This window comes from Acomys minous (genome assembly GCF_964271855.1).
Source record: "Acomys minous genome assembly, chromosome: 12".
Taxonomy (NCBI): Eukaryota; Metazoa; Chordata; class Mammalia; order Rodentia; family Muridae; genus Acomys; species Acomys minous.
The window spans coordinates 87719804-87863982 of record NC_140493.1 but is presented as its reverse complement, the minus strand read 5'-3'; the positions used below and the strand labels follow the sequence as shown (position 1 = coordinate 87863982).

Sequence of the window (144179 nt, the reverse complement as noted above, 5' to 3'; positions counted from 1 at the left end):
GCTGCTGCTGCCGGAGCTAGGGCTGGGCATGAGGTCTTCCCTAGGCCCTGTTTCTCACCAGCTCCCAAAGGGGCCCTGTGGTCCCCAAACACTCACTAGCCTCCCACGTATCCTCCGGAGCCTGACACTCTGGCCAGGGACTTCATCTCTGAAGTCTTTCTGAAAGTGGCTACCCAACTGAGGGTCTCTGAGGCTTCTCACCTGTCCTCAATCCCAGCTCCTAAGCTCACCCAGCTGCAAGCGCCATAGTGAGTGCAGAGTGGGGTCAGCAAGGGCACTGAGCTGAGACCGGAAGTCCACCCTCATCTTGCGGAGGGGACCGGTGAACAGAAACAGCCTAGAGACCAAAAGACATCTAGGAGCAAATCTAAGTATACAACCCTGCTTTCAGGGGCCTCAAGTGAAAAAAAAAAAAAAAGAGTGGCAGCGTCTGCCGTGGGGAAGAGAAATGCCACATGAAGAAATGGATCCCCCCAACTTTGGAGGCAGCTGGACCCCCAGCCGCGTGTGAATTGGAAACTGGATCGTCAGTGTGGGGAGCAGAGCGTGTGGGGCCTGGAAACCACGCCCCCCCGCCTGGGCCCTCCTGTAGACACCAGCGTGGGAACGTGGGAGGACCCTGCTGGGACTGGAGCGCATTTGTGGGCAGCTGCTGCACCGGGACCTGGAGGCTGGGCACCAAGGCCGGCATCCAGAGCTGGTGAACCCTCTCCACAGATGGTGTAGACAGCGGGTAAAGGCTGGCGCGTGCACTGCCCGTGCAGCGCGTGTGCTGGAGTCAGGCAGCGTCCTTTTTGGCACACGGACAGACACGCTATGGCACAGTCTTGGCCCAGTGTCTCTGTGCTGAACCGTCCCATGTCCTCTGGAGACAGGGAGGCGGGGAAGAGAGGCCGGGCTTCTCCACCTCCAGTGCTCTGGGCCCTGAAAACCAAGGAGAGCTCAGAAGAGGCCTGCAAGTTCATCTTGGGGTGGGGTGGGGTAGGGTGGTGGCTCTGTCTACCCTTGATCCCTCACCCTGGCGCCCCAACAACTGGGCCTGGCTATTGAATGCATGCTAGGCCAGCTGTCACTGTGACATTCATTCTCCCCGGTAGAGTCTGGGAGCTCCTTTCCCTCCTCCCTCACCGCCACCTCACAGCTGGGAACCAGGCTTAGCGGCAGCTGGAAACATCCCACAGGGATCTCCTGGAAGACTCCTGAGGTTTTGAACCTGAGCCCACACTTTCCACTGCTCTTGGCCCTCCAGGCTCCAGGAAGATTCCTATGGCCCCGGCCCAGGCTGGGAAAGAGAAGCGTGCTTATTTACATATCACTTACATCTGATTTGCATGCAGTCTCTTAGTTGGCCGTTTCTAAGCAGCCCTAGAATTGTCATTTCACAGGATGCTGAGCCTTTTCTCTGGGCTTGCTTCTCTGCCTGCATCCCACCTTGACCAGGAATGCCTCCTGAGATACTGGACCCCTCACACACACAGAGCCTACTTGTCTCCATTTACATAGATATAGAATCTGCGTGCACACGAGTGCAGACTGCAGAGTGTGGCCGGGTTTGTGCACATGTGAAAACTGAGTCCTGGGCACCCACCTCCATGGGTAGCTCATTTGTGCCAATTCCTGTGGTCATAATGTATTCACACACACTGCTGTCTACACCCAAAGTGAAGCCACAGTCTCTAGTGCATTTTACACACACACACACACACACACACACACACACACACCAGAGCAGTGCACATCCACACACATCTCTCAGAGCCCCACATGCTCGTAGGGGTCCTTTAAGCTGCAGGCCCTTATGACCCAACGGAACAGTCCAGGCAGTGGCCACACTGTGTGACAACTGATCCATGGCTGCTTAGGTGGCTTAACCACCAGAGGGTCCCTGGCTGTCTTTGGGTAAGAGGCTTGCCTCCAGCCTGCACTTTGTGTTGTAACTCCTTTGTCACCCCTCTCTTTTGAGTTCCTTTCAAGTCCCATAAAACAACTTCCCCAGGTGATATGTTAGCTTATTCTTGTTAAAACAGAATGCCAGAGACAGGCTAACTTCTAAAGAAAAGAAGTCTGTTTTGCTAAGGGTCCCCTTGGCTAGGTCACATCACAGAAAATGTCAATCACAGAAGAGATCATATTGCCAAACAGGAAGTAACAAGGCTGAGAGCAAGGTCAAGGCTTGGGATTTTTTTTGGGGGGGGGGTGGACAGGGTCTCACTATTTAGCCCTAGCTAGCCTGGAACTTGCTATGTAGATCAGGCTGGCCTTGAACTCATAGGGATTTGCCTCTCTTGTGTTGGAATTAAATATGAATTTTTTGTTAATTAAAAAAAAAGTGTGTGTGTGTGTGTGTGTGTGTGTGCATGTACACACACATGTGCTCCTGTGATAGGGAAGGCACATGCCTCATCATGCAAATGGGGGTCAGGGACAGCTTTATGAAGTCAGTCCTCTCTTTCCACTTTTATGTGGGTTCTGGGACTTGAACTCAGATCATTAGGCTTGTGTGACAAGCACCTTTGCCCACTGAGCCATCTTGCTGGCCCCTAGGCTTAGGATTTTTATTTTATTTATGTGCATTTTATTATTTTATTTATATTTAACTATTTTATTTTATGTCTATGAACGCATGTGGGGGCTTACGTACAGACTTCCCAGCAGGTTCTACTTCTCAAGGATTCCCCAGCCTCTCTCTTCACCACATGGGAAACAGAACCAACACACCACCCTGGGGAGCAAGCCACATCACAGCAGGTGGCCCTGCCTTCAGCCTCGGCAAACACTGCAACATCCATACCTCACCTTCCTCCCGCTTCCTGATGGGTTTCTTTTTGTGTCTACGTGGAAAACTCCTACACATCCTTCAAAGCCCATTTCTGTGGGTCAACCCTCTTCCAGCCTTACCAACAGAACGCACCAGGTGCCTCAGAGGCAGAAGAGTGCAGTGGGAAGGCAAGCTTGATCCCTACTCTCTCTTCCCCGGGGCTTACGGGCTTTAGTGCTCCCTTTGTAAGCATTGGCACACTCTCCTGGAATCTGCTAAGATAGCAAGCACTTGGGTTTATTATGTTGTGTTCATTTCCAGAGAAGCGCGAGCAGGGGCATCAGAGCCAGACGAGGCTGCTTCCACCCTGCCCTGCTGTGTGCCTTTGGGTAAGTGTCACAGCCTCTCTAGGCCATGGTTCCCCGGCCCTGCGCTCACTGGGAGGATTACAAGGATTCAGTGAGAGCCTGAACATTTGTGACCTGAATTCTAGCGACAGTGAGCACTAAAGATTCGTCTGGTTCTGAGGATGCTCAGTCTGTGTGCAGCCTCTCCAGCCCAGAGGAGACCTCTGTCTACAGAACAGGACGGGACTGAAGACCATAGGAGACAGATGGAGCAGGTTTGTTGTGAGGATGTGATCGGTCCATGTAACGTGATCGGTCCATGTAACGTAATCAGAGGAGCTGGCCCGACATTGTGTAGACTTAGCTTTCACAGCTGCTGTTAAACTCCATCACTCAAGCTAGCGGCAGTTGGAGATGCTATTGGCCCATTCTGTAGGTAGGGAAAGTGGGGCTCGGACGCTATAGGGGCTTCCTTGCCACAGTCGCACAGTAAGCAAGCTTTTGTCAGGGTTGTAGCCACCATGCCCTCCTGTCCTCTGGACGCCATCAGGATTGGACAGCCCTGGGCATGCTCAGATGCCTAACCCAGGACTTCCTGGTAGCGTCTGTCTGCACAAGTGCACGCCACTCCCTGCATCTCATGCCTCAGCAGCTCCTGATAGCACGGGACATCCTGAGGAGCTGCCCATTGACCTGATCCCCACAGCTGACAGAACGGGACAGAGAGCAGAGGGGAGGGGAGGTCCTGTGGGGGTGGGGTCTTTGCACTGGTCCAGGGCACTGGTTGCTCAGCCCTCGCCAACATGTTCAACATGTATGTGAGTGTTTTGCTTTCACATGTGTGTGTGTGTGTGCATGCGCCTACATGTCTGCTGCCACAGAGAGCAGAGGAAGACACCAGATCCCCTGAAACAGGAGTTACAGACAGTTGTGAGTTCTGGGAATCAAACCCAGGTCGTCTGGAAGAGCAGTATCTGCTCATACGCCTAACCCAGGTCACTCATAACCCCTGAGCCATCCCTCCAGCCCGACCCCTACTTTCCCCTTGGCTAAGGACACTTTCTACTCCACATGGCACACAGCTGAGGATGCTGGGTACTCTTCCTGGGAAGCTGGACCTGGAACAGCCTTCCCAGCATCCCCAGCAATCTGGCCTCTGTACTGTGGGTCCCCCACACTCCGGCTCTGGGAAACAGTCTTATGGGACCCTCAGTCTTAGGCAGAAAGAGGTGTGAGGCAGCATAGAACCAGGTAGTTATGGTCATGTGGGTTCCCTTGGTATCTGAGCATCTGCCAGGGGTCTCTACTCCAGGTCTCACAGGAAGGCTGAGAGCTTGGCCCCGGGGGAGTGGAGTCCCAGGATGCTCTGTTATTACCCAGGTGCCCAGTGAACTCCAGGGGAGGTAGCGCAGATATTCAGAATTCCAGAAGGTACACACTGGGCAAACGAGAGGTGGCAGAACTTCCTTCGACACCCAATGAGCATGTATGTAGCACAGTTGGTAGCGTGCCTGTGTAGCGCGCAGGGATCCCAGGCACGGCGTAAAACAGAGACTGTGATGTAGCTCTGTAGTTCCAGCCCTTGGGCAGAATTACGGAGGCAGGGGTATCAGATGTTGACAGTCATCCTCAGTCACATAATTCCCACATAAGTCCCAGGTTCAAGGCCTGGGGTACCTGAGACCTGTCGGAGAGGCAGACAGAGTGAGAGAAAGACAGAGACAGGGAAAGCCAAGATTCTGCCTGACGTGCTGTAATGCATGCTTTTAACCCCAGCACTCGGGAGGCAGAGGCAGGTGGATCGTTGTGAGTTCGAGGCCAGCGTGGTCTACAAAGGGAGTCCAGAAAAGCCAAGGCTACACAGAGAAACCCTGTCTCAAAAAACCAAAAATAAATAAATAAAATTTAAAAAAGAAAGAAAGAAAGAAAAACCCAAGATTCTGCCAGGCCTGGAATAGCCTGGAATAGTGGGGAAGGGGTTTAGCCAAGACACTTAAGTGAGAGGCCTGCAGTTCCTGACCTCCCAGGCCCCCCACCCCCACCGAGGGCATCAGAAGTTGTCGGGGTCAGGGGAGCGGAGAGCCTGGGAAATATCTGAAGTGACTGCAGTCACACAGGGAGGGCTGTTCAGAGATAGGCTAGCCTTGGGCTCCCCTGCCTAGGGCAGTACAGACAGTGTGGAGCATCACCAGGCCGGGCCACTCCAGCCCTCTCCCTTTGCCTGCTGTGGGGGAGGGGCCTGCGGCGGCGTCCGTGCAGGCTGCCCTGCCACAGGAGAGGAGAGGCTCACAAGCTGAGCTGGGGACTAGAAGGTCTCAGGGGTGGGTAGTGGAATCTCTAAGACAGAAGGGACTGTGGCTGACCCATCTCTGGGAGGCTTTTACGTTTCAGAAAACAGCCCACGAGGTTTTTCAGCTGCTGAAAGAAGGAGTTGGATGAACACCTTGAAACTGCATCATGAACAAAGACTGCAGAGCAGGGAGAGCCCAGAGAGACCGGGCTGTGAAAACTCCGAGAGGAAGCTGGTGTATGACTTTTGTACAAGCTCCTGAACCAGCCTCACCTCTTCCACCCCCTAAAAAGCGGACACTGGAGTGCTGCCCAAGCACCCTCTACCTGAGCGGCAGAGGCAAAGAAGCCGCTGGGCAGGAGGTTGTGGACCGGTGGGGACCAAGTCCCGCGCCCAGACCCAGCAGAGAACGATGCCGCGGTATGCAGCGCCCTCTGCTGGTCAGAGGTGGATCCTCCTACTGGAGAGCCAGCCTCTGTAACAGAGTTTGGGGCGGGGGGGAGGGGGGGGGAATAACCGGTAGCCCAACCTCACTTCCCACGGGTCTCAGTAGTCAGAGTCCTTTGAAGCAGCTATCCACTCTGGAAGACCCTTGGACTATTGTGCCAACCTCTATCTTATTGCTGGGAAGATGGGATATGACTAATGCCAGAAGGCTCTGGGGACCCGGACATGTACGTATATGGACCACGGGGCTGTCCACGTTTCACTGGTGGTGTCCCGGGATGGCCAGCCCTTGCCACTTTCACAAGCCACACACCCCACAAAGAACCCACATCTCACCTTTACGGCTCCCAGCCTCAACCTCGCCTCCTAGCCCTCCTGGCACACAGTCTCAATTCCAACACCTCGCTGTCTCTCTCTCTCTCACCGCTCCCCTCCCCCACCCCCTCCAGCTCTCTCCAACCCACCCCCACCCCCCTTACTCCCCACCCTTAGGAGACACCTGTGCTCCCTTCTGCTGCCTTCTCGCTTAGTCCTCAGGAAATGAAAACTTTAATTTCTTTTTTTATTAACTTTATTGGATTTTCTTTTTAATTATAAGTCAACGTACTACATGTTCTTTGTAATCACTTAAACAAACCAGAAGAGTCTAAAGACGGAGTTGCTAGCTCTACTCTCCTCTTTTCCAGCTCCCAGCTGGGGACAGGGTGCCTGGGCGGGGGGGGGGGGGGGGGGGGGGGGGGGGGCTGTTCCACCTGACCGCCTGAGGATTTGATCAAAGCATCCCCTACACAGCCAGCCACCGGTAGAGGTGCCCACTGCTTCCAGGTTCAAAGGTTAGTGGGGGAGAGGAAGGTTGCCAGCACCTCAAATTCTTTGAGGAATCTGTGGGCAGATGGGTGTGGGAGTAAAAGGGCTCAGGACAGGGACTGTTGCCTTAAGTGGGGAATCTCTGAGGAAGTATTTTTGACTAGAGCCCCCAAGAGAAGGCACAGGGGGTCACCACACTGTGTCTGAATGCTGTTCTGCATACACAGGAAAGCCACTGGTGGCAGGGTGGGGGATGTCCCCACAGCTCTTGCCCAAGGACACTAGGGCATTGGTTTTCAACCCCCACAGGAGTCAAATATCAAATATTCTGTGTATCAATCAGGTACTTACATTAAGATTTGTAACAGGAGCTGGGCGTGGTGGCACACACCTTTATAATCCCAGCACTCGGGAGGCAGAGGCAGGCAGATCTCTGCGAGTTCGAGGCCAGCCTGGTCTACAGAGTGAGTCCAGGACAGCCAGGGCTACACGGAGAAACCCTGTCTCAACAAGCAAACAAACAAACAAAACAAAACATAACAAAAAGATTATGAAGTAGCAACAAAATCATTTTGGGGGTCACCACAACATCGAGAGCTGTTTTTAAAAGATGGTAGTGGGGCTAGAGAGATGGCTCAGTGGTTAAGAGCGCCGCCTGCTCTTCCTGAGTTCAATTCCCAGCAACCACATGGTGGCTCACAACCATCTATAATGTGATCTGATGGGGGGAGGGTGTCGTCTATGGGCACGCCTGGGGAGGGAGGCAATTCATCTTGATTTAGTTAAATGAGGTGAGAAGGCTTGCCCACTGTGGGCGTGACCTCTTCCTGGGACATTCTGGGTTGGATAAAGGAGAAAGGAGCCCAGGAGCAGCATGCATTCCTGCCTCTTCCTGCCTGTGGATGCTGTGTGACTGCATACTTCAAGCCTCTGCTGCCTTGACTCCCACCAGCTGCCCTGTAACTTGAACTGTAAGCCACAACAATCCCTTTCTCTAGTAAGCTGCTTTTGTTTGAGTGGTTTTCTTGGTTTTTAAGATTTATTTATTATTATGCATACAGTACTCTGCCTGCATGTACACCTGCAGACCAGAAGGGGGCATCAGATCACGTTGTAGATGGTTGTGAGCCACTGTGTGGTTGCTGGGAATTGAACCAGCCCCTGAGTGGTATTTTTAATTATTATTATTAAAATGTATTTACTTTATGTACATGTGTGTTTATGATTGCACACATGTGTGTGCATAGAGTGCCTGATGCCCAAGGAGCTCAGAAGAGGGAAATAGAGCAATAAGAGCTCAGAGTGGCTGAGCCACCTCTCCAGCCCCTCCCTAGACAGATGTTTTGGTGTGGGGGTGGGGGTGGGGGCACGCCCTCTCCTTAGCTGTGAACTACTACACTTCGATCTTTCTTTTCAAGTTTGCAGCAAAAAGTGACTTCACAGTGGGCGAAGTAGGCAAACTCCCTCAGCCAGGTGACCGTGTCACGCCAGCTGTCCTAGCTGTGAGGAGACTGTGGCCTCAGGAAGAGGTGTGCTGGTAATGCCCATCTCAGGCCTAGTGGTGCAGGCCGTGGTCCCAGCTTCTCAGGAGGCTGAGGCAGAAGACTACAAGTTCAAGGTAGGCCTGAGGCTACAGTCAGTTCAAGGCCAGTCTGAGCAACTTCATAAGACCCTATACCAAAGTAGAAAGCAAAAAGACCAGCGGTTCGGTGGCGTGGATACTTGCTATTTCAGGAGGGAGGGAGGGAGGGAGGGAAGGAGGGGAGGGAGGGAGGGAGGGAGGGAGGGAGGGAAGGAGGGGAGGGAGGGAGGGAGGGATGATATTAACTACCCTCCAGCCTAAACTACACTCCTCAAACCATTAGCTCATCAGAACCTCCAAGAGGCATGCCAGGAAATGAGTATCACATGTCATGATGGGTCCTGGAACAGAAAAAGGGCACTATGTATAAACTAAGAAAATTTGGATAAACTGTGGTCTTTAATCGTAATATAACAACACTGGCTCATTACTCGTAGCAAGTGAACCACGCTGATGCAAACGGTCCCTGGGGTGACAGGGCACACCTGGGAACCAGCTGGGATGCTTGATCGGAGTGTTGCTATTATTTTGTTTTGTTTTGTTCTTGTTTTTCCTCTTCTAAGTGCAGAGCTGTTAGAAATAACTAAAGTCTACTAATTTTTTTTTCAATTAATTAATTGTTGGTCTTCCAAGAAACAGACTTACTACTATGTAGTCCAGACTGCCCCGGAACTTGCAAGGACTCTCCTGTGCCTGCCTCCTGAGTGCTGGGATTACTGGCATGTGTTGTCACACCTGGCTGCCCACTCCTTTTGAGATGCCCACCTCCCTTTTTTGAAAAAAGATTTATTTATATATTATGTATACAATGTTCCGTACGCATGTGCGCCTGCCCGCCAGAAGATGACACCAGATCTCATTATAGATGGTTGTGAGCCACCATGTAGCTGCTGGGAATTGAACTCAGGACCTCTAGAAGAGCAGACAGTGCTCTTAACCTCTGAGCCATCTCTCCAGCCCCCCACACACACCAACACACACACACTCTTTCCTGAACCCACACCCCAAAACCCACACATACACACACACACTCTCCTGAACTCACACCCCACTCCTGAACCCACCTACACACACACACTCTCTCTCTCTCTCTCTCTCTCTCTCTCTCTCTCTCTCTCTCTCTCTCTCTCTCTCAAAAGAGTTATCTCATTGCTCAAGTTAAAGAATTAGTGTTTTGGGGCCTGGAGAGATGGCTCAGTGGCTAAGAGCTCTGGCTACTCTTCCAGAAGACCCAGGTTTGGGTCCCAGCAACCACATGGCAGCTTATAACTCCAGATAGAGGGGACCTGGCTCCCACTTCAGACCTCTCTTACATACACACAGGGAAAAACACACACACACACACACAAAATAAAAATAAATTGTTAAAAAACATTACTCCTAGATTTTCTTCTAATGTTTTTACTTTCTTCTGAAACAGTTTGTTTTTTGTTTTTTATTTTTATTTTTATTTTTTTAAACTTAGATCTCTAGTCCCCCAGGGGTGTGTTTTGTAGGTGGCGTCAGCTGGTAGGAGGAGGCATTTGGCTTCATTTCCTGACAGATGGATCACAATATGGCAGCCTTACTTACTAGACAAATTGATTTCCCCTAAACCAACAGGCATTTCTCATTGACAGCTGATTTCCCGGAGAAATGCCTTCCTCAGTTTCCCAGGCTGCCATGAACATACACCCAGCTCAAAGGCTCACAGCCACCTTCTCTGAAAGGACTGTGTCTACCTCCCCGCCACCAAACAAATCTGGAACCCACCTTTCTTGCTGTGGCCTCCCACAGAACTCACTACTCATGACGTGTGTAATGCCTTCGGGAGGAGGGGGGGACTCAGGAGCTGGACCAGAGAGCCCATCCCTCTTGTAGGAGAGCCGGAAGTAGTCGTGCTTGAGAGCAGTGGACTCAGGTCCAGGGGTGAGAAGCTGCCCTTCCCATGTCAGAAAAACTCTGGTTTGGCAGCCGGTGAGATGGCTTTGTGGGTAAAGGTACTTGCTGCTAAATCTGCTGGCTTTAGCTCCATCACCAAGACAAGTTAAGTTGTCCTCTGACCTTGGCACTGCTGTCCCCACACAAACAAATAAATAAATGACTAAAGGAATGTAATTTCTAAATATACTGGTGAAAAGTCAGACCAAAATAAATAAATAAATAAGCCAGAATTTTGTTGTTGTTGTTGTTTATTTTTAAACATTTAAAAATCGTATTTTTTTGGCTGGGCGGTGGTGGCGCACACCTTTAATCCTAGCACTCAGGAGGCAGAGGCAGATAGATTGCTGTGAGTTCAAGGCCAGCCTGGTCTACAAAGTGAGTCCAGGCCAGCCAAGGCTACACAGGGAAACCCTGTCTTGAAAAACAAAAACAAAAACAAAAAACACTCACAAAATTATTTTTTGAGTGTGCATATATGTGCCATGACACGTCTCGACAACCTGACAACCTGAGGGTGTAACTTCTCTCCTTCCATCGTGAGGGCTCTGGGAACAGAGCTCAGGTTTGTCAGCCTTGGTGGCAAAGGCCTTGACACACCAAGCCATCTTACTGGCCCAAGCATTTGTCTTCTTGATGACTGCCATGGGTTTGTTTGTTTGTTTGTTTGTTTTAAAATGGGGATGAGATGGATCTCGGTGTGTCTCTCTGCCAGCCTGTGATGCTGAGCTGTGTTCATGTGTATGGCCCATTTATTTGTATGCTGCTACCTGAGAACTGTCTGCTCCTTTGATGAGTTCACTGGCTGAGCTGGGATGCTCCCTTTCTTTGAGGGTTAGGTACATTCTAGGCTCTAATCCACTGTCTAGGTAGCAAAGACCTTCTCCCAGGCTGTAGGCTGTCTCTTCTGACTGTTCTGCTGTGTGGACGTCTTTCATTCCAGGACTCCCACTTGTCAGTCATAAATGCTGCTCCCTTCGTGCCTGGAAAGACCTCGCCCCTGCTGATAGACTGAAGTGTGTTCCCTATTGTTTCTGCCAACGGTTAGAGAGCTTCTGGTCTTTGTTTTGTATTGTTCCTTTGTTTGTTTTTGTTTTTTGTTTTGAGACAGGGTTTCCCTGTGTATCCTTGGCTGTCCCAGACTCACTTTGTAGACCAGGCTGGCCTCGAACTCACAGAGATCCACCTGCCTCTGTGTCCACCCCCCCAGTGCTGGGATTAAAGGCGTGCGCCACCACACCTGGCTTCCCAGTTTCTGCTCTTACATTCAGGTCTTTCATTCATTTGGAGTTGATTTTCATACAGGCTGAGGCGCTGGCAGCTAGCCTCAGCCGACATTTGGAAATCCAGGTCTGCTACCATTGTTGAAGAGGCTGTCACTTCCCCACTGTACGTTTCCAGTGTCTCTGTTAAGATCGGGGTGTCTCTGGCTGTGTGGGGTTTGTGTCTGCGCCCTTTGTTCTAATCCATTGATCTGCGCGTCTGTTTTTAGGCCAGCGTGGCTCTGTTCTTCTTACTATGGCTCTGCAGTACAACCTGGAGTTGGGTTAGTAGGCCTGGCACTGTGGAAATCAGTAGGGAGGCTCCTCTAGAAGAAAATTAAAAAATAGATCCACCAGCTATGCCACACCTTTGCCTTTACCCCAAAGACTCCAAGTCAGCAGGGCACAGAGATGTTTGCCCACCAATGGCGGCACGACACAATAGCTAAGTTATAGAACCAACCTGAGTGCCCATCGATAGAGGAGTGGGCAAAGAAAGTGTGGTTTGTATGCACATTAGAATTTTTCTCAACCATGAAAAGGAATGGGGTTCTGTTGTTTTCATGGGGAATACATGGATACGACCGGAGAGAGTCATATTAAATGAATTGTCAGTCTCAGACAAATACTATGTTTCCTATCATTTGCAGCCTAGACTTTGTAGGTACATAAAACCATACGTGCATAGCTGACATGCAAGTAGGAGTGAGCAGGGCTGGAGAGATGGTTCAGAGGCTAAGAGCACTGCTTGTTCTTCCAAAGGTTCTGAGTTCAATTCCCAGCAACCACATGGGAGCTCACAACCATCTATAATGTGATCTGATGCCTTCTTCTGGCACGCAGGCCAGAATACTGTATGTATAATAAATAAATAAATCTTTAAAAAGAAAAGAAAAATAGTATTGAGTGAGCTGGGTGGTGGTGGCGCATGCCTTTAGTCTCAGTGCTTGGGAGGCAGAGGTAGGCAGATCTCTGTGAGTCTGAGGCCAGCCTTGTCTATAGAGTGATTCCAGGACAGCCAGGGCTACACAGAGAAACCCTGTCTCAAAAGAACTTAAAAAAAAAAAAAAAAGAAGAAGAAAAAGAAAAAAAAAGAAAGAAAAGAAAAGAAAGTAGGAGTGAAACTGTCCAAGTGAACAAAGTTGGGGGATAATGAGACTGAAGAGCTGGAGGCAGGTGAGGAAATACTCAGAGTACGTTATATAATTACCTAATTACATGCCTGCGTGAAAATAGATTTATGTAACCCTAGACTGATCAGAAGAGCCTTGGCAAGAGGCAAGTTCTCAGCTAGGTCTTGCCTCCGAGGGGGAGCAGGTGTGTGCCCACCAGCCAAGCAGGGAAAGAGGTCAGGGAGAGGGCACAGCATGGCAAAGTCAGGGAGGGCTTGGTAGGAGCTTCAAATGGCTCCGAGGCCAGGCAGAGGCAGGCAGGGAGGCAGGGAGGGAGGGAGGGAGGCCTGGGATACTTGTCTAGGTGAGCAGGGTGAGCAAATCTGGAGACCCACCAGGCGCTGGGGTCCCAGGCTGAAGGGATACTGAGCTCAGGGCCCCCCCCCCCCCCCCCCCCGCTTCCTGACTGTGACAGCAACGTGTCCAGAGGCCTCCCACGCCTGCTGGCACAGCTCAGCTCTTCTTGTTTTCCACAGCTTCCCTACAGTGATGACCCTGGCTTTCAAATCTGAGCCAAAATAAGCCCTGAAGTTGCTTTTTGTTAGGGAATTTGACAGAAACAACACGAAAAGTAATTTATACAGCAGCTAAGGACTTCCTGTCTCCTGAGAAGGCTGGGGTACTCAGGCATGTCGTGTGTGTGTGTGTGTGTGTGTGTGTGTGTGTGTGTGTGTGTGTGTGTGTGTGTTCCCACACCGCCAGGAACTAGCACGTCTCTTTTAGTTAGGCCACTGGTTCTCAACCTGTGGGTCCCGACCCCCTTGTGGGTTACATATCAGATGTTTACACTGTAATTCATAACAGTAGTAAAAATTAGCAATTAAATAATTTTATAGTTGGGGGGGGGTCTCCACAACACGAGGAACTGTATGAAAGGGTGAGAGCATTAGAAAGGTTGAGAACCACGGGGTTAAGCACTATTGCTCCCAAACAACTTTATTTTATTTTGTGGATTTTGTTTGATTGTTTGTTATTTGTCGAGACAGAACCTCCCTAAGCCTAGGCTAGCCTCAAACTCTCAGGTCTCTTGCCTCAGACTTCCACATGCTGGGAGTATATATCCTTTAAAAAAAAAAAAAGATTTATTTATATTTTATATATACAGTGCTCTGCCTGCATGTACACCTGCATACCAGAAGAGGGCGTCAGATCTCATAGATGGTTGTGAGCCACCATGCGGTTGCTGGGAGTTGAACCCTGGTCCCCTGGAAGAGCAGCCAGTGCTCTTAACCTCTGAGCCATCTCTCCAGCCCCCCGGGGAGTATATATCTTTCAGCATTATGCCCAGACCCCAAAACAAATTTCATTTAATATACACAAAACTACCCATGCGCATTAAATAGTTAATAAAACTTAATGGCCAAATAAAGGGATACTTCACGTCATGCGTGAAAAAATCAATACCCCTTACCGTACATGAAATAAGTGTAAAACCTTAAGATATCTATTTTGTGGTGGAGACACCTCAGAGGCTAGGGCAGGCACAGCTCTTGCAGAGGAGCAGAGTTCAGTTCCCGGGACCCACGTGGCCGATCACATCTGTAATTCCCAGCTACAGGGGCTCTGATGCCTCTGCTTCTGGCCTCCTCAGATACCTGTACTCAAATGCACGCACAACACACACACACACACACACACACACACACACACACACACACACACACCCCTACACCTATTTTAAAAACAATACAAACAAAGTCTCTGGTCTGAAGAGTACTAGTGTGGTCCTTGGGGACCTTGCCTCATTCTTCCATGCCTCGTTGGTCCCATTATGTAAAATGCAGCAGGTAGTGTGTCAGGTAGAGAGATGAGGAAAATGAACACAGTGTTTACTAACCTGACCTGGCAAGCTCCAGACAGTGGAAAGATACCCCCACAGGCACACTCCACTGATTGCATCCCCAAACTGACACCCTCTTGCTTCGCATGGAAAAGGCTGGAAGGACAGACCAGTTGGGGTGCCCCCCCAACTCCCACCCTGTGAACATCAGTGGAGCCCCCACAGCCTGCCCTGCAGTATATTGGAGTGAGGAGGGAGTGGGGTGGGGGAGGGGCAGAGACAAGTTCTCATGACGGGGGGTGGAGGGGGGGGCCTTGCATGAAGTGCACGTTGGCAACCACACTCCTGAGGTGACCCAGGGTGAACAGAGGCAGAAAAGCCAAGTCCAGGTGGCAGTGTCCTTGCTGCCTTGCCCTTGGTCTTCTGCTTCTCCCTTTGGCCTCACGTCTGCAGCTGACACTCCAGGAAGCAGCCTGGACTGGGGTCTTTTTTCAGGCTGTGGTCATTCCTAAGCTTATCCACCTTCGTTCCACGTACTGTCACTGAATTCTTTTTTTTTTTTTATTTTAAGATTTACTTATTTATTATGTACACAGTGTTTTGACTGCATGTACACCTGCAGGCCAGAAGAGGGCACCAGATATCATTATAGATGGCCGTGAGCCACCATGTGGTTACTGGGTACTGAACCCAGGACCCCCAGAAGATCAGACAGCGCTCTTAACTTCCCAGCCATCTCTCTGGCCCTGTCATTGAATTCTTTAAGGGCCTTGTGCTGGTTAGTTTTGCTTGGTTGTGTGTGTGTGTGTGTGTGTGTGTGTGTGTGTGTGTGTTGATTTTTGTTTTTGTCAACTTGACACAGACTTGGGGTCATCTGAGAATTGGGAAGACATTGAAAAAAAAAAACACTTCCATCAAACCAGCCTGCAAGCAAGTCTGAAGGGCATTTTCTTGATAATAATTGATTTAATAGGCCCCCATTCACTATGGGAGAGCCACACCTGGGCAGATGGTTCTGGGAGGTCCAAGGAAAGTAGCTGAATGTGAGAATCTGGGGAGCAAGCCCGTCTAAGCAGCATTCCTTCATGGCCTCTGCCTGAGTTCCTGCCCTGACTTCTCTCAGTGATGGACTGGGATCGGGGAAGGGTTAAATAAAACAGACCCTTTCCTCCCCAGGTCTGTTGCGGCAATAGAAAGCAAACTAGGGCAGGCTGAAACTGCCAGAAAGATAACGACAATGAAGCCAAATAATTTATACGGGCCCAAACTGGAAACCCTCCCTTTTGAGGCCCCGCCCCTTCCTGGGGCCCCTAAATTCCATCTGGTTGGTTTTTGAAGGGATTTGGAATCCAAGGGTCCTAGATGTCATCTGCGCAGTTGACGCCCCAGTCAAGGCTACTCTGGGGAGCCCTTGTGACCCCAAGATCCCACGGGAAGTGTCTACTGTCTGCCTTGGCCACCACCATTCAAGAGTGCTCAGCAGGACCCCACCCAGAAGGGCCTCGCCGCCTGCCGACAGAAGCGCGCCAATATACAGGCACAGTTATTCTTCCTTCGGTCGCCAGGCGTCGCTACAAGCCTGGAAATGGAAGGTGCAGCCAGGCGTGTCTGCACTCCTGGGGAGTGGTTCCCCACCCCGACCCCCCTCCCCCGGAATTGTTGAAGCCTAGCAGGTGACAAGAATCGATAAATGGAAGGAGCTGACACTTGGAGTTCTGGCTATAATGTTCAACGGGGCACTTAAAGAGTCTCGAGCCCCAGAATTTGGACCACTGTGGATGCCACGCGCGAGGCAAATCCGACGGCTCCTGGGACTGGTGAGCTTAAGGATTCTGGGCGCCCCGCCATCCCTCCATGCAAAAGAAGTAGAACTCGCTGCGGGTGACCCATAATACAGTGATGAACCTGAGGTAGTTGTGCGCCCTAAAATATACGACCTGCCTCCGTCCACCCACCGTCTTCCCTGTAGCCAAAAATCGACAGCACGGCCTCCCTATGAGCTCTTAGCATGGCAGTGACATTTGGAAATCTGTGCTTGGAAAACAAATCAGAATATTACAGTGGCTAGCACGCATTGAGCACTTACTGTCTGCCAGACAATAGTTATTACCATCACGAAGAGCACAGAGGTGAAATAACCTGCCCAAGATGGTGAACTGCCTGGGGACCAGGCGATCTGTCTAAGGAGCTCAAGTGCACCGCACCCCCATTCATACCATTTTGGAGGAGCTGTAGGGCACAGGAGTTCATATAACCTAAGCTGACGTCGAATTCGATATACATTTGAGTATGATCTTGAACTTTTGATCCTCCTGCTTTCACCTCCTAAGTGACGGCTTCATTTTCCAATCTGCGGAGAGGCACTAGGCAGGCGCCGCGCCGCAGCGGGAGGCAAAGGGGCCTTGCCTTTCCCAGACTGCCCACCAGGTGGCGCGCCGATGCCACTCGCTTCCTCGCACCACACCCGCGCTGGGTCTCACCATCCGCCCCCCTGTAATGCTCTCATTAACCACTGTGACTTGGGTCCAGCTGACAGGTGGCTGAGGGGTTTGCCGCTGACCTGGTGCCGGGCATTGGCTCTTTGCCAGATGCCTATTCTCTCCCTTTCACTCTTCACCTCCCAAGATGCCGAAATGTAACAGAAAGGAGCCCCGACACTCCTTTTGTTCAGTTTACAATGCTCCTTAACCAGCCACACCCAGACAAAGACCTGGGGAGAGGCCGAAGCTCTCCACAACCTCAAGACGCTGAGATCCAGGAAGCGGAGAGACCAACCAAGATGGCGAGGGCGGGGCCTCAGAGCCACACACCTAACTAGAGCAAATAAACTATGCTTTTTTTCCCCAAGAAAAGGTCATCTTTGGGTGATGAAGGCTTGTGAAGGCCTTGAAGTAACACACACACACACACGCACACGCACACACGCACACGCACACACACACACACACACACGCACACGCACACGCACACACCACACACACACACCCCGGGGACTAGTTTGGGACTTTAGCACTCTTCCTCAGAGCATTCCAAGTCAGAGAGTCCCGTCACTGGGGTCCACTTTTTCCCTCTTTCATTACTTTCCACAAAACAGGCTCCGTGGCCCCCGTGGTTCTGTCCTTTGTCAGCAATTCCTGCTCTCCCTCAGACGAGCTTCCGGGCTCACACACCTACAGGTCTGCTCTCTGCAGTCTGACCGCTGCTGCCATCTGTTTTTCACGATGCCTGATGCCCAAGTCCCAAGTCCCCGCAGGCACTTCCCACACCTGTGTTCCCTAGGCCAGAAAGCTGGGGATCAATTTGAACCCCTCCTCCGTCTTTCCTCTCACTCCTCCACTCCACCTTTCAGAACCACTGCCCCTTCTTGTCAGAGCCCTATGTCTCTGACTCAATTCAGGCCACTGTCACTCCCTGGGTCTTTGACTCATTCTAGCTCTCAGCTCTACCCCTCGCTAGGACTGGGGTGCTCTTCTGAGTGCTGCCTCCATGAGTCACACCCTCACACCCCTGCCACCTCCCTGTCTCCCCCCCCCACCTGCCCCCTGTGGCTCCTCCCTTACTATAGCTCCCTAGGCTCAGGCCACTACTACACCGCCCTTTTGCCTAGAAGACCCCACCCCAACCCACTGGCAGCCCCCAGGCCCCTCTTATCCTTTAAGTTCCAGGTAAATTAGGACCCTTCTCTTTTCCTGTCTCTTGGAGCATCTCAGAGGCCGGGCCTTCCTCTCTTATGTCTTCCAGGGCTCCCTCCCAGTTCACATTCTCCATGCAAATGAGGATTGCAGTCGCCTGTCCAGAGCGGTACTGCACACCAGCCGGGACCGGACATAAAAGTAGACGCTTGATAACTATTCATGGAACAAATGACTCTTTCATCCGGGGCCCCCTCAGAACCCCACTCCTGGGCTCGCTTTCATCTGTGGCTTCGTCTGCCTAGAAGGTTCTTTCCTTCCCCCTGTCGCTCCACACATCGTTTCACACTCATCTTTCTAGGATCCATGCGTGCACACGCAGCACCTCTATTTAAGTTTGGGTCCCCCCCCCCATCCCTGGGCCTCCCTAATGCCCAATACGTAACTCTCTATCTCAACTCTTTACAATTGCAAATTGCCAGCTAGCCCCGGGGAGATTATTAAAGATGATGATCAGCCTCTCCTCTCCCTCAGACCACTCCAGACAGTGAGTTTAAGGGCAGCCACTGTCTGCCTGCTTTTCAAACAGCCAGGAACTCTTACCTCCCACTCACAGGCTGAGAGCAAATCAGGGGCCCACTGTGCTGTTTTGCTGGGGCTGCACTGGGGAGGCAGGAAGAGAGCAACAGACACAGGATTCTTCCAGAAGCAAGCAAGAGCACGAGGAGGTGACCAGCAAATGCTGGGCCAGGAGCATCTGGGTGCAAAAGGATGACAGGGGTTGGGGGTGGGGTGGGGTGGGGTGGCTTGGCAGTTCCAGGTCTTGGCCACTAAAGCCTCTCTCTCTCTTCATTGAGTACCTACTGTGTGCAAGGGGGTGGTATGGAAAGGACATGAGGCATACAGAGATGTGGCCCCTAAGTGACAAGCTATGCCTTGGGGCTCACCATCTATACGCTGCCATGAGGCTTGTACACAGAGTGTACTCTGTCTATATGGCCTGTCTCTTGACTCTTTGCTGGAGGTCTTTCAGTGCACCCAGGGGTCACTTTTCTCTCTCCCGTCATATTCTTTTGTGCTGTGGCTCAGCCCTCCCCCCTTAATATTCCTCACCACAGAGCTTTCCCTTTCTTTCTTTCTTTCTTTCTTTCTTTCTTTTTTCTTTCCTTTCAGACAGGGTTTTACCGTGTAGATCAGGCTGGCCTCAAACTCATACAGCTTTGCCAGCCTCACCCTCCCAAGTGTTGGGGTCAAAGGCAAACGCCAACCACACCCAGTCTTCCTTCTCACCTGAGATATGGTCTCAGGTGTCCCAGGCCTGCTTCATAGTCACTATGTATGGGCTGGAGAGACAGCTCAGTGGTTAAGACAAGGGGCTGAGTCAGGCGGGGTGGCATCTGCCTTTGATCCCAGCACTGAAGAGGCTGAGGCAGCAGGATCTCTGAGAGTTTGAGGCTGGCCTCATCTGCATAGGGAGTTCCAAGTCAGCCATGGCTATATTGTGAAACACTGTTTGCCACCCCCACCCCCTCAAAAAAAAATCACACACACAAAACAAAACTAGCAAAAAGAAGGGCACTGACTGCCCTTCCAGAGGACCCAAGTTTGATTCCCAGCATCCACACAGCAGCTTACAGCTGTCTGTAATTCCAGGCCATCCAATGCCCTCTTCTGGCCTCTACAGGCACTAGGCAAGCAGGTGGTGCACAGACATATATGTAGGTAAATATGCACATAAAATAAAAACAATCTCCAAAACCACTATGTAGCTGAGGGCAGCCTTGAACATCTGGTCCTCCTGGCTCCACCTCCCCAGCGCTGGAATTACAGATGTATCCACCACGCCTTGTTTCTGGGGTGCTTGAGGTAGAACCCAGGGCTTTGTGAACATTGGGCAAGCACGCTGTCAACAGAGTTCCATCCGGACTTTTAGAGAGGGAGAGGTGGGCGCGAGGACTTGTAGAACTGTACAGTACTGGGTGTCCCATTCCCCTGGGGCCTGCACAGTTGGCGGCTGTCACATCGTCCTGCTTGGCACACTCAACTGAGAGAGTTCCTGCCCCTTCAGCTTCCAGAATGGGCCCCATGGCCCACTTCGATCCTAATGGCCCGCTCTGCTCATGAGCACCTGGGATTTTTTTTCTTCCTTTGCCTACTTTTGAAATGTCAGCCTGCCTAGGGCTCTTCCTCCTGTGCCTACAACTTCTGCAGCACCCTCCACACCCCATGACAGACTTTCTGGTGCCTTTGGAAGGCCAAAGGCAACATAGAGAGACACATCACAATCAAAGCTGAACCCCCCCTCCCCGGAACCCCAAGTCCACCGTGCAGCCGGTCACACAAAGCAGGGCCACTTGCCTGGTACCCTCACATCCCTCCCTGCATCCTGGGCATTAGCCAAAGCCTGGCCAGGTTTTAGTTTTCCAGTTTTGCCAGCGAGTGATGTCTTCAGGCCCCCAACCCTGCTCTGCTGATTTCTTTCCCTTCTCCACCCCAAGCCCTGCTCCCCCCCCCCCCCCCGCCCCTTTTTCTAGTGAATTCTCTAAAAGCTGTCCAAAATGCAAGCTGGTCTGTAGCCAGTCCCTTAAAGGCCTTTCAGGGTTCCCCATAAACATAAATGTTCCAGACCCCCTCAGCTGACATGTAAGCTCACCGCCCCCCCCCCATTATGATGGCTGATCCCTGTCTCACCTCTTCCTCTGGAGGAGGCATCCCCAGAACAGCAAGTTGCCTCCACACCTAGCCTCCCTGCATCCTTAGCCAGAAGTAGCCCTTGTTGAACTCCTGGATGCCCTGACCTTCCTGCCCCTCCCCCACCCTTCCTGGTGCATCCTCAAGGCCTTATGGGGACTGTGTCATTGCACTCACCACCCCGTGAGTTATAATGCTCTATGATTTACACACACACACACACACACACACACACACACACACACACACACACAGGGCAAGGAGATCCTTGAGGGCAGGAATGGTGTCCCATTCATCTCCGTAGCTCAGGCTCTGGCCTGGAGCCTGCCTGGCACGGAGGACAGGCTCCACCAGTGGCTGATGGATGAAAGAAAGCAGAGAAGAAACTTGAAGGAAGTGGGGGCCAGGAGTGTCCACGAAGGGAGCGAGGGCAAGCGTGGCAGGAGGAATAGCCAGAGCAGAGCAGATGTGTGGGAAGTGCAAAAGCGAGCCCTCCCGTTTTCTGCACTCCCACGGGGTGCCAGTGTCCAACCATGGTGCCCACACAGGTTTGCACCGTGAGCCTTCTCCTCTTCTCCAAACGACAGGTCAGAAAACTGGCCTCAGAGCATGGAAGCATAACCCACCCAAGGTCACACGGCGAGTGGGGGTCCTGGAGTGGAATCCAACAGTGTCTGGCCCGAAAAACCTTACTTCTCCAGGGCCACACGGCTCTCCTGGGGGCAGGACTTGGAATGGGCAAGGAGTAGGCTTGCTACGCCTCTGCCTAGCTGAGAGCTGGAACTAGCTGCCCACGCTCAGACCAACAGCATCTTCCTCCCAGCTGGACCAAAGGCTCCAAGGCCACACAAAAACTCACCTGTTTCTTCTCCCCTCCCCCCTTCCCCCTCCCCTTTAGGAATCTTTGAACACACACACACACACACACACACACACACACACACACACACACACACACACACACACACACGGAAAGTACAGGGCATCCAGGAGACAGGGAACCCATCCAGGCTACCTCCTTCTGCAGTCTCTCCCTCTTTGCACTTGGCCCAGGCTGATATTAAGATTCATCTGTATTCTTTGCACAGCTTCTGGCAGATGGTGGGGGAGGAGGCTGGGTGTGAGCTGGGGGCTGCAGCCAGGGACCACACTGGATCTCAGAGGGCCACAGGCTGAGAGTGCGGAGAACTTCCCCCAGGCCCAGCCTAGGCTGCTGGCCAATGCAGATGCCTCCAAGGGGGTCCTAGGATTTGACCTTTTCGGTTTTTTCCTAAAGACTAAAGGAGTTCTGGAGAGCTAGGAAGGAGGTCTAGCCACCGAGCGTGGTGGGAGCTATGAAGAGTGGTCCTGCACCTTTGGGCTCTCTTTCTTGCCCTGTTGATTTGAAGAGACCAGAGCAACCTGGGACCTCCACTGGGGTGGGGCCCTTCTCAACCCGGTGAGCACCTGTGTCATATGGGATACGAAGGGAAGAACGGAAGGGCATGCTCTGAGCGGCTTTGTGCATCCCATTCACTTCTGTGTGTCTCAGGAGGCAAACCCTTACCCCGAACCCCAGAATGCAGCCTGGTCCTAGTCTTTTCAGGCCAGCGCCTCCACCAAATGCTTCATAATGCTTGCTCTGAGGTCCTGGGGTCATCGAAGAAGAAAAGGAACGGGCGTGCTAAGAAAAGGGATGCAAGCTAGACACTTAGAAGAACTTCCATCTGCACCTTCGTCAAGTCTTGCAGGAATCGGCACCTATGGTCCTTGGGTCCTTAAAAATGGGTTTGGGCAGAATTGTCTTTCTAAATTCCAGGACTCCTAGGGGTGGGGGGGGGGGTAGGTAGGGCGACAGTCTCCTTGTGCCGCTACAGAAAAGAAGGCGAGCAGCCAGAAGGGCGGAAAAGCTAGTGCCCTCACCCGCAGTCTCTCCCCTCCTCTCCCAGAGTTCCTCCGCCCTTCTCCTGTCCCCTACGCTGGAAAATCTGTGTCCCAGGTCCCCAAGCTGCGGGCCGGCAGGGGAGGAGTTAACTCCGGAGGTACCGACTGGGCTCACCGTACCTGCCGCCGCCGCCGCCGCCGCCAGTGGGAGGGACGAGGAAGCGGGAGCCGCCTGGGCGCCAGGAGCGCTCCAGTCTGGCGGGGCGCAGCGCGGGGAGCGGGTGGCCGCGGCTCGGCGTGGCCCGGGGCGTCCGCCAGGGGGCGCGCCGCGACGGGGCGGGAGGGGCCGTCTGGTCTGGGGAATTAGCACCGGGGACGGGCGCGCGCGCAGGTCCCAGCACATCTGGGCAAGAGCAGAGCCTCTGGAAGCGAGCGGGGCGCCGAGCGCCTGTCTAGAGCAGCAGAGCCACCGCGCAACCCGAGCCCCTTCAAGACGCTCCGGGCGCACATCTGGGACCTGGAGAAGGGACCGCGCGGCACGCAGCTGGACGCGGGGAGGGGGCGGCGGCTGCACAGCTGGACCGAAGGGGGCGGGGTCGGTCCCAAGGTAGGGCTGAGGGGAGGGCCGCTAGCCACCAGAGACCGGAGCATGGGACAGCGCGCCTGAAGGAGCAGTCCCGGGAGGAGGGGGCCTGGGACCCCAAAAGGAAAAGAGAGACGGGCGAGAGCAGAGGAGGAAGATGCAACTGACCCGCTGCTGCTTCGTGTTCCTAGTGCAAGGCAGCCTCTATCTGGTGAGTGGTCCGCGGGGAGAGGCGCAGGGCGGGGGCCAGAGAATGGGGAGAGCGCGGGAAGCTGCAGAGCCCTGAAACTTTCTCCCTTCCCCCCTGGCATCCCGGGGATGCGGGCGAACGCTAGAGGCTAGGGGAGAGGGCGGGTCCGAGGCCAGAGGCCGGACGAGAAGGGTTAATAGGGGCGGGGAGGAGGGTGCTAGGCTGGCCCACCCACTCCGCGGCTGATGGCGGGAGGTGCGAGTGACACTAGGGAAAAGGCCCCCCCTTGCTGAGTCGCCAAGGATTACCCGACCTCTCGTAGCATCCCAGGACGCGCGGAACGGGGGTGGGGCAGGTGACCTGCCCGGTCCGGGGACGCGGGCTTATCTTCTGACCTCTGGGGCCCAGAGAACCCCGAACTGTGGGCCCTGGCGCGCCAAGCCCGAGAGGACTGGGGGCGGCCCCCGCGTCCCTGCCTCCCGCCGTCCCTCCCGCTCCCTCCCTCCTCGCCTGTTGTTTTCCTCGCCTCTCCCGGCTGCGCGCAGCCCGAGCCCCATAGGACCTGGGCAGGCGGCTCCCGCCCCAGGCGCTCACAGCAGCTAAGCTGAGCGCCCAGAACCGGCTCCCCCGCGGCCCAGGATGCCCTGGAACCCCACCCGAGACCCTAGCCCAGAGCTTAACTCCCCGGCGAACCGTGCCCGCTACCCCACATCTGCCCCAACCCCAATCCTGTCCTGGAGAAAAGCCTCAGCACCATTGGAACTGCCCCCTTACTCAAAATAATTTCCATTGACAGCAACCCTCCTACCCCCCAGTCCACTGTTGGGGGAGGAAGCCTTCCTTGCTTGGCCCTTACCTGTGGCCCTGTTTGCTCTTTAGCTATTGACTATCTCAACCTCAACGTTCAATTAAATCCTAGAGCCAAGTATGCACAGGTGGGCAGCCTTGAACCCAGCTCCCTTCCTGCCTATCCTGTCTCTGGGGGCACTGGGGGACCTGGAAGGCAGGACCAGCGTTGACCAGCTTGGCCACTCCACATAGTGATAGGCACAGCCAAGGACAGAGCAAGAGGCATTAAAAACTAAACCCGTTTTCGAGCCTCCCATCCCATCTCCTTGGGAATCCCTCAGCCCCACCCATGTCATCATCAGTCCAGATGTTGTAGCTGTCCCCTCACTGGTAACATAGACACACTGGGAAGAAGTGAGTTTCAGAAACAGAGCAAAACACACATCCAAGCCATTGAAACCAGGGAGCCAGGTAACCTCCCTGTCGTCCTGCTGAGCCCTGCTGGTTCTTTCCACTCTCCTGCAGGAAGTCTCCCTAAGGTGTGGCCTGTCACCATAGCTGAGTCTTCAGAGGCCAGACAAGCCCTAGCAGAGTTTGACAGGATACCCCAGGTGGAAACAGGGCTTTGGTAAAAAGTCTTTTGTAAAGGTACATCTGGTCACGAGGCGGGACTGTGCCTCCTGATGGGAGGGCTGACACTTGTGGCCTGTGTGTCTTGTGGTGATGTAACCTGCAAGTCCTGATGTCCTCACCTGTGAAATGGGACTCACAAGAACTGGTCCCTCATCGTGCAAGTGCCGTCTTGACATGTCATCACGTGTTCCCCAGAGAAGGCTTTTGATTCCACAAGGCTGGCCGTCCTGGGTGTGGCATTCACGCCTGGTCTCTTAGCTTTAGCAAACCCGAAACCAACCTGGTACCTGACCAGGACTCTCACTGCATTCTGGGTTCTTATTTTATGGTTTGTAGGTTGTCTTTGCCTCCAAGGGCAGCAGGTATCCTAGGCTAGGAATGAGATCTCAGCCAGCAGACTATAATGTCTTCAAAAGGCATGAGATGTGCGTGCATGTGCATATGTGTGTGTGTGTGTGTGTGTGTGTGTGTGTGTGTGTGTGTGTGTCTGCCAACAGAAGGACACTCCTAAGATAAGGATGGGGCTCCCCAAATAACTTGCAACTCCCCAACTCCAGGTGAAGGACTCTTGGAGGACAGAAATGCTGCCACCCTGGCATCTGGGGCATTTCAAGGGTCAAAACTCTACCACCCCCTTAGACTGGGCTTCCTGCAAGATTAGAAGCTGAGGGCCTATCGGGAGAGTAGAGCTGTGTGACTCAGGTACCCTGGTCCACGAACAGCAGCCAGAGGCAGGGTGGTAAAGAAAGGACATGGAGGTAACTGAAGTATCAGAACACCAGAGTGGGTCATGAGAGAGCCAGGGTGTACACTTGACACCACCCCACCACCACCAGGGAACAAACCGGAGCCCTGCCCCCAGTCTACAAGACCTCAAATCTCCTGGGTCCTCTGGGGACAAAGCTCTAATTCTCTTGCCATATCCCTCCATAGGTCATCTGTGGCCAAGATGATAGTCCCCCTGGCTCAGAGGACACTGAGCACGATGACCACGAGAGCCAACCTCGGCCTAGGGTGCCTCGGAAGCAGCGAGGTCACATCTCACCTAAGTCCCGCCCCTTGGCCAACTCCACCCTCCTAGGGCTGCTGGCCCCACCTGGGGAGGCTTGGGGTGTCCTTAGGCAGCCCCCCAACCGCCCCAAGCAAAGTCCCCTACCCTCGACCAAGGTGAAAAAAATATTTGGATGGGGCGATTTCTACTCCAACATCAAGACGGTGGCCCTGAACCTGCTGGTCACAGGGAAGATCGTGGACCACGGTAACGGGACCTTCAGCGTCCACTTCCGCCACAACGCCACTGGCCAGGGTAACATCTCTATCAGCCTTGTGCCCCCCAGCAAGGCTGTGGAGTTCCACCAGGAGCAGCAGATCTTCATCGAAGCCAAGGCCTCCAAGATCTTCAACTGCCGGATGGAGTGGGAGAAGGTAGAACGGGGCCGCAGAACCTCGCTCTGTACCCACGACCCAGCCAAGATCTGTTCCCGAGACCACGCTCAGAGCTCTGCCACCTGGAGCTGCTCCCAGCCCTTCAAAGTCGTCTGCGTCTATATTGCCTTCTACAGCACGGACTATCGGCTGGTGCAGAAGGTGTGCCCAGATTACAACTACCACAGCGATACCCCCTACTACCCATCTGGGTGACCTGGATGGGCCGCAGAGGTCTGTGCAGGAGGCCGGCTGTCTGGACACTGGGCAGGGAAAGGGATGGGTCTCAGCAAGGGAGCGGGTGGAGAGGACAAGAAGCCAGGTGGGCCAGGGTTAGATCTCAGGTGCTGGCCCCAACCTGAGGTTAGAATGCGTTCGTCATGGAAGAGGAGAACTAGGCCCTGAGCAGCCTTCCGGGCCTTTCCCTTTGATCCAAAGCCCGATGCTGGGCCCTGAGGCCCCTGGGCAAGCAGGCTAGGCGACCCCAGATCAAGCCCCGGAGAAGACCTTAACCCTTGGCTCTCTCTCCTTGTGGGTCAGAAAGAGAACAGCACAAAGTTGAGTCCAACTGTGTAAAGCCGGATAGACAACTTCAGATAGATGGCTCAGTGGCTTCCCCCACGGGGGGGGGGCTGCCAATGGGCAGCCCCAACCCCTTTCCTGCACTGAGGCTGAAGTGGAGACCTCATCCCCACCCTCAGGTCTTTGATGTCATGACTACCTGTCACCAGCTGGGCCACCCCTTTCCAAAATCCCCCCTCTCTCCCCAGCACTTCCGCCCTGCTGTCGCCCTCTTGCTGATGGCACGCCATCCTGTCCTTCAGCTGAGATGGGACTATTAGGTCCTCTTAGCATGAAGAGCACGAAGCAGAAGCCCGCCTGTACTGTGTGCCCGTCCTTTGCCCCAAACCCTTGCGGAAAGTGCTCCCTCAAACAGCCAGCTCTTCATGTCAGACAGGGGCATTCTGGAATAGGGACGGGTCGGGGTCTCCTTCGCTGGGCCATGGGGCTCTCAGTAGAGTGGGGCGCAGGAGGCTGGACTGTGTGACCACGCTGGAACTGTGCCCTAGTGTTGTCTGTGGGGTGGGGGGGAGGGGTGGGAAGTCTTGTGAAAGTGGCCCGTCACTGTCACTTCTGTGTGCAGAGTCTTGTCCTTGGAGCAGGGAATAAAGCTTTCCCAGGGCACTGTATTCTGAGTGATCCATGGGAGAGAGACCACAGGGCCCCTGGTCTGGCTAGCGTTTTCCAAATGGAGCCCAAAGCTGCAGAACTCCTGGAGCTGTGGGGGGTAGGGGGGTGTGGGGGGGGTCACTGGAGCTTTTGGGCCTGCCCTCTCTGATACTTTTTGCTGGCACAAACACACACTTGTGGGGCTGGGCATGGCACCAGCCATGGGACAGCTTGTGGGTAAGAGCCAGCAAGGGAGGTATGGACCTCTCTCATCTTCCTTCTCAGGCCCTCACTGAATTACCATCTCTGGCCCTGTAGGGGGCAGTGGTAGGTGCCCAGTGGTGTGCCAACTCTAATCAAGTTCGGCTCACTGGACTCTTTCTTTTTCTTCCTCTGTGGCCTGTAGCACTTGCACCCATGAGAGTCACCCTGAGGGCCCTCAGGGTCCTACCTAACTCGGCGGGAGTGGGTAGGGCCCAAGGAGCTGTGTCTGGGACCCGGGCCTTGGTAGATGCTGACACACTTTGAACACTGCCTGATGACCTCTAAGCAAACTTGGCTCTGGCGGCCGGAGGATGAAGAGCGGCCTGTAGGCTCTCTCCCTCCGGCTGTGATTCCCATCTGCCTCTTGGGAGAGAAGGTACAGGCTGAGGTGGCACAGGGACAAACGGGACATGAGAGTAGCCACTTCTTCCTCCAGCTGGAGGCAGCACCAGAATAAACGGATGCCCAGGCAAGGCTCCTTGACTCTGTGGGGCTCCGTGAAGGAAGGCCGGGGAGCCTCCGCCATGACGTGCCCTCTGGAGGTCAGTCTAGGTCTGCTCTTGAAAGGTCCCCCAGGGTCCCTTTGGGAAGCGTAGCCATAATAAGGAGAGTCCTAGAGTGAGGGCCAATGGCCTGACCACTTGCAGGCTTTGTTTCTCTGCCCACTAGCTCTAAGCCCAGACGGTCCACACGTACACACCGCACGCAGCACACAGACACCTGCTTGTAGCCCCCTCTATATGTGAAATGACCTAGAAGGCAAGATGGGGGCGAGAGCTGGGAGGGGGGGCGCTCACCCTCTGTACTGGTGATTAGAGCTGTACTAGAGATTAAAGCTGGAGCTTGGGCTTGCCTCCTTCCAGTGCCCTACCTCCACCAAGAAAAACCTTGGCGGCTGCAACTGGAGGGTTCTCCCACCTGTGCCTCTCGTCAGACACTGTCCCAAGGCACCTGTAGGGTCTGGTGGAAGACGGAGAAAGGGCGAGGTACCTGCCCCCCACCCCACCCCATCCCCACCCCTGTGTGAAACGCTGAACTCTAGCAGAGGATGGGGCCACTCTGACCTCCCCCTCCCACTCCTCATCTCCTGTGGAGAGCCAGCTGCTGCCGACAGCTGGAGGGCCCCGGCCTTTCTGGCACACGGTGCTGCCTGCACAGGGGGTGGGCCCATTTTAATAACTTCATTTCACCCTCCTGCACACTCTGCCTCCTTTTCTCGGCCTAGCTGCCTTCCCCAGCAACCAGGCTGTTCTCAATTCAGATTTGGCTAACAAATATCTTCCCAAATCCCAATTCCTTGGAGGAGCCCTCTGGTCTCTCAGTCTTTTCAGATAGTTCATGAGCAAGCCCCTCCCCCCCCTTGATCCTCACAAGGGTAGCAGACCTACTTCCCTGAAGGAGAGAAGTACCCACTTCTGCCCTTCTGAGCAAGAGCTATGGCAGCCTCTGTAGAGACGGACCTCGGGTGCCACAAGGCACCCTGACCTCTCTCTCTCTCTGGCCTTTGGAAAGACTAGTTCCAAAGAAACTAGACAGGGGACTAGTTCTTCTTGAAGGATCCCTCCAAGGAAAGGTCAAGATCCTATGTCACATCAACCCTTTGACCTCCCCATAGCATCTTGAAGGCCAGCCTGCACCCTTGCTTGGGGACCTGCTTCTGGTCTGTTCTGCCCTCCACCCACTAGGTAGGGATCTTGTCTCTCTAATCGTGTGTAGGCCCTGAAGCAAGCCTACCAGATGGCTCATTGAGGACATGGCTTGTATCTCCCCGTTAGAGTCTGGGGTGGAGGAGGGTAACACCTGGAGCTAGGGGGCTGTACCTTTCTCCTGAACACTGTTTGAGGAGGAGTTGGGTGGCACTTCAGACTGAGGTAAAGGCTGTACCTCCCTCATCAGATTAGTGTCTTGCTGAGGGCAAGAACTGTACTGTGGATGAAAGATGACCACTCTTTTCTGAACGCCAGGATTGCCTAGCGTTGCTTTGCTCTTCAGCCATGCACACAGGTGCCACCTGGCTTCCGCAGTCCCATCTGTCCTGCAGCAACGGTCTCTAACCTGTGAGCTAGTAGAGGTGCCAACCGTCAGCAGAGCCCAGTCAGTCCTCCTCCTGGTGAAGCTTAAGGCAAAACTGAATGGGTTCTGTCCCTCCTCCCTCTCTCTTTCCCCAGATGAGCAAGCGGGAACTGAGTCACCACCCCCCCTTCCCCATTCTTGGCAGGAATGCTGATGACCTTGGCGGCAGACTCCTGTGGCGAGAGAGGCCCATTGCTCAGAGATGCGCAAGGTGGGTGGGTGGAGAGGGAAGCTGGAGGAAGGGGCTTGCGGAGGTGAGGTGGGGGGTGGAGGAAGCTGAAGGTCATCGGGTGATGGGGACTTGGATCATCGAGTGGGCATTTGCAATAGCTTGAGGGAAACTCAGTGGAGCAGTTACTCTGAGGTGGGAGGCATCCAATATCACGGCTGGGAGTGGGAGAGAGAAATGTTACTTCCGAAGACTCGAAGTCCTGCGGTGCCCCCACCCCCACCCCCGGCTGGTGAACCAGGGGCTGGGGGTGACAGGTGACAAGAGACACACCATCAGCCCCACCAGGCAGAGGCAAGGTGGGGTGGGGGCGGAACCTGCCAATTACGGGAAGTCCTGGAGTGGCAGCTGACAATATCTCCAAGGTACAAATGACCACCCACCGGGGCCTACTTTCTGGTTTTGCCAGGGACTTTGTTTCCTGTTGGCCTGTCTAAAAGGTCTAAAAGTTGATCCAATAAGTGGAGTCAAGGGTGCCGAGCCTAAGGCTTCTCAGTTCATTATCTCAGAGACACCTGGCTAGGTGTCCCAAGGAGCGTGTTAATCCCCCCCTGACCCATGGAGGCTTCCAGGGAAATGGCAGCAGGATGTGCAGGGAACTCAAGATGGTCTCCATTATGGGATGGATTATCCGATCTTGGACCAAGGACCATCTCCAAATGCCTCTTTACTTGAGGGTTTTTTGTTGTCTTGTTGTTTGTTTGTTTGTTTTGTTTTGTTTGTTTTCAGACAGGGTTTCTCTGTGTAGCCCTGGCTGTCCTGAAACTAGCTCTGTAGGCCAGGCTGGCCTCAAACTCACAGAGATCCACCTGCCTCTGCCTCCAGAGTGCTAGGATTAAAAGTGTGCACCACCCTGCACCCCCTTGGCTTGAATATTTTGAGACAAGGTCTTACTTTGTAACTTGGCTGGCCTTGAACTTGATAAGTAGAGCAGACTGGCCTCAAACTCACAGAGATCCATCTGCTTCTGCCTCCTGAGAGCTGGGAACAAAGGTGTGCACCACCTCACTCAGTGAGCCTCCTTATCTGAAAAGGTGAAAAGTCGCCGGGCGTGGTGGTTCACGCCTGCCTTTAATCCAGAGGCAGGTAGATCTCTGTGAGTTCGAGGCCAGCCTGGTCTACAAAGCTAGTCTAGGACAGCCAAGGCTACACAGAAAGACCCTGTCTTGGGGGTGGGGTGGGGGGGAGAAAGAAAGAAAAAGAAAAGAAAAGGTGAAAAGTCTCCCTACCGTAGTGCATTGTTGGTGATATTGTTGGCCCAGGGTCGGAGGGTGAGATGTGGATTCCTATTCTAGCTCTGCCACACGATGCCTATGGCAGAAATGGCTGACTGTCTCATAATATATACAACGGCTAATCTGCATTGACAGCTTGACTGGGTTTAGAATGGTGTAGGGGCCACACCTATACTATTGTACAGTGTCTACAACGGTGTTTCCAGAGAGGTTTACTGAAGGAGGACGCTTGCCCCTGGATGTGAGAAGGATCATCCTATGGGCTGGGGTCCTAGACTGAATAGAAAAAAAAAACACCAGCTGCCGCCGCATCACTGATGTCATCTCTTCCCTGCCATTGTGGACTGTGTCTCTTCAAACTGTGAGCCAAAACAAACGAACAAACCCTTCCTTCATCTTGATTAGTTTTTGTTGTTATTACAGGAACAAGACACCTAAAAAATACACTATCCATTTCCCCAGTTGCCAGTTGAGCACACAGCTACCTGACATAGTCCTATATTTCTTGCCCCCCCACCCCCACCCTGCACCCCTGCCTTCTACATGTGGCCGCGTGACTGAGATCTGGCCAGTGACCCTTAGGTCAAGTGATTATACAGTAAGTTTCAGGCATCTTTTTTTTTAATATTTATTCATTATTTACACAGTATTCTCCTCACATGTATGTGCCTGCCCACCACAAGAAGGCATCAGATCTCATTACAGGTGGTTGTAAGCCACCATGTGGTTACTGGGAATTGAACTCAGGGCCTTCGGAAGAGCAGCCAGTGCTCTTAACCTCTAAGCCATCTCTCCAGCCCCCAAGTTTCAGGCATCTTAAGATAGAGTTGTTCACTCTTTGTTCATTGTCCCTTATCCATCCAGACATCTGGAAAATGTGGACACTAGCCATAGCTACCATTAGACTATAGCGTAAGTGCTCACACAGAAGTGGGTGAGTGCAAATCAGATGAAGACATGGTCTCTGTGAGCCCTAAGAAAAATGAAATTCTCACCATCTTTTTGTTTTGTTTTGTTTTGTTTTGTTTCGAGACAGGCTTTCTATGTGTAGCCTTGGCTGTCCTAGACTCGCTTTGTAGACCAGGCTGGCCTTGAACTCACAATGATTCGCCTGTCTCTGCCTCCCAAGTGCTGGCATTTAAGGTGTGCACCACCATGCCTGGCTAATTCCCACCATCTTTAAGCCTCTATTTTAGGGTTCCTTTTTTTTTTTCTGAGATGGGGCTCCTGTGGCCCAGCCTAGCCTGGCTACATATCAGAAGCTGGCCTTGAACTCTTCCCAGTCTTTCTCCCCTCTATCTCCGAGGTCTGGGATCATAGGCAGGTGCTAGGACACCCCAGGGTCTCCATTTCATGAAGCTGTAGGTAGCGTCGGAGCGCTTCTGTTCCTGCAGACTTTGGTCTCCTCATCTGCAGAATCAAGAAGATGATGCCTGCACATATCAACACATCTCAGAAATGTGTGGGAACCCCTGGGCAAGAAGGAAAGTGCTGCTCTCTCCCTTCCTGGCCTCATTTCTGGAGGTAGTGGTACTGGTGGCTTCTTTATTTCAGGGAGCCCCAGGGAGCTCAGGAATCTCTGCCCCTGTCTGAAGGGCCTCCAGGCCCCCCAATTTAGTCCTCACATGTTTAAGGCCCCATACATATTCTGATGTTGGTGACACCACAATCCTCGTTAAGGGCCTGACTGATCCCAGCCAGATGGGATCCTAATTTAATTAAAACCCTTTAATTACCTGCAACAACACTGCCTTGGAAGTCCAGAGGCAGAAGGGGGGGCGGGCGTTGGTGATGGGAGGGGGCACTGTTGACAGGACAGAGAAGTGGCTGGCTTTTCAGCCCTCAGAGAGCTGGCATTGCCTCCCATGCCTCCCATTGTGGTGGCAACAGAGGGCCTGGAATAGCCAGCACAGCCAGAATTCTGGCTTGGTCTCTAGGGCACAGCTGGGACATGGGGGGGCGGGGGGGGGGGAACAACGCGGCACAGGGAGTGGTTTTGCAGAACAGCTCCTTGGGAACAGAGTGCCAGGCTCTGAAGCCTGATGTTGTCAGCGTTGGTTCGGAGCTGAGAGTAGGACCCTGCGTGGCCTGTTTAAGGGGACCCTGGCCCTGCCCCTGCCCAGGGCACTCTGGGTATCAGAAAGGATGACTTGGATTCCTCTCCAAGGGGCACCTCTGTACCCACCAAAGGAAAGCTGTGACTCTACAACAGTCTCTCCTCGGTGTCACTGTCCTAGGTGTGGGAGAAGAAAAAGGGTCATTTTGGTGGGCTGCAGAGGGGTCGTGTGGCTTGAGGACTGCTTCCTGTGATGGCAAAATGAGTTCAGCCAGGAAAGAGCCTGCCAAACCCTGGCAAGGACAGACTGAAACCCAGACCCGTGAGCTGGGCTATTTATAGGACTTGTGGACATCATCCGTTAATACCCCTTCTGTTCTTCTTTCGTACTTATTCACTCAACAAATATTGTTTAATAAAGCCTCTCAAACTTCCAGCTGGTCTCCACCGGGCCAGGAGACCCAGGCAAGAAAGCGTTGGTTCAAGCTGGACCCATCGCCTCAGAGGAAGTGTCCTATTGGGGTCAGTGAGCTGCCAGGAGCCCGAACAGAAACAAGGAGTCTCAAGAGGAAGCTGCTTCAGGGTGTGGGAGCCACAGGGCCCACCCCTTCCCTACCTAAGTCCTCCTCCAGAACTACAGCTTAAGGAGCTTCTGGGCTTAGCTTTATTGGAAGAAAAGGGGTCTGCTAATAAACACCTAGGCCTTTGTGCACTGTCTTTACACCCCGCTGCCTTTGCCATCCCCTCTCCCCAGCCTTTGCAGGGACTGATCCTGACTTGGACTGTATGTGCAGTACCGAGTACCTGCTTACATCGGGATGCCTAGAAAATGTGGACATCCCTGATGGACTCAGTAGAGAGAGCGCACACAGCACTCTCTGCCGTCAGCCTAGAGGCTCCCCGGGGCAGGGGGGTGTGAGGCTCCATCTGAGTGGTCTGAACTTCCTCTAGACTGTAGTATGAAGCTACCTAAACCCAGGTACCCTGGCACATCAAGGTCCGTGTGTGGGATCACACTAGCTGTGCCTGACCGTGCTCTCCGCGAATCCATTTATTCTCAGTAGCACAGGAAGTGGCTGCTTCGCCATCGGGAGCCCTGCGTTCCTACGAAGAGTGAGGGCAGCAGAGGGAACACAGCATCAGTGTTGGCGCATGTCCTGCCCATCTCTAAAATGGTCTTTAAAACCCCACCGGTGAGCTCTTGGGGAATGGTAACGGGTGGGGTCTGGCCTAGGATCATAGGTTGTAAAAGAAGTAAATCTTCTGGCCCCTGACTTCCATCTTCCCTTTATTCTAGGAAGCCTCACCTGGACTCCTTTCATGGCTTGGGAAAGAACAGTCTTCAAGGTGCCGGGGAACCTGAGCTCCCTTCTCCCTGGAGTCAGGGTTAGGCTATGTAGAGCCAGCATATGTCTGAAGGGAGTCTTACTTGCTCGATGGTTTTGATGTAGTTCCCTAGGCTTTCTGGGAGGGGGCGGTTGTTTTCCCCCATACCTGCTTACATGGTGGCTTGAAAATCTTCCAGGAGTGGGCCCAGGAGTGTCAATGTGGCTGGTTCTGGGTTCTGGGTTGTTGTCACTCAGCCACCCACCTCCAACTCATAAGCATCTCATAGGAGGAGGACTAGTCTCTGCTTTACAGGGCAGGCTGTGTACCCCAGCAGCTGAGGACCAATTCTGGAGCCAGGCTGCCTGGATTAAAATTCTTGTTCTGACACTTCCTCATTGCAGACATCAGACACGTTGGCGAACATCTTTATATCCGAATTTCTTCATTTTTTTCTTTCTTCTTTTTTCTTCTTAGGGTTTTTTTTTTTTTTTAAGAGGCAGGATTTCTTTCTGTCTTGGAACTCATCTATAGGCTGGCCTCGAACTCAGAGATCCACCTGGCTCTGCCTCCCAAGTGCCAGGATTAAAGGTGTGCACCACCACCCTGGCTTGAGTCTGAATTTTTTTTATTCATGAAATGGGAATACTCTTTTGCTCGCAGTTAAGTATTGAGAAATGTGTATAGCACAGGGATCTATTGCCTACAGCCACGCGTTAACAGCCCTCCACGATCCTGGATGGGAGGCTGGAGGGTGGTGGCCGTGAGCGCTACCAGGACTTGATCCAGGAAGAATGACAAGGAAAAAAAAAACATCTTAGGGAAGGTCATAAGGCTGTCATGGCTTTTTACATAACACATAAACAGCGGGCCCTTGTTTGTATCCTGTAGCTCCATGGGTCCAGGCCCCACTTGTGCTGGCTCTAGAGAAACCCCTTCCAGCACCAGCTACATCTTCCTCCACACCTCCACCCACAGACAACACACAATTCTGAGAATGTGCTGGCCAGAGGGGCTTTATTTACAAGGTGAGTTAACAATCAGAGTGCAAGCTGGGCATGGTGGTGCACGCTTTTAATCCCAGCACTCCGGAGGCAGAGGCAGGCGGATTGTTGTGAGTTTGAGGCCAGCCTGGTCTACAAAGCAAATCCAGGACAGCCAAGGCTACACAGAGAGACCCTGTCTCAAAAACGAAACCAAACCAACCAACCAAACAAAACAATCAGGGTGCAGCCCCCAAATACACTGTAGGTCCTGGTGCTCTCCCATGTTACTTTGCCAGGGTTCCAACCCTACCTGGCCCCTCAGCTGTACCCAGGTCAAACCCGGCCCCTCCCCTCTCTCTTTGGCCACTGCATCGTCTTCACTCACTTGAGAAGGAATGGTCTCCAAGGTGACTAGGATCCTCTTTCTCTCGTCAGGACAAGGCTCTATCCAGCCAGCATGTTTGAAGCCAGTTAGGTTTGATTCTTAGACCTCTCCCCAGCTCCCTGTGCGTGACTGGTCCATCAGCATGGAGAGCCCCAAGGTGCCTTGCTGGTACCCACTTAGTGTGTAAAACACGGCCCTGCCTTGGGTGGGACCCCGGAGGACCTTCTTGGTGAGTTGTCCAATGGGTCCCTGCATGAGCTGTTTCTTTTACATCCTGGAAGGGCTGAGGACATGGAGGGACACAGGACTTAGGAAGTCTCAATCAGAGCTAAGTCCTAAGCTTAGCAGCCATGTAGAAGCCTCCCACAGGGACAAAGGAACAGCTAGAGAGGGGCTGCACTCCTCCAAGAGGCTTTTATAGGACATGACAGTGTTTCTGGTTTGGGGGAGCACCAAGCTGAGGTACACAGGGCAGAACGGCACATAACTAGCCCATTTACTTAGTCCTGGCAGCTCCCCGGCCTGGGATCGGGGGCTGCTGCCGCTCAGTCAGACTCTGCCATCTGCCACATCTCCGTGGAGATCAGAACTGAAGGGCTCATTGGAGGCAGGGATTTTTTTTTCTTTCTTCCTTTCTTTTTTTTTTTTTAAATGCAGCAGGATCAGGGCTCAAGATGTCACTCTAGTGAGCGGGACTGGAGATGGGAGAGATGTCTAGGAAAACAGGGGAGAAATAAATGGAAGCTTCCACGCTCCAGAAGGAGGGAGGAACAGGGAAGGGCAAAGACAGGAAAACGAGAAGCAAAAGGTGCAGGATGGTGCTGAGAGGGCTTGATTTAGCATCCATATTTCCTGGGCCGCTCAAGGCAGCAGCAGCCGCCCAGGAAGCAGGGCTCTGGGCGTCAAGTGACTTCCTCCTGCCAACCTTTATTTTTGTGTAACTACAGGCTGAAGTGGCTCCATCCTGCCTTTCACCTCCTTCCGGGAACGTCTGCTCTGCTGACCTTTGGGGGATATCACAACGACAATAGTGAGGATCATAAATGGAAAATGATGATTTCCAGGTGACCAACAGAGTCTGTGCAGGCAGGCCCTGCCCCGGGCCTCCAGCCGTCTCTTTCTCCTCTACACATTACAACAGTGTGACACCTTGAGCCCACAGGACATTTTTTTTCCCCCCAGAGTGAATCCTGCTGTGGAGAACCTCTGCACATCAAGCGGCGCTCATGTGTGCCAGTACCTCACTGCAGATTTGTGTTCTAAGAAGTCCTAAAAGGAAATGGACTCCAAAAGCCACAAGTGGCACAGGTTAGAAAGGGAAACAACAAACTGCTAGCAGTTAATCTTTTCTGGAGGCTTTTATTCAATGCCAGGTTCTGTGTTAGGGATGTGACATGTATTTGCTCACCCACTCTTTAGACATCTATCTGATATGTTATACACATAAGAAAGGAAGAGTTTAGCTTGGTCTGTACTCAGGCCAGTGTCACTTAAAGCCCAAACCCTGCATGGCGCCACTCAACAATGCCTGGGTGCACCACCTCCAACTCCTTTTCCACAGCTAGCTCAGCCCTTCCCTTACACCGTATTCTTCCCCAGTTGTGGCTATCGCCTCATTTCTACTTAAGTATGAAAGCACAGGTTAGGTGCGGTGCGGTGGTATACACTTTTTTTTTTTTTTTTTTTTTTTTTGGTTTTATGAGACAGGGTTTCTCTGTGTAGCACTGGCTGTCCTGGACTCACTTTGTAGACCAGGCTGGCCTCGAACTCACAGCGATCCACCTGCCCCTGCCTCCCGAGTGCTGGGATTACAGGCGTTTGCCACCACGCCCGGCTGGTATACACTTTTAATCACAGCATTCAAGAGGAAGAGGCAGGAAGATCTCTGAGTTCCAGGACAGCCTTAGCTATACAAAGAGACCTTGTCCCCACCCCACCTTTCACCTCTATCCCCAAAACAGAACCAACCAACAACATTAGATACCAACAAATGTGCTAACCTTCCCACTAGTAGAAGGCCTGCTGGTTTCCACATTGCCTGAGCCCATGCCACCCAACCTTACTGTAGATGGTCCCCTCTCTACTGAGCTCGGTTGGGCTCTAATGGCTTCCTCTCTGTTGGTTTACCCTGGCTCTCCCAGTTCTAAACATGTTCGTGTCTTGTCTAGAGAGATGATAAATCAACAGTTAGGAGCAAGTACTGCTCTTGCGGAGTACCCAAGTTCAGTCCCTGGCCCCCCATGTCAGGCAGCTTACAACCGCCTGTAATTTTAGCTCCAGAAGGACCAGCTATTTCAAAGCTGCTTCTGCAGATACCTGTACTTATGTGCATACACACTCCACCCTGATACACACATAACTAAAAAATGTGTGTGGGTATTTTGACTGCATGGGTGTACATGTGTGCCAGATGTCCACGGCAGCTAAAGGACAGCATCAGTTCTCCTGAAAATGGAGTTATAAATGGTTGTGAGGTGCTGGGAATTGTAACTACTGAGGTCTCTCCCCATCCTTAGATAATAATTTTCAAAAATTAAGATACTGGCTGGGTTGTAGTGGCATACGCCTTTAGTCCCAATACTTGAGAGGCAAAGGCAGGTCAAATCTCTATGAGCTCGAAGTGACCCTGGTCTACAGAGTGAGTTCCAGGACAGCCAGGGCTATACAGAGAAGCTCTGTCTCAAAACAAAAACAGAAACAACAACAACAAAAATAGAAAATCATTTACAAAATGTTCTGTAGTACACACACACACACACATACACATACACACACACACACACACACACACACACACACACACACACACACCACACCACACCATCTCACCCTCACATGTCCCTTTAACTTCCTTATTCTTCCTGTCGTAGCCACACTTCAGAGATTTGCCTGGACACCTTGCCTAGTTATCTACCTGCCCCATGTGTAACCTTACCCTGAAGTGATAATAGACACCAAGGACTGCTATGCTCCCAGTCCTCCTCTGCCTCCCACTGCTGGGATCAAAGGTGTGTGCTGTGCCCTTGATGCCACCATCCAGCGCCATGGTGCTTTTAAAAATGTTTTTATTTTCATTTTACGTGCATTGGTATTTTGCCAGCATGTACGTTTGTGTAAGTGTGTCAGATCTTGGAGTTACAGACAGTTGTGAGCTGCCATGTGGGTGCTGGGAATTGAACCCTGGTCCTCTGGAAGAACAGCCACTGCTCTTAACCTCTGAGCCATCTCTCCAGCCCCTATGTTGCTGATTCTAATTTTCTTTTTTTTTTTTTTTTTTACTTTCTCTTGCTGACACTTTAACATATTTTGTCTTGTTTCTCTTAATTGAATTTTTTTTTTGGTTATCATCACCAGATCTCATTATAGATGGTTGTGAGCTACCATGTGGTCCTGGGAATTGAACTCAGGACCTCTGGAGGAGCAGTCAGTGCCCTTAACATCTGAGCCATCTCTCCAGCCTCTCATCACTTCTTCTTTATCGGTGAATCTTTTTTGTTTTTTGGTTTTTTTTGTTTTGTTTTTTGTTACAGGTGTAGCGTTGGCTGTCCTGGACTCACTTTGTAGACCAGGCTGGCCTTGACCTCACAGCGACCCACCTGCCTCTGCCTCCCCGAGTGTTGGGATCAAAGGCGTGTATCATTACACCCAGCCATTGGTGGATCTTTCTTTAATAAAAATTTAAACAGTATTTATGGGATATTCTCTTTTGTTGAACTTTAAGCTCCTGTGAGTACAAGGAACAGTCAACCTTACTTGTGGTTGTGTGCCTAGAGACCAGCACAGTCCTTGGCATACTATATGCTGGATCTATAAGTGAATTACTTGCAGTAAACAGAAATAGTATAAAAACCTTTATAAATGTTTATTTTTAATTATGCACATATGTCTTCAGATGGGTACAACTGAATGCAGGTGCCCTGAGGCCACAGGGGTCAGATCTTCCTGGAGCTAGAGCCACGTGCAACTGCAAAGTAAACCGGGTGCTGGGATTCTAACTTGGGTCCTTTGCAAGAGCGTAAACCATTCAGCTACCTCTCCAGCTCCCAAAGATTTTGTTTTCACGTTGTGTGTGTGTGTGTGTGTGTGTGTGTGTGTGTGTGTGTGTGTGTGTGTGTTTATATGCCATGTGTGTGTAGGTTCCCAAAAAGGCCTGGTGGTTGTGAGCCACCCGACACGGGTGCTAGGAACCTAATGGTGGGTCCACTGGAGCCAGTACATGATCTTAACCAGAGCTACCTCTCTAGTTTCTTTAAAACGTTTATGGGGCCAAATCAAGGCCATTTTTTTTTTTCAGTTTTAGTGGGAGGGCCTTGGAGACAACCCACAGCCAGCTGGGCACACTCAAACGCCCTTTCTTTTCTAGACAACTGTGGAAGGATGTACAGCAGAGGCCACGGCCTTGGAAGAACTGCTGGTAATGGTGGGTAACTCCTTGGTGCTGACGCCCGCTTTCCATTAGCGCTCCAATCAACACAGATTTCTAGTACTGGTGAGAGACAGAAATAAAAATGTGTTAATTTACCCAGAGAGATCAAACCTTGTAACGTGACTATTGGTTCATGTATCAATGTCAACAGATCTATAGATGAATAAAAATACACTATTTCACTTTGCCATTAGATGACACAAGTGCATACTAAATTTTACTTTTATTTTGTGTGTGCAGCTATTTGTCTGCATTAAACATCTGTGCGCCACAAGCATCTTGGTGCCCAAGGTGGCCGGAAGGGGACTTGAACCCAGTGCTCATAGCTGCTGAATCATCTGTTCAGCCTCATGGGTTTATTAAGTACTGTGGGGTAACAGGAAATGACCAGGCACAGAGATCTCAGAGGCCAATCTGAAACCACACCAGTGGTGTGAAACCATACTAGCTACAGCTGGTTCACACTGCTTTCTAGAGGCAACTGCTAAATTTTCAGGAATCTTGTGAGCTAGATGTTAAGTAGCTATTATTAAATTTTAAATTCTATGACTCTACAATTAACAAAGACAATAAGCACTCAAGATCTCTTCCTAATCATTTCACATCTTTCTTGTGCAGGCGAGGTTATATGCATCTATGGTGCCTCTGCAGGGGCGAGTCTAGAAAATGGCACAGTGCACATCCTTTTCCAGCTCTCTTTCAGTAAGGTCACCTTGAAGTGAAATCAGTCATGGTGAAAGTATTTGCATCCTGCAGACTGGCAAAGGGCTTCTGTCTTTAGGAGCTGAATAGCATGCCTTTTGTAGCACACGACTGAACCAACCACTGGCCCATGAGAACATTTAAGGTGTGAAGCAAACTTTCACTTAAAAGATAGGCTGAAGCACAGAAGTGAGTCCTTAGGGAATCATCCTCAAAAGAGTGTAGATGGAATCTGGCTGTTTTCTTTCTCAACTGAAAGCTACAATTATTTACAAACATGACTTTGGCTACGCAAATATCAGTGGCTGAAGTTCTCGTGACACCAACACGAACCACCTGTACACCATTGTACACATGGGAAGAAATGTGTTCGTTGACTTGACTGAATTATGCTCTTTAGGGGGTTGGGTCCCTTCTTCTCTCACTGCCAGACTTAGGCCAAGAGAAGCTTGTACTCAATTTGTTGCTTTATCCTTATTAGCCTTGGCTTTTGCCTCCACCGTGACTGAAAGCTTTACGGTAACCACGTGTTTTCTAGTCCTTAGTTCTAAGGCCCCTCTGGTTTGCTTCTGCCTCTACAGACTTAATTGGTAGAGAGTCTACCCTCCCTCTATCCTAGACCTAGCCTTGAGAAGTCTGGAGAGCTCTCATGCTACTTAAGCGTTTGCTCTCTTGGTGGCTTAAGTTTTAGTTTCTGTCACTTTGAGCACATCTCCTCTTTCCTGAATGTCTGTTTTCTCTGACATGGAAAGATGGATTTTGTGGTCATGTCCTTCATTTTGGGAGGAAGTCATCATTAAGACCTTTTCCCTGAGCATTAGTGGACAACTCCATGTTACGGGCAGGCAAAGTTGGCTTTTCACCTTCTCTTTGGTCCCTGGGTCTAAGCACCAAATATTCCATTGCCCGATGTTTCTTGGCTCTGGGCCAGGAGGCGTGACCTTGAGGAAATGACATCTCCACCTTCCCAGCTTACACAACTGGAATGAATGAGAGCCACACAAGACAAGCCAGAATGCCCGTGGCACCTGTCAGCTGCAGGTACATTCCTATACTGGAGTGGCGTGTGCTTTATCTTCATAATGTCTTTCCCCCGGAGTTGATCCCCTTCAACTCCTTAATCATTTCTGCTGCTTGTATTGAATTCCCTCAAGTTTAGAATTCTCTTTTTCTCAGAGTGCAGAAATCAGCAAACAGTACTGCAGATGCCACTTCCTCCTCCAGCGTTAGAGGATTTACAGAGGGGAGCCTCTGCTCGTTTTGCTAATGGTTTAGAGGTCCCATCAGCCAACAACATTCAAGTTTCTGTTCTCATCTGGAGGTCAGAGCTTCTGGTTCTCCCGGCTCATTATCCCAAAGACTGATCTTCCTACATCTGCTTTCTTGCTCAGTGTATCCAGGAGGCATCCGCCTAGGGGGTCAAAGGGCCCACAGTGGCACAGTCACCTCTGAAATTAAAAGTGGGAAAGTATGGCTACCTTGTGCATATGCACACACACACACAGCAGGCCAGTGATACTCACCTGAATGTTTGATTAGTCATTGAGCTATCAGAAATGAATCTAAATGATGGAGGGCAGGGTATGGTGAAAAGTTATGAGACAAAGGAAACACACAAGACCCAGGATGATTAAAAAGATAATTAGTTGTGGAAAATAAGGTTGGGTTCCAGCCAAGAATTTGTCCTTAACAAAGGTATACCAAAAGATCCAATGTGGCCATGTTGCGTGTTGATTTAGTAGTTCTTTTATAGGAGTTGAAGGGCCAGAACAAAGCACCAGTCAGCTTCAAGCACAGCTCCCACCTTCTTTCTCCCCAGCTGGTTGTTTGCTCACAAACATAGAAGCTGTTTCCCTTCATCTGTACAGGCTCATCCAATATGGAAGTCCCATAATAGGTTGAAGCCACATTTTAAAAGGAACTCTCAGAACACTGGTCCAGCCAGAGATCTCCTGGCCTGGCATAGGATCTTCATGTTCCTGGCTGGAATAAAAAAGAAAAGAAAAAAGCGGCAGTAGCTCCCTGAGAGCTGAGGGCCAGCAGCCTTAACGGTGAAAAGGAAAAGAAGGACAATTCTCTCCTAAATTGTTCAAACCTATAAAGGTCTCCAAGCTGCCTAATGACAACAGACAGGTTTAATCTCCACGTAGAAAATAGGAATTCCGCCCCCCCCCCTTCCCATGGATGGCCAGATCTGAGGCCGAGGCTGACCACAGGGAGGTGGGGACACTGCCACATATTCTATTTGGTCCCCAAACCATAACTCCGTAGGTTCTGTGGACCTACTTGCCTGAAATATTGTTTTGATAAATAAGCCGTATCCTTGTGGAATTGCAGTCTCCAACTGTTCTACTGGCACGGACATCTCTGCAGTGACAACACATGCCCCAGATTGTGGAGTTAACTTGAATTAAATTTCAGATGTGGGGGAGCTAAGGGAAGAGGTGGTGGCAGTGGGAGGTTTATGAGCAGTATGCTGGGGCTCTGATGTTGTCATAACCAGATGGCTTCAACTGTATCGTTTAAACAAAAACAAACATGGCCAGAAATAATGTAATGACAGGAGAGGCATTGAGCAGCTTCATCTATACCTGAAATTCCACCAGTTTTTGATCCACAGTGAAGTCCATGTTGGAAAGTCTACAAGTATGGAAAATCCCAGAACAGACCTTTATCCTGCCAAGAGCCAGATGTCAGGACAGCTCCCTTCCTGAAAGCACCTCCATCCTCAGGCCAGAGCTGTGAGTGAGGTTCAGGAAAGCAAGTCTACTTCACCCTGCTGGGAGTGCTGAGGAACAGGCCAGTGGAGGCACCTTTCTGGGGCTTTGTTCTTACTATTCCCAGAGGAAGCAAGCTTCACTTCCAATTTTGTACCTAAGCACTCCAGAAATGGAACTTCCTCCATTCCTTATGTAAGCGTCAGGATATGACATGAGACGATCTGGTGCTCGGTGCTCGTGTGACCTTAGGCATGCACCTTCCTAGGCTTTCACCTTTTCCAGCTACAGACCAGCACTACCTGTCACCTGTCTAACCAAACTTATTGAGAGGTTAGGAGGGTCAAAAGCGACACAGCAGATGAAGGTCTTCTGGGAACCGAGGATTACAGAACGAACAGACACAGAGGCAGTATGGGCAGAGGGGATGCTGTGCCTATCTGGATCACTCTATCTATGCACCTTGGAAGTGGGGGCCAAGTGACTGGCCAGCAGCCAGTACACAGGGAACCACACCCTTCTTTACATAGGTCACACTTGAGAGGAAACTGGGAAGGGCCACAGAGTGCAACAAACAAGTCCTACTTGGGAAAAAACTGCCACACTAGCACCTACATACCCAGACCAGTAGTATACAATGAAAACTGAAAAGTTCCCAAGAGTAAAGTCACTGAGAGGAAATGGAATGTGAGAAGGGCTGAGGTTCCATTTAAGGTTAGATGATCAACCTTGGCCAAACAATGTATTTCTAGTGTGTCCCGTTGTCTGGTCGGTGCTGTGAAGCTGGGAGCCCCATGGCATTCTTGGGAGCTCAATGGAAGTTAAGACCTTAGCTTTTCCAGAAACACATTAGTCAATGACAGGACCCATCAGCGACAACAGTTTCCCTTTATTTAATCTCCATATTCATGTTCCCTAAATATTTTTTTGTATGTTGTTAGGTGAAAGGAGATTGGGGATTAGGTATTAACACATGGGGTGCAGAAAAGCCCACTACAATTGCTTGTCTTGGCAGAGGAGGCCCTGGTCCCAGCCTCTCATCAGGATGTAGTTGGCATATCCTCAAGGAGGACAAAAGACTGGCAGATGCTGAGCTCACAAAGGAAACTTGAGACTATGGAGAGTAAATAAATCCCTATGCTTCTCAGACTTTTCAAACATAATCCCTGCAAGATGAAGATCAAACCAGGGCTTCAAAATCCCATAAGCAAGAAACTGAGACCCAAGAGACAAGCCAGGTGAATGAAACAAAAGACCAGAGATACCACACAGTACAAAATAGTAATTATTTATATTTTCAAAAAGAAAAAGTTAACATTTGGAAGTCTCCCCTTTGGAAGAGGGGCTAATCAGAAGTGACAGGACTGGCTCCTATGCAGGCGACAAGTCAGGTACAAACAGCCAGGCAATCTGGGCTGGGATTCTTTTCACATAGCAATAATAATAAAATTTCCTTTTCTCTTCTTTTTGTTTTATGTATTTTCTGGATTTGTTTCTTCTTCTTCTTCTTCTTTCTTTCTTCTTCTTCTTTTTTTTTTTTTTTTTAGAAAAAAGGGAAGGGGAAGGGAAGAAAAAATAAATTCAGAGAAAAATGCCAAAAAACCCATTTTCCACAATATCTAAAAACAGAACCATAGTTCTTGTCAAGACAGTATGAATTCTGGATGAATTATTTTTTCCAGTTTTCAACACCAATAAAGATTTTTGCAAAAGCTACTACCATCAAAACACTCATCTTCCAGATCGGATAACCTCTTTCCCCCTTTGCCTTTACGTGTCACTTTTCATGAGAAGATAAAAGGATGGGCTCTGTTCTTGCAAACAGTAAGTGCTAACGAGAGAGCTCTTCTGATACTTGTACGGTAGTAAGGAATTTCACAAATATCCAAGGTTTAGCACAGTTGGAAGGACTAAAATTTGCTTCTTTCAACATAAATACTACTGGAATCCACATACTGGTTTTTGAAAAAATTCTTTCTTCTTTCTTTTTCCCTTCTCTTAAAACTAAATGTCCATTTGTTTTTTGTTGTTTTTTGTTTTTTTTTCCTTCTTGCTCCAGGTACCTGACGATTTGTTCTGCTCAGTCAGATGCAGGCAGGTTTCTCCCAAGTACCACTGCTGGGCTGTGCTTGGGGCCAGCGCCTAAACTGAATCCCAGTGTCAAACTTGGTCAGGCCAAAGGGAACACGGTGAACAGCAACAGGGTTTTCATTAGGCTGAGTGGCCCCGAGTCCTGGGCCCTTCCCTCCCCCCGTTCCCCTAAGTTATTTAGTGCTGTTTTAAAGTCTGGGTCATGGTGCAGTCTTTCCCCCGACGCAGAGTAAAAGCTCCATAGACTGCGCTGTCTACCTGGTAGTCAGTGGCAGCAACAGTGGCTGCTGCTTCTGGAAAATAAATGGAGTCTCACAACTGGCAGGATCTTAGGATTGCTTCAGGCGTTTGCGTGGGGGCCCCAGGAAAGGGCACTGTGCTGAAGCCAGAGAGCGGTAAGCTTCAGCCACTAAGTGGGGATGTGACACCACCATTGACTTCCACCCAGAGGTCTCCAAGACATCCGAAGCATGACTAGGAGAAATGTGGAGAGAGAGGTTACCACAGAGGTGTGCAAATGGACCAAACAGCTACCTAAAGAGCCCACTTCTCCAGTGTTTGGTGTAGAAGGGGTTAATGAAACCAGCACTACCCAGACTCCTTAACACGTACAAGAATGTGCATGCTAGACAATGTGCAGACCCGTAGGCTGGGCTGTAGCTCTTCTAATTTCCAAAACATGGACTCTGAGGTGCTACACTTTCATCAGACTCTTCACATTGTTGATATTTATATTCCTAGGTGCTAATAAAGAGAATGTCCAGCTCTGAGCTCCACCTGGTGTTGCCATTTACAAGTCTTGCTGACTACAAGGCACATGACAGCCAGGGCCTATTTGCCGGCCAGAAAAGAGAAAATAGGCACCTTTTGCTCAATGGCTGTCACCTTCTGAAAAGTAGCAGGCACTTGTCTACCACACAGTGAGCCCTGAGCACAACTGGCACTTTTTGGTCCTTCCCTTCCTTTTCTGTCTCAGGCTAACACCTTAGAACTAGTCCTAGAAGATAGTACTTCCCTGTATTTGGGTATTTTCTATATTAAAACTGTTCACTCATCTACCTGAACATCTTAGACATGTTAACCCCAAGGCTGTTGTGAAGGCTTTTCCTCTCCAAATTTTTCTCCCCATCAGGCAATAAACCTGTCTTAGCTCCTGTAGAGAGTCCTGTGGTGAGGTCACCTGTCACTTGGAATGAAGTAATAGGTCTCGTAGATTGTTTCTTTTTCAAAATAGTCTTTAACAATCAGTTAATGTCCATCTCTTCTCTTTCCCTGAACCCGCCAGAGACTATAAAACATATTTTACTAACTCATAAAAAAAATAAACCTTTATTTTCCTAGAATCTCTCTGTCTTTTGTCTTGTCAGTGAAAGCAAAGTGAGGTTGCTGTCATTTGGGCACACAGCTTTTCCAGGCCAGCCAGTTATCACTGCTCAGTTCCACCACTGTTTGGAAGTAGGTGCTTCACTCACAACTGGAACCAATCCATGCAGGCAAACCATTTTTTCACACCGTTGAGCTGAATGAAAAGATGAAAATTCTCTACTTTCTACCAAAAGGTTAAGGAAGCTTTGCTCACTTTTTACTCACTAATTCAAAGTCTTTCTTATTTCTTTATCCCTATTATTCTGAAAGGACTCTGAAGATGCTACTCACTAGTTGATGAAATCCACTGCCTGAGTTTTCAGCTGATCTGCGCTGTGGAGGTCAGCCAGGATGAGAATTTCTGCGGCATTCTCCACAGAGAGGTTACTGCAGAGGGCATCCTCACACATGACCTTCAAACGCTCCAGGGCATACTGTAAAACAAGCAGTGCTGTTGTCAGAGCAGCATTCACTCAGGGCTGACTGCTACTTTAGTTGTTCCCTTTAGTAGTGCTGCTGGATAACTGAAGAGAATTCCAGAGCAGGAAAAGCCACCACCACACCCTGGAGGCCAGTTGCTTAAGCTTGAAGTGAAGAGAACTCAAACAATGTGGGTAGTGTCATCAATCAAATTCTCAAGTTTACCTGTTAGAAAGTGGCAATCAGAGCAGACTTACATCTAGAAGCTTGCTCTATCACCTGCCTCCCTTAAACAGCCACCACCCAGCCAGACAGTGAGGCACTAGGCAGCCACATGCCAATAGACCGTTGTATCACAACTTCTGCAGTTCTACTGCTTTTAGCAACTGGACTGAAGCACAGCTCTTCTCCTCTTACTCCTCCTCCTTCTTTTTGGTTCTCTGAGACAGGGTTTCTCTGTGTAGCCAGCTCTGGCTGTCTTGAAACTGGCTGTGAAGACCAGGCTGGCCTCGAACTTAGAGATCTGCCTGCCCCTGCCTCTTGAGTGCTAGGGTTGAAGGTGTGCACCACCACACCTGACACAGCTCTTTTTACTTAAGCTTTGTCACTACCCTAGCAAGATACCCCAACTGACCTATCAAGCTGTGAAAAGGGATCCCGTGGTGGTTTTCACCAGCATCTCTGACACACACTGTTCCTAAGTGAGGGTGAACCAAGGGCTTCTTTGAAACAGAAAAAGACAAATCAAGTTCTATTTTTATTGGGGTTGAGGTTAAGATTCTTAGGGTAAAAGGACAAAGCAGGTTTCAGCTTTAGTTTAAACACTTCTATTTCTAAATAAACACCACAACATTCTGGAAATGGAGGATCTAGGTTAATGCTGGGTACACTGATGCTACTCTGCTACTTGCTCTCTAATATAGCATGGCATTGATGAGGAATAAAGGCATGGAATACAATGCATTAACTAGTTTATGGGCTTTCTAGTCTCTCTATAGGGCCTCCATCTTCAGGGCCTCAGAATTCGAGGACACGATGCCCCTCCAGGCCGAATCATGGCAATCAAACCAAGACAATTTTATTATGAACTTCAGGCAAGGAGGGATACCTGCTGGCACTGTGATCTCCTGCAGCAAAAAGGAATGTTATTGGTTTTGGTGCCACTTTAATTTCTTACATTTAAGTAGCTGGAAAACAGTTTCCACTGGAAAAGGGGAAATGACACTAGATAAACAAGAAATGAGGGTGCTGGGGAAAGCTGAGTAGATGTCCCGTCTTTCTACTGTGCTGGAGACTGCCCCTCTTGTCCTTCTTCACACATTCTTTTAAAAGGGTTTCTGCTGTGCATAATTAGACAAAAGTAGCCATTCTTGTCTCTTGGGGGACAAAGTTTTTTTTTTTTTCTTAATTATGCTTCTGAACACCCTGCCGAATGGCAGTACTTACTCAGGAGATTGAGGCTGTGTCTCCTAGGCCTGGCCAGCGTGTTTTGTTTTGTTTTTGGTCTAATTACACATGTCCCCAGGAGATTGGAAAGGCTCAGAAGAAGCTGTTTCAGCCTCTTGGGTAAATTGTAGATGTTTAGATCCTTCCATGAAAGATTTTTCACTCTGTTTTCTTAAACTCACAAAGAGGTATAAAGGTAAAGCATGCTTTCAACTAGGCTTGGAGTGAAGGCTGCCAGTAGGAAACAGAATGGAATTTGAATGGAATTTGAAAGTGTACCCCTCAGTTACCAACCTCCCCTCATTTTTTTTTTTTTTTACAGGACAAAGTTTTTCTGTATAGCCTTGGCTGTCTTGGAACAAGCTCTGTAGACCAGGCTGGCCTCAAACTCACAGATATCCCCTTGCCTCTGCCTCTCAAGTTCTGGGATTAAAGACGTGCACCACCACTACCTGGCAACATCTCATTCATTAATTTATAGCTCTATTGAGATTCAACTTTTCCTTTTTTTCAAATCAGAAGGAAATATGCTGCACTGAAAATACCACCCTTCACCATGCATTTTCAGTAGGTTACCAATAGGTTCTCTGGCTGAGAATGAAAACCCAGAGACATACAAGTTTTAACTTTGGCTCTAAGGATATATAAGATTAAGCCTCAGTATTTCTGTCTAAAATGTAGGCTTTGCAGTACTCAACATACTTACAGGACCCAAAGACAAGACAATAAAGACCTGAGGTGTATAAGCACAAATGATCGCTTCACTGGAAGCAGTGGCAGGTCAGACAGAACCACAGCAACTCTATGACATAGGCTTGGGCCAGCCTTGGGAACACACAGCTATATCCCAGTACTCAGGTGCTAAGGAGGACATCTGTGAGGTCAAAGCTAGCCTGGGCTACAGAGCAAACCATCTTAAAAATAAACAAAAAATGAGTAGTGGGCTGTGCTATTTTTACCCAGTTTCAAGTGAATTATTTTTTCCTGTCTTTATTGAAGCTAAGTTTCTCCTAGTCAGAAAAGAGGTTGACTGCAAGGGCGTGGTGTTGTCATGCTGCTAACTACTAATCAAGTCTTGAAAGGCAGTAAGAAGAGTTACTATTCCAATCTTCAGGAGCAATGACTGGGTCTATATGCTTCACCTTCAGTAATACTCCAAAACACTGTTGTAAGTCCAGGCACCTTCCTCTCTCTTTAGGCACAAAAGGAGGCAGAAAGGGAGACAAGTCTCCAGAGCAAAACCTGGAAAGGCTCTGGTGCTCTCAGAGAAGTACTGAACTCAGAACACTACAGGAAGAGGCAGCACTCCCAGCATCGCATCTGCTTTCTCATGAGGTCTTCCGATAGCAGTAAGTAACAAGTCCTTTCAACTCGTTCACATCAACTGCTCCTGCCTAATATACAGGGAACACTTCTATAGGGCAATTATCAATCATTTGTCCATCTCACAAGTGGTATTTGCACAGGCCCCAGGACACAGAGCCTCTGGGCTCTAGCTGATGTGCCTCTACAACAGGAGGTAGTTCCCTTTGTGTTCTCAGGTCCTCTCATCAGATGTGATTCTTGAGGAAAATGCTTCTGGGCTCAACTATGTTTGGAAAAACGCTATTACTACTTGCTTTCAGAAAACTCTCAGTAAACCAAGTGTGGTGGTGCTCACTTATAATGCTAGCCAGCACTTGGGAAGCAGAGGCAGGAGGATCTCTGAGTTAGAGGCCAGCCAGAGCTGCATATAGAGACTCCATCTCAAGGAGGAGGGACTAAGGAGGAGAAGAATACAAGCCCCGCCCCCAATGAACATTAAGATGCTCTAGTTTCTGCGGAATCCTGCAGTAAAGTGGCAGCTTGCCTTGGACAAACTCAGTAACAAAATGCAAATAAAGTATTCTCTCTCTCTCTCTCCCCTCTTCTCCTCCCTTCCTCTTCTCTTCTCTCTCTCTCTCTCCTCCTGTTTTTTTTCAAGACAGGGTTTCCCTGTGTAGCCTTGGCTGCCTTGGAACTCACTCTGTACACCAGGTAAGCCTCGCCTCTACCACAAAGATACATCTGCCTCTGTCTCCCGAGTTCTGGGATTAAAAGTGTGTGTCACCACTGTGTGGCTGTTTTCTTGCTCTTTTTTTTCTTCTTCTTTTTTTTTTTTGAGACAGGGTTTCTCTGTGTATCCCTGGCTGTCCTGGACTCACTTTGTAGACCAGGCTGGCCTCGAACTCACAGCAATCCGCCTGCCTCTGCCTCCCAAGTGCCTCCCACCGCCCGGCTTCTCGCTCTTTCAAATGACATTTATTTGGAGCTGGAAAGATGGTAAGAGCACTGACTACTCTTCTAAAGGATCCAGGCCGAATTCCTAACACCCACATGGCAGTTAACAATTGTCTGTAACTCCAGTTCCAGGGGATCTGATAACCTCACACACAGACATTCAGATAAAACATTAATGCACATGAAATTAATAAATAAAAACTTAAAAATTAATTTAGTTGGGAAAAAAAAAGCCAGGTGGTGGGGGTGCACACCTTGGGAGGCATAGGCCAGCGGATCTCTGAGTTCAAGGCTAGCATGGTCTACAGCACAAGTTCCAAGACACCCAAGGCTACATAGAGAAACCCTATCTCAAAAACTGGGGGGGAAAATCACATTCATTCATCCATTCACTTACCATGGAGGGCATGTCTGTACAGGTCAGAGGACAACTTGTGGGATTCACAGTTCCTCCACTCTGGGAACCTAACTCAGATCTTCAGGCTTGGTAGCAGAGCACCCTTACTCGATAAGCTACCTATATATTCTTTTTGATAGTTTGAATGTTAATGAAGTAAAAAAAATCTTTTGAAAATTATAAAGTACAATGCAAATGTGAGCATTCAAAGAATCTTTCTTTTTCTTCTTCTTTCTTCTTCTTCTTCTTCTTCTTCTTCTTCTTCTTCTTCTTCTCCTTCTTCTTCTCTTTTTTTTCCCCCTTTTCTTTTTCGAGACAGAGTTTCTCTGTGTAGCCTTGGCTGTCCTGGACTTGCTTTGTACACCAGGCTGTCCTTGAACTCACAGTGATCCACCTGCCTCTGCCTCCACGAGTGCTGGGACTAAAGGTGTGTACTACCACACCTGGCTGAATCTTTATTCTTTTTCTTAAAAAAGTATTTATTTTATTTATTATGTATACAACACCCTGCTTGCATGTGTGCTTGGCTGCAGAAGAGGGCACAGACCTCATTATAGATGGTTGTGAGCCACCATGTGGTTGCTGGGAATTGAACTCAGGACCTCTGAAAGAGCATCCAGTGTTCCCAACCTCTGAGCCATCCTGGATCTTTATTCTTGATGGGGTTAAATTTAAGGTAGAATAAGAAGAGGGGTGAATTTCAAACATACCCTTCTTTCTCATAGTTAGGGTGACCCTGATAGTTTACCATTTAGAGCAGGACACTCTTAGTACCAAAGGGTTATAAATGGGTTGGAACAACATGTATAAATAAGATTGTCCTGCCTAAGTTAGATGTATGTATGCTCACTTCACCCACAATACCAACATATAAGCCTTTCACAAAACTGGAGATATCACAGTAACACCTGGTACAATCATTTTCCTATTCATCTCTTACCTTGTCAGCAGCTGCCAGCAAATCATCAGCCATTTTGTCAAGGTTTGGTGCCTTCCCCGTGTAGATGAAGCACATCATTTCCTTAAAAACTTCCGGTTCTACATCGTTAATTTCAACCCGATTCTATGCCAGAAAAACCAAAAATGAGAAACATCCCAACAAAACAAAATCCCTAAACTATATAGTTTTGGTGAGGAAAGAAGCTTGTATGAGCTAACAGCTATCATGGGTAGAAGACGCTTTTCTGTGACTGTTTATGTGGCAGCCTTCCTCCCATCACTGTGTACTACCATTACTTTCCCAAAACAACTACATGTGTGATTTTTTTTTTCTTTTCTTTTCTTTTTTTTTTTTTTAAATCTCTGGACTTTGTAGTATCCCAAGCTGTTCAGATGTCCTACTGAGCAATACATAAGTCCACTTCATCTGCGATACTCCCAGACCACCTCTCTGCTCTCACTCTTGAACAGTATCTGTTCAAGAAACTGTACTTTAATAACACAGCAAGAGAAAGAATTAGGAAAAACAATCTCCAGACTAGGAAAGGTCTGATTTTAATCACTGAGTTAAAAAGACGCATGTCCATCCTGTTACAAACCTTTTTGCTCTCCTCCATTTCATGTTCAAACATGGCACTGAAAACTGGAGATCGAGCTACAAAGTAAGAGGGAAACAGTAAGATTATCACATGGTAATTACTCGATTACCACAGTAATAATGAAGATCTTTGTTCTTTTTATTTGTTTGTTTTGAGACAGGGTTTCTCTGTGTAGTCTTGGCTGTCCTAGACTTGCTTTGTAGACCAGGCTGGCCTCAAACTTACAGTGATTCGCCTGCTTCTGCCTCCCTAGTGCTGGGATTAAAGGCGTACGCCACCACACCCGGCAAGATCTTTGTTTTTCCTGTCCTGTTCCCCAAGAAATGCTCTTGGACTCAAATTACATCGGAATTATAAAACACATGCTGTCAAACCAGTTATTTGGCAGGCATGGTGGCACACACCTTTAATCCCAGCACTGGGGGGGGGGGGCAAAGGGGGGGCTAGAGGCAGGCGGATTGCTATGAGTTTGAGGCCAGCCTGGTCTACAAAGTGAGTCCAGGGACAGCCAAGGCTACACAGACAAACCCTGTCTTGAAAAGCAAACAAACAAGCAAACAAACATACAAACAAAAGAAATCAGTTATCGGTGTGTCACAACAATGGTTGTATCGACTTTAAAATCCAAATGGAAGGTACTCCATGTCTAAGCAGGGTGTTCTAATACCTGGTTTTTTGGTTAGAACAATGGTACCTCTATAGAGACCACATAGCACATAGTGGGCTCGATGGCATACACTAGCTTGATAATGAACATTTATGGCAAGCTGTCTGTTCCTCCAGCTATGTGTTCTCAGTGAAGTTGATGTCACCCTCAAAAGGCTGTAAAGGGGAATGAAGAAAAAAGGCTACACAGACACACACACACATGCACACACACACCTCTTACTTTCAACCATGAAAAGTAGTAAAATAACTAAGAACTCAAAATTTTTCATGTTGACTAAATGAGGGGTTGGGGTCAAAGTTGAAACTCCCAGCCCTGTACCCAAGAGTGGCAGGACAGATGGAGAGTATAAGAAGGTGGCAGAGACCTAGAACTTTTGGCCTGTAGTTTATGTCAGAAAGAACTAACTTTAGCTCTGTCATTTTCCAGGGAAAAATCATTTAACCTTCTGAACAATCTTTTTTCTTTTTAAATTTATAAACGAACTAGGCATAGTAACGTACACATATAAGGCAGGAGAATTCTTGAGTGTGCAATCAGCCTGGGTTACATAGCAAAGATTTGTCCCATTTTTCCAGATCTCAGACGTGAACCTCAGTATTTTAATCTATTTCAGATCTCTCTCTGTTTTTCATGACAGGGATTCTCTGTGCAGCTTGGCTGGCCTGGAACTTATAGCAATCCACCTGCGTCTCACTCCCGAGTGCTGGGATTACAAGCTTCAGAAGGGTCTGCTTCAATGTTCTTATCGCAGAAGCATTACAAGCTCTATGGCACTCACAGGCTAGTATTTTAACACAGGGAGGGCTTAGGAAGTCACCAGCAGACAGATAGTAGCTGATGCAATGGGAACAGAATACCCAGAGAGAACAGAGGGAGTCCTGAAGCAGACCCTTAGGGCTGGCTGATGTTTGAAGGGAAAGGTGATGAAATGGGAAGGAAGCCACGCAGTAGAAACAGCTGGAGCATGCAGGAGATACAGCTCAGAGACGGAGTGCTTGCCAAGCACACGTGGACCTAGGGTTCAATTTTCTGAGCCATAAAGGGAAAGAACAAGTTAGTTAAAGAACCAGGAGAAAAGTGGAGCATGGAGCCAACTAACACACGACTGAGCCTCTCAAACTTGGAAACTAGCAGCCCATTCATGTAACTTGGGAATTTTGCTTTCCTGGTAAGGAGGTGAATTGAGGACAATGTGGGGAATGGAAGCAGTGAATGTGCTACCTCAAGACATTTAGTCAGAGTGTGTGGGAGAAAGAGAGCACGTGCACTGAGGGGAAAAGGCTTCTGGGAAGGCAGGACGAGATTCAGAGAGCAGAGTACACAAACAATCCATTCTGAAGGTGAGGGATACCTCCTCGCAGGCAGGCAGGCAGGCAGGCAGGCGAGGAATAGTGAGCATCAAGAATGTTCCTACAAAAGAGCCTCTTGGAAGGAAACGTGGGCAAAGGCGTCCTTCAGGAGCTGGAGGAGGTTAGAGGGCAGTGGCTGAAGTCTGAAATATCCACTGTTGGATCCATAGAAAGGCACAGAGGTGAGTGCAGAGGTGGATGGCTCCATGGATAGAATGTTTGCTGTGCAAGTATGAGGACCTCTGTTTGCATCCCTAACACCCACCTAACAACCAGGTGTGCATCCATAGCTCAAGCACTGGGTGACGCCATGGGAGGGACACAAGTAAATCCCTGGACCTCACTGGACAGTTGGTCCAGTAAAAATGGTACGCTCCATGTCACTGAGAGACCCTATCTCAAAAAGTAAGGCAGAGAGCAACAGAAGAAGATATTCAACCTCTGGCCTCCGTGCATACAAGCAAAGTACATGTACTTGCACAGACATGTTTGTCCAACACACTCAAGCATAAAGGGGGTAGGGTGGGGAGCAAGCATGTGAAGGCCTCACTATTCAGGCGGACACTAGCCTGAGTTACTCACTTCCTTCAGCATTGACAATACCTAGCTGAGGTAGAGAATGGGAAGTGGTCACATGACAGGCTGAGCTCATCTCAAGTGTGTACTTTAGAATGACGGCGCTGAGACATCTCAGCAAAGGAGCCCTGGAAGAAGTCTGTAACCTGGAGAGTCACTCGATGTTCTCCTATGCTCTGTAGGCAGAGCAGTGTGTGGCAATGGCTCCCCTGTTCGGTAATGTGAAGTCAGCTCTCTCAGTTCCCCCTCCGGGTGTCTTTCTGGCCTTGAAGGTCAAGGACCTGATAGAACAAGACCTGATCCTCTGGTCAGCAACAATTGTCACACTTTTCTTGTATGTTTCTAGTGAAGAGACAGCTTAACCGCCTGAGGCCTCGGTCTCAGCTTGACTCAGTCTCTAGACCAGAATCTTGTCCACTGCATCGACGCCCACTGCTCTTGGGTACTCTGAGAGCTGCTTTCCCAGGGCAGAAATGTAATGCCTCCGTATAGTCATCATTTATACTCTGAAAATGGGAGCCCAAGTCCACTCGAGACAAACCAAAAATGCTATTATTATGGAGAATAGTCTTTTTGGTTATGAGAACTGCCTTCAGAATATAAAAATACAGTTCAAATATGGTGGTATCTGCCTATACTGCAGTGTGGGCGGGGGCTGAAAGCTGAAGTTTGAGGACAGTCTGGGGAAACAACAAGTTCCAGGTCAGCCTAAGCTATAAAGTGAGACCCTATCTCAAAACACCAAAATGAAAACAAATTTTAAAAATTTAGTTAGGTGCAGAGTTCAATAGATGGTGTTGTTCCAAAGGCAATTTTGTAGCCACGATTTTTCCTATGGCATCAAAATTATAAAGTGAACCATGAATAAATACCAACCTGCTAAGATAGCCTTGTGAGCCTGGAATTCTTGGCCAGCCACACACAAGCAGCAGTCTGTGAATCGGGAATTCTCCCACAGCCCTCCTAACTCATCTGCCAACCGGCACTCAGGAACCTTTACCATGTTCATGGTATTCTGTCCAGAAATGTTGACGGAATCTTGTACTACACTCACCTGTGAAATATGAGGAGACAGAAAGAAACCTTTTGTTAGCAGCAGGTGGAAAGAGACCTTCTACCTCAGTGCTACAGATACTTAGATACCACATTTCTTGAAACCACTCCCACAAATCAAGACTTTCTCCTTTGGATCAATTATTTCCCCATTTATTATAACCACAGTCCTTTATACCATACCCTAGGACAATGACAGCCTCCGGCTAAGTTCTCCTCCAGTTTCTAATAAGTTCCACCCCCTTGCAAAGCCAAGCACAGCTACCAATGAGAAACTGACAAGAACAAATGCTTAATTTTAAATATTTCCCTTACCCCACCTTAAAGGTTACACACAAAGAGCTGCTATAGGTCATCATATAAAACACTCTAAAGATATCTAGTAACTTAAGCCCAAAAGAATTTCACTTAATTTAGTTAGGTCAGAAAACACAGATAAAATTAATTTCTATAGGGCTGGATAAGTAACTGGCATTTCTCAAAGATGTTTGATTAATGACCATGATGGCCCAATACCCGTAAGGACTGAGCTAGGAAGGTCTTCTACTAGGGATAACTGGGCAGGTATACCATAAGTTTTACACCTGAACTCGGTCATTTGTGACAATAATGTTCAAGATGGCCAACTGCAGTTTACACATGCGTTTATACCCCTGGAACAAAATGACAGTGCCAATCATATGGAAGGCTCCAATTTCCCCCTCTGGCTTCAGTAGCATGCTTCAACTAGTTGAATTAATTCAACCTAGACAGAAACCAAGCTAAATTTATAGATGGGTTACCGAAAATATTAGGATGCCAATTATAAGGATCTACAAATCACATTAACATTATAAAATATGTCAGCCATCAAAGAAAAAATAAGATCCCACAAAGCAGTCATTCAATATCTACTGTTTCTCTCCTACAATATATCATGTTAGAAAAGTTAAGTCTAAGCAGAACTCAAGCCCTGAGAATTAACTCCCTGCTCTTCTACTGCTAAAAGTCTGATGAGAAAGACAGTTTAAGAACATCCTTGATGACCCAGATTTGTTTTGACCTTCAAGATGCAAGTCATCCTTTAGCTACAGTCATAAACCCAGAGGCAAAGTTAATGCTTGACCTAAATGACCTACAATCCTGCCTGTGTAAAAGTGAGATATTTACTACCAGGTCAAGAAATGTACTCATTTCTTTAAAACTAGCTGTTATGATCTTGCACAAGGCGGCAGTCAAGTTAATCAATTATGAATGTGCTTAGCATTAGAGCACATTTATCACACATTTTTAAACAGTATTTTAATAACCCAGGACCCAGCACAAAACACCCCACAGAGATCCTCTCTTGTCCTTTGCAAGATTTCTAATTTAGTTCAACCATTTTTTCTTATCAGTACCCTCATTGCTTTGATATAGTATTAACATTGAATGTGAAAGTTGTCTGTTCCCAGTTATAGTTCTAAATACTGGTTTAAAAAAAAAAAAAAAAGGAAAAGACCAATTAAACCAACTTCCTCATAGGGAAAGGCAGGAATCCCCAGGGATGGCCAATGAAGGGAAAGGAGAAAGCTTTTGGCACTATGCTTCTAGTTTGAATTAAACCAGGCTGACAGGAGCCCAAAATCATTAACGCTTAATAGCAATTGAGTAAAATGAACTGGGTAAAATGAATTGGCAAAAACTAAGCTGAATTTCAAATGAACCATGGTTACTAGTGGACCTTCTGCTGGCTAGATACATGCTTGCGTAATGAGTGGGGCCCAAAGACTGCGACACCTCTCAGGAGGGCAATTCTTCTCTCTGGACAGACAGGAACACAGCAGGAAAGAGAATGTACCTTCACTGTGTGAGCCAGGCTTGTTCTGTAGATATATGGATGCTTGGAATCTCCAGAGCTCTGAATGTCTGGCACCTCTTACCAACATTAAATTCGCTTAATTAAAAATAAATTTTAAATGGCACTCACAAATGAGTCTTCAGAGCCCAAACTTTTAACTTAGAGAGGGATTGTTTTCCTCTGCAAATGATGATGCTAAAATGAGACCATTTGGAGAAAAATGAAAGACTTTTTTATGCCTATAAAGTTGACTATGGAGACTCATTCAGAACTGCAGCTGTGAAGATGACGTGACTATGGCATTTATGTCGCTGTATAAATGAATGCATGAAAATGTCTCAGGAAGGCTGTATACTCCCAAGCTTCAAGTTATAGGGAGGGGTCTCACTTTTAAAGTCAACTTCTCTCCATCCCCTCCCCCTTCTCTCTCCCCATTTTTGTTGTTTTGAGACAGGATTTCTCCTTGTAGCTCTGGCTGTCCTGAAACTCCCTCTGTAGACCAGGCTGCCCTTAAAGTCAGACATCTGCCTGCCTCTGCCTTCTGAGTGTGGGATTAAAGGAACAGGCCACCATGTCCAGCTTCACCTTCTCTTTCCTAAAAAAGGACATTTCAAAATAAAAATTTATAAAGGAAATTCCATGAATGACTAAGGATTGTCAAGTGTTGTATAAAAGGGAAATCCACAGAAACATTTAGTACCTATGAAAGATTAAGGACTGTCAAATCTGTACATTCATCTTTATAAATGAAAAAAATAAATGAAAGACATTTTAGTGTCTACTCAACTAAAAATTGAAACTAAGACTGGGAGTGGTGGCATACACCTTTAATCCCAGCACTCAGGGAGGCAGAGGCAGGCAGATCACTGAGTTTGAAGCCAACTTGTCTACAAAGCGAGTACAGGACAGCTGAGGGTATAGAGAAACCCTGTCTCAAAAGAAAAACAAAGAACGAACAAATACAAAACCAAATTGAAACTAAGGAAATGCCACACCACACACTGTTTATAGTGTAGCACATCACTCAAAGCAAAATACTAGCAACAACCTGAACGTCAGTCACTACAAGAACAAACAAATCATACAACCATAGAACAGACTTTTCCCTACATTAATAATGAACTGTGGTTACATGTAAAGTATAAAGCTTGGAAATAATGTTTTAAAAAAAAAGCAAGTCCTAAATGACAACAGTCAGTTTCATATCAGTTTTATAATGCTCAACCAAGTAAATCTGAAGAGTGCGCTCTTCAGCCATACAAAGATGACGGAATAATATAAAACTGAAGTTAACTTCCTTGCTCTCTGGTCAGTGGACAAATCTTCTAGATAAGGGACCAGCATGCTCAGCCTATGTTCACATTACTGAGATCTTAGTGTGATGTGTGTTTATTACATCAATATGCTTTATAACCTACAAAGATGCTGCACATCGAGTTAACGCCTTTGTAGGTCAACAGCAAATATTGGTTGATCCATACAGTGTAAGTAATGCATACCAACAATTCACTAATAAAAGGGAAAAAATTAATAGACATATTTATTTAAAATTGGGCAAAAATATATCTTCTCAGGCAACCACAGGAATATTCTGTGCATGAGAATGGAAAGTATGTTTTAGAAGCATAAATTAACGTCTAGTTATTTTATAAGTGGTATTTCACATGGTGCTTCCTATTTCATTTTATCTACCACCTTAAAAAGAGGACTTTTCCATCTGCATAGGCAATGAGGGGGAATACATGCACCTCCATTGCTAACAGATATTTGTTTTCAATATTAGTAACTGGAAAGGGTTAAAAGAAGCTGCCCAAATTATTAGGGAGAAAATTAAAAATATAATTTAAACACGCTTTTTATGTTCTCCTTTTCATTACCAAAGTAAATATGCTCTATTAAGAAGACTTGGGAGAGCCCTTGCTCTCTTGAGTGAAAGCATTCAACTCCACTGAGTACAGCACAGCAGACAGGAAGTGGGAAATGGAGAGCTGACATTAATTTGCTGCACAACGTTAGGAAAAATTACCTGACCTCTTGAGGCACTGCTTTTCTCAGTGTAACAAGAAATGAAGAAAACAGAACTAATCCAGTTCAAAGGATTGTGATAAGGGATGATTCAAGAAATGCTTAGAAAACATGTCTAAGTATGTTAATTAAACAAAATCAACTTGGAAGAATCACCGTATTTCCTAATAGACAAAAATCACTGAGAAATGAAAGTGAACCCCGTGTGGCACATTATAAACAAGACCACCCACCTGGTAGTTTCAGTTTACAATCTAATTTAAACATTCAGTAGCAGTAATACCACTGAATTAAAGACCCAAAACACACATGCGTGGTTCTCAGTCTTTCACTTTTGGATTCCTTTGTGACCTCTGAGAGCACCAAGAATCTTTGAGGCAGCTGCTCTGAGTGCACATCAGGATAGCACAGAAGTACTGAGCACAGTCTGAAGGAGCAAAGCAGCATGGCTTGCAATTAAATTTCCATGTGCACATCCTTTCATAAAAACCTCTAAATAATTAGAAAATAATTAATAGAAAATAAAATATAAACAGGGATTAAAATAAACTTGTTTATAAATATTCCGCTGATACAAGGGAAACAGGTCAAAGGAATAGGACTTAGATGGAAAATGGTCTAGCTGTGAAAAGTGCTAAGGACTTGGATGAATTGCAGACATTTTAAAAACCCACACATCCAATACACACCCCCACGCAACTGTCTTGCAGTGTTGAATGCTACTAAGTCCACAGAGAGCCTTGGAACAGGAACGAGTCTCACTAGGCACACAACCAAGTATGAGAAGCAACACTCGGCACCTGTGGCCAACTGGGAAGTGTGAGAGGAACAGATGGCACACCTGGTTCTGTGGTGAGAAACCACGGCATCAGCAGAACCCAGCAGACGTTTCCCTGTTCAACATCTCCTCATTTCCAATGTGTCATCTCACTTCCCTTCTAAGTCAGTAAGGCAAATCTAAACTTAACTACAGGATTTCTCCTAAGAGATTTCATATGGGGAAGTGAAGAGAGAATGCTGGAACTCAGCCTCAGACCTAAGCATAGGGTAAGAGTAGCCAAGTAAGGGCAGGCCAAATGGTTCCCAGAGCACTATGACAGTCCAGGGGTTGGAGCAGCTGGAACAGTATGGAGAAAGAGGAAGAAACGTAGGAAAAAAGGAGGGGTCCACTGCAGACCTGCAGATGCTACAATAAAAGTCACAGCACTGCTACAATGCCAGAGGACTCAATTCAGAGAAGCTTCAAGACTGGCTTGCATTTCCAGCAAAATTAGAAATTTCCACTATCTTAAATTTTTTCTTGAAACGTAAGTCTTCAGCACTCAGGAGGCTAAGCAGGAAGAGAGTGGTGAGCTTGGGCTCCACCCTGGGCTATACAGATACTGGCTTAAAAACAAACAACAACAAAATCAAAAGGGCTGGGCATGGTAGCACAGGCCTTTAATCCCAGCAAGGAAGGAAGGAAGGAGGGCAGAAGGAAGGAAGGAGGGCAGGAGGGCAGGCAGGCAGGCAGGCAGGACCCCACAGATCCCTAGGATAGGCAACAGGCAAAGACTGAAACGAATGCGGTTTATACAATATCTAGCCCCAAGCAAGGCCACTACAGTTATTCTCATTGTACTCTCCAGGCAAGTGAGTGTGACCTGTAGCTAATAAGACTTACATGAAATTTATATTTCGAGTTCATTAAGCATAAAACAAATGCCACATTTCACATACTTACACAGATGCTGGTAGCCTACCATTTCATTCAGTTACTCAGCAATTAAAATGGAGAGGGAACAGCTAATGTGCAAGCTAAATTTTACTTTTTCAGTGTGCAACGTTTTTAATCATTAACAACTATTTGTTACAATCCACAAGCCCTCCGCCGCTTTGCTCATGAACGGGCAAGATTCCTGAGGGATAAGCTCCTGAGCTCCACAGGTGTGATATGCCTTTAGAATGCTCATCAGCTCAGTTCAAGCCTATTATTTGATGAACTAGCTGGCAATTCGGACTTTTGCCTGAACTCCTCCTCATGAAAGTACCATGGTTATTTGCTTCATTCTCAGAAAGCTGGTCCCTGACTATAAGATATACAGGGACACTAGTACTCTAGTTTACTGGATAGAACTTGCATTTCTAATTGTATGGAAGATGGCATGAAATGAGTCATTAAAATATACAGTATCAGCCGGGCGTGGTGGCGCATGCCTTTAATCCCAGCACTCGGGAGGCAGAGGCGGGCGGATCACTGTGAGTTCGAGGCCAGCCTGGTCGACAAAGTGAGTCCAGGACAGCCAAGGCTACAGAGAGACCCTGTCTCGAAAAACCAAAAAAAAAAAAAAAAAAAAAAAAAAAAAAAAAAAATAAAATATACAGTATCCATATTAAAAATCCCCTTTCACTTGGATCTTGGGTCAAGGAATTTTTCTAAGCTTCTCCACCTTTCAATCTGACAATAGCTAACACTCCCCATCTAAGGTACAAGTTTCCATGGCTCTCACCCTAGAACAAGTGACCTCCTCACTTTTCTATTTCATAATGACTCCAGCAAGACAAACCATGTACACTCATCTCCTGCAACACCTAGTCCAAAGAGCAGAAAAGAGAGCAACCCACAGCCAAACACCCCTGGATTTGCCACTCAAGAAGGAAGTTTAAGCAATAAACACATGAATTTAGTTGCAGTTGCTAGCCACTGCTCAGCTTGAAGTGTCAGACCTTCCAAGTATTGTTTGAAAAAGCCCACAGTTAAAAAAAAAAAAGTGAGGATCCTGACTCAAGCAACTCAAAACTGACAGATACAATCTTTGTTCTTACAAACAGTAACAAGTGGAGAGCTCAGGTGCCCAGCAACCTTGAAATCATAAGGCAGTTCAATCAGTCACATAAATAACTTGTACAGAACCACTCCCCTTGGGGATTTTTTTCATTCCACATCCTTGACACAATACAATTAAGCCTACCACCACACAGCAGGTCAGGGAATTGCCAGTCTCCGAGCAGAGCAAAAGGACTCACCTCGCAGAAGAGGGTGAGCTTGTCATCAGGGAGAAGCCCATTGGCCTCGTCCAAGAGAAAATCTCTACGGATGAATTTTTTGAATCCCCAGTCTTTGCCTTGCACGAACCTATAAGCTCGCTGACTCTCTGGGATGAAAAATGAAAAAGAGAGTCGTATTTAGAGTTACTCAAAGACTACTTCAAACCCACAACTTATCAGTGTATAAAGGTACGAGGCATGAAAGTAGAGAAACATTTACCCATAGCTTTGGTTTCTTCTCCCTTGGCATTTAGGATGGAGAACTTGAACTTTGCCCGAACTTCACTCTTTGGACAGCTGACCAACAACAGGTAAAGTGACAGGTAATCTTTGCTTTCTTCATCTAGCCCTTTTGGGTTTACTCGCAAACACCTGCTCAACACAGAAACAAATGTGGATCAAAAGAACACTGATGTCTCCTGCAGTCTAGCATGGGACATCAGAACCCAGAGGGGAAGAAGTGCTGTTATTAGGTTTTGTTTTTTTTAATTCTAAGCACCTTACCGGGACATTGACTCAACATGAACGTTAAAACAACTTTTCTACACCAATTTGGATCAGCTTTTAAAAACAGACAAAAATAAAGGGGCATTCGCATCCCTTACATCTCTGCCATTTCCTTTATAATTGCCAAACCATTCACTTGTCTTACCCTAAAATACTTAAGAGTTTTTTATTCTTTAATCTCAGAAAAGGTAGCCCTTATTTTATTATGGTGAAACAATTTTTTAAAAAGTCAGGGATCCTTTTAGAAACACTGTGGGAGGAAAATGTATTCTGGAGACGTATGCCCATAGTACATACTCTGTTTTGCTTGCCTGCCTGCTTCTCTAGACAGGGTTTCTCTGTGTAACAACACTGGCTGTCCTGGAACTCGCTGTGTAGACAAGGGTGGCCTCAAAGCTGCTTCTGCTACCCAAGTGTTGGGATAAAAGGCATGATCCCACGCCTGGCTGATACAGTCTCTCTTATAAGATATTTTATCGTGTGTGTGTGTGTGTGTGTGTATGTGTGTGTGTGTGTGTGTGTGTGTGTGAGAGAGAGAGAGAGAGAGAGAGAGAGAGAGGGAGACCTGTGGGATATGGGATCCCTCTGGAGCTGGAGTCAGGTGATTGTGAGCTACCCAATGTGTGTGCTCTGAACTAAATTCATATTCTCTACAGGAAAAGCAAGTATTCTTACCTGCTGAGCCCCTTTCTAACTTCCAGAAATTATATTTTAAGATTTAAAATAACAGACTCATTGTAGAAGAAGCACAAATAAAAGTAAACCTCTTATTCTATAGGGGAATGTTCTAAGCTTGGCTTCTAAATAAGAGTTTGAGATGACAATCTGTTAAAGATGATTCAAACAGAATTTAGACTGTACTTAACAGGTTCAACTGAGTTAAGTTGCAAATGTCATTAGCTGAAATGCATGGAGTTCAGACACTGCTCTACCACATAGAATACACAAGCTACATGTATCTTCAGGCCTTGCCAGGGTTATGTCACCTCTCTCAAACAGGTGGTCTAATTTAGTGCCTCTCTAGGGAGTACAGATGCCATATATAACACTGTTCAAGATGCTAGAGAGTTTTAAATATAATGCCTGGATTAAACATTTCGCTCAGTACTTAGTCTGCCATTTAATGTACAAAGTCAACAAATATTAAATTAATAAACTCTTCAGTGGGTTATCAGAGACCAAAGTTTTCATTCATGGACAAAGTATTTTAATCTTTGCTGGGAACATATGGTTGTATCCTTAACTACCTGCCCCAAAGTATTTTAATCTTTGCTGGGAACATATGGTTGTATCCTTAACTACCTGCTCCTATTCCTCAAGAGGGCACTGGGTGTAGAAGGCACTGACACTCACTCCTAGATCACATTCACCTGGCAACAGGCACTAGTTCAGGGACCCCAGACTTAACCCATTCAGTGCATGAGTGACACACACTGACTATACAGGCAATTCAGAGAAAGCTCAAACACGTGTTGGCATGTGGTAGGTATACCCATTGTTACTACAAGTACAGGGATGCAGCATTTGAGACAACTAACAGCATGGAAATGAGGTGTGCAATGTAACAATGTGTCTCCTGGATGAAATGTATCTCTACCATGCCAGTTACAAAGCCAAGTAAATCTCCATTATTGTTTAAAGTAGGCTAATATTATTAAGACAGGATCTTATGTGGTTCAGGCTGGCTTCAAATTCCCTATATAGTAAGGATGACTTTGAACCTTTGCCCTGCTCTCCTTTTTGAGAAACCGTCTCACTATATAAACCTGGCTGCCCTCGAACTTGCTATATAGACCAGGATGACCCTGAACTCAGAGATCCACCCTGTCATGTCCTGACCTACCCCTGACGATTTGGGGGATGAAAGGTGTGTGCCAGCATACTCAGCCTCCCCGTGAACTCTTGTGAGAGGTGAGAACCTTAGCCTCTGAGGAGTGGGATTCCAGGCGTCCACCACTACGCCTCATTTTGGGGATGGAGTCTAAGTCTTCATGTGTGTGCAGGCATTTTAAAAATCAAGATTTTATGTTAAAAAGTGTAGATGTGTTGCCAGACAAGATGGCACATGCCTTCTCCACCTCCCCGCAACCCCCCTGCGCCTTGGGTTTTAGTTTTTCGAGACAGGGTTTCTCTGTGTAGCATTGGTGGTTGTCCTAGACTCACTTTGTAGACCAGGCTGGCCTTGAATCCACAAAGATCTGCCTGCCTCTGCTTTCCACAGTGCTGGGATTACAGGCATGTGTCAGGCACGCGCCATTGCCATGCCTTTAATCTCAGCACTCAGGAATCAGAGGCAGGCAGATCTTTCTGAGTTCAAGGTCTGAGTACATGGTGAGTTTCAGGCCAGCCGATCCTACATAGTGAGACTGCATATCAAAACAAACAAACAAACAAAAGAAACCCACAAAAATTAGACTTGCTGCTTTTTTTTTTTTTGGTTTTTCGAGACAGGGTTTCTCTGTGTAGCCTTGGCTGTCCTAGACTCGCTTTGTAGACCAGGCTGGCCTTGAACTCACAGTGATCCACCTGCCTCTGCCTCCCGAGTGCTGGGATTAAAGGCGTGCACCACCACGCCCGGCCCTAGACTTGTTGCTTTTCTTGGAAAGCTAGAAAATCTGGTGGTAGTTAGCCCTTCACACAGAGCTCTGGCTAGCTAGAGCTCGGTGGCTATATATACTTACTGCATTGCCAAGAACTAACCCTCACACTGCTATGTGAAGCGTTTGCCCAGCCCTTGAATATTCCTTTAAAAAATTTAAATTAAACTTATTAATTTCTTTTGTATGTCTGTCGCCACGATTCAAGTATAGAGGTCAGAGAACAACTTGTAGAAATCAGTTCTTTTACTTCCACCATGTGGGCCCCAGGGATCAAACTTGAATCTTCATTTATATTATCCTACGCAACTTGAGTTTGTTAAACTATACTAAATTCATTAAATTATTTCAACCACTTGTTAGTGAGTACCTGTATGTATCTGGCACTATTCTAGGCAACGGGGATAAGAAAATAAAGCCCTGCCTTTAAGAATTTACATTCTGTCCATATCCTATTAAAACCAAGCATCACAGGCAACTTATAGAAAACGTTTACAACTAGAGGTGTTCTTCCTCACCATTTCAGTTTATCATTGGCTCCTGATGAAAAAGTTGAACTTTTTATGACTTCACCCATTTCCTCCCGGCAAAAACTAAAGTTATTGATGGTCCACATGTAGGAGAATTTCACTACCTTGATCTGTTGATAGAAAATTAGGAAGGAATTAAGTAGGATGTGGGCAACCTGGAAAAAACAGGCTGAAGATCAGACAGGCATCCTCCCTTCTCCCCACAGGAAGACATCAGCTCATTAACAGAAATTAAACAGACCTCAGTGACCTACTGTTTTGTAACTTTTCAACTTCTGAAAACACTGGCTAGAAGCAAGAAAATCACAGTCAAGGGAAGAACAGCAACAATAACAACCAAACACGGGCAGGGGAGAGAATGTCTAAAGCCTTGTGGTCCTAAAAGAGCACGTAATTGAGATGCCTGCCATTCCTGGGACTGCAAATCTCAAAACACTGCTCTAAGCTTTAGAACACACTCCTCTCAAGGAGGACGCAAATATCTAGCCAAGATCCCCTGCAACCATCATAGAAAACCGCCTGGGGGATTCAGAGTCCATGTCAGAAAAACAAGAAATGCAAGGCTAACAAGGACCTCATCTTGTGCTATTTGGCAGTTATGTCCCAGAGACACCAGGAAACTCAGAAAGTGATTGTCTTGCTTTGCCCCCTAGTGACAAACTTACCTGTGTATAGCACCAGCTCTCAGCCACAGGACCACTCGACATTTCTGCCGGAGGTGGAGGACTTGGAACCCTTGACATCGCCAGTTTGAAGGTTAAACTGGATTTCCAAAGTCAGGAGGCAAAGATTTCTGGTTTTTCTTCAGCCTGGTAAGATCCAATAATTAAAAAGACTTATTAGACATCTTTTAAAAACTGCTGGGCAGGCAGGGTGGCACACATACCTTTCATCCCAGTACTCTGGGAACAGAGAGGTAGGTAGATCTCTGGAATTTGAGGCCAACCTAGTCTACACAGCCAGTATCAAGTCAATATGAGTTACAGAGTGAAACAAAACAACAAGCGACCAACTTAACCCAAGGATATATTAAAGCACGGTTCTGAAAAGGCTGCTTAACAAAGAGTTAACAAGGTTAATACTAGATACCTCCTTGCCGCCAGAACCTTCCCTTAGGAGACAAATGCTCTACTCCCATTGAAAATGACCTTGGACTCTACCCTCCACTTTTCCTGGTCTCCCATGCCTCACAGCAAACTTAAGAACAGCCTTCTGCTCCACTCCTCTGCCAGCTGCTCTCTTAAAGGGCAACATTTTTGCACCTCCCTTAGAAGTGTTCCTTTCTCTGTAACACCAAGTCAAAAATGTCACCTGACTTTCTAGATTTTTCTTGCTTTTTCTGTTAATCACCTCAATCTCAATTTCTTTTTCTTTCTTTTTTCTCCCCTTTCTTTTTCCACCTGCCTCTGCCTCCCTAGTACTGGTATTAAAGGTATGTGCCACATCTGGCCCTCTTCATTTTTTTATTGGACCTTCTTCATTCAATGTTATTCCCCATGATTTAATTCTCAATATACATTCTTATGGCAATCATAATCCTTTCCACAACATCAAATTTCTGCCAGCACACACATTTCCAAGTCTCTTAAACTTACACTTTTCTTACAGCCCCCAGACCCCTTTCAAATATCTGCCGTACATATTATTTATTTGTTTGTTTTTTGAGACAGGGTTTCTCTGTGTAGCCTTGGCTGTCCTAGACTTGCTTTGTAGACCAGGCTGGCCTCCAGCGATCCACCTGCCTCTGCCTCCCGAGTGCTGGGATTAAAGGCGTGCGCCACCATGCCCGGCGGCTGCTGCTATACATCTCGATGGGATGCACTATTAATAAATAAAATCCAACTCAAAATTATTTTTAAAAAACTAAGTCATGGACTATCATAAAGGCTCAGCAGATAAAGGTACTTGCCACCAAGCCTACTGACCCTGAGTTTGAGCCCTGGAATCCACAAGGTAGGACAAACCAAGTCCTGCAAATTATCCTCAGACCACATGTGTGCCATGGCATACATGGCATCCCCATAAAAGAAATAAAATAAATGTAATAAAATTATTTAAAATGTTAAATTAGAAGCCAGCCATGGTGGTGCGTACCTTTAATCCCAGCACTCAGGGAGGAAGAGGCTGGCAACCGCTGTGAGTTCGAAGCCAGCCTGATCTACAAAGCTGAGTTCAGGACAGCCAAGGCTACACAGAGAAACTCTATCTGAACTCCACCACTCCCCGCTCCAAAATGTTAAATTAGGCCAGGTATGCTAATGTGTTCCTGTATTCCAGCACTTGGGAGTCAGAAGCAGAAGTTCTCCGTGAGTTCAAGGCTAGCTTGGTCTATATAGAGTTCTAGGCCAGCCAAGGCTAAACAATGAGACCCTGTCTCTCAAAACAAACAAACAAATGTAAATCAATGCAATGATGCAGGATATTTGATCCCATTGTGATCTTGAGATAGTGAACTGTAAAAAAACCTGTTTGTTTGGCATGTTTGAACCCTAACATGCACCTTTAATCTAAGAACTTTGATTAAGGTGTGGTTCAGCAAGCCCTAGCACACACCTTTAATCTGAGCTTTCTGTGCACAGGTCAAGAGGTGGAGCAAGAAACCAGCTGACAGGGATTGAAGAGTAGGAGGGACTTTGAGTTGAGGGGTATTTAATACAGCATTGATAATAAGAAAAGTGCTTTTAGGCTTTTGAGCTTTGAGCTAGCAAGCTTTGGCCTTTGAGCTAGTAAGCCTTTGCTTGGCCTTGGATTTTTTTTTTTTTTTTTGGCCTTTTCCTCCTGGGTTGTCAGCTGAGCTTAGTGAGCTTTTTGGTTTTTTTTCTGCTGAGATGTAAGCTGAGTAAGAAGGTCAGCTGGCTGCTTTCTCTTGCCTCTCTAAGTTGGCAGGTTTTCATCCCAGCATCTGGCTCCTGAATCTTCATTGGTAAATTCAAATAGTTGGGATTTTCATTTCTTTAAAACAATACAAAGTCAACGAGATACAGGATAGACACAGACACTCTCCCATACAGCTGGTAAGACAGTAAATCAACAAGCATACATGCTGGGTGATGGTGGTGCACACCTTTAATCCCAGCACTCGGGAGGCAGAGGCAGGCGGATCTCTGAGTTGGAGGCCATCCTGGTCTACAGAATGAGTTCCAGGACAGCCAAGGCTCCACAGAGAAACCCTGTCTTGAAAATAAACAAAGCAAAAAAAAAAAAGTATACTATGCGTGTAGGAATTTGGTCATATCTAGAAAAGTTTAAAGTACACATACCAAAGAACTTAGCACTCCCACTTTGAACAGAATGCACACTGCAGCAGGGATTGCCAAATTTGGAAGGCATCAGACTTACTTCTTAAGAAGAATGTTTATCCTACCCCCAAGAGTCTGATTCAGCAGTTTGGGATGGACCCAGAAACTGCATTTCTAGCAAGGTCTGCAGTGAACCTGCTGTGCTAGTCCTGAAACCACAGTGAGAACCATTGCCCTAGAGAAATCCTGCACTTATGCCAAGATGTGGACTAGAGTGCCAATGTGGCACCATCACAGGAAAAAGCCAGACACAGACCAAAAACCTTTTTAGTAAGGAACAGGTGAGTAAACTGGGTTATTTCCATATAATGGAAAACTATTTAGCATTTAAAATAACTAGATTTGTAACACAATGGTCATCAAACACAGTGCCACAAAAAGTTTTTGAAAGACAGTGCAGTACATTATTTCTGCAAATGTAAGTACTGGTACAGATAAAAGCATGTTGTAGAAGCAAAACAGTAACAAAAACATGGTAAGTTGTTACCAGGGAAAATGAAATTTGAAGATCCTGTAACTTTGTCTCTCATATTTTTGTTCTTAAAGACTTATTCTTATTTTATGTATACAGGTGTCTTGCCATGTATACATATGTGCATACAGATGTGCCCAGTGCCCAATAAGGCCCGAAGAGGAAATCAGATCCCCTTGAACTGGTGTTGCTATGTGGGTGCTGAAAATTGAACCTGTGTCCTCTGGAAGAGCAGCCTGTGCTACTAACCACTGAGCCATCTCTACAGGCCCTCCAACGTTTACTTTAAAATAAGGATAATAGGAAGCAAATAAGACAATACAAATCTGTTAAAGGTAACAGCTGCTTGAGTACCTACTATTCTTTAAACTGTTTGGCTTTAATTTTTAAAATGATGATATAGCACGTGTGCGTATTACATGTGAGCATGCATACATGTGTATGTGTGTATGCACACATGCCATGCTATGCATGTGGAAGTTAGAGGACAGCTCTTTAGAGTCAGTTTTCTCTTCTCCCTTTTACCTCCTGGGCTACCTCACCAATATGGTGCTGTCTGTCCTTTTTGCCTGGCTACTTGGAAGCTCTTTTTGACGCTTTATATTCCTGTTCTATAAGCTTTGATTTATATGTAATCACATATTCACTTGACATTAGTTTTAATTTCATGAATTGTCTTTACCTCTCTGAGCTTTTGTTTTGTTTTGTTTTGTTTTGGGACAGGGCTTCTCTGTGTGTAGCCCTGGCTGGCCTCAAACAGACATCTGCCTGCTTCTGCCTTCCAAGTGCTGGGACTAAAGGAGTGAGTGCCACTACCACCTGGCTGAGCTATTATATTGTACCTGTGTGTGCCTGTCTGCCAGAAGATGATTAAGGGTATCTTCCACGGCTCTCCACCTTAGTTTCTGAGACAGAATTTCTCCCTGAAATTACAACTGAAATTCAGCTAGGCTAGCTGTCCAGAATCTTTACACTCCAGGGATCCTCCTGTCTTTGCCTCCCCAGTGCTGGGATTACAGACATGTGCCATGTGCCATGCATGGCTTTTCATAAGTGCTAGGGATCAGAACTCAGCCCTTCATGTTTACTGACTGAGCTGTCTCCCAAATATTTTTTCAGTTTGCCTCAAATTCTGGTAGAGAATGGTATAAATGAAAAACAGCAAAATCATTCAAAAGTAATTCAACTCACAAACATCTGCTTAAAATTATCACTGGAAGGATTAATAATATATAACTATACCTATCCAGAATAAACATAAATGTGATTAAATGTTCCATTGGTCACAACACTACCCTAGAAGCATTTATAACTAAAGTGTCATTTGCCATCACAGATGAAGTTAATTGTCTTATACACATGGCATGCTGCTTCATTTAATCTTTCTTTTTTCTTTTTTTGAAACATGTTACATTTTATTACTGGACAAGCCACACCCCCGATTTAGACATGACCAAGTCTCCAGGTTAAAAACATTGAACTCCATCTGGTAGGACTGATGGATGACCATGACTCAGTATAAACCCTCAGTCTTGCCATTGTGTGAATACAGTCCCAGCTGGGTTCTCCTCCAGTGTCTTCTCTTGGAGTTGTACCTGATTTTGTTACCAGTTTTCATCCAAATCCACTGAGGAATGGGATGGTTCTGCTTTTGTTTCGTGGCCAGGAATCCCTTGATTCTGAAAGTCTTGTGAGAAGACATGGCGAGAAGCCGAGTCTGGTGTTTGGCGCACGATGGCAGAGGAAAGGAGACGACTCATTTAATTTTCCAAACTACTGCATTCACTCACTGCCTTGTTGTACAAGTCAAGAGATCCAGTGTCATAGGCTCGTTTGTCTAGTAACAAGTCATATACCTCAGGCAGTTTTACAAACCCCAGTTATCACTGCTGCTCAGAACAAAGCTTCAGATTTCCTATTTCTAGGCAGTGCAGCAATGAAGATGTGAATTTTACACTGAGTTAGGCGCTCACAACATGGCTCATGAGGCACTTGTTGGAGGTTACACTCCACATTGAGTCACCACATAATACTGATCTAAGCTTATTTTGAAGTTCTTTTGCTTTTTAACCTTCAAACTCATCTAACAGGTGACAATCTACAGGCCTGGGAGGTAGCTGAGTAGTAGAGAGCTTGCTTAGCCCCAGGTTCAATACCTATTGCTTCAACAAGTACAGAGTTTAAAAGTCTAGGAAAGACTTTTTTATTTTCCCCAAATGACATTTTGTTAATTCCCTAATTTCTTTTCACTGAGTATTACTCCATTACAACCAGGGATAAAGAAATACTAGTTTGTTGGGATTGGGCAAGTGTTTCTTTGAGTGGCCACTTTAATCTAGCAGCATGATTTTTTGTTAGTTTATTACAACAAAGTAATTTATTTTAAAAATTAAAATACAAATGTTTTTTAAAAATACTATTTTGATCTTAGCCATTCTCCCTTTAAATTTTTTTATTTATTTCATTTATTTTTTTGCCTTTGACTTATTTTATAATCAAGTCTTTCTTTGAGGAAAATATAAAAATAAAACACCACTTATCCATCTAAATGTCCAACCCACCACCTAGGAGAACTGGAGACTCATCTCAGCTCTGAGCTCTAACCACACAACCTGCTGGGTGGGAAATTGACTGGGATGGCAGAAGTCTAATTAATTTCACTCATAGTGGGCACCATGGGCAAAGTGTTCATCAGCAAAGTAACCTGGTGGTGCATGAACTCTATAGCACTTCATGCCAACCACTGCAGAAGCTCAGCAAAAACAATCTTGGGAAAGAAGAGACCTATTTGAGGGTCACAGTTTGCAAGAGACAACTAGAGCCAAAATATACTGTTCACAGCTTCACACAAGTTAAGGCATGACCATCCAAGTTCTCTAGTGATTGAAACTCTAGCACTGACAACTCTAGGTTGAGGATGCCTTTATGTACCACAATTTATTTTTCCGCTGACTATAAAATCCTTACCTATTAGGAAAGTTCTTCCTGGATTACAAAGAAAAATATTTCAGCATATTCCTCTCAACTCTAACGCTAGAGGCAGTGTTTCTAGCTAGTGTCCACCTCTGATGGGATGCTTTCTAGCACTACTATAAGACCTTGAAATCAACTAACCAACTTCTGAAAACAAATTAAGTCAATAAATATTTTATGATTTCTACCTAGAAGGTTAAACTATAGAAGGTAGACATAGGTAAGAGGGAAACATATTAATGCTATCATGCAAAAAGCAATGCTTTGAACTGAGTCTATACAGTTAACTTTTCAGCTGAACCACCTCTTCCTGCATTCTTGTAAACTTACAAACATCCTGCTGCCTATAATAGATTTTAAAGTTACTTAAATATAATTTGTATCTGTTCTTTGTATCCATCTCATTACCATCTAGCATAGTGAATAGAAACAAAGTTATTATTCACTCACTAAAAATATCAAGTTACTTCTGCTTTAGTTCACAGGAAATTTGCCCTCCCCAGCAGTCCCACTGCTGTCTCCTGCCCACTCAGTCCCAGCTCTGTGGTGTAGGGAGCAACAGCAGGGCCCAGACTGTGTGGGACCCCCACCAGGGGAGGGAGGGGTTCCACATGTTGGGCTGGGCCAAGCCCTCCAGAGGACAAAAAGGGGTAAGCCCAGGCACCAATGAGAACGGACCAAAGAGTTTCAGGGCAGCTCCAGTATATTCCAGAGTCAGACCTGAGCTCCAGGCATGCCTGAAGATGTCCCACTCCTGACATCCTGAGTGTCTGTCCACACATTGCATGCATGGTGCCCATACATCAAATACTTGTTCATGCAACCTCTCAAGTTTCCAAGACCATTTATCCTAGCTTGAATGCACAATGATTGCTGTTTTTAATGACACAGAAACATTTGAGCATTGTATTTCTCGCATCCCTCCTTGTGAGCACTAGACTTTTTCTGATTTTAGTCAGATTTTTGCTTTGATGTTTTGCTTTTGTATGGACACTCAGCAGAAAAGTACTTCTTGCCAGTTATCTATTAACAAAAACCTTTGATTTGTAGTTTTAAGGATTAACCCTCAAAGTTCTCTTCATAACTGCCTTGACGTTTGGGGTTCTGTTCTGTTAATTTTCTTTTGCTTTTTTGTGTTTTTTGTTTGTTTTTACTTTTGCATTTAAGACCATTAAATTTGATTTTGTTTTGCTCGAAAAAAAAAAAAATATCAAGTTACATTAAGTTAGCTAACTTTTCTGATGTTTGTAGTTCTTTTTTTGACAGATGTCTCTAAAACAGGATTTCAAACAACACAAAGAACATCAGATGTGTAGTGCAATGACAATCAGTAATTTGTTCTTTTGAATAAATGATAAATATAGGTCCAAACTCCTAGCCTGTAACATCAAGTCTCAGATCTGATAAATGAGGGGTTTGGCTAGTATGAAGTATATCTTTCTTTTACAAAGGAAGAAAGATTTACTGTAATTTATTTCATTTTAGAAATATATATCAAGTGGGCTAATTGACTGGGGTTAGTCAATAATTAATTTGGGCTAACTTCTTATATAATCAGAATACTTTCAAGATAGATATAGACAGATTCCATTAATAGTAAACAGAAAAGCCAATAGTTTATGTGTGGTATTCTCTGAACTAAGACAGAGTATCTCTGGAAAGTGTAAAACAGACAGCTTGTGCAACTACTTTAATTTTTCATAAGCATTCATTCCTTCATCATCAATCTAATCTAGTCATCCAGAGAATTAAAAAAATAAATCAATGCACACAGACATATATCTCATACATGCTGCATACATGTTATGAGTTAACTTTATATCCATCACTTTTTAAATGAAAAAAAATTTTTTTGTATGCCAAAATAGGTCATATTGGCAATTCCATGTGGTACAATATAATACCCAGTACGAACGAGCTGGGAATGTAGTTTAAGCTAAGAACAGAGCTTTCTGCCAGAGAACAGTTAAGAACTTTAAAAAGTCTACCTCTACCTTTCTTCTCTTTAAGACTTGTACAGTTTCTAAAGAAAACTCTTGAGGCCTATTTTAAACCCGAGAGACATTTCCATTCTCTAAAATATGAGATGCCAAAAATACTGTTGATTTAAAAAAAAACATATAAGAGACTTGAGTATATTTGTTTTCAAGAGGCTAATGTGACCTAAAAGGAGTTTCTGTTTCTTGCTTAGTGTGCTCAAGTATGTTCAGCCCAGGAAATAATTATTCATTACCTAGGGACAGGTCATATTGACATCTTTTGTTGCAATATTTGAATGAGTTTTGAATATCTGTTGTAAGTAAACTCTTTATATGTTCAGTCTAATCTAACGAAAACACTGGGATTTTATTATTTTTTTATTTTTAAATAGAGACACTTTTTGTTGTTGTTGTTGTTTTTGGAGACAAGGTTTCTTGGACTTGTTTTGTAGACCAAGTTGGCCTTGAACTCACAGAGATCTGCCTGTCTCTGCCCCCCAGAGCGCTGAGATTACAAGCGTTTGCCACCACGCCCAGCGAGATACTTCTTAAAGTTAAACTAAGAGCACTGAAGAGACCAAATAGTTGAGTGTCACTATTAAGCTTAGTTGTTTAGGGATTAAGATGTCTTTAGGTCTAGATAGATATTTTAAGTTGATAGAGATGAGATATGATACATATTGAGTTACATTCAGAATTTTAGACTCACCGAGATAGGAAAATGTTTTCTTCAAGGTTGCCAAATACAAGCAGCTAAAACATTATGAATGTAACATGAATGTAATTCCTGAATGTTCTGTGGTTCTTTTGCTGTATGTAGTTTATTTTATATAGGTGTAATAATATATAAATGTATATGAAAAATGTTTAATTAATAAAAAGATTTAATATATTGAGATGGAGAGATGACTCAGTGGTTAAAAGCGCTGCCTGCTCTTCCAGAGGTCCTGAGTTCAATTCCCAGCAACCACATGGTGGCTCACAACCATCTGTAATGTGATCTGATGCCCTCTTCTGTAGATAAAGTATTCATATACAATAAATAAATAATTTTTTTAAAAAAATCAAAAAGATTTAATATATAAATAAATACAGGCAATTATAAGAAGAAGAAAAAAAAACAGCACTGAAGAGAGAGCTCAATCAGCAAAGGAAAGGCTGGGGTTTCTTACATGTCTAACCAGTTCACATTCTGTACAATCTTACAAAACTACTGCTTTTTTGCTTTGTTTCATTGTGAAAAAAAAATCATATGTACCTATACAAGACCTTAGCAATACTAAATGGATCTAGAGATCAAAAAGAAGCAACTACTTCCAGTGTGGCCATGGTAGCCAACACAACCATGAAACCCACTGCAGTTCATGTGGCTAGAGCTTGTGGACAAGTATATAGGATCCACAATTCATACAATGATAAGGAAATTGTTGGTCCACTTCTAGGATTTGATGGCTTTGTCATTATGGTGCTGGCAGATGGCAGAGTTTGAAATTATAACAGGAGGACAAGATCTAAATTAGATCAGATTTTACTAGTGGAAATAATAGAATAACACTGGTTCCTGGAGTAGAAGGGCCTGCAGTATAATAGATTATGCTAGATCCTGGCTTTTAAAAAATTTAACTTTTTATACATTCTTTATGAATTTCACATCATGCACCCAAATCCCACTCATCTCCCTATCCCTTCATACCTGCCTTTTACCCTTGCAACCTTCCCCCCAAAAAGGAAAAAAAAATCTCATTGGAGAAGCTGTAACGTGTCACAGTGTGTCCCACAGTGTGTCATACATCTTGCAAATGTTCATTGCAATGAGTCACTGGTATGGTCTGAGGTCTCTGGCTTCTGCTCCACTATCAATACTGGATCCTCACTGCTCTGGGATATCATGTTGTTGGCCTGTGTCATGGAGATCCTGCAACTTTAGATCTGCAGGACCAGCCCCTTCACGTGCTCCAGCAGTTCATCAATGGGATAGATTTTGAGGTGGGCCTACTCAAAGCCCCGAATCTGGGCCTGGGTGGTAGCTGAGCTGGTCAGCCCACCAGCTCTCCTGCACCCTCATCATCAGGGTGAGCTCTCCAGCACTGCCTCTGCTGCTTCAGCTGGCAAGGGGCAGGTCTAGCTCTCCATGTTCCCGCCACTGGGACCAGCTTTACTGTGCTGCCCAGGCAAGGTGCAGAGCCAGCTAGTTCTCCTCGCTCATGATCTTGGGACCAGCTGAGTGCTGAAGCAGGTGAGGGGTGAGGCCAGCTTTGCACAGCCCTCAGACATCAACAGGGCCCCAGGTAGCAGCCCAGACTAGGGACATCCACCTGGCCTTTAGTGGTAGCAGATCCCTGCTACTGCAAGGCCACAGATCCAGACATGGCTGGGGATCTCACCATGGTCTTAGGTGGCATCTTTGGCCACTCACATCAGGCTGTTCTTTGCTAACCTAGAGTCTCCAGTTCTGCCTCTCTTCATTGTGCACACATCTTTCTGCTTCTCTTTCTCTTTCATCTCTTCACCACTTGCTTGCTCATCTTAGTGGCAGCTAGAGCTTCTGGGTGTCTGGGGTTGTCTCAAGAGTGCTATGCCCCACCTGTGCTGAGGCATAGGGCAGGGGTTGTCTCGGGCATTGTTTGCCCACCTGGGCTCGTGGCACCAGACAGGGGTTGTCTCAGGGGTGCTTGGGCCACATGGCACCAGGTTTGGGGTCATCTCAGACTTACACTGCCCACTCAGGTTAGAGTTAGGATGGCACTGGGTAGGGGTTGTTCAAGGGTGCTCTTGATTCTGGCTTTTTCTTTTTGGTCTTTTGAGACAGGGGAGTCTCATCCATCAAAGCTCTGGCTATCCTAGACTCTCCTTGTAGAACAGGTTGGCCTTGAACTCACAGAGATCTGCCTGCCTCTGCCTCCCTAATGCTGGAATTATAGATATGTACCACCACACATGGCTGATTCTGGCTTTTTAAAACAAGCATAAGGACCTGAGTTTAGATCCCCAACACCCTCATTGAAAAACTGAGTGTGACAGCACACATACATAATTCCAGTCTTGGGAGACAGAGACACGTAGATCCCTGGAGCCTACTGCCTAGCTAGTCTTGCTTGCCAATAGGCAAGCTCCAGGTTCAGTAAAAGATCCTGTCTCAAACAAACAAACAAGAGGAGAACAACAGAGAAAGAAACTGGAGACAACACACACACACACACACACACACACACACACACACACACACACACACACACACCCCTCTAATAATACATTTTTAATTGAAATGAGACAAGACACAAATTCTTCAGCAGTTTATATTGTTCTACTCCTGACGACCATGGCCTCTCTGCCTCATAATAATACCTGCAGTTTCTCTCTCTCTCTCTCTCTCTCTCTCTCTCTCTCTCTCTCTCTCTCTCTCTCTCGTTTGTTTGAGACAGGGTTTCTCTGTGTAGCCTTGGCTGTCCTAGACTCACTTGGTAGACCAGGCCTCTGCCTCCTAAGTGCTGGGATTAAAGGTGTGCACCACCACACCTGGTACCTGCAGTTCTTTTCAGCCAATATGCTTTGTTTAGTGTTTAATTCTGTTGGCATAAATCACTACTGAACACAGAGATGTTTTCCTTAGCCTACTGAGCTCTCTCTCCTCATGTTCCCCCACTATGGGGACAGAGGTTGAGATAGGGTCTCACTCTGTAGCCCTGGCTGACCTTCATCTCACTGTGATCTTCCACCATAGCTTCCCAAGTGCTGGGACTAGAAGCATGAGGCATGGTACCTGGCTGGCTCCATTACGTCTTAATAGCTGAATCCTTCCTGTCATTTAAGTATACTATAAAAAGCAGTATCCTAAGAGATCTCTTCCCTGACCACCCAATCTGGGGTAGTCCTCACTTCTAAGCCTGTCTCTTCCACTACATTACCCCATTTTTTTCCTTATTGTCACTTACTAAAATTATCTTGCTTACATTTTTATACTTATCTAGTCTTCCCCACTAGAATTTATGTTCCATGGGAGAATAGCATCTCCTATGTCTCCAATGGTAACATGACATGCACTCAATAAATATTTGTTCCATGAACCTGTTGTTGAATAGCTAGACTCTTTGGGATATACTTTCCCTTAATATGTTCTACTTAATAAGTTAAACTTCATGAACTACAGAGTAAATATAGATATACCAATTCTGGCAAGAAGCCTTTATATATATATATATGTACATATACACACATATATATACATTGTATGTGTATACCCCATTATATGTGTATATATATATATGTATATACATATACCCCATTTAAAAAAAAACAAACCAACATATATACATATATATAAAGGTATATATGTATGTACACATATATGCATATATATGCATATGTGGTATACAAGCATGTGTGTATGTGTGTCTACATATGCGTGGGTGCATGTGTGTGTGCAGGTGAACTTGCTCTTATGTGTGCATATATGGAGGCCAAAAATTGATGTTGGGCATCTTCCATCTCTCCCTTTTACTTACTAAGGTAGAGTCTCTCACTGAATCCAGAGGTTTACCAATTCTGACTAGTCTAATGAGCCAAATTGTCCCTTGATCCTGATTCTTTCTGCTGGGATTACAGGTGGCCACCAGAGGCAGAGGCAGGTGGATCTCTGTGAGTTTGAGGGCAGCCTGGACCACATAATGAGTTCCAGGACAGCCAGGGCTATACAGAGAGACCCTGTTATTTAAAAACAACAATAACAACAACGCAAAAGAAGCCACAAAGAAAGAAATTAGCATAACAGAAAGAAAGCATTACAGTAACTGCCAGGGTGCCAGTCTAAATCACAGTAAACAGGCTAAAGAGATGTCTCAGCAATTAAAAGCCATGCAGCTATTACAGACAACCCAAATTTGGTTCCTAGCATCCATTTCAGGTGCCTCATAACCCCTGTAATTCCAGCTCCAGAGGAGAATCCAAGCCTCTGGCTTCTACAGGCACCTGCACTTATGTCTACATACTTACGCGTAGACACACACACACCTACACATAGTTAAGACTACTTTTTAAGCTGGGCAGTGGTGGCACACACCTTTAATTCCAGTAATTGGGAGGCCAGTCTGGTCTACAGAGAGGACAGTCAGGGCTACACAAAGATACTGTCTTAAAAAACAAAAACAAAACACAAACAAACAAAAACAGCAACAACAAAAGGAATACTTTTTAAAAGGTGACCTCTAATACAATGTATGTGTGTCCAGCATGCAAGGAATTGGTGATCTGTCTGCATATATTTCTGTGTGAGAGTATTAGATCTCTGAAACTGGACTTAAAGGCAGGTGTGAACTGCCATACAGGTGCTGGGAATTGCACCCAGGTCCTCTGGAAGAACAGTCAGTGCACTCTTAAACCACTGAGCCATTTCTCCAGCCCCCACATGTAAATCATTTCATTAAAAAAAAAAAAAAAGAGAGAGAGTGTGTGTGAGAGAGAGAGTGAGTGAGTTGCCTATAACTCCATAATATCCTCTGGCTTTATAAGAAGCCATTTAAAATATTTATTGCTAATAAAAATTATCCAGATAGGGGGCCCAAGGAAAACACAGAAGAGTCAGAATCACTACTGGGATATAGTGTGGAGTGTGGTAAATTCAATAACTTTGAAAATAAAAGGTTCATGTGCTCCAAAGCATTTACCACACTACAAAAGCAACCGTTATGTTCCGCATTAACCACTACACCTGATCAGGGAACTCAGTTTTCCTCAGAAATACTTTTTTAAAGAAAAAGCCCTATAACTATGATAAGCAAGCATTCTACCATAGAGCTACCTTCCTCTTTGTGTGTGCATACATGCACATGTGTGTGGTGGAGTTGGGGGGGTTGTACATGTATGTGTGCCATGTTTGTCATCTTCTCCTTTAGAGTCTTAACTAAAATAGCTCCTGAATAAATGAAGCAAGGTGCCTTATCTAAAATTTAAACACAGAAAATAAATTCCTTCTTAAAAATAACCAAAATTCTAGGCTGGGCATGGAACTCAGTTTGGTGTAGTTCTTGCCTAGCATACAGGAAGCTCTAGATTTGATTCCAGCACAATATAAACTGGGCATAATAGCACATGTACAGGTTAGGTGTGGTGGTGCACACCTTTAATCTCAGTACTCAGGAAGCAGGAGCAGGCAGATCTCTATGAGTTTCAGGCCAGCTTGGTCTACAAAGCCAGTGCAACCAGGTCTCTGTTACACAGAGAAACCCTGTCGTGAAAACAAACAAGCAGACAATGCACATATCAGTAATCTCATCATTTGGAAAGTAGAAGCAGAAATAACCAGTAGTTAAAAGGTCATCCTCAGTCACATGATTTAAGGCCAGGAATAAGTGAGATTCTTTATTGGTGTGTGCATTGGAGATGGTGGGGGAATGGAACAGAAAGAAAGGAGAGGGGAGAAAGACAGGGAGAGCACTCAGAGGAGTTGGCTCGTTGGATAAAATGTCACCAGGGACCTAGACTGAAAACCCCAGCACTTTGCAGTGGTAGATAAGGAGAGTCTTGGCGCTCAATGGGCAGCCAGTCTAGCCGCACAATGAACTATGTTAAGGATCTACAGGACAAAGGAAAACCAGAAGTTCTCAGACGTCAGCATTTATTCCAAATTCTTATTTTGTCTTTTTTTTTTTTCCCTCAGAGCTGAGGACCGAACCCAGAGCCTTGCGCTTGCTAGGCAAGCGCTCTACCACTGAGCTAAATCCCCAACCCCTTATTCCAAATTCTTGAATCAAGGGGAAAGTAAAAGCACATAGGCAGACAGAACAGGGAAAAGTTGGACAGGATGTCTCCCTTAGGAGAATGTCCTTAGTTCCTGATGACCTTTGTCAGAGACATTAAAATGCAGTAACACCTATTTTGCCCAGTAAGACTATGTAAAAGAATAAATAGAGGTTTGAGGCAAAAATAAGAGCACAAAGAAAATACTTGAAGAGAGTAGCCAGTGTGGTAGCAAGATTTTAAGTCAACATTAAAGAGCTGAGTTCTAAGATACAATATAAATATATATACAATATAAAAAATTCTAACTCCTTTTACAGACCAAAAAAAGCCACCATATTGCTTATGGCTTTACAAACAGTAACCCTAACCCTCTGAGGAGCTCTTCTTACTCTACTGCCTCCCTTGATTAAAAATTTAAACTCAGCTGGGACTACTGGTATACACACCTATAATCCTAGCATTTGAGAGGGTTAAAGCAGAAGGAAGTGAGTTTGAGGCCACCTTGTGCTATATAGTATCACTATGTCTTAAAAAATAAAAACAAAAATAAATCCAAATATAATTGCTTCCCCTACCACTAGTATGTATAATCTTTTCAAACTTTTCCTAGTTGATAATAGTCACCAGAGAAGATATGACTAAAAGGCTCTGGTTAATTTCCAGCAGGTTTTATTTAGGATAAACCCTTTATTGAAGTCACTTACAAAAATGTTCTTTGGCTGGGTTAGAGAGATGGCTCAGTTGGTAAAATGCTTCCCTTGTAGAACAAGGAACAAAGTTCAATCTCCAGAATCCACATAAAGCTAGGCATGGTGGCACTCACTTGTAACCCTAGTCTATCCTAATTGGTAACAGCAGGCCCTTAAGAGGCCCTTGTCTCAAAGGAGATGAATATTGTTGCTGAGGATGACTCAGGCTGTCCTCTGGCCTCCACACGAACATGCACACACATTAAAAAGAAAATCAAAGTCGCACGTTTTCCTTATATGACTTCAGCTTTACCTTCCATATGCATTAAATTCAAACAGTAGAATACACTACTTAATCATAGTAAATATTTCTATCTCATTCTGCTTTACCCATTCATGATTAAATTGTATAAATAAAACTACATAAAACTCACCAAGTCAACTCAGTAGGAAAACTCTAATTTGTCTTGTCTAGCAGGAAATCTGTTGGAAATAGAAATGATGAGTCAGCTTAACTAGATTCTGAATCTCATACATGTCTTACTTTGGCTGTTCTTAAAAGGGAAAGGTTCACAAAAGTCAGGTGATATATTTGAAATGAAATGACTGATAAAATGACTTAGTAGACAAAACTACTATTCTAATATTTCTAACCTGAATGACTTGTTTCTTATTCAGCTCTCAAAAAGAGTTCATTTAAAATGAGAGTTAGAAAACCAGACGTAGGGGCTGGAGAGATGGCTCAGAGGTAAGAGCACTGACTGCTCTTCCAGAGATCCTGAGTTCAATTCCCAGTAACCACATGGTGACTCACAACCATCTATAGTGTGATCTGATGCCCTTTTCCAGCCTGCAGGTGTACATGCAGTCAGAGCACAGTATACATAATAATAAATAAATCTTTAGAAAAGAAAAAGAAAACCAGACTTCGTTCTAACACTTGCTTATAAGCAAAAATGAAATATCACTTGCCCCATGTTAATATTGTTGAGAAAATATTACTACAAAGTATAAAATGCTCCTTTATTAAAGGTGCTATGTGGCTAAATTACACCAAGGCACGACATATTTAAACAGTTATTTATCCTATGGTTTTAGGAAACAGCAGGAAGGAGCCCACCAAAGACCAGGTTATAAATACTGATTGGGGGGGGGCGGTTGGCTCTTTGTGTAGTCTTGGCTGTCCTGGATTTGTTTTGTAGGCCAGGCTGGCCTCAAACTCACAGAGATCCTCCTGCCTTTGCCTCCTGAGTGCTGGGATTAAAGGAGCGTGCCACCATGCTCGGCTAATACTGATCATAGAAAGTAGAGAAAGAGGTTTCTGTTGAAGATTGGTGAGATATCTCGGCTGCTGTCTGCAGCACAACTGCTCTAAAAATCTATCACATATCCTACAATAGGAATTAGGCTTCTAGGTACAGAACCTAGGAAAACATGGATAAAAGCAGGCCTTCTTTTTTCTTTCATGTAGGAAAATGAAGCACTATGTAAATAGCCTTCAAAGTCTCTCAAATGTGTGCATATGAATGTTAACACACTGATTAAGATTAATTTCCCTTAAGACTGTAACAGATCTTGGTAAAAACTAAATGTGGTTACTATTAGTAATAAAAAGAGCATCACTCTAAACAAGACACCCTAAACAGGATGCTAAAGCAGGACAGCCTTAATCAGATATTGTAAAACGAAAGTTAGAAAATTGTCACAAAGTTCTATCAAGAGAACAGCTGTCAAATCCATCCAACAAATATTTAGTGAGCACCACTATAGAAGCCATTTTTTGAAATGGAAGTGGTAAATGGGACATAGCCCCTGACACTCCAAAGACAGAAAGACAAATGCCTTTAAGTGCTAACTTCCAGGCAGAAGGCAACCAACTTTTACAAAGTTCTCTGAATGTGTGACTCTTTTTTCTTCTGGAGACAGAGAGTCTCACTATGTAGCTGGAACTCACTCTGTAGAGCAGGCTGGCCTCAAACTCAGAGATCTACCTGCCTCTGCTTCTTGAGTGCTGAGATTAAAGGCATGTTCCATCATGCCCGGTTTATATGTGTGATTCTTGAAGCAGAAATCTTTAGTCCTTTCCTCACTTGTTCTTAAGTTTCTGGGTTTGTTTTCAATTAAATTTCCAGAATTAACATTTTTAGGCCCTAAAAAAAAGAACCTGACGATACTAGTGAGGGCTAGAAGAGACAGAGACAGTCAGTGCTGACATCAAGACAAATGGGTGCCAGTGTTTGGCAAATAAGTTTACTATTTAGATTTTAAATCCTTTAAACTGGCCTGGCACCTGCTTTCTAAGCCTCGTGACTTAAGTTCAATTCCAAGGAATCAAAACGTCAAAGGAGAGAACTGACTTATTGCCAAGTTATCCTCTGACCACTACATGCCTGCCATAGCATAATCATGTACGTACGTACACACACACACACACACACACACACACACACACACACACACACACAATAAATAAATAAATAAATAAAATATAAAAGTTTCATTTTTAAAAGCTTTTTTTTTTTTAAGTCTGTCCTGGACTCACTTTGTAGAGCAGACCGGCCTCGAACTCACAGCGATCCACCTGCCTCTGCCTCTGCCTCTGCCTCCGCCTCCCGAGCACTGCGATTAAAGGCGTGCACCACCACACCCAGCCATTTTAAGAAGCTTTTAAGCCGGGCGTGGTGGTGCATGCCTTTAATCCCAGCACTCGGGAGGCAGAGGCAGGTGGATCACTGTGAGTTCGAGGCCAGCCTGGTCTACAAAGCGAGTCCAGGATAGCCAAGGCTACACAGAGAAACCCTGTCTCAAAAAAAAAAAAAAAAAAAAAAGGAAGCTTTTAGCTGAGATGAAAGGTATCATTTGTGTGTATAAAAGATCGTTTATTATTAATATTGAAGATCCAGCAATTCTACTCTCAAATATGTGGCCTAGAGAAACTCTTGTTTGTGTCTATCATCACATGCAGCAACTTTCCTAAGTGCCAGAATTAGAAACAACATGGGATAAATAAATTACGATATATTTATTTATTTAACAGTATGCTGTTAGGCAATGGGATTCAACTATAGTTCTATGTAACATGAATAAAAATCACAGAAACATCTTTGGGTTCCAAAAAAGAACACAAAAAGCCACATACTGTATAATTATTCCATCTGTACAAAGTTGAAAAACACACAAAAGCAAACCATGAATTAGGAATGAAACCTGAATGGAAAATCTTGATGTGGGTTAAGTAAACAATTATCACTATGTCGGATGTGGTTATCTCTAAGCAGTGGTATGAGTTAAGATCTAGCCGGACATAAAAAGTGCCCATCTGATTAAGGCAATGATGTATTTCTAGTCATTTAATTGATGATTATGTAATTATTTGCTTTTTAAAAAATACTTAATCCTTGAACTATATAAACATATGTGCTGGTTAGTTTTTGTCAATTTACACAAACTAGGATCAACTGGGAAGAGCGAACTTCAACTGAAAACTGTCTCTACAAGGTCAGCCTGTGGGCATGTTTGGTGTATTTTTTTAATTAATGATTAATACGGGAGGGCTCAACACACTGTGGGCTGTACTCCCCTGGGGGAGGTGGTCTTGGGTTATATAAGAAAGCCCGCTGAGAAAGCCAGTACACAATGTTTCTGTGTCTCGGTTTCACATCTTGCCTCCAGGTTCTTGCGTTGAGCTCCCACCTTGGCTTTCCTAGACAATAAACTATAACCTGTAAGCCAAATAAACCCTTTCCCCTGGGAGGCACTTTTAGTAAGAGCAGTTTATCACAGCAACCGAAAGCTAACTAGGATACCATGCTTTGTGAATTTTTCTGTGTCATAATGCATAATAAAAATGTTTCAAACATATATTGTTAAAGTAACTTTACAGTATATGGATATCCAGCTACCCACAACTGTTTAACAGTGAACAAAAGGTCTTCCACAGAACACACCTTTGTTTTTTATTTTTTCAAAGATAATTCAGGATTGAGAACTTGGTAAAAAAGCAGAGTCACCCAAGAATAAATATTTACAGACTCATAGGCTACCATATTACTTAAAATGTAATTTTATTTCAGGAGTTTCCTCTATCAACATAAATGTTGAAATCTAATACCTGTGACTACTCTCCAAGAGCTATTAATACTCCAACTATATAAAAAACAAACCTGAATAAAGCAAAATCCGGGCATAAATGAGGTTTTTTTTTTTGGGTTTTTTTTTTTTGGTGGTGGTTGTTGTTGTTTGTCTGCTGTATTCTGATTTTTTTTCCCCCCTTTGTGGAATGTCCCTGTGGTTAAGGGAACTTCCTGTCACCCCTATCTCACTGAGTAAAAGCTACAGTCTGTACAAAGACCCATAGGGGCCTGCACAAGCTTTACTCTATCACCTCTCTGGTCTCATCTTCAACTGCATCCCTAAGCTCGCTATGTTCCAGCAGTGCCACTGTTTTTTGTTGTAGGTCCTCACAGCACAGGCCCATGCCTGCCTCAGCACTTTGTACTTGCAGTGTGCTGTCTGCTTAACATTTTCCAGTCCTCAAGAGATTATCAGGGCATACTCCCCACCACTGCTGACTCCTTAATTGTCACCATCTCTATGAAAGCCTTCCCTGACACCCTTAAAATGCAATCCTCTCTCCCAGCCAGTCTTATTCCTACCTCATTATTTGTTCTATACTAGATAAAGTCATACAGCAAACTATATTTTTTACAACCTGTTTCCTCTGACTGAAAATAAGCTGTACAAAAGTAGATTTATGTGTTCTGTTGCTGCACCTAGACAGTGTCTGGCACATGGAAGGCCAGAAACAAAGCAATGTAATAAATGACTGAATTCAACTTTCCTTCCCTTTAAGGCTTCACAGTAATTCTACATACACTGCTGTGGTGGCACATGCCTGTCATCCCAGCCCGTGGAAAGGTAAGGCTTGAGGACAGGTTTGAGGTAGGTGAGGGTTACAGACTAAGATTCCATCTAGCTTGGAATACATAAGGATACCCCATCTCAAAACAAACAAAATTACCTCTCTATAAATCGGCAATTTTTTGTTTTGGTTTGGTTTTTTGAAACAGGGTTTCTCTGTGAAGTCCTGACTGCCCTGGAACTCACTGTGAGACCAGGCTGGCCTCAAACTCAGAGATCTGCCTGCCTCTGCCTCTGAGTGCTCAGATTAAAGGAGTGCGCCACCATGCCTGGCCTTAAAGATTTATTTATTTAATATAAGCAGACACTTTATCTGCATGTATGTCTGTACAATGGAAGAAGACATTGGATCCCATGGGACTACAATTACAGATGATTGTGAGCTGCTATGTGGGTGCTGGGAATTGTACCCAGGTCCTCTGAAGAGCACCCAGTGCTCTTAACCACTGAGCCATCTCTCTAGCCTCTTAAAATTAGCAATTTTCAATTAACAAGTTTTAGGCTTATACATTTTATATTAATGGGACATAGATATCCAGAAAATTGATGACAGTATAATTATATTTTCCCCCTATCAAAGCAAAATACCTGTTTTAAATGATAACATCCTTGCGGACAAAAAGTGTTAAGAACTCCTGTGTTAGGGGAACTATCTGCCAATACACAGCAGAGCGTTCCTGTTGTACTTTTGTTAGTTTTAAGTTCATAAAAAAATTAGCATGTTTTATTTTATTAAAAGATATGTAAACAAAACATAGTTTTAAGAAAAATGTCCAGGCCTTGAATGGTGGTGCATTGCCTTTGATCCCAGCACTTGGAAGGCAGAGGCAGATGGGCAGATTTCTGTGAATTCATGGCCAGCCTGGTCTACATACAGTTTCAGGCCAGCCGGGGATACATAGTGATACTTTGTCACAAAAAGTCAAAATAGAAAAGAAAGAAAAAGCTCCTTTTTATGAGACAGGGTTTCTTTGTGTAGTCCTGACTGTCCTAAAACTAGTACTGTAGACCAGGCTGGCCTCAAATTCCCTTTTTGTTTAAATGTATTTTTATTGTATATGCATTAAACATTTTGCTTACATATATGTATGTGTGCTGTATGAGTTATACATGTGCTGTGCCCACCAAAGGCCAGGCAAGAGCACTGAATCCCCTAGGCTGGAGATAACAGATGACTATGAGCCACTAGTTAGATGCTGGGAACTGAACCCAGGAAATCTACAAAGGCAGTTTCTCCAGCACCAAGAAAAAGTTCCTCTCTTTTGCATCTATTTGTGTGAACATGGACATGACAGTGGACACGTGGAGAGCGGATTCTTGCAGGAGCAGATTCTATCCATCAAGCCTGTGGATCCTAGGGAACAAACTCAGGTTTGTCAGTCTTGGCAGCACACACCTTTACCATCCACTAAGCCATCTTATTGGTCCTTAAAAAGAAAACTCTTGCTGGGCATGGTGGCGCACGCCTTTAATCCCAGCACTCTGGAGGCAGAGGCAGGTGGATCGCTGTGAGTTCGAGGCCAGCCTTATCTATAAAGCAACTCTGGGACAGACAAGGCTAACACAGAGAGACTCTATCTCAAAAAGCAAAAACAAAAACAAAATTCTTTTATATTATATTTTGATTGCTACAGAATAAAAGATGTAGTTATATATCCACCCCAAGAAGGTGACTATAGTTTTAAAAATACATAATTTGATTAAAAAGAGATTCATAAAAATTTCTAGAACAAAATTTTTTTCCTAGAACAGAAGAAAACTCCACAGTGTTCATGTTCTAAAGAAAATTTTAAGATAAAAACATGCCTTTGGGCTGGTGAGACAGCTCAGTGGTCAAAAGCAGTAGTGCTCTTGTAGAGGATGCAGGTTTGTTTTCCAGCACCCACACTGGACAGCTCACAGCTGCCTGTAACTCCAGCCTCGGGGGAATCTGATGAAGCAGGACTCCAAAGGCACTGCTCAGATAGATGCACATACCCACCAACATACATACACGGAAGCAACCTAAACAACAAACAACCATATCTTTGCAACCTAAACTGTAAAATGTGGAGTTGATGTTACAAAGAATAGGTTACCAATTCCATTCTAACTGCCTAGTAGATGACATGGACATATACTTCAGCATATAGACAGCATTTGTTACTTTGTTTATTCAATTCAAGTCATTCAGTCATTTTTATTTATTTATTATTATTATTTTTTTAATGCAGGATCTGGCTTATAGCCCAGGCTTATCTAAAACTCTCTACTCTCCCGCCTTCCAAGCACTGGTATTACAGGCTGGCAGCAAGCCTCACTGCATTTGCACTTTTTATTAAATACTTCATCCACATAAAAGGGAGACTAAGCCTAGATCTAAGGTATTTTCCAACCCTGGTACTTATGACCTGAAACACACCCTAAGATAAGAACAAATCAGAAAGAACAATGACATCCGGGTTTACTTATTGCTGTGGTTTCCAATTCAAGGTCATACTTGTTATTTTTTTAAAAAGTACTCAGTATATAAATTATTTCCAAAATCTTAAAAGATATATTCATGAGACAGGTTTCTGCCCAAACTAGTCATTAAAGGAAGCCCTGCTTGAGACTTGCAACAGGCAGTGTGTGTTATTAGAGAAGAATAACAGTTTTCATTGTAACAGTTCTAGGTTTAAGTGTTGGAAACTCTGAATAGGATCCAGGTTTAAAGGGGAATACATGCAAGGTAAAAATTAAAAATATACTCAATCTCTCTATGACAAATAAAACACAACAAATTAAAGACTACAGAGAAAAATTTGAAGGCAAAACTCATTGGTCACTGAAATACAGGATCCCTTGGACAAACTTTATATGTAATACTTCTAAATTAGCATCAATGTAAAAAAATATATATATATGGTTTGATTTGATTTTTTTGAGACAGGTCTCTCTGTGTAATAGTCCTGGCTGTCCTGGACTCACTCTGTAGACCAGGCTGGCCTTGAACTCACAGTGATCCGCCTGCCTCTACCTCCTGAGTGTTGGGATTAAAGGCATGTGTGCCATGATGCCCGGCTGTAAAATTATATTTTTTAAATGCTACCCTTATCATTAAATCTGAGGAAGGCAGAAGGATGAGGAAAATCTTCCATAATTCAGAATATTAGTCCTTTGTTACTTGGGTGAGGCTCTGCAATTTTCTTTCCTTATAGATTCTTTTTAATAATTTGACAACGTGATAACACTGTGTTTTTATGTTATAATTCTGTGATAGCTCAGTAGTTTAGCAGCTACAACTAGGACACACTGAATTTCTGAGGTAACATAAGAACTGCATAGACCAGGTCAGAGGTGATTAAACAGTACCACACTTGGTGAATTAAAGCAGTTTAAAAGCAGTAAAAGAGCTGAGCATGGTGGTACAACCTGTGATCCTCGCTGTTGGGAAGTAGAAACAGGCACAGTCCAGGCAGGTTCACCACAAGTTCAAGACCAGACTAGTCTACATAAAAGAGGCAAATCTCAATAGTATGAAAGTTTATGGAAAACAGATTACATATAAGACAATAAAATGTAAAATATTAAAATGTAAAGCTGTCATCAAATTCTCCAAAGGGTCCACCAGGAAAGAAATTTTCAGTACCTTTCACACCAGTAAAAAAAGAAGTACTGTAAATTATAAAAGCTTTTCCTCTCTCTCCTTCAGAGAGAGAGAGAGAGAGACAGACAGATAGACAGACAGACAGAGACAGAGAGACACAGAGAGAGAGACAGAGAAAAGAAAGAAGAGAGAGAGGGTAGGAGGCAAGGAAGGAGGGGGAGAGAAAAAGACAGGGACAGGGAGAGGAAGAGAGAGAAAATACCTATGCTTTTGATGTTTTGTCTGGAAATGGCAAATTAAATAACCATCAACAGAACTGTGATACTATGAAATAGAAATACTATCATTAGAACAAGGAGCTTAGGGTCAGGCATGGTCGAATACATCTTTAAACAAGGCAGAGGCAGAACCTAGTTCACACAGTGAGTTTCAGATCAGCCAGGGCCACATAATGAGACCCTGTCTTAAAAACAAAACTAACAGCTGGCCACAGTGGCTCACGCCTTTAATCCCACCACTCTGGAGGCAAAGGCAGGTGGATCTCTGTGAGTTCTAGGCCAGCCTGGTCTACAAGGGGAGTCCAGGACAGCCAGAGCTATTACACAGAGAAACTCTGCCTCAAGAAACCAAATCAAATTAAACCAAGCAACATGAATAGCTGACCGTGTATGTATGTATGTATGTATGTATGTATGTATGTATGTATGTATGTATAAGAAATAAGAATAAACGAAAAAGTGCTTGCTGAAGAATCTTTAGCCAAGAGTGGTAGTACACACCTTAGCACTTGGGAACCAGAGGCAAAAGTATCTCTGTGAGTTTGAGGCCAGCCTGCTCTACATATATATGGTAAAACTACATAGAAAGAACCTATCTAGGAGGAAAAAACATCAAATACATATACAGTACATATGTATACATATATAAGCACTTATATGTACATGTAAAATTTACTATATGAAGGCCAAACAATAAAGCAATACATTTTCATATATATACCTACACTACACTGAAAGAAATAGACATTACATTTTCTGTGGAACAAGGATGGGGAACAAAGGATGACTTCGTTAACTGATACTATTTCTCACAATCTTTATTTGGCTTTGTAAAAAACTTCATCAAAATTCAAGGGAAGTGGAGAATTAGAGGTAAAAACAGAGTAATCTTTTGAGCAGACAATAATGTAGTCTGAATGAAGCCCCACCACATCCTCAAAGCCAATGACTCTAACCAGATCTCATTAGTGAAGCCCTCGTAAGTAAATTATCTTTCCTGTGGTTGATGGGAATAATATAGCATTGGGTGACTTACACAAAGAGTAGACAGAGACTGGCACCACACACTTTAGTATGGAAGCATGTTTTAAACAAAAGTAATGCTCATAGTAACCCAGCATGCCTTCAGAACAGCTTTGGTCTCTGTAGGAAATGTTTTCCACAGGGCCCCTCCTTCCTCTCCATCGTGCCACTCTGAAGAAAGACTTGCCCTTCTCTGAAGACCACTGTTTCTTCTCTGATTTTAGTGTGTATGGGAAAACACTTGAGACCTTTCTTTCTTTCTTTCTTTCTTTCTTTTTCTGAGAGAAAGATATGACTTTTTAAAAATACTTTAAGTCTTTTATTCCTAATATTTCTCCTTCCTTTACTTTTTCTGTTAGTTTTGTCTCTGATATATTTGTGCTTTTCACTTCCTGAGCAAAATTATAATTCCAAATAAGCCAAATAAAATTCCACTTCATAGTTCATATCTAAAGTAAAGGGAGGAAAGGGGAAAATGTAAAAAAGAAAACTAACCCTTCATTTTAGTAATAAGACTAGAAGTAAAGTTCTGATTATCAAGTAAGGAAGTGAAATCAAACTTACTCATACATCTTAACATTCAATTAATTCAGAGCCACTTCTTGTACAAATCACTTTGTTTATGAATGATAAAGCCACGTGAATGGGTCTGTACAACTGACCACTATAGTAGAATCTATAGCTTCATAATTCGGAGTTGTGATACAACCTGTGTATCCCTACCTCATCCTCCTTGTCTCCTCCAAGGCCTTGCCTCCCAAGGACCTGTTTAGTTCGGTGTTTGGGCTATATAAGGACTCCTTCAAAAGCAGAGCTGCACTCAGTACTAAGTGGCTTCAGCCTGTTTTCAAAGCACTCTGACATTCATGATCTTATTTGGGATTTTTACCAACTTAGTGAAGCATGCAGAACAAGCATTTTTACAAACAAGGAAATAAGCTTCACAGCTGTCCTGGTCACATGGTTATTAAGAAGCTTAAGTTAGACTACAAGCCTTTTAACTACTAATCTAATAGTATAATCCTCTGACTTCCTGATTCTTACATAAGGTTATATATAAGAATATGTCTTTCATTCAATATGTAAGAACTGGGGGAATATCTCACAGATAGCATATTTATATACTCTAGCTTGAAATTCGATTTGATTTTTATTTCATTTTTTCTTTTTTGGATAGGATCTTATGAGCATACGCAGGCCTCAAAGTCAGTACGTAACTAAGGATGGTTCTGAAATCCTGATTCTCTTGCCTTCACCTCCTTTTTGCTGGAATGTACCATTGTAACTGGCTCATTTTCATCTTTAAGTGGCAACTCTATACAAATGGTCTTAGGTACTAGTGAATTCTAAGCAACATTGTTAACGGAGACATCAAAGCATCATTGTTAACAGAGACATCAGCACACCACTGACCAGATTCACACCTTCCTGTAAGAACAGATACTATGTATCTAAGTCTTCTAGAATAACTTTCCACACATTAACACCTCTATCATCAGTTCTTTAAAATGTTTACTAGTCCAGCCCGTCAGAATAATATTCTACTGTTTCCAGGAAATTGGTACCATTCCTTCTAAAGACTTCTGCTCCTTTTCCACAGTTACAGAATTAAAAAGCAAAATTTCTACAGTTCTTTATATTTATTTGTGGTATCCAGTATAACTACAGTATTAACTACCACAATCTTCATTCAACACAGTTGCTCAGGCCAAACCTCTGTATTTGCATATCCCACCCATTATCAAGTCCCACCAATCACTAGGCTTCTTTACTCCTATTATGCACTGTATCTAAGCCATGGTGTTCTCGCCCCTGAACAGCGTTACCTGGTTCCTAACTGATCTCTCAGATTCCTCTGTAGCTCAGCCTATTCTCTACAAAATAGCCATGTTAGACTTTTTAAAATGCCAACCAGATCATGCCATTTTTCCTCTTAACACTTACAAAAAATTTAGCCTCTATATCGGACCCTATAGGATCCTTATATTCAGGAACCAACTTATGTTAAACTCATGGCCTGCCCTCTTCCTATCTTCTGACTCCAAAACAAAGCACTGGCCTTCTATAAACAAGCCAAACTTGTTTCCATCTCAGACCTTTGATTCTCTTCCTTCCTTACTGAGAAGTCCCTTAAAGACCATTTTCATGGACATTTACATTGCTAGCTCCTTTATGTTGCTGTGTTGTTTTGTTTTTGAGACAAGGCCTCACTATGTCACCATGGATGGCCTGGAACTCACTATGTAGGCCGGTTTGGCCTATTTAGACCTGGCTGGCCTCCTAAGAGATTCCCCTTGCCTCTGCTTCTGCCTCCCAGAGCTGAGACTGCAGGTGTGCATCAACACACTGGCTCATTGCTACCTTCTTGTTACTAACTCAAGTCACCTCTTAAGGGGTAGGAAGAAAGGAGCTGGCAAGGGAGTGTCCTTTTTATAAAGACTTTCTGACCTCAATCAAAAGTAACATCCCTGTCTCTACTCCTTGGATACTTGTTTCATGTGCATTAACCCACTATGCTGTGTACAGTCTACAGCTCATCATCACCTTGGTGCAGCTATGACCTTCTAGTCAGGTGTGGTGCACATGACTATAACTCTAGTTCTCCTGAGAGTTCAAGGACAGCTTGAGCTACATAGCCAGACCCCATATCAACACAAACAAAAAGTAACAACAAAGGCATTCTGTTCCTAGAGAGCTGAGAACCAGGGCAAGGCACTGAGGCTCTCCTGAGAAAATGCTCGCTTTTACTTTTCTTTTCTTTTTGACACCCAACAGGATTTTCTCTTTACTTTGGTCATACACTTTTTGAACAAAGCCACAGATTTATGATCCAGAGTAGATACACTTTGAGACAGGAATTCACTATGCTACTAGGTGGTGTCAATCTCCCAGGGACAAGTGACCCTCCTACTTCAGCTTCCAGAATAGCTGAAGACAGGTGCATACTACTACATCCAACTCTAGGTCATACTTAATCTCAGAAAATTCTCTTATATACAATTATTTAGGTCTAATTTTCAAAGATCTTTTAATTATTATGCCTCTAGTTTTTGTCTTTCTCTTTTAACCCACTAAGTCCAATTAGTGCTATCTATATGCACAGACACAAAGAGCCTATCAGCTACTATGCTTGTAAAGAAGACCAACTCTCCACCCCCCACCCCCAGCAGCCACCAACTGCCAATCACTAGCTCCTCAGCTAGTGTGTGTGTGTGTGTGTGTGTGTGTGTGTGTGTGTGTGTGTGTGTGTGTGTGTGTGTGTGTGTGTAGGCACACACATAAGTGTGCATGTGGAAGTCAAAGGACAACTTTCAGGAGTTGGTTCTCTCCTTCCACTTTGGGTTCTATGGATGGGACACTCAGGTTACTAGGCTCCAGAGGAAGTGATTTTACACACTAGCCATCTGGCTAGCCTCTGCTCTCTCCCCATAGATCCCCTCCACTTCAAGAGATATCACTAGTTTGGGGTTCAAGGCATTGCTCCATGGTAGAGCTCTTGCCCAGCATTCCAAAGGCCCTGGACTCATCCCCCACCACAGGAAGAATGAAAGAAGGGATGAAGGCAGGGAGAAGGGAAAAGGAGATTAGTTTTTCTGACCACTGAGTCTTTTTTTGTTTGTTTGTTTGTTTGTTTTTCGAGACAGGGTTTTTCTATGTATCCTTGGCTGTCCTGGACTCCCTTTGTAGACCAGGCTGGCTTTGAACTCACAGCGATCCGCCTGCCTCTGCCTCCCGAGTGCTGGGATTAAAGGCATGCGCCACCACCACCCGGCTCTGAATCTTTATTTTATGTATATGTATTTTGTCTGCAAGTATGTCTGTCCACCATGTGCATGCCTGTGCCCAAGGATAACAGAGAAGGCATCAAATCTCCTGGGTTTGGAGTTACAAATGGTGATGAGCCACCATGTAGATACTGGAAATAAAAGCCTAGTCCTCTGCAGTAACAACTGGTGATCTTAACTGCTGAGCCATCTCTCCAGTCCTCTAACTATTAAACTCTTACTCTATATATCTATGTAGTGGGTGCCACCCAGCCAGGACTACACAATGATACCCTATCACAAAAAAGAAAAAACTACTCATGAAGAGACAAAACAACAACACTAGAATCTGTTTTCCAGGATGGAAAATTGCTTATAAATAAAGTAGTGGGAGAGATAGCAAGATGATTATTTTGGGAGATTATGCCCCTAGATTCATATTCATACTCTCTCTCCTCCCTCTCCCTCTCTCTCTCCTTCCCCCCCTCCTTCCCCCTCTCCTCTCCTGCCCCACTGAGTCCAATTAGTACTGTCCATATGCACATATGGTCATCTACTAAGGCAAGAGAACCAACATGTGACCACATTTGTAAAGAAAATAGACTCTCTCTCCTTGCAACAACCACTTTAACAAATATCTTATAAAGTGAAAATTGAGAGAATTTGCTAATACTAATTTTTCAGAAAAGACTAACTTGATCTGAAGAAAGGAAAGGAAGTTCTTTGCAATCAATCAAATTACTCTCTTAAGGGAAAAGAACTGTACCCAGAGCATCCTCTACTGTGCGTGGCACATAAAATGCACTCCATTGTTCAATTAATAAAATCACTCTGAAGATATATCTAGCAACATAACTTTATATGAGAGATCAGGAAGCTGGACTCCAAAGCAATGTGGTGGCTTGCCAAATATGACACTGACACTGAAGCCAATTGCAGGACTGAGACCAAACACAGTTATATTGGGAAAGGGGAGTACTAGGCTGAAGAATTTCAGAGTGAGCAAGTGAAAGATGACACACTGAGGATATACCATCTGATTGTAGCTAAAACACTAGATTCCATAATGATGGGTAAATTAAAGCAACACCACAAAGACTCTGGTGAGCTATTAGTTACTTAGTTGTACATATAGTACACAAAAGGACTTAAGCAAATTCGCTTCCTTATGAGAAAAGATGCTATCAACAAACCAGAAAATAAATGCAACTCTGACATTGCCCAGTCTGGCTTTCCAGTCATACTAAGTGTGACTGCTCAACTTTAGTCACCTGTCAAGTTGCCCAAACTACTGCTCAGTCACACCCACAACAAGCTGGATTCCTCCCTAAGGATATGGGATTATAAAGATAAATTCTTAAATCTATTTGCTCTTGACCCCAGTAGCCTTTTACAATGCAACTAATCGCTACTGATTAAAACAACACCTGCAGCAGTACGTGGTGATGCACGCCTTTAATCCTAGCACTCAGGAGGCAGAGGCAGGTGGATCTCTGTGAGGTCAGCCTGGTCTACAAAGGGAGTCCAGGATAGCTATGGCTATACAGAGAAACCCTGTCTCAAAACCCAAAAACAAACAAACAAACAAACAAAACCTAACACCTACATAGTTTGACTCTGATGTTCAAGATGTAAAAGGGCTTTTCCCCTTAAAATTCTCTTTCAAAGCAGAACCATCCTATCAGTTAAATTAAATTATTTGAATTATTCTCAAATATCTAGAGGCCTCTCATTTGAGACAGGCCTGTGATTCACTTATGTTTTAGGAAAGTTTTCCCCACTCCTACTATCAGAAAGGTTTTGAGACAGTTTTTTTTTTATCTTAAAGTTAAATAATTGTAACATCAGTAAATGTGTTTCCACTGCTTGGGCCCTAGAGTCAATCAACCATAAAAATACTTATTAAAGGCTAGAGAGATGGCTCAAAGGTTAAGAGCACTGGCTGTTCTTGCAGAGAACCAGGTTCAATTCCAGTCCCCATACAGTGTAACCATCCATAACTCCAGTCCTAGGAAACCCAATGTCCTCTTTTTGCCTCCTTGGGCACCAGGAACATGCATGGTGCATAGACATACAGGCAGACAAAACACTCACATACATATGCTTAAAAAATAATTTATTAAATATAATCTGAATGTCTAATCCTATACTGAGCTATCAACCTCACTATAACTCATTTCCCTGCTTAGCATGAATAGAAAATGTTTTTGGCCTTGAAGAAGTGGAAAGAGAATCAAGTTATAGTTAAAAGATTAAGTATTTTCAAGAACTAAGAGTCTTTCCATTATATACATTTTTTCCCCTCTTAAACGCTTCCTAAAGTGTTTGCTTTTAAACAGCAAAGCACTTAAAAGTCAGAGAATATTTGCCCTGGAATATGAGATTTAATTTTTTAAATGCTGCAAAATTAATCTAAAAATTTAGAATAGCTAACTACTCAATAACTAGTTAGCTAATTCAATAAAAAAGGAAGCACTAGACTTTAGACAAATTCCATTTCAAATAACACAAGGATCTCATTAGCACATCCATCTTTAAGGACCCGATTCAGTCTCTCAACAACATGGAGAGAATTAATACCCTTTCATCACGGCTGGAAGAGGTAGTTCCTTTAAATTTTGTCTTATAGGAGGCTGAAGAGATGGCTTCGAGGTTAAGAGCATTGGCTGTTCTTCCAAAAGGTCCTTAGTTCAACTCTCAGCAACCACATGGTGGTTCACAACCATCTATAATGAGATCTGGTGCCCTCTTCTGGCCTGTGGGTGTGCATGCAGGCAGAGCACTGTATACATAATAATAAATAAATCTTTTTTAAAAATTGTCTTATAAGTCAACATTTTATTGGGTCTTCCAAAAAACAGGAAATGGTCATTAGTAAAATAAACTTAGAAGAAAGCAGGAGTTGCTTCTAAGTTCCTGCTGTTCCGGAACCTGAACGCTAGGGCATCTTACACATACATTCCTAAATCAGAATTTTTAAAACTAAGGGCAACTGTGTAAGAACGCTACAAGATAGTCACAAAGGCTACCTTATCTATTCATTCTTGGATATGGAATGAAATAAAAACAGTAAAATCTAGAGTAATCAGACATGAAAGTTCATCTGATTTCCAGTGATTACTTTCTGTGCCCATTTGGAAATACTGTAAAAATTGCTACTTGGCTTCCTTTATGAGTGAGTTTAAAATCAGTTCATATGATTCAAAGCTGTAAGAAGCATGGTGGCACAAGTCTACAATCTGTTACCCCTGCACTTGAGAAGCAGAGGCAGAACTGACTTTGAGGCCAATTGAGCAAGATAGCAAGATTCTGAAAAAAGAAAGAAAAGAACAGAGGGAAGGAAAGAAGAAAGGAAGGCAGAGAGAGGGGAGAAAGAGAGAAGGTAGGAAGCAACAAAAGGAGGAGGGAGAGAGAAAAAGAGAGAGAAAGAAAGAAAGAAAAGAAGTGGGAGGGAGGGAGGAAAGAAAGAGAAAGAAAGGGAGAGGGAGAGAAAAAAGGCAGAAATTTACAGGAAGCTATACCCAAAAGTTAAAGGTTTGTAGAACCTCTCTAGAGGCCTACCAAGCCTGATGACCTGAGTTGAATCCCCATATGGACAAGCCAGTTTCAGCACATTGTCCTTGGACTCTGTGATGTGAGCATGTACAAACATGCACGGACACACCAATAATAATAAGTGGCAAAATAGTATAAGTAAAAAAACATAAAAACCAAAAGAAAGCCCATGTGCCAACAAAAAATTATATATAACCATATATATTATACAATAAAGTATATTAATACATGATACATAATTATATATAATAAATACATTTTATATAATATAGTGTTAAATATATAATACATACATATATAATTTCTTTTTTTTTTTTCCAAGACAGGGTTTCTCTGTGTAGCCTTGGCTGTCCTGGACTCGAACTCACAGTGATGCACCTGCCTCTGCCTCCCAAGTGATGGGATTAAAGGTATGTGCCACCATACTCAGTTTATAATTTCTGGTAGGTACATATTCCCTAATTCTTGTCTGTGGGACCCTGCTGGAAGGTTGAAGTCTAGCGTTTCTGGATAACCTCTGATCTCAGTACAAGAACAATGGACTCTGTTTCTCAGTGGGATCCCCTCCACCTGATATGGGGAGCCCTAGATCCCCTAAGGATCTTCATATAGCCCTCAGGGAAGATTACAGGCTCTACCCTTTCCGGATAAGAAACCTGTTCTGCAAACACCTGGGGACCCTGGAGATATCCACCCTATACTAATAAGATATCTTGGTGCCTTTGCTTTTGCTTTCAACCAATGACCTTTTAACTGTACCTGGAGATTCTCCTCCACCCAGAGAATAATTAAGTACTGCTTTTCCTTCTTATGATAGGGCTATTTTGTTACATGTATCTCTGGCACCTCTGGCCCCAATGAATCAGACATATTCACGCTCAAACCCTCCTCACTGCCCAAGGTTTGTAAATCCCTGATTCAGGAATAGAGACGGCTGGCTTGCTCTCTCACTCCACTCCTCCACCATGACCATCTGAGACTCACTTATTCTGGGGCAGGATGTTTGGATTTTGGGGGAGTGGGGTGGGGTTGTGTTCTATGTTTTTTAAATGTCCAAAATGGTGGCACACATTTGTAATTCATGCACTGAGAAGCAGAGAAAGACATATCCCTTGGACTTGCAAACCAGCCACCCTAGTGTAATTAATGAGACTTAAGAACTAGTTAAGAATACACAATGTCTCAAAAAACAAGATGGGACAGGTCCTGAGGAACAAATACCAAGGCTGACCTCTGGCGAGCATGCGCGCAGGTGCGCACACACACACACACACAGATACACACAAAAGAAAGTCAAAGCCAGGCATTTAGAATGAAGAAGCGAGTGAATCTGTAAGTACAAGACTAGCCTTACCTATATAACAAGGTCCAAGCCAAACAGATACATAGTGAGAACTGCTTTAAAAAATAAAAGAAGGGGCTGGAGAGATGGCTCAGAGGTTAAGAGCACCGACTGCTCTTCCAAAGGTCCTGAGTTCAATTCCCAGCAACCACATGGTGGCTCACAGCCATCTATAATGTGATCTTATATCTTCTTCTGGCCTGCAAGTGTACATGCAGGCAGAGCACTGTATACATAATAATAAATAAATCATTCAAAAAATAAAATAAATAAAAGAAGTCAAATAATGATTACTTGGAAAACTACTAACAGAAAGTATGGGCGGTCCCCAAATTCTAAAATGATTAATCCTTGACCTGTAGGTTTATGACTAGGAAGCTGTTTAAAATTGACTGCAAGTTGAAGAAAAACTGAAGTTTTGTGGGTGTGTTGCCAAGTTCTACCTAACAGCTCAACATCCTATTTATCAGACAAAATCTACACATTAGCAAGAATTTTCGAATAAAAAATTTAAACCAAAGAAAAACAAATATTCTAATCATACAATGAACTGAGATAAAATATTCAATACTATCTTATTTGTTTCTAAGACACAAAAACATATTTCTTGGACTGAAGAACAACAGTACTAAGTAGCAGTGGCTCAAAGAAAGGAAAAAAAGCTACCTGATATTAATCCAAACACCAAATCCAAAGACATCCAAGACATCACTGAGCGTATTCACAGTGTAAAGAACAAAGTAAAGCAAGTTAGGTCATGATTGGCTGTACACAGCCTGGTAACTAAACTGTATAATCATTGGCTGCTATCCACTAGTACCAAAAAATTTTATCCAAACAGATTACATAATGAAAATAACTTATAAAAATAAGTGACTTTAAAACTGATGACCAATGTTTTGATACTTTCATAGTATTCATAATTGACTCAATTGCTTTTATACAAGTTAAACTAAATTTTCACAAACTATATTAACTTGGTTAATTCAACCAAGTTTTTTTGTATTTTGTTTGTTTTGTACTTTGTATTATGGTTAGAAACAAAGATGATATTGTGTATTCTTTATTCTGAAATGAAATTATGACCTTGATTTATACATCAACCATAGTTAAACGAGTTCAAAAGCTCATTCAAAAAGAAATTCGAAAACAAAATTTGAGCCAGGTGTGATGGCTTACACCTGTAATCCTAGCACTTGGGATGTAGAAGTGGGAATAATAAATGAAAGGTCATCCTCTACATTGTAAGATGGAGGCCAGCCTGAAATATGAGACCCTCTCTCCAAACAAACAAAAACTACATGCGATCACCCTCAACTGATTTGGAAAAGGAAGGCTGGCGTTCATTCAGTACCTACTTTACAGTTTGTGGCTCTTCTTTTTTTTTTAAAAAGACTTATTTATTTATGTATATGAGTACACAAGCATTCGAGAAGAGGGCATCAGAGCACATTATAGATGGTTGTAAGCTGCCATGTGATTGCTGTGAATTGAACTCAGGTCCTCTGGAAGAGCAGCCAGTGCTCTTAACCACTGAGCCATCTCTACAGGTCCTCTTTAGGACTTTTCTTACTTGCTTTCAAGTGTATAAACAATCAAGTAGGAGAACAGTTATATTCAAGCTAACATGTTTTATTTGTGAACTTGTGGCTCAGCCCTAGCATACTCCTTTAATCCAAGGTCAAGAGGCAGAGCAAGACCAGATTGACAAGAAGTGAATTTGGGGGGAAAAAACTTAGACAGCTAGTCCAGATGACAGATAGAGAGATGCAAAGGAATTAGAAAAGAGGCACATTGAGTTGAAGGGTACTTAATACACTGTAGAGAAGGAGAACAAGCTTTTTCCTTCTGGGATGTCAGCTGAGTAGCAAGGTCAGCTGGGAGCTCTCTCTCTCTCTGCCTCTCTGATCTAGCGGGTTTCACCCCAGCATCTAGCTCCTGAGTCTTTATTGGTAAAATTGAACTATTGGGGTTTTTTATTTACAACAACAAAAACCACACAAAATAGTCAAACTAAAAACCCACGAGTCAGCTTCAGTCTCCACTCTCATCTCCACCTCTACCTCAACCTGCCACCTCCCAGTTCTAGTCAATATTATCTTAGAAATACATCTCAAACTAATCTGTTTTTCTTGATCTACAAATCAGTCCAGAATATTAACATAATAAAATATTATTTTAATTGCAATACTACTCTCCCATTTCCTAATAGTGGGTTCATTTTTGCTATGGCATCTTTGAAGATTTTCCTTCTATCCAGAATGCTTTTCTCTCATCTTTGCAAATAACTGTGATCTTACCAAGGAAAATTAAATGCTTCCTCCTTACTCTCAATGTGTAGATCTCTTACTGTTATAATTATTATTATTCTTTCCCACTAGACTGAGACTCCCTGGAGAGCACTTGCTATGTTGCATTAACCTTCATACGTCTGGTATCTAGGCAGTGGTGCCCAGGAAATTGTAGGTGCTTAATAAATGTTTGAAAAGGGAACGAGTGTATACATTATGATTTGGATAAATCAACCTGCAGGCCATTTACTTTCCTTGGCTAAGATTTCAGGCTTGCCAAGTGGTGATGCCCATTTGACCATTACATCAAGAGAATATTAGTTGTAAGATCTCAGGCAAGTTACTTAAAAACCTTTCTGTGCCTCAGACTCTTCACCTGTAAATTACAGATGAGAGTATCTTATTAGAATGCTATGAACACTAAATGAGTTAAACACATGTAAAATGTCTAGTGTAATGCTTGACACTCGTGCTCAAGTATTACAGTAATTATTTTTAGTACTACTATGTCTCCAGAAGGAAAAGGCCCAGAGACATGCTCTGTCACAGAAAAGAATACTCTTTGATGTACACTGGCAAAATGTTATTCTAGTTTCTCTGTCATTCCCTGTTAGTTTAGTTACCTAAGAAAGGGCCCCTAGAAGAGAAAGTCAGTCACTGATTAGCATTTTGTACTTTCAGCATTATGTACTTTAAAGAAAAAGATCTGGAGTTTTTGTTTTGTTTTGTTTTGTAACAGAGTTTCATTCAGTAGCCTTGGATGTCCTGGAACTCACTCTGTAGACCAGGCTAGCCTCTGCCTTGAATGCTGGGATTAAAGGTATGCACCACCACTACCCAGCTGAAAGCTCTTGAATTTAAAAATTACTATTACTATTTGTACTGAGTTAAAAAAAATGAATACTTAAAAATAAATACAAAACAATATTTTTTGTATTTTGTTTGTTTAAAAACAAATTTTTAAGATTTTACTTTCAAATCCAATAAGATATTTTTCCCAAAGATTGACATCCAAAATTATCTCTTCTATGAAATAATAATTTACACATCCTTGATATACATTAAAGGTATCATTGGCATGAATAAAATAGGAAGTCAGCATGAATAAATTGAAAACAATTACATAATAATTCTGTTTGACCTCCTACAAGGTCAAACTACTTGTTCTTAGCCATAAGACACTTTCAAGTGAAAATCTCTGGGCCAGCAAGATGGCTCAGTGGGTAAATTCTCCTGTCACCAAATCTGAAGAACAAAGAGTCCCAGAACCTACATGGTAGGAGGACAGAACTGCCACAAGTTTATCCTCTGACCACTACTCAACAACTATGGCATGTGCATGAACACACACCCACACACACACACATAAATAATATGAAAAATTAAAATCTCTAAATAGTATTTAAAAATAAAAATAGGTGCTGGGAGTGGTGATGCACGTCTTTAATCTCAGCACTCGGGAGGCAGAGTGGATCTCTGTGAGTTCGAGGCCAACCTGGTCTACAAAGTACAGCCAGGGCTACACAGAGAAACCCTGTCTCAAAAAGCAAAAAACAAAAAAGTAAAAAAATTGAGAAGACCAAATTACATGGAGTAGTACTCTGTGCCTAAGGAGCCAGAAATGGGTTCCAACATGAATATGACCAGTTATTTCACAAACCTCTTATTCTGGAAAAGTTCTGATAATTTAACCGTCAGAAAAAGCTAAACCCTTTAATTTTAAAAGAGAGTAAGATCCACAATATTAGCCAGGCATGGTGGCACATGCCTTTGTTCCCAGCACTCGGAAGGCAGAGGAAGGTGGATAGATATGAGTTCAAGGCCAGCATAGTCTACAAAGTGAGTCTAGGACAGCCAAGGCTACACAGAGAAACCCGTCTTAGGGGAAAAAAAAAAGATCCACAATAGTAGCAATATGCCTATCAAACTATAAGTATTTGTTGGTGGGAAGTTCACCGTTTAAGTAATTTACACATAAATAACCCTTAATCTTTATTTCTTATTTTAAAAAACTGACTATGGTGTTTCTAGTTTGTTTAAAATTGGGCCACAGCTGTCTACTTTATCTTTTATTGCTATACTATCCAACTTAAATGTACTAAAAATAAAAATAAGTCCCCTGAGATACAACATAGCTCTCATAAAGCCTTTCAACTGCATCACAAATATACTCTCTTCTCCAACTAGCTGGCTGTGGCCTCTTTGTCATCTCACTCACCTGCCTTTCTCAAATTGATTCACAGCACTCTAAAAGCTAAAAGCATTCTTCTTCCTCTTATCAGAATTTTACTTTTCTAGATCCAGGTCAAGTTCTACCTTGATGCCCCAGTTCATTCTGAATTCCTATCATACTTGCTGTAACTAAAAGCTATTTAGAACCCAGGAGCTGACAATTAACTGAAATGCCCAAAACTGTAATGTCTTTTCTAAATCTCATATACTCCCTTTGTAAAGATTTATTTTATGTATCTGACTGTTGCCAGCATACATGTACGTGCACCACATGTGTGCCTGGTGCCAGGAGGGCAGAAGATGCCCCTGGAATTAAAGTTATGGACAGCTGAAAGTTGCCATGTAGGTGCTGGGAACCAAGACCCAGTCTTCTGTAAGAGCAGCAGGTGTTCATAACTGCTGAACCAGCTCTCCAGCCTCCCACATATCTTTTTGAGAGATAATGGCACCTAGGATACATGCTTATGAAAAAAAAATTTTTTTAAACTGGGGCTGGTAATGGCTCAGCAATGAGCCATGAAAGCAGGCACCTTTTTTTTTTCTTTTCTTTTCTTTTTTTTTCTTTCTTTCTTTCTTTTTTTTTTTTTTTTTTTTTTTTTTTGGTTTTTCGAGACAGGGTTTCTTTATGTAGCCTTGGCTGTCCTGGACTCCCTTTGTAGACCAGGCTGGCCTCGAACTCACAGCTATCCGCCTGCCTCTGCCTCCCGAGCACTGGGATTAAAGGCGTGCGCCACCACGCCCGGCTGCAGGCACCTTTCTTTATCTACTGAGCCATCTCATGGGTTCTGTTGCTCACACTTTCACAAAATAATATCACTTCAGAAATCAATCCTAAGAGATCAGCGTATAAAGACTTATGTACAAGGCTGTCCATGACAGTATAATTTACAGGTAAAACTGTAGAAGAACTTTTACTTAATAGAGAGTTGATTGAAGGAAGTATTATGTCAGGGACTAGGGATGTAGCTCAGTGGAGTATTTGGCTAGCATGTACAAAGCCCTAGGTTCTATTCTGAGAACCATGTACACCAGACATGATGGCACATGCCAGCACTTGAGAGTTAAAGGATCAGAAGTTCAAAGTTATTCTTGGCTACACAGCAAGTTCCAAGCCAGTTCACATTACATAAGACTGTCTCAAAAATAAAACAACCCAACTAACTTTAAAACACAAGCAAATACTCCCGAGGAAAATAAGCATCTGTAACCCAAGAGAGTAACCAAAAACCTACCCAATCCCCCCCCCTAAGGGAAAAAGGACGTCATTCTCTTAAGGTTTCTTCTGGCTGATTTGGGCTATGATGGGGTTGAAAACCAGATAGTTTAATCTTACAATTAATCTTAGTTGTTTAGGGGATAAGATGTCTTTAGGTCTAAATAGATGTTTTAAGTTAATAAAGATATGAAAGATACTGACTTTCATTCAGAATTTTAGACTCAACAAGATAGAAAAAATGTTTTCTTCAAGCTTGCCAAATACAAACAGCCAAATCACTATGAATGTAACATTTATATAATGCCTGATTGTTTCGTAGTTCTTCCTGCTATATGTAGTTTATTTTATTTATGTGTAATAATATAAATGTATATGTAAAAAAGAAATATAACAAAAAATTTTAAAGCAAACAAAACCCTAACATATTATATATCCGTACAACAGACGTCATGATTCCTTTATTTGTGGCTTGTCTGTCTGTGGGTATGTATATTGTTTGTGTGGTGCGTGCACCTGAGCGTGTGGGTCTGAGCAGGAGTGTGTGCATATGTTGAGGCCAGATGAGGATGTCAGGTCTTTTCTCTGTCATTCTTTGCTTTATTTCCTTCAGACAGTGTCTGCCATCAAATCAGAAGGTCACTGTGTTTTCCCTAGGCTGACAAGCTGATGAGTTCCCAAGATCCACTTATCTCCACTTCCCAGTGTTGGGCTTACAGGCATAATACAGCCATGTGAAGCTTTATATAACAGTTCTGGGGATTTGAACTCAGATTCTCATGCTTACACAGGAAACATTTTCCCCACCAAACCATCTCCTCATTTCCATCACCAAACCAGCACTGTTTTTGTTTTCATTTGCAACAGGATATTATGCAACCCAGGCTGGTCTTAAAGTTCCTCTAAGGGTAATGCTGGTTTGAAATCATGATCCTTCTGCCTCTATCTTTCAAGTGTTGAGCTTACAATAGTGTGTCAATATACTCTGCTTTCTATGGAGTTACTTCAAGAAATCACATTTTCGCCAGGTGTGGTGGCACACATCTTTAATCCCAGCACTCGGGAGGCGGAGGCAGAGGCAGGTGGATCTCTGAGTTCAAGGCCAGCCTGGTCTACAATGTGAGTTCTAGGACAGCCAAGGCTACATAGAGAAACCCTGTCTCAAAAAACAAAAACAAACAAGAAGGGGGGGGGCGGGGAAGAAATCACTTTATCACATTTTCACCAACATGAAAAAAATATTGCTTTAGAGATTTTATTTTTATTTTATGTATATGAGTGTTTTTGCCTGGCATGTAAGTGCACATGGAGATGCAGTGCCCATGGAGAGCAGAAGAGAGCATTGGATCCCCTGGGACTGGTGTTACACTTGTGAGCTGCCATGTAGATGCTGGGAATTGAATTGAAGTCCTCTAAAAGAACAGCCAGTGTTCTTAACAGCTGAGCCATCTCTCCAGCCCTAATACAGTGAATTTTTAATACACTCTTTATTTTTTGAGACAGGGCTTCACTATGTAACCCTAACTGGCTCATACTATAACAGAGATCAGTTTGCCTTTGTCTTCAGTATTAGAATTACAGGCATGTGCTAACACACCTAGCTATAAAGACAAATTTAAAAATAACTTATAATTCAATTTGAAAAAATATAAATATATATTTACATAAATACATAATATATACATATGGATATTTAAAGAGATATCTAATAAGAGTTAGAAAACGTTGGGTTTGTGAGACAGCTCAGTGGGGAAAAACTTGATTGTCTCAGTCACAATCAAAAGAAAAGGGGGGCTGGAGAGAAGGCTACGAGTGTGCGCTGCTCTTCCAAAGGACCTGAGTTTGATTCCCAACACCCAAGTCAGGCTGCTCCCAAGTGCCTGTAACTCAAACTCCAGTGGGATCCAATGCCTCTGGCCTCTGAGAGTACCTGCACTCACGTGAACAAACCCACATACAGATATATGTAATCCTTCTTATTCTACTGCTCCTTCTGCTCTTACCATGAGACAGGAGGCTAAGAAAGGAAAATCACTCCAAAGCTTGTGGACCAACTAGAGTACAGAGTAGCAGAAACAACACAGACACTGCCTCAACAAAGTAGAGGATGAGAACTGGCTCCTGAAAACTGTCTTTAACCTCCACATACCACAAGTGGCATATAAATCCATACTCACATACTTGCACTCACACATAGATGGTTTAGAAAAATGAAAATGTCAACTGCTGTTAATTCTATGTGACGGGTCTTGGGGTGATCTTTTCCACGTTTATTTATTTTTTATGAACTATTTTAGAATGAGAAAAAGAATACTTTTATTTTGAAAATTTGTTTGTTTTTTTACTTTTTAAAGAACTGGTGTATAGGTTCATTACTCCATTTACTAGTATCACCACTACTTAAGGAGTGACAAAGCAGCTAATGAAGAGTAGTAATCACTACCAGTATATCAAGGTTGGTTTAACTAAATTCCCAGCTGTTTTGTTTTGTTTCCCATGCAAACCAGTCTGGCTTTGAATTTACTCTATAGCCAAGAGTGCCCTTGTGTTTCTGATCTGCCTCCTCCTACACCTCACTTAGAGACATACGTCACCACACCTAATTTATGTCTTGCTGGGGATCAAACCCAGAGCTTCTGGCATGCCATGCAAACACAGCCAGCTACCTAGCCAGCTATCTTCTTCATAGTATTTTGAGAAATTTCTAAAATAATTAGAGTCATTTTCACTGAAGGGAAGTTTTCACCTCTGCAGACTTTATTTCCATAAAGAGGATGCATAAGCATGAGTCAAGTCATCACAGAGTCAACTTACATTCCAAAAGTTAGCCCTCACTACCTTCCCACAGCGTTGGCATCTTTGGCCAACAGATTCCAGTACTGGGGCACACTAAAACCACCATGCACTGTGACTGTGTGCTGACAGGGTTCCAACGTTAGCAACTCTTCAGACATGCCATTTCAAATGCTAATCTGTACTGCCATATCTTTACCAAAAAAGACTAATACTTATTTGTGTCTGAATGTATGCATAAATGTACGTGAGTTTCCATATACTTACATACATGTGAAGGTCAGATGAGGGAGTTGGCGGCCCCAAAGCTGGAGTTACAGGGATCTGTAGGATGCCTCGCCCGTTCCATGGGTCTGAACTCTAATTCTCATGATTGTGCTTCAAGATCTCAACCACTGAGAGCCATCTCTCCGGCCCCTACTCCTATACCTAATTTTTGGAACTTTCTCCTCATATACTAACTTCTGAAAAGTTACAAGGGAAGAATTAACTAGAAATAGTAGAAACACAGGAAAAGACAGTACCTCTCAAGTATGGTGACCAACAGGAAACATAACATTACACAAAAGCAGGCAAGGACATGTGACAGAAATCTAACCCATCAAAACTCACTGAGGAAGTTGCCATTTTTATAAATCTTGGTGAATCAATTTTATACAAATGAGATTATTTCATGGGAATGAATTTCTAGAATTGTGTTTTGAACTTCATTTGCCCTTTTAAAACCCAGGGCAAAAAATCCAAACTGCCTGCTGCTGGGAATGCGTCTACTAAATGTTTACACATCTAAAGCCAACCACTTCCCAAACCAGCCCCTTCCGACTGCTTTATAATGGCTACCTGACCCACCGTCCATTCAGGCTTGGCATTCCAAAGCTACCTTCAATCCTTTGTCCACTGTCCACCTTCACTGAATATGGCTCCACAGGACGTCAGGTCTCCAACCTACTCTCCGTTCCAGCTGGCCAGCACCATCCTCCTTCACACCACTTCTTATTCAGATACCTGCAAGAGGCTAACTACTTCCCACACTCGCAGATCTTCCTCCATCAAATTTATCTCATGAAAGATGTCATTTAGACACTGTAAAGACCATCAATAAGCAGATGGTATACACATTTATTACCTTAAGGTCTGATTTCACTTGATGCTCCGCTCATATATATGCCTACTTAACATATTTATACTTAGCCTCATTCACATCCCAAATTTGACATGTCTAAAACTGAGCTCCTGGTTTCTGATCTTCCCTCTGAATCCCACACCTACTCCCATTCCTCTCAGCTCAGTAAGTGACACCTCTACCCATCCAGTTGCTTGAGCCAGAAACCTGGAATCATTCATGACACCTTCCTTTCCTCAACCCCCACATTCAAGCTATAATTAAATGGATTCCCTCTTTGACACACTTCTCAAACACAGCACTTCTCTCCTTCTCCTCTGTCAGTCCCACCTGCAAAGATTCCTACTTAGTGGCACAGGTACCACCCAGGCATTAGGACTCTCGCAGGCTACCCAGGTCTGCTATCCTAACAAACAGCTAGCTATAGAAACGAGACTGTATTACCTCTTACTTCATTTCTACTTTGTCTCTTGCTCACTTCATTCTAAGCATGCTAGCCTCCTTGCTGGGTTTCTGGACACACCAGACACAAACATGGCTCATCGCCCCTGCTCTTGTCTCTTTGTCCTCCCACAGACACCTCTAAACCTTATGTTTACAGAGACTTCAAGAAGCCCTCTCTAACTAGACATAGGATTACAACCCAGTACTCCTCCTTCCCTTCTTTATCTCCATATTTTTGTTCCTGGAATCTTCTGCCTAAATTTCCCTTTCCCTTCTCTTCCAATTAAATTTCTATACTTTTTTATTCCTAGGACATATATGGTGGAAGGAGAGAACTGACTCTCCCAAACAGTCCTCTGACTTGCACACACACATGTGCAAACACAAAATAAATAAAAAATGTACTTACATTTTTAATGTTTGAAAAAATGTTAAATTGTATACACTGTAATACATAAATAACATATTATTAAGTTAGTTTATACCAATATTATCACATACTTGAAAAAATATCTAACTGAAAAACTTAATCCATTAAACTTGGTGTTTGAAAACGTTAATTCCTATGATGTAGTTCTAATCAAGAAATCAAAAACATTTTATGCACTTTTAAAATATAGCATTCATTTTGCTATCATGTTAAGCAACTCAAAGTGACAGCACTAGCAATCCAATAAGATTACACAGTGATGCACTTTTTTTGTTTGTTTGTTTGTTTCAAGGCAGGGTTTCTCTGTGTATCCTTGGCTGTCCTAGACTCACTTTGTAGATCAGGCTGGCCTCGAACTCACGGAGATCCACCTGCCTCTGCCTCCCAAGTGCTGGGATTAAAGGCGTGCACCACCACCGCCCGGCTAGTGACGCACTTTTATCTCCTCCTAAGGCTACAGTTCTCAGTGTGGTATGCCAATGCCTGGCAGGGCCCTTTCTTTTTCGTTTTGTTTGTTAGTTTATTTTTCAAGATAGGGCTTCTCTGTGTAGCCTTGGCTGTCCTGGACTCCCTGGCCTGGAACTCACAGCAATCTGCTTGCCTCTGCCTCCTGAGTGCTAGGATTAAAGGTGTGTGCCACCAAGCATGGCTGGCAGGGCCCTTTCAAAAGGGCTTTGAAGTCATAACTATTTCAATAATAACAAGAAGTTGTTTAGCTTTCTAACTATGTTGACATTTGTTCTGATTGCACAAAGTAATAATGAGTAGAAACTGTTATGCCTAGCAGATAGCAGGGTAAGTGCATTAAATCAGCATTAAATTTCAAGACATTGTCCACTGATGATTTAGAAATAAAATCAACTGCACTAAGAATGTTTGTTCCTTTCCTTTTGTTAAGACATGGTCTCATACAGTTCAGGATGACCTTTAACTAAACTTCAGATCTTCTTCCTCAACTTCCCAAATGCTAGGATTACAGATGTGGGCAACCATGGCTCAAGAAAGTTCCTCATGAGGTAATAAAAATAAACCCATGAATATTTTGTGAACAGAACAGGAGGCATGCATAAAGCACTTCTCAGTACTCGAGCACAATGGTTTCTAGGAAAAGTACTTGTGACTGGGTTTTGAGATCAATTAGCTTCTTTTTTCATGAAACACTACTTTTTTCTTGGAAAAGGAACAAACTAGTTATTCAGACATAAGTATCTATCAAACATTTTCTTGAAAATGAAGTGAGTCTGTCACATTAAGGAAAACAACTGACAGTATTTGTTGCCAATGATAAAATCTGAGTGTTTAATGAAAAAATGTACAATTTTAGGTCATTGTAGCTGCTTGACAACTTCCCAACATTGAATTTTTTTTTCATGAAAAGGATGGTAATCATAACTAAAGTGTTTCTTGAAAACGGTAAGATGTTTTAGACATTTAGAAGATTTGATCAACTCAGTGAATCAATAATTTTCCAAGCGACCAGTGCCTGATACTGATACTATTGGTATTCATGCGACTGTGCACTTTTCCAGCTACTCAGGAGTTAAGACAGAAGGATCTCTTGAAAGTATGGAGTCAGCCTGGGCAACCTACGGAGATTCTATCTCTTTAAATAAATAATCCATTTAAATGCAAGACATACCAACATATGTCAATGTAACAGTTGCATAAATATATCAACACTACAAACTAACAAGGAAACTAACGTTAGTCAAGTTTTATTATAATATCAAATGCATGTGATTGCCTGAAATGGCTATAAAATACCTCTCCCTTTTCCAACTGTCCTTTGAGACATTTCCTTCCTGTATTTATCTATCACATCAGATTGAATATAAAAGCAGAGGGCCAGGAACATGGCTCAGTTGGTAAAAGTACTTGGCAGAAAGGCATGACAATCTTGAGTTTGATCCCTGAAACCCATGTAGAAAAGCCCAGTGGAAGGCAGACACCTACAATCCTAGCACTGCGATGGAGAGATGGGAGAATCTCCCCATAGAATCACCCAGAGGCTCAGAAGCTGGCTAAACTGAATTATGCAATACTGCAGAAACAAGAAAGGCTCTTCCTGAAAAAAAACAAGGTGCAAGGCAAGAAATGGCTTCTGAAAGTTATCGTCCGATCCTTATATACTCACAGTAGCACATGTGCTTAGATTCTCTCACACATATACATACACACACAGCACATACAAATAACAACAACAATAAAATGATATAAAATGCTAGGAGTACTCAGACCTTTAATCCCAGCACTCAGGAGGCAAAGGCAGGCGGATCTCTGAGTTCAAGGCCAGCCTGGCCTACCTCTGATGTACATAGAGAGTTCCAGGGCATCCACAGCTACATAGAAAGACTCTGTCAAACAAAACAGCTAGGCAGTGGTGGCTCATGCCTTAGATTCTAGACAGGGGCAGGCAGATCTCTGGAGGCTAGCCTGGTCTACAGAGTGGGTTCTAGGACAGCTAGAGCTAAAATAGAAAAGCCCTCTCTCAAAACAGAAACCAAACCAAACCAAAACCGCCAAGAATATAGAGCCAGATATGAAATTTAGCTTAGCTGTCTTCTATTAACCTAGACATTAAAAGGATTTGCAAAAATGTAAAAAAAAAAAAAATGCCAATCTTACTATATTTTCAAGGATTTTTTTGGTTTTGGTTTTGTGGTGTTTTTGTAGACCAGGCTGGCCTTGAAATCACAGAGATCCACCTGCCACAGGCACTGGAATTAAAGGTATGAGCCTTCACTGCCTGGCTCAAGTAATTTTTTTCAAATATTATTTAGTTTAATATGAGATGAGGAGTTTAATTTGTTTATTTATTTTGACATAGGGTCTTGCCATATAGTCCTGGTTGGCCTAGAACTCACTACATAGATCAGGCTGACCTCAAACTCAAGAGATCCATCTGCCTGAGTGCTAGAATTAAAGCTATTCCTTATCAGCCTAGTGATAATGACTTTATTTTTTAAGGCAAAATAAATTCTTAAAATGTTTTTCGTGGCCAGATATGGTGGCACAGGCCTATAATCACAACACTCGGAAGGCAGAAGCAGGTGGATATCTGTGAGTTTGAGGTCACCCTGGTCTACAAAGTGAATCCAAGACAGCCAAGGCTACACAGAAAAACCTGTCTAGAAAGTTTTTTGTGATGTTTTCTCTTTAAATTTATTACATGCATTTGGAGTGTATGTGTCTGACATGCTGAGAGGACAACTGCAGCAGTTAGTCCTTCTTCCACCATAGTGGTGGCAAGCACTCTATCTACTGAGCCATCTCTCCAGGCCTGTGTTCTAAGTTCTTATTTAAAAATAACCAATAGAAGCAACTCACATTTTAAAAAAGAAAACAAAATTCTTTAGAACACTCAATAATTTTAAGATTATAAGGAGTCTTTTTGTTTGTTTGTTTGTTTGTTTTCCAAGACAGGGTTTCTCTGTGTAACAGCTCTGGATGTCCTGGAACTCATGCTATAGACCAGGCGGCTGGCCTTGAACTCACAGAGATCCGCCTGCCTCTGCCTCCCAAATGCTGAGATTAAAGGCGTGCGCCACCCACCTGGCAACTGTAAGGAGTCTTAAGACTCATTATTACTCAAAGAAAATCTGTCTTAATTCCAGCCATTCCCCAAATTTCTATTTATATCAAACTTCCCCTTCCCCATAAACAACTAAAGTTGAACCTGGGGCACATACGAGGCCCCCGGGAAATCAAGCCTTGGCCTGACCACATCAGATCTCCCTTAGGAATCTGAATTAAGCTTCATGGAAACTAAAGTTTATTTATAGAGCACCAAAGTCTACCAATTCCTATTGCTGAAGTCCCTGTGACTGTTTTGGTTTCAGGACTTTCTGAAACCTGGTTGTTTAGTTTTCTCTGTACTATATAGCTGCTATATATCTTTTTGATAATCTCTTTGTTTAAATAAGTTCTATTTCCCCATTATCAAAGTGACTACTAGGGAGAGTGACTCACAGTTGTAATCCCATCATTTAGGGAGTTGAGTCAGGAGGATTGCCACAAATTGGAAGCCAGTCTGAGATAAACTGAGATCCTATCTCAACAACAACAATAACAAAACAAAACAAAAAAAGGGGGGGGGGAGGAAAGAAATCTTTAACACCATCAAGTTCAATATCAGCGCCGTTACCAAAACTGTTTTCCTGGTGTCTTTATCCAATCATACAATCGTACCAGGTCACTTCCCATGTGAAGATCTTATCTCTACATTAAAAACAAAAACCTCTCAAACCAACCAAAAATGACTTAAATTATAGGCTTATTCAGAACACGTAGTCAGTTCCTTGATAATGAAGGCCTAACCCTCCCCCACTTTGGAGGACATAATATATCATATGAGCATATTCCAACAGCAAATGACTACATTAAAATGTACTAACCAGCCAGACAGGGTTTTTCAAGGAGCTTGATGAACATTAAAAGAAAGAGATACTGAGCCCTGCTTATCAGGTAAGAACAATCACTGTAAGTTTCGGATGCTGAATGCAGTATAATAACAGCACAAGACAAGGCAGAAAAGAGACAGCCCTCATATCCATAGACAAACACAAATGACATTTAAACAAGAGTAGAGAACAGATGGATTATCCAAAGCATAGGTCTGGGTCATTGGGTTATCTTCATGTAAAATTGGATCCATATTTTATGGCTATTCTTCTAGAAAAAAGTTTTATCTTTTCCACACTGAATATCAAAATAAACCTATATATAAAAAGAAAAACTATAAAACACATAGGAGAAAACAAGACATAATTATTATCCTAATATAAGAATTCCTCCTGTAAAGCAGGCGCGCGCGCACACACAGACACATAGAGGTATGGTGGCATATGCCTGCAATCCTAGCACTAGGGAGCTTGAAGAAGAAAGATCACAAGTTTGAAGCCAGCCTGGGTTATACAGCTTGCAAGACTCTGTTTCTTTTTTTTCTTTTTCTTTCTTTCTTTCTCTTTTGTTTTTTTTGGGGGGGGGCAGTTTCAAGACAGGGTTTCTCTGTGTAGCCTTGGCTGTCTTGGACTTGCTTTATAGACCAAACTGGCCTAGAACTCACAGTGATCCACTTGCCTCTGCCTCCCTGAGTGCTAGGATTAAAGGTGTGCGCCACCACACCCAGCTCAAGACTCTGTTTCAAACAAACAAATATCAAAAGGAGAACAAAATAGGTCTACTTGTTGTAAAGTTTATCCTGGTGATGAAGACTCACACTTGTAATCTAAAATCTAGCACCTGAGAGACTAAGGAAGGAGGATCATGAGGTTCAAGCCAGCCTGGGCTACTTAGTGCAACTCTGTCCCAAAAATAACCCTTGGGGACTGAAGAGATGGCTCAGCAGTTAAGAGAACCAGAGTTACAGAGTTACAGAGAACCAGAGTTCAGTTCCCACATCATGTGGCTCAAAACCACCTGTAACTCCAGCTCCAAGGGATCAGACATCCTCTTCTGGCTTCCAAGGCAGACACATGAACACAAATAAAGAAAATTATAATAAATCTTTAAGAAATTAAAAATATTAACTTAAAAATTAAAACTCAACTTCAAAGAAAGATAAAGCTAAAAAAGAATGTAATAGCACCTGTTAGGACACCACTACCAAGAGGAAAAAAAGTGTCGCTAAGGATGTGGAGAATGTGGAACGTCTGTGTACTGTTGAAGGGAATGTAAAATGGTACAGGCACCATGGAAAACAGAACGAAGGATCTTGAACAAAATCAAAAATAGAATTACCATATGATTTAGCAATTCTAACTCTAGATCTATAAACTAAAGAACTAAAAGTAACATTTTAAGGAGAAGTTTGTATATCTATTATACCATTTCTATGTTAGATTCTGAAAATCAAAATAAAACTATCAGGCACAGGGGCTGGAGAAATAAATGGCTAAGCTATTAAGAGCACTGGTCGCTCTTCCAGAGAACTAGGGCTTGGGTCCAAGCACCCACAACATAACCCACAACGACCTGCAATTCCTGCTCCAGGTGACCCTCTTCTGGCCTTTGTGGACACACATGGTGAACACATAAACTTGCAGGCAAAACCTCATAAACATAAACTAAAAATGCACTTTTTAAAATAAAAGACATTTTTAAAAAGGCTGGACACCATGGCTCAGACCTGTCCCAGCGCTGTGGAGACAAAAGGATCCCTGGGACAGCTTGCCAGCCAGCCAGGCTATCCCAAGGGCTAAGCTCCAGGCCACTTAGAGACCTGTCTCAAAGAAGTTGATCAGTGTTCCTGGGAATGATCCCCAAAGTTGTCCTCTGGCCATAACACACATATATACACACATTAAAAAAACAGTTTTATATAATTGGGTGATGGTATATGAGTGGCCTTATTCTTTATACTTTTCTACATGTTTAAAGTATTTTATATTTAAGATTATTACTTTGGGCGTACTGAATATGGGTGCATGTGGAGACAAAGGTTACTGCTGGGTATCTTCTTCAATCACTCCACCTTGGGTTTAGAGACAGGGTCTTTCACGGAGCCTGGAGCTCACTGATTTGGCTAGACTGGCTATCAAGCAAGCCCCAGCAATCCTCCTGTCTGCCTCCTAGAGATCCCAATTCGGTCTACCAACTGACTTTTCTGTAGCTCCTACTGTTTTTGTTTTTAAGACAGGATCTCACTGTTATGTCCCTGTCTGGCCTAGACCTCCATACAAATAGATCAGACTGGCCTTAAATTTGAGGCAATCCTACTATGCTGCTCCTACCTTCCAAGTCTTTGAACTACAGGTGTGCACCAGTACACCCAATTTATACTTTACAACTTTAACAAGGCAGAGAGTAGAAATGATATTGAATATTAAAAAGCTTGTTTTTATTTATAGCAAACTTCTATATGGATGCCTTTTTATAAATATCAGGTAAAATAATATATACATCTCAGTTTAGGAAGATAACTAATTATAAGTACATTTTTCTCATTTACAAATAAAAAAACAGGTCTGCAGATAGGAGAAATGAGAAGTTTTTGGAAAACTTGTACAAGTCCTCTCTGAAATTTTTTGCCAGCAGCTTCTTAGGAAGTCAAGAATAATGTTCATTGTGTCAAGGAAGACTTACTGTATATTTCATTTCCGCTCTTGAGAGCTGTATCCAGCTCCCCTAAAGCTGCATAACCAGCTTTCCCATACACAGAGAGCACATCAGCAGCTTCTGGCCAATTTAATGAAAATGTGACTATCAGATCTCTGAGGTAGCTCAGTTGGTAAAGGCACTTGCTGCCAAGCCTAACAACCTGAGTTTCATCCCTGGGACCCACATGTTAGAAAGAATCGACTCTCAGAAGTTGTACTCTGACCTACACACACACACTGTGGTACACAAGTACCCAGACATGCACATGTCTATACACATAAAAAACATATTTTAAATAAAAATGTGACTATAGTAATAAGAATGATGACCCAAGCATTCCTTCAAAACTCTACTTCTAAAGTATTTCCAATGAAAATGAAAGAAGCAACTGGATCCAATTTATTAGCAAATGTGTCCACGGAGCCTTTCAGAATAATTTTGCCATGCCTGAAAACAAACACAAGAAACAGGTGTGCTTCCTCAAATACACAAGCAGAATTTAATGTGGAGCCAGTATTGCTATGAAACCAGACTAGGAATAAATAGCCTTGTAAGTATGAGAAGATGGTAAAAAGAAATTGGGAAATGGGTTCAGATAAGTATCAGAATACTGTTATTGTCTGGCTTTGAGTAACCTGAAATCAGTGAAATTATTCAAAATATCAATGTATAGAAAGAGTCTAAGCTGGGCGTGGTGGCACATGCCTTTAATCCCAGCACTCAGGAGGCAGAGGCAGGTGGATCGCTGTTAGTTCAAGGCCAGCCTGGTCTACAAATCAAGTCTAGGAAAGCCAAGGCTACACAGAGAAACCTTGTCTCGAAACACCCCCCCCCCCAATAAAAAAAAAAGAGTCTAATTAAACATATTTTACTAAGGCAAGAATTAAGTCTCCATGCTAAGACCAGCTACAAAGTGTGCCGTGAGTGTAGCTTTTCTTTGTATTAGCCTTCATTAGTGTGGCAGAGTTGCAGGAAGCACTTGGATGAGCAGACGTTTTCCCTGAGTCTACAGTACACAGTATCACAGGACGCAGCAATGTTCCAGACCCTGAGTTAAGACAACTGGGAATCAGAGGTCATGGTTTGGCTGAAATTTTTCCCTAATTAAGAACAATTTGTCTTGTTCCTTTTTAAAGATGAAAATATAATGATGATGAAAAAAATATGCTATAACAGCAGAATCTTACATAACATTCATGCAGAGAAGTATATGTGGAAATTTTAAAAGAAATGCTTTAAACAAGGGAAAGGAAAGCAAAGCAAGTACTTACATACATACCCACAAAGACTTCTTTTATATAATGTTAGAACACCACGTGCTCCAAAAAGCTTGTGTGACAAACTCCCTGTGTAGGTAAGGGATGCCTTAAATTTCTATTCTTCCTGCTTCTACCTCCCTTGCACATCTGGGACAGAAAAAATACAGTCAGAAACTTCTTGTGCCAGAAAGCAAGGATGCACTCATATGCTGAGCTGAGAGGTGTGGGCTAGCATGTCCAGTTTCTGTGGTGCTGGGAATCAAATCCAGGGCTTCCTGCATGCTAGGTAAATTAAGAACTGAACTACAGCTCAGCCTTCATGTCATACATTTCACCTCAGAAAAAAAGCAACATTGCTCTCAAAGGGGGGAAAAAAAAAAGAGCCTCCAGTATTTTCTATAGCTAACTTTACGTTCAAGCTTTAGAGCAATGCTGTCACTTGGGACACTACCTTTCTCAGAGATATTCAAGACAAAGAAGTTGTAAGTTCTAAGATCTAGATCCCATCAACACCAACATCACAGAAGTGAGTCAAACACTGGGCATATAGAGTTAAAATAAAGGCAAATTTATTTTTCAGAACTTAAAGGAATGAACAACCTAATTACTGAAAGGGAAGCTATAGAAAGCCAAAGTGGGGGACTGGAGAGATGTCCCACTAGCTAAGAACACTGGTTGCTCTTCTAGAGGACCATAGTTCAATTCCCAGCACCCACACAGCAGTTCATAACTATTCAGGGGATTTCCTCTTGTAGCCTCCTAGGGTCCTGAACTCACATGGTACATAGATATACATACATACAGGCAAAATACCATACACATTAAATAAAAATAAAGGTGAAAAATTGAAAAATACAGGGGGAGAGAAAGGAAGGTAAAGTGAGGGCTGCATATCTGGGACAGAAAGCAAGGATGTACTCATATGCTGAGCTGGGAGGACTCCAGAGGCAAAATAGGGTACATCTTGTGCATTATAAAGAATGTTGTAACTGTTGGTAAGACACAATACATTAAAAGCCATGCATACAAGATGATACTAACAGACAGAAAAAGAAACTACTCATTTGCTTCCAGTAAAGATGACTGAGCTGTGGGGATAACCCAAGGTAGAGCACTTACTTGCCTCTGTGTTCCAGGACTTAAATAAATCCCTAGGTCTGCTGTTTATCTGTGGCCTTTCTAGCTGCTTATTAATTATACCACCTCCTTACTCAGAAAATATTAAATGGAAAGAGAGATTGATCTCAAATTCTTTTATAGAAACTGTAATTTACTCCTAGCCATTAGATTTACAGAAAATCAAAAATTAATCAAAGAAAAAGAATGGCGGAATTTCTAAATCACCAACTTGCAACTACTGAATTAACTAAGGCAAAGACCATCATCTTAGGAGGAAGGCTGATGGAAAAACAACAGTAGCCAGAGTGGGACCACTCTAAAGACTACCTGCTAGTTATAAAAGGAAGAAATTTCAATGAACAGCCTGGGTTTCATTACCTAAAACACACAGCCAAACCCTGTATCATTAACAGAGGGCTCTGGTACTATGCTTCTCCTAAAATCAGAATCTAACCAAACCTTTAAGTCTCAGCAGTAGCTCATATCAATAAAAAAACAAATTACTGAAACCAAGAAAACAATCAGAAAATTTCAAGAGATGATACACTGGAACACAGTGGCCTGGTCTCTTCAAAAAGCAAAAACCACTAATCCTGCATAGCTTCAAACACATCTGAAACTAAAGAGACAAGTTTGAAAGGGGTAAAAGGACAAATAAACAATGGCAGGTATGGTGGTACTTGCCTATGATGCCAGCACTTGAGAGGCAGGTGGCTCTCTATGAATTTGAGGCCAGCTTGGTCTACATAGCGAACTCTAGGGCAACCTGGTCTACATAATAAGGCCATGTCTCAAAATATAAAACAAAATTTAAAATGATTCATAATTGCCTTGTGACAAATACTATAAGAAGTGAGTAAAACAACGTATTTCAGGAGATGCATCTAAAGGGTGAAATATATCTGTAATATATAAAAGTCTGCATATTATATATCCAAACATATATATCACATATAAAATTTAAGATAGGCAGAGGCAGGCAGATCTCTGTGAGTTCGAGGCCAGCCTGGTCTACAAAGTGAGTCTAGGACAGCCAAGGCTACACAGAGAAACCCTGTCTCGGAAAAAAAAATGTAGATACAACAAAAGTGTGAACAGTTGCAGTGGTAGATAGAACGGTAATAAGCGGACCATCCTTTCCATTTTTCTGTATGCTTGTATTTTCATTTCAACAAACAGTTGGATAAAAACAAAACCTCAACACACACTTCCTCCAGACAGCACTCCAAAACAAACTCTCCTCCAACCCTTGATCACTCCTTTCAGGCCTTCTCAGCACAAAACACAAGCATCCTATTATTTACATTTTATTTTCTGACTCTTATTTCATAGTCAGTGCATCTAGTTTTCAAGTGACATCACAATATCCTTTGGGTAAAGATGTCTTTTCATTCATTCATTCTTTAGAGGGGGGTCTCACTATGAAGTTCTGACTGGCCTTAAACCTACAGAGATCTGCCTGCCTCTGCCTCTTGAGTACTGGGATCAAAGGTGTGTGCCACCAGAGCCAGCCTTCTCTATTTCTTTACAGCTCATAGTGAAGTATTCTGCAATCAGAAGACTGCTAAGGCCAGCATTCTGACTTAGTAAAGCACCTTAGCCACTGAGTTACCTTTTCAACTCAACAGAAAGCCGCTCACTTGCTTTTGGTCAGAGCTACCAAAAGGATACTGCAAAATATCACATACAACTTTTTGAGTTCCACGCAAAGAAACTAGGATTTGAGAGTGAAAGGAAGAAACTGGAACACAGGTCTCATCTGCCTTTCTAATACTGTCCTGGGTTTACTGTTGCCTAGGTGTATGACCTTACTCTTGTGGCAACGTTCTCTAATATTCTTGACATACAAAACAGTGACAGAATTTGTCTATAACTCAATGTAATAAAACGGATAAAATTATATAAAATGAATTTAAAGTCTCAGGAAAAAAATCTCAGAAAAAACACTGCTAAGATTTACTTTTTAAATTATGAGAATGTTGATTAGGAAACAGGCAGATGAACTCTTGGCAACAATATAAATTCATAACCTCTGTGAAAAACATTTCAGCAATACTGCCAGCATTAAAATGTATACATCCATTGGTCTGGCACATTCTCAATCTCTCTCTCTCTCTCTCTCTCTCTCTCTCTCTCTCTCTCTCTCTCACACACACACACACACACACACACACACACACACACACACATACACACACACACACTAATCCAGGAGACATCTAAGTATACAAAAAAATGATTGTGGCTCGGCTCTGGAAAGCTAATGTTAGGTGAATACTGGCTGATGGTGGAATATCATATGTAATACAACCCTTGTCACTTTTTTAAAAAGGGGATACTACACACTATGAAGTGATCACCAGATAAATTGAGTGAAAAAGTAAAAAATGGATATAGTGCCTTACCATTTGTGAAAAACAGACACCAAGCCGGGCGTGGTGGTGCACGCCTATAATCCCAGCACTCGGGAGGCAGAGGCAGGTGGATCGCTGTGAGTTTAAGGCCAGCCTGGTCTACAAAGTGAGTCCAGGATAGCCAAGGCTACACAGAGAAACCTTGTCTCAAAAAACCAAAAAAAAAAAGAAAGAAAAGAAAAGACACCAAAGAATATGAAGGTGACTGGGCAGTGGTGGCATACACTATAATCTCAGCACCCAGAGAGGCAGAGGCAAGCAGATGTGTGAGAGTTCGAGGCCAGCCTGGTCTGCAGAGTTCCAGGACAGCCAAAGCTACAGCGAAACCCTGGAAACACCAAAACGAAAAAGGAAGACTGTGTAGACGTGTGTAAATATACAGACTCTGAAGGAGAAGGTGCTGCCTTTGAGAAGGGTACCTTGATGGACAGGAGAATGACAGAAGCCTTCATTCTCATTGTGTACTTTTTGAATTCTTTTTCATATCTGTATTACCTTTTATTTTTTAAGCAAATTTCTGTACCAATGTAAATTAATTAACATCTTATCTTAATCCTAAAAACATTCCATGCTTTTGTACCATCAAACAAAAATTTAAATAAGGCTCCAGTGAATTCAGAGATGAAGTGTTTCCAGATAAGAACAAAGCATTCTAGATGGAGAAAGCCTACACCAAGAAAGACAAGAAGTACCCCTGATAGTTTCACTTCTTGATTTTACAAGAGCCTGATCCAAGTGTAGAAATAGACCACATTAAGTATTTCCAACTACCAAACTAGCCACTGTAATATCTCCTTTAAAAGGTGTGGTCACCAAAATGCCAAAAGGACACCAACTGCCCCGAACCTAAATATGGAGTTCACACAGTAATTACACTACTGGGGTGGTGGTGGTGGGAAGCTGAGTATCCAGCTCTTTCCCAACAGGATGATATACCCCCACCCACTCTAACAACCCCTGTGCTGCTTCCGTGTCATCTCCAAGTGCAACATGGCAACCGGAAACAGCACAATAGACAGCTGAACCACATAAAGGCCAGTGTTAAACAAGGAAGTGAGAAGTGTATATATACTTTAAAGCCCAAGAACATAAGCTTCTACAGTTAAAATGGCAACCAGAAATATGCCTTGTAAAAATACCAAAGAAAGAAAGAACACAAAGGAAAGAGAGATTTCAAAACAAGGCTGATCTATGTCCCCCTCCCAGGAGTCTAGCTGAGGCATAAGGTTAGCCAAGCAACTGAAAAAAAAAAGAAAGCACCCCTCCTTTTTTCAATCCCTCCACCCAACAACAATTCAGCTATTCATTTCCGTACAATTCAGCAAACTTTTTGCTAGCCAAGTGTTTATCATTGGGACCAGATGTGGTGGTGTACACCTAGCACTCAGGAGGCAGAGGTAGGTAGGCAGGTTTCTGTAACTAGTGTTGAAACCAGCCTGGTCTGCACTGGGAGTTCCTGGCCACCCATGGCTAAATAAGACCCTGATTGTCTCAAAGACAAACAAACAAATAAACCTTAACAGCCCCCCACCCCACACCCATGTTAGGGGTAAGACAAACTCTAAGAGTGACAACACAGCAGCAAAGTAAAGAACCAAGTGTGTCTGCCAGCTGAAAGCCCAGGACCTAAGTCACTGGAATATTTTTTTTGTCAAGTTCCTTGTTTTAATTTTTTTAGAACTGGCCAGTATGAAAGAATTATTACTCATTATTTGAAATGAATACTTCTGGACAAGTTGTTCAATTGTTCCTGATTGCCTTTGTGATTCTATGATCACAGAACGTCAGTAACGTACAGCTAAACTGAAACGCTATGGAAGTACTTACACACACACACAGACACACACACACACACACACACACACACACACACACACACACACACACACACACGAAAAGAGCCGAACTGGTCGCACAAAGTAAGAGGGCTGAAACGAAGCTCCTAATCTCTCGGTTTCCGTTTTGTTGCTGTCACCCCAAACCTTAAACTTATGTGCGGCACTTATCCTTTCCTTATTTAACTGTGTAAAGGCAACACAGAGTTTTACTAAAGAGAAACTCCCACCTTAGTTTCTTTTTTATGGCCCTTAGGCTTTCTTAACAAGGCTATCAAAAATCCCCTGCCAGGAAAAAAAAAAAAAAAGAGTTGAACTTACTCCTAAATTTAGGGGAAGTTTGTAGTAAGGTTTCGGCATATGACGGCGGGAGTGGTGGAAAGGGAAGGAACTCTAGAACTAGAAGTTGCAGTCAGTTTCAAAAGAAGGGTCAGCGTAGGACACGTTGGCTCTAAGGAAGCGTTGGTAGCCTGGGAGTCTCTAGGGCAACACCAGATGCGAACAGTGCTTTGTCCTTAAATCCCTCGCATAATTTAAATTCTCCCTCTCGGATCGGAGCGACAAGCTCACACTATTGGGTGGCCAGCCTAACCCTGCCTGAGAAAGGCGGCGGGCGCGTGGTCAAGAGGCTCTTTATCCCGCAGGTCCCTGCAACACAGCAGTGCGCATGCGTCCTAAGGCAGCGACCAGGGACTCCGAGCTCCTTCACATTCGAGCATGCGCAGTCCTCCATCTCGCCGCAGGCGACAGCTCACTATTTGGCAAGGGGGATGGGGCTGGGAAAGGATGGTGAGGGAGGCTGGAGGCAGGGGGCGCGTTTGTGTTTCCTGAATGCTTGAGGTAGGAAGAACGGACGGCTGACTAGGCTCTGGCTTCCTCAGGCCATGAAACCAGTATAGGAAATGGGACAGAGAATAATACATGAGGTAAAGTGTGTGGTTGGGGGGCCCGGGAGGGGGGGTTCAGTCACTTCTCAAGGAAAAGCCCCCACACCCCGAGAGGCCAACCCCCTTCCTCGACTCTTGACACACACACACACACACACACACACTCACCTGAGAACGGCGGCGACAGCTGCTGGTCCCCGTCCCCCTGCGCTCGCCTCATACTGCCCGCAACATCCGGGACCTGCGGGACCGCCGATACACAAATACACACTCTCAGAGCGCGCACACACATACAAACAGACACACACACACACACCACACATACACACACACACACACACATACACACCGACACACACCGGCCTGGGCGTCCTGTCGTCAGCACGTCGACGCAGCGAGCGCGTACCCGCCGGGCCCCACCCCGCGCGGCCTCCTCCCCCGGCTTCCCGCCCCGCCCCGCCTCGCCCCGCCCCGTCCGGCCACGCCCCGCCCCGCCCCGCTCAAAGCGCTCCAGCTCCTCCTCCTTTAAGACTCCGCCTACCTTCCCTAGTGCGCAAGCGTCGCGAGGCAGTGCCAGGGCCCGGGGATTTGCGCGGGAGGCGGGGCCAGAATGGAAAGAGGCGGGAACTCGGAGAGGGGCGCGTGCAGCGCGCGGAAGTTCTCTCTGAGGTGCGAGGCCGGAATAGAGAAGGCCGAAATCCAGGGACCGGGTGGGTGGAGCAGAGCAACAGGCATTTCACAACTGAAACCTTCATGTTCGCTTTGTGGATTACAGATGATTTCGCTCTTACTTTCTTTTTTAGCCAACTCTCAGTAAATTTGTTTTCTGGACTTTATACCGATTGCTAGAGACTTTGAAAAGAACTTTTTACCTTTTGTTTTGTTTTGGTTTTTGAGATAGGGTCTCACTCTGTAGCACTGGCTGACCTGACACTCTAGTAGTTGACAGGCTGGCCTCAAATTCATAGCGATCCACGTCCAGCAAGCCTAGCCTGCCAATGCTAACATTTATAAAGGTCTTTGCTCGGGTGGTGCAGGGCACACAGTTAACCCCTACACTCAAGAAGCAGAGGCAGGAGGAGCTCTATAAGACCAGTTTGGTCTACATATTGAGTTCCAGGCCAGCCAGAATTACGTGAGACCATGTCTCCAAAACTAAATAAATAAATTAGCATTTGAAAATGATGACCAGAGAACCATTCTTTCCGGGAAAGGCTAGACACCTGGGTCCCCAGTCTATCTTATGTCTTAGCTCCAGTGGACCAAAAGTTGATTCCAGAGTTGAGTAGAATTGTCTCAGAGCATCTTAGCCCTGGAAGAAAACAGTCCTCTTTGTGTTGAAGTAATGATGTCAACAATGGGATGGATATATGTTGTTGTTTTTGTTGTTGTTACATTTTTTGACTGCCTTAAGCTTAAATATTTTATTTACCGAATCAAGTCCTCAAAATCAGAGGCAGACCGTGTCTCCTGCATGCACATATGAGGCATACAGCCAACACTGGCCACCAGAGAGCAGCTACCCAGTGACCCTGTGGGTCTTGAGGTAACAAGGTTGCAGCCTGTCTTGGGAACAGCTTCCTGGAGCCCTACTGCTTTCCAGGCCTGCGGGACAGTCTCCAGGAGACTGTGCTCCTGTCTCTTGCCACATGCTTCTTGGCACCAGGTGGCCGGTGAGCCTGTTCAGCAGGGAAGGCTGGCAGCCCAGGAGCCAAGCCCAGGGGTTAGAAAGAACCCCTTACAGCGCCAAGTTGCTTTCCACTTTCAAGTACAGAAGCAAACCCCGTAATCTTCATTGTAAACGTCGTAGGAATCAAGGGCTTTCTGTTTTGGGGGGGGGGGTTGTTTTGAGATGATCCCACATAGTCCAGGGTGGCCCCAAACTCACTATGTAACAGAAGCTGGCTGTGAACCCTGATCTTTCTACTCCCATTTCCTAAGTGCCAGGATTGCATGTGTGTTCCACTATGCCCAACCAAAATGATTTAAGAACCAGAGAGCCTGGATTCTCTAATGGTGGGGTCAGTGTGCTTGCCTCTGATGCAGCTACTGTCACTAGCTCTTGGTGACTCTGAGGCTGTTTAGTCACCTATGCTCCTGACTTAGGATTCCGCAGAGTGCACCATGGGGAAGAAGTACAGAAAAAGATGGTTATGGGGCTGGACATCTGTTTCGGCTTCCTTACACTTGAGACCAATCCTTACAGTTTAGCTAGACTCTGCCCGGGGTATGGAGAGGGCTCCTCCAAGTGTGGAATCTGCGACAGCAGCTTGTCCAGACTGGACCTGAATCCCCAGTGATCTGGAGGGCCATAAGAGGTCCTCTTGCCATCTGTAGCTCTGTACAGTGAGGCTCCCATTTTCCTGTGAGGACCACACCGCCCACCTGAGCCATGATCCCACCAGCCACTGCACAAAGGGCTTTGATTTGGTGTGGAGCTGATTAAACGATTGTAGATGTCCTTGGAAGCACTATGTGCAAGAATTTTAAACAGCTTCTCCTTTTTAATATGCACTTCCTCTTCGGTTTTAATTATTTTGTTCCTACATTTTCCCTTTCAATTTACTAAAATCTAGAAATGTAATTAGAGCAGAGGCCAGGCTCAGAGAAGGCTGCCAGGATTTCTACAGCGTGATTAAATACACCAGACATCCCTTTAGTGTGCGACTGAAAAATAAGATTCTCATTATTATCTTTCCCTTATCCAGGAAAGAATCGGCACCACGTACTGATCTGGATTTATTGAAAATGCAGCACTAATTAAAAACTCACCCAGCCTCTTGACAAGGTTTGGGTAAAGAAAGGGAAAAAAAAGTTCAGTTATTTAATTATTTCCTCCATTTAATGTTTTGTTGTTGTAACCACAACAAGCCAAGGAGCCCCCGTTGCTCCTCTTTCCTCAAAATAAAAATTTTTTCTCTCCTCATGAGGGACTTAATGAGGCTTTTATCTATGCCACAACAATCAGGCTTTACAATGGCACCGATTCAAGTCACTGCTCCTTGTGATGCTGGGAAACATGCAGAACTCATTTTCTTAATCCAAAACACAAACGACAAAATGTTCATTGGCTGTCAGGAGCCAGGTCTGGGCAAGGGATCTGTCCCCAAAGACCCCGAGATGATGTCTGCTGTTTATTTATTTTGCCAACATGGATCTTGGGCTCCACTTTACAGTTCAATAAGCAAAGATCCATTTTTTTTTCTTAGAACCATGGGGGGAGGTAGAGGCAGGCCAGCCTGAAGGGAAGTATGAATTACTATTTTAGTTGTGAGCACTTTAAGAAGGCAGGTCTCTCGAGGGTGTGGTGGTGCACGCCTTTAGTCCCAGCACTCGGGAGGCAGAGGCAGGCGGATCACTGGGAGTTCAAGGCTAACCTGGTCTACAAAGCGAGTTCAGAACAGCCAAGGCTAACAAAGAGAAACCCTGTCTTGCTGTCTCGGGGGGGGGGGGGGGGGCAGGTCTCTTGTCTTGGTAGAGTTGTTTAGTTAGTTTAATGACAGCTTTGAAACGCCACCCCCCACCCTCCGCCAAGGCCAGTGGCTGCCATATTGAAGTCCTTTGTAGAAATGGATATACCGGAAGACAGTAGGGAATCCTGCTCTGTGCGCTGGCGCTGTCCAGCCTAAAGAAAAAGAGACAGGCGACACATTCAAGGACCCAGATGTAAGATCACAAACAAGAAAAACAATCAAATCAAAAAAAACAACAACAACAAGAGCACATTGACAGTGCTGACAGTGCTGTTCTTAGGGCCGTGACGAGGTTAATGGAAAACCAACAGCGGCAACATGGTAATTGATTGATTACATTTCATGGTGAAGCTGTAGCTTAATGAAAGAGCAGGCTTCTTCTCTGCAGATTCAAGTTCAAACCCAGCACTAACATTGGCTATGACTTAAATACAGATCAGCCTCCCGAAGACTCACATTTTCCACGGGGATGGGGATGAGCTGAAGTAATATTTGAACCCAACTCGGTCTCTGGTGTGAGAGGCTTGCTTCTTTATGCATGTGTCTTTGAGCGTGGACTTGAGGTAGACGGTCTCCACTCACCCCTCTCATCTGTGTACCCGGCTCACCCTGCACCGCCGGGGCCTTCTGTAGAGCTGTCGAGGCCGCACACTGCCTCAGCCAGAACCCTGCCTGCCTCTAGCCAATTGTGCCTCCTGAACCAACTCTTCGACCTTGGAGCCAGTTTCTTTACATTTCAGCCAGAGTACCTGGTTGCAAAACTGTGCCAACTCTGGTTCTAGTCTCCCAAGCTAGAAGAAATACTGACTAATGAATACTGACAGGAGCCCAAGGGGTCGATTTGGAAATTCAACTGGGTACCAAGAGCTGATGGAAGAACACAGTGTGCTGATGGGGTCCAGCCTCAGGACACTGCCACTAGGTGTCACAGGCAGGTGGCATCACCCCTGCTACAAAGGATGCCTAATCTTCCCTCCCTCTTGGTGCTCTATGCTGCGAGCCCCAAGCCCCAGGGAGCAGCACCCAGCTGAGCAACCCTAGGTCACATCTGAGAACCTGCCCACCAGGGGAGCACTGAAGAAAGGCCTCGCCTCTGCGGTGCGTGCAGCAGCATGCACAGCGCTCCTCTTCCTACATGATGTCCACTGCAAGGGACTCACGGGATGCAGGTCAAACGGCGGGCCACTGCCTTCCCTGTCTCCTTGGTGAAATGGACCATACACCACGGGATAATACAAAGCGTTTGAACGATATATTTGTTCAAAAGCTCTTGGCATATAAAAAGGTATTCTGTCGTTTTGCTCCCCTCTTTAATAAAACAAAAGGCTGGGGATGATGTACTTACCAGAGTATTTGATTTCAATAAGCTTATAGATATTGAAGTTCTGAATTTTTTAACCCGAGAAAATGGCTGGGAAGCATGCTGTCTGAAAGGTGGAGCGCCAGGCAAAAAAAAAAAAAAAAAAAACCGGCAATGAAAGAACAGGAGACCTGCACATTTAAAATCTTAGGTTTTGGCTGGACCGGCCACACTGCTCCAATCTACATGCCATTAATTTCCAAGATGGGTCCAAAGTCAGATGTAGCAGCTCATGTCTGTAATCCCAGCACTAGGGAATTGAGACAGGAGGATCTCCCATGAGTTCAAGGCCTGCCTGGGCTACATAGTGAGTCCCAGGCCACCCTGGGTTGGAGAGTGAGATTGTTTCAAATAAATCAATAACAAATAAATATTCTAAAAAAAAAATGTTCAGAACTCATCACTTCAAAATCAACTTGAGAAGCATAATATTTGTTTTAAACAAAGAATATATTGAAGTCAGGAGGCAGAGATCTGTGAGTTTGAAACATGACTGGCCAGCCAGAATTTTAGACTGAGACCCTGTCTTAAAAAAAAAAAAAAAAAAAAAAAAAAAAAAAGGAGAGATAGGGGAGATATACTAAAGAGTAGATTTTTTCCACTTTGCATGCCCCCCATTATGAATTATTATCAGTATATTTTGGGAGAGGTTGTTTTCTTGTTTTGTTTTTTGTTTGAGACAGGGTCTCACTATGTAGCCCTGGCTGGCCTAGAGCTTGCCAGGTGGACCAGGCTAGCCTCAAACTCAGATCCACTTGACTCTGTCTTCTGAGTACTGGGGTTAAAGGCGTGCTCCATCATACCTGGCTTTTTTTCTCTTTTTTTCTTTTCTGTTTTGAATGAGATTGATTCACCTGTTGACATCTGCCCCCAAACAACATTTACCTAAATGCAGATGCAAATAATTAACTTAGGGAAAAAAATGTTTTCTGCCTCCACTCACATAGGAATTACTTTGGATTTTGCAATTTTAGATTAGCCTTGCCATGGCTCTACTTTCTCAAGGTCAATTGATTTCAAGTGAAAGTTTACCCTACCTTAGAATTATTTTTTTTTCCTGAGAATTTAATCTAAAACTCAATTACAGAAGTTGGTGCCCAAGTGAAAAGTCAACTAGCGATTCCTGAATGCTCCTCGGGCACAGAGCTTCACCAGGATGAATCAAAGAAAACACACACACAAAAAAAAACCCCACAAGATTGTTCCAATTTTCAGACTTTTCAGTACATAACAAAACTAGGTTCCAACTGGAAGGGACCTCAGACCTTAAGGCTTCCAACTGAAGCTTGTTTCTCAAGTTCTGGTCTTCTGACAATTTGCCCAGGGGCTCCAAGAAAGAAAGGGATTAGGACAGGCCAAACCGCTCCCTTTGCTGATTTAGGGCAGAAGTTAGGCACAGTCTCCCAGCACCTCACATCAAATCTTCCGGGATTCCAATTTCAAATGGCTTCTGAATCCACAACTTTTCACTGTCCCATTCAAGTTCTAGCTAAAGTCCTCTTTTGCCTGGGTCTAGAAAATCCTAACTGATCTTCATGTTTTGGTGTGTGTGTGTGTGCGTGTTGGTTGTTGTTGTTGTTGTCGTCGTTGTTGTTTTGAGACAGGGTCTCACTATGTAGCTCTGCCTAGAATAGCAATCACTATGTAGACCAGGCTGGCCTCAAATTCAAAGAGGTCTGCCTCTCCAAGGCTGATAGTAAAGCTATGCACTACCATGGCCAGTGATTTTCCTAATCCTCTGTGTTCCTTAGTCCATTTTTCATTTAGCATCTAGGGCAATCTAACAAAAACTAAAGTCAACTGTAAGTCCCTCTGAAAACCTACAGGACTGGTAGGGCATGCCTGTAATCCCGGCACTAAGGAGATGGAGTCAGGAAATCAGGAGTTCAAGGTCACACTCAGCCACAAATACTTGAGACTCTGTGTCAAAAACAAAATAAAAAACAAAACAAACAAACAAACAAACAAAAAACCCAAGATACTGGAAGAGATGGTTCAGCACTTAAGAGCACTTCCTGTTCTTACAAAGGAAGTGGTTCTCAAAACACGGGCAAGGTGGCTCCCGACCATCTGTAATTCCAGGTCCAGGGTACCAGTGCCTCTTCTGGCTTCTGCAGACACCAGGCAATAATACACACGTGCAAGTACTCACACATGCACGTAAAAACAAAAAACAAATAAATCATAAAGAAAAAATTGGTAGGAATGCCCACCGCACCCAGAATGAAATCCAAACACTATATAAGGCCAACTGCAGAAACTTGGACTCACGTTCAAAGCTGTCAAGTAGCTTTGTTTTCGGTTCTTGCTCCCATCTCCCCCGCCTTCTAGCAGAGCGCCTCGGACCCGTGGAGCTCTCTGCCTGCACGGGTCTCTCTCCGCGGTGACTTCTGCCTGAAACGCTTTTTCTCCTTGCTCTTCTCAGGGCGCCTTCTACTACTTCTTGCAGGTATCAGCTTAAGTTTTATGTCCTCACAGACCCTTCTCTGAACACTTCCTCCAAAATACAGAGCGATCGCCTGTTATTTTCCCACCATGGCACTCTGGTTTTGTTTGTTTGTTTTCTTTCCAGCACTAACAATAATTTATAAGTGTTTTCGTGTGATCACTTGTTTATGAGTTTATGATTAAGACTATCGGCTCCCTGGGGACATGTCAGTTCTGCTGTCCCTGAAGTCCTGGTAATGTAGCCCAGTGCTGACCATGGATAGAAAGTGCTTAGCATGGGTCTGGAGAGATGGTTCAGTGGTTAAGAGCATTGTCTGCTCTTCCAAAGGACCAAGGTTCGATTCCCAGCACCCGCATGGCAGCTCACAACTGTCTTTAACTCTAATTCCAAGGGATCTGATGTCCTCATACCAATGCATAAAATAAAATTAGAAAGAAAGAAAGAAAGAAAGAAAGAAAGAAAGCTAGCTTAGCACATATTTCCTGAAAGGAGAAACAGTGACCACAACTTTTGGAAGGTCAGAGAAGACGTGAGTGGGTGTTAGAAGCTGTCCTAGCTAGGTTTGTCTGTTCAATTCTGTCAACTTGACACAAGGTAGAGTCATCTGGGAAGCAGACCCTCAATTGAGGAAGTGCCTCCATCGGATTAGCCTGTGGGCAAGCCTAAGATGCATTTCCTCTGCTAATGATTGATATGGAAGAACCCAGAACAGTGTGTGTGTGTGGTACCACGCTGGCCAGGTGATCCTGGGTGGTATAGGAAAGCCAGCTGAGTAAGGCATGAAGAGCCAGCAAGCAAGCAGGCGCCCCACGGCCCATGTTTCAGCTCCTGCCTCCAGGTTCTGGCCTTGAGCTCCTGCTCTGACTTCCCCTCATGAAGGACTGACTACTGTAAGCTATAAACTGAAAGAAGCCCTTCCCCTCCCCACCCCCAAGATGCTTTTGTGTATGATGGAGGTTTGGTTTGGTTTGGTTTTTCGAGACAGGGTTTCTCTGTGTAGCCCTGGCTATCCTGGAACCCACTCTGTAAACCAGGCTGGCCTCGAACTCAGAGATCTGCCTGTCTCTGCCTCCCAAGTGTGGCATTAAAGGCGTGTGCCCCCCCCCCCCGCCCCGCCACCCAGCATCATGGTGTTTTGTCATGGCAGTAGAAACCTAACTAGAACAGAAATTGCTGTCTGGATCCTGGGATATTTCTGTGACAGACCTGACGAGGGTGTATTCCGGAAGATTGTGGAAGGAAGGACTTTAATGAACAAGAATAGCTATGACAGAATATGAAATAAACCCTTCCCTCCCCCAGCTGCTTTTGGTCAGCATTTTATCACAGCTCTAGAAAGCAAAGTAGGATAGAGATCTAAGTAGGAAACTGACACACAAAGGGGTAATAAAAAAGACAAATGAGGCCAGATGGTGGTGGCGCACACCTTTAATCCCAGCACTCGGGAGGCAGAGGCAGGCGCATCTCTGTGAGTTCGAGGCCAGCCTGGTCTACAAAGTGAGTCTAGGACAGTCAAGGCTACACAGAGAAACCCTGTCTCAAAAAGACAAATGATGGGCCAGAGGGGTTAGGCAGAACCAGGCCTTGGGAGGCAAACCATAGAGATGAGGATGGAAGTGGGGGGGCTTTTGAGGGGGGTTAATGGTAAAGTGACTTTCTAAAGGGAAGGTAAGCGTTATTTGGGGGGGGGGGTCATCCCCTGAGGAGCTCTATTCTTGCTTCCCCTATCTCTCTGACTGCTTCTTCTGACACGTCAGACTTTTCCTTAGCTATATTTGAGTGCTGGCTTCCCTTGGCTCTATTCACTTCCTCTTGCCACGCTGTCCTTACTTGCCTGGAGATGGCTCATCCAGTCTCAGTTCCCCTGCCATCCATCTGCTGAAGAACAGCCCTAGTGTGCCTCGAGCCAGGCCTTCTCTCCAACCCTAGACCTTCCCAGATGCCTTCCGCGGGTGACCCAAAGACACCTCACCACAGCAGGTCTGGAACCTGCTTCGTCCCCGGACTTCTCTACCTCACCAGCAGTGCAAGCCTGGCAGCTGGAAAGCAGGCTCAGCTCCCCCAGGCCACACCCAAGCATCCCTGAGTTCTGACACTCACCCTTTGCTCCCCTCTCCGCCCTACCCACTTCCTTCCACCTCTGAGGATGGATGCATCCCTAGTTGTTCCTTCCATCACAAAAGCCTTACCCTCCCTCCTCCTCCTCCTCCTCCTCCTCCTCCTCCTCCTCCTCCTCCCAGGCCTCCTAGCCTTTTGTTCTTTACTCTTCCAGCCAGAGGGAAAACTCTAGATGCCAGTCTACTCTCATCACTTGTTTGCATAAAACCCTTCAACGGCACCGCTCCACCCCCAGGGAAATAAAGTCGGTTCTTTCATAAAGGAGAAAGGCTCTTTGCTAGATGACCTGTGCCCTTGTGACCTGTGCTTTGTCTTCAGGCTCCTCCCTCCCTTAGCAACACAGTTTCCGGTCACACCTGCTTCCATTCCTGGGGCAGAGCAAGTTCTAGCTTTTTGCACATGTTACCCTCCGCCAACACCTTTCTAGACCCTCGCTCACCCACTGCTGCTCACGTTAATGTTTCTGCTGAGGGGCCAACAAGATGGGTCAGTGGGGGAAAGGTGCTTGCTGCCAAGCCTGATGAAGCTGCCTTTAACTCCCTGGGTGCCAAGGCGATGGAAGAAACAACCCACAAGCTATTCTCTGACCTCTACATGCATGTCATAGCAGGCAAACATGTTCTGTGGTATGCTCCCTTACAGAGAGAGAGAGAGAGAGGGAGGGAGGGAGGGAGGGAGGGAGGGAGAGAGAGGATAAAAATCATTTAATTCTCTGCTGCTTGTTGAGGTTCTTTACCCAGCATGCCTCAGGACACTGTGTGTTGTTCACACCCCTGAGCTACTTCTTTCTGCCTATGTCTCCTGCCTCTGTCTCCTGCTCCGCACTCTCATTTTGGCTGCGGCTGTCTGGTTCCTTCCTCCTATCACTGCCTAAATTGTCCAGTGCTAAGGGCGGAGGTTTCCTTTTTCTTTTTCTTTTTCTTCTTCTTTTTTTTTCCTCTCTCTCTCTCTCTCTCTCTCTCTCTCTCTCTCTCTCTCTCTCTCTCTCTCTCTCTCTCCTCTATGAGTCTAGGACCAAGCCGCAATCCCAGCACACGGCAGGTGTTCGGATAAATGCCTGTGGGCTGAGTGTGTAAGAGACCGAGAGAGATAAACATTCCTTTTAAGACGGTGACTCCTGGTCTTTGGGGCACAGACGCTTCCATTAGCTTCCTCTTCCTGCATCCATTGTTTAGGCAAGCCGGTTCTGAGAACAGGAACACTCTTCCAAAAGGCTCCTTGGCTCAGCCCCTCCGCTAGAAGCCAAGCCTCCCTTAAAAGGCCACCTTATCGGAAAGTGCCCGCGATGGCATTTATGAGACCTATTTTTATCTGTGCTGGAAAGCCTCAAAGTTAATTCCCAAGCCAAGGACATTAAACTCAGGAACGTGGATGAGCAAGGATGCCTTTGAGTCAGAGCTCTATTTTCTGTGGAAGGGCCTTGGATCCTCCCTTACCACCAGCCCTTGTTTTTGAGGCCTGCCTGACTCTTAAAAAAAAAAGCGTTTGATCTTACTTTCCTTAAAACTAGATCCTGTGGCCCTTAATGACCTGGGCTGTGGTGTCATCTTCCCAGAGATTCTCTGGGCTCTGCTGGAGCTCTCAGGGCCAAACGCAGAGCAGCTTGCCTAACAGCCCCACCCCCAAATGGAAATTAACCATTGGATGTTAAAAGGAAGCAGGATGGCCAAAGGGAAGGGCCTCCAAGCAGCCTGACCGGAGGGATAATTGGACAGAAGGTGCAGGAGCAAGGAGAGGAGCCCAGTGGGGCTGTCGGGTAGTCGAGGGCCTGTGCCAAGGAAAGGATGCAGTATGGCCACTGCAGAACCAAAGAAGGAGAGCACAGGAGTGTGAGCCGAGGGGGGCTGCTGGAAAGGGGGGGGGGGTTGGAAGCACCAGGGAGGGAGGGGGCGATGGGTCAACAAAGATGGAAGGGGTTGGGGGGGAGCAAAGAGAGGGCACAGGCATCCCTCCTTAATCCAAGTTGGGTGGAGTGGGAGGAAGTAGGTCAGAGTCAGGAGGTAGCCCCAGAGAGGCGCTCAGTCCTGTCCTGAGTGGCGACTACAAATCTAGATGTGTGGATTAGACATGAGAGCTGACCTGGGCATGGTGGCACATGCCTGTAATCGTGGCGTTTGGAAGGCTGAGGCAGGAGGATCGGGATTTTCAGATCAGCTTGAACTAGAAAGCGGGATTCTGTCTACTGTCGAGAAAGAAGAGGTGGCGGGGGAGGGAGAGAGCGAGAATGAGATGGTAGGGTAATTGGCAGAGTCCCGTCCATCATACACGAAGCCCTGGGTTCAATCCCTGGCACCCAAGAAATCAAACAGAGTCGCCTGCAATGACAGTATTCAGGAGGTAAAGGCAGGAGGGTCGTAAGTTCAAGGCCATCCTTGGATACATAGTGATGGTGAGGCTAGCCTGCGCTACATGAGATGCTGTCTTTATAAAGAAAGGAAAGAGAGGAGGAAGAAAAGTAAGGAGGAGGGAGAAAGAGGTGAAGGAAAAATGAAGTGGGAGGGAGACAGAGAGACAGAGACAGAGACAGAGACACTAACAAAAATCCTGGCAATGTAACAATGAATGTTTTTGCTTCCAGACTCAAGACCCAGACTTTATCGAGGCGTGTCCTGGTGCACTCCTATAATCTTGTCCCTTGAAAGGCTGAGACAGGAGGATTATGAGTTTGAATGCAGCCTGGGTTACAAGGCAAGATAAATAAATAAATCCAATAAATAAATAAATAGAGGGCTATAGAGATAGATAGCTTAGTAGTTAACAGGACTTACTATACTCACAGAGGACCTAGGTTCAGTGCCTATGGTGGCTCAAACCACCCATAACTCCAGTTTCAGGGGCTCCATTGTTTCTTTCGACCTCCTCAGGAGCTGCATGCATGTGGTAGCACATTGATACACTGACTCACACGCATCCATCATAAAATAAATAAATATTCCAATTAACAAATAATGGTTAAGGAGATGACTCAGTAGCTAAAGTGCTTGCTTGCCTTACAAACATGAGGACCTGAGTTCGATCCCCAACACCCACATTAAAAAAAAACAAAAAACAAAAAAACCAAAACCAGCCTGACAGAATGCATTTGTAATCTCACTGCTGGGGAGACGGGCACAGGCAGATCCTCAGGCTCATGGGCCAGCCAGCCTATCTGGTGAGTCATTGGTGTGTGTGGAGCCTGAGGAATGATCCCCAAGGCTGTCCTCTGTTCTCCAGACACACACACACACACACATACACACACACACACACACACACATGCACACATGGCATACGTGTACCCCACACACAAAAATAAATAAACCAGATCTTGCTTTTGCCACCATCCCTGACCCCGGGAATTTAGGAAAACTATGGCCTGTTTTAAAAAAAAAATGCTCAAGCTGGAAGACTGGACATCTTTGATCCTCTTTTCTCCAGCCAAAGTGCCCCACCCTAGTTTGTCTCGTTTCCTCTTTCTCCTTCCCCTCTCCCATCCCCCTTTCCCGGTACTCTAGGTTCACCACAGAGGACCACAGTCCTCTGGGCACCTTCTGCCTCATTTGCCACTCTGGGACAAGGAGCAGAGCAAGAGCTTGGAGCCTGGGCCAGTTAAGGCTGCCTGCCTTCGGGAGGGCCTGCTTCCTGAAAGCCTTGCTGCCGTGCCTGCCTGCCCCCAGCACCGCGTAGCTGAGTCCCTCCATTCAGAGCTTCTCATCAGAGAGAAGAGCACGGGGCAGGTGCTTCAAAAGTCCGGCCCAAAGAGTGACTCCAGCAGTGACAGCAGCTCCCCGGGTCCCCTCTGCTCTACCCCATTCAGAAAAACTCCAGAGGCATCCCAGGGCCACTTCGAAGACAAAAATCTGCTTTGGAAGCCTCAGCTATTTTTCAAAGACATGCCCTTACTCACTGGGGCTGGGAGGACGCAGATGGGTTACTCTGTGTGGGCAGGAAGCAGCATATTCTCTAGATGAAAAGCCCCGGCAGAGCCTTCCAGAAAAGCAGCCAGACTACGGCAGGGTCAAGTGACTGCTTTGCTTCTAGGGGACACAAGGAGGAGTGTGAGCCACCCCCGCCTTCTCTTTCACTTGCAAGTTTTGATCACTTGTACATCTTCTCCCCCAACGCAGGGTAAGGGATCACTCTGATGATCTCATTTTGGACAAGTGAGAAGAGAAAGCTTTTTAACTCTGACCCACTCGACTGCTTGCTATGCAGTAGGCACTCCGGTGTGTAGGCAGTGGGTGGCAGCAGCTGCCAGACACCTTCCCCCGGGGATGCATCAGTTGGTACCAAAAGCCTACATAAACTCTTTCTCATCTCTATGCCAGCGGCGGCAGGTCCTGGAAGAAAGCCAGGAAGCCAGGAAGGCCACCGTGAGCCCTGCCTTCTTCCCCAGCCCCCCCCCCCCCCCCCCGAGCCTCCAAGAGCAAGAAGGGCTGACTGGCGAGCCCTTTGAGAATGGAGCTGACAGTTCTTAGACACATCTTCCAACCGTCACCCCTGCTAACACGAGAGCTCACACATGTATGCGTACACACACACTCAGCAATAAATTCGGTGTCGGGTTTTAGTGTCACATCTATTTCATGCTCAGAGCAACCGCATTAAGAACTTCTGCCAAGAGCCCGGTGGTGGTGGCGCTCGCCTTTAGTCCCAGCACTCGGGAGGCAGAGGCAGGCGGATCTTTGTGAGTTCGAGGCCAGCCTGGTCTAAAAAGGGAGTCCAGGACAGCCAAGGCTAACACAGAGAAACCCTGTCTCAAAAAGAAAGAAAGAAAGAAAGAAAGAAAGAAAGAAAAAGAACTTCCGCCAGCACTCCTGGTCTCCTGCCTTTCTCTCTCCCTTCTTCTCTTTCACAAATATTTGTTGACCGCTTGCAGTGAGCTGGTCAGTCTTGGTTAAAGCCCATAGGAATACTACACCGACATCGGACTCTGATAAAAGAGCTCTGGTAAAGGTGATGGCTGCCTGGTGGTCTTGGGGCATACCTGATGAGAAGCATGTCTGCTTTAAGCCAGCAAACAAACAAACAAACAAACAAACAAAAATGAAGAAAACAAAACAAACAAATCAAACAAGCCGGGCAGTGGCGGCGCACACCTTTAATCCCAGCACTTAGGAGGCAGAGGCAGGCAGATCGCTATGAGTTCAAGGCCAGCCTGGTCTACAAAGTGAGTCCAGGACAGCCAAGGCTACACAGAGAGACCCTGTCTCGAAAAAACAAAAACAAACAAAAATCAAACAAACAAAACAAAACAAAACAAAAACCTGGAAAATTCTTGAAAAAGAGAGCATTTCCATTCTCCTCCTTTTCCTTCCTCCTCCACTCCCCGCCCCCCTCTTTTTCCTCGCACTTTCTTTGAGGCAGGATCTCATGTAGTCCAAGCTGAGAATGACCTCAGACTTGTAGCCTTCATGCCTCTCCCTTCCAAGAGCTGGGATTCCTGACATGCACCGCCATGTCTGCTTTACGAAGCGCTGAGGTTCGATTCCAGGACTTTGTGCCCGCTGGGTGAGCCGCTTACCAACTGAGCTATGTCCCCAAGTGACAGGTGTCATCGATGAGGGGAAGGGGAAGAGCAACTGCACCCTCTACATGGTACATGCATTTCAGTGTGTCACCGACAAGTCCATCCTGACCCCTCCACCCTCCTCCCTTCCCTCCTGCTTTACACCGGTTACTTCATTTATGCGTGTTCTCTGCAACGACTGCGCAGGTGTCAGGATTTTGGACCCTTGACATGAGAGCCATCAGAGGACCTGAGAGGGGACAGTTAACTCTATTTGAGGAAGACAGATCAGTCAAACCTTGAGCCAAGTCCAAGGACCTTGTTATGTATTATTTACTTGCATCATCCCTTCCCTCAGTGAGAGTCACAGGGGAAGGGTTCCGGGCAGCCTTCTGCTCCACACAGCGCATTGCCACAGTCTGTCTCAGTGCATAACACTGCAGTGTGTTAAATGAGCCGTGTGGCTAAAAGCACCCAATGGAAAAAAAGGGGGATTCCAAGCGAAGGGAGCTCTGGGCACAAAGGCATGGCAGTAAATACCATACAAGGGAAGCTGCAAATAGTTCCTGGTGAATGGGAGTGCTGGGAGTGTGAGGTGGGTGTGACGGAGGAGCAGGCTGGAAGTAGCAGGGAAGGGAAAAGAGACACCAGTGGGGACCTGAAGGGCTTTTCAAGCTGCATTGAGAAGGTAACTGTGGAACCTTGGAAGCGATTTCGGAGCCAAGTGACAGGATCAGGTTCTTGATCCACAGAAATAGCTCTGGCAGGGTGTTAGGGTAAGACGTGAGCTCCAGGGGGAGGACTGAAGCAACAAATAGAACCTTCCATTTGGTGTCCCCCCCCCACCCCCACCCCCACCCCACCTTTCCTTTCCTGAAGCCCCCAAGCAACTCGCCTAGAGAATCTAATCTAGGAGAATTGTGCCCCCTGCTGATGAAGTGTGGTACTGCACTTCCCCAGGCCACCAGGGAAAGAAAAAAAATTTGGCCCTGGAACAAAAAGTACCTGGAAGCCTTGAGCGCAGAGCTGAGACTTGAATGAAAATGAGAGCGCCTCCTTGGGGAGAGAGGGGGCCCATGAGAACATTCTGGATAATGACTAATGCCAGATAAAATATAGAATGCTGACTAAATTTGAATACAGAGACATATACCAAAAATGTGTTGTTTATCTGAAACTCAAAGTCAGATAAGCAGCCTGTATTTTTATTCATTAAACCTGGCAGCCCTGGAGAGCATATGGAAGGTCCAGGAGGAGAGTTGGAATTCAGCTGGATGGGCCGCTGTGGTTGGTATCCATGCCTTCAACCTCATCACCTCATCCATACAGCCATTGAAGACAATTACCATCTTTTACAGTGCTGCCTTAGTTGCACCGGTCTGTTTGTCAGATCACTATGTGTGTGCTTGAGTGCGTATGTGCATGCCTCTGTGTATGTGTATGCGTGTGTGTGTGTGTGTGTGTGTGTGTGTGTGTGTGTGTGTGTGTTTATTTTGAAACAAGGCCTCTCTACATAGCCTACTTAGCCTAGGCTGGCCTCGAACTTACAGAGATCTGCCTGCCTCTGCCTGCTGAGTGCTGAGATTAAAGGTGTGCACCACCATGCCTGGCTGGGAAGTCACTTTGAATTAAAGGAGCCCCATGATTGTGACTGGTCTTGTGTATGGAGCCCCCAGGGAGTCTGAAGGGAGTGTGGACCCTTTCCAACAGCTCTCTCTCTCTCTCTCTCTCTCTCTCTCTCTCTCTCTCTCTCTCTCTCTCTCTCTCTCTCTCTCTCTCCATGGAGTTCTCAGCCTTCATGTGCAGAGTACCTCAAGGCCTGTGGTCTAAATGTGGTGATTGTAGGATCCCAGATAGGAGGAAGACATCTAGTCAGATTTAAGCTGAAACACGGCACCTTTGCTAGATCTGAACATCCAGATGCCATAACCAAAATCAAAACGCATGGCTCCTTTGCCTTGGCATATGGCTTGGAACATTTCCCTCCTTTACCTTTCCCAGAAATCACAGGGAGTCTGCCCATCTGGGCGGCAACAGCAGCAATGACAAAGGTGCTCCTCAGGGAAGGCGGAAGCCTGCGTGTCTGGGTGGACAGGAGCCATGAACTGAATTGCTCCTGGTTGTTTCTTATCCCTCTGGGTCTCCTT

General features: G+C 45.0%; 3 protein-coding genes across 4 annotated transcripts; 1 reads left to right on the top strand and 2 right to left on the bottom strand.

Annotated features, from left to right (window-relative positions):
• Window positions 1–22215: 22215 nt before the first annotated feature.
• NXPH3 (neurexophilin 3) lies at window positions 22216–27328 on the top strand. Its single transcript, XM_084749959.1, has 2 exons — window positions 22216–23345; window positions 25680–27328. The coding sequence occupies exons 1-2, from the start codon at window positions 23292–23294 to the stop codon at window positions 26385–26387; spliced, it is 762 nt and encodes a 253-aa protein (XP_084606085.1). The 5' UTR covers window positions 22216–23291; the 3' UTR covers window positions 26388–27328.
• Window positions 27329–45012: 17684 nt separating this feature from the next.
• Window positions 45013–127565, bottom strand: SPOP (speckle type BTB/POZ protein). Of its 2 annotated transcripts, XM_084749945.1 has the most exons (11): window positions 127313–127565; window positions 83991–84039; window positions 68075–68218; window positions 67398–67519; window positions 63996–64147; window positions 63755–63882; window positions 56728–56905; window positions 53257–53312; window positions 52659–52781; window positions 47488–47630; window positions 45013–46305 (listed from the first exon to the last, which is right to left on the bottom strand). In XM_084749945.1, the coding sequence occupies exons 3-11, from the start codon at window positions 68150–68152 to the stop codon at window positions 46161–46163; spliced, it is 1125 nt and encodes a 374-aa protein (XP_084606071.1). In that variant the 5' UTR covers window positions 68153–68218; window positions 83991–84039; window positions 127313–127565; the 3' UTR covers window positions 45013–46160. The 2 variants fall into 2 exon arrangements, with proteins under 2 accessions (XP_084606071.1, XP_084606072.1); XM_084749946.1 differs by lacking the exon at window positions 83991–84039.
• Window positions 68225–77031, bottom strand: LOC311579418 (large ribosomal subunit protein eL39-like). Its single transcript, XM_084749977.1, has one exon. The coding sequence runs from the start codon at window positions 72880–72882 to the stop codon at window positions 72694–72696; it is 189 nt and encodes a 62-aa protein (XP_084606103.1). The 5' UTR covers window positions 72883–77031; the 3' UTR covers window positions 68225–72693.
• Window positions 127566–144179: the final 16614 nt, after the last annotated feature.

Coding starts and splice junctions, on each gene's coding strand:
- NXPH3 (XM_084749959.1), top strand. CDS start 23,292: ATGCAACTGACCCGCTGCTGCTTCGTGTTCCTAGTGCAAGGCAGCCTC. Junction 23,346..25,679: donor TGCAAGGCAGCCTCTATCTG/GTGAGTGGTCCG, acceptor ATCCCTCCATAG/GTCATCTGTGGCCAAGATGA.
- SPOP (XM_084749945.1), bottom strand. CDS start 68,152: ATGTCAAGGGTTCCAAGTCCTCCACCTCCGGCAGAAATGTCGAGTGGT. Junction 52,782..53,256: donor AAATGGAGGAGAGCAAAAAG/GTTTGTAACAGG, acceptor TTTCTGGCATAG/AATCGGGTTGAAATTAACGA. Junction 46,306..47,487: donor GCAGTGGATTTCATCAACTA/GTGAGTAGCATC, acceptor CATTTCTCCTAG/TCATGCTTCGGATGTCTTGG.
- LOC311579418 (XM_084749977.1), bottom strand. CDS start 72,882: ATGTCTTCTCACAAGACTTTCAGAATCAAGGGATTCCTGGCCACGAAA.